Genomic DNA, 144179 nt, shown 5'->3' with positions numbered 1-144179 from the left:
AAGTTTTGGTGATGCAGTCAAAGAAGAAACTCCATTCCCTCCTTATGTGGGGTCTCTTCAACTGTCCAAACTTTGCCAAAGTCTTTTTATAGCCCAGATTGGCCATTAGCTGTTGAAGAGCTGGCTCCTCAACTGTTGAATAAGTGTAGTTTTCTGGCAGATGGAGTGCTTTTCTAACTGTGGTCAAAGTCACCACATGGGCATCCTCCCCTGTTGTAAATATGATGTTTGGGGACCCATTAGCACCACCATCATCATAAACTCCTGACCTCCAGAACTCCAGCACCTGAGTCCCTGAGATTACGTCAGGTTGGGTCAAAGCATATCCAATCTCACTTCCAGATAGAAAATCTTGGATGAAGTGAAGTTCTGATGGAGTTTCATCCTTAAAGAGAATAGCTGAGTAGTTGTTAGGAACAAATTTAGCTCCATTGAAAACTATGTCTTTTGGTGCCAATTCTGTAAGAAATAAGTGAGAAAATAGAGTGTGAACAAGGTGTTTCATAAAAGTCCTGTAAGAAAAAGCTTTAGAGAATATTAGAGAGAGAGAATAAGAGAGGTTAGAGAAAGAAAAGTAGGTAAAAGATTATAAAATCTTTTAACTCCCATATATATACTCTCTTTTTGACAACTGTTATGATTGAAGCAGAACAGACTTTAGACACCTGGTAGCATATCATTAGTCAAATCATTATTAGTGGGCACGGGTAATAAGCAGTAATAAATGTGCATATGCAGTGTTTCAAGGAAAACACGCTTCCCACTTACTAGATGATTATGACTGTTTTTATCTCACCTAATTATATTCTGATAAAATATGACCGTTATAGTATTTACCACAAATAAGTCAAGTAAATAAATAATGCCACGTAAGCATCAGAATTTAATATCAGAACTTGACTATTATTAGATTTTAACGGTCATCAGAATATGGCTTCTGTACTCAAAAAGTGAATGTTTGTATCTGTGATTCTTCATACAAATACTGACTTGTTTCTTTAGAGTTTAATCATCAGAACTTCCATCAGAACTTGTCCTCGGAATTTATGTATATGACACTTAACTGTTTATCTAAAACAACTTAATCACCACAGTAATTTTCATCATTCATATGGAGTGATAGTGTGTGCATTAGCAAAATATCATATAAAGATTAAAGTCTGATAAACTTCAGTACATCTTAGAAATAAGGCATAACTAAGAAAAGTGCTTAAAATCTGTCATTAACAATGATGTCTACTATAGAATAAATTTATGCAAGAATTCACGTCAACTGTTTGTACTCATTTTATGCATCTTTTGAAATTCCTTTTTACAATGGCTTCTCAGTGTAAGTGAGTCACAACTGCTATCAGAATTTATGCTATTATCAGAGTATTTCTCCATTAATCAGAGAATATGAAAAGTCACCAAGAAAATTTTATTTGCTTTTCTAATGCATATAACTTAATACCAGCAATGCACTTGGGTCTTCCCTTCCACATATTTACTCTAGATCTCAAAGGAGTACCTGACTTCAATTTCCTTTTCTTTTCTTTTCTTCAGATAAGTGAGGCTTATCAAGCACGTGGTTCATTCTTAAGATTTACTGACATCAGAATTTGACAGATAAGAAGCAAGAATCTAGTTTGTGACTTAGTAATAAGATACACAAAGTAAATTTGACTAAGTTTAACATCAGAATTTACTTGAGTTAATGAGTTTCCACATAAACAACTAATTCAAACATGGGATTTCTAGTATGTTAAAGACTACTAGATTAGCATCTAGCACAGTTATCCTCATTGGATTGAATAGTTACAGAACATTCAAAACACTATCAGAGTATATAGATCCACATCATATAACAATCAGTATTTAATGTATTATAATTTAAGCACAGAGTACATGGAGATAAGACAATCTATAAACACTGATCATAAAGTCTGATGCATGAGAATAAAAAAAACACTAAGCAGATTTTGAAAAAGAACCCGAAACCATTCCAAGTTCATTTACCAGTCTTGTAAAAGTAGCTTCACATAGTGGTTTTGTGAAAATATCTGCTAGTTGTTGATCTGTTGGAACAAAATGCAATTCCACTGTACCTTCCATCACATGTTCCCTTATGAAATGGTACATAATGCTGATGTGCTTTGTCATTGAGTGTTGAACTGGATTACCTGTCATAGCAATAGCACTTTGATTATCACTAGTAAATAGGTATTTTAGAAAATTCTAACCCATAGTCCAGTAACTGATTCTTCATCCAAAGAATCTGTGCACAACAGCTTCCTGCAATAATATATTCTGCTTCTTCAGTTGATGTGGAAATTGATTTATGTTTCTTGCTAAACCAAGAAACCAATTTGCCTCCAAGAAATTGGCAGCTTCCACTAGTTCTTTTCCTGTCTATTTTGCATTCTGCAAAATCTGCATTTGAGTAACCTATTAGCTTAAAATTTGATTCTCTAGGATACCACAATCCTAGATCAGCTGTACCCTTGAGGTACTTGAAAATCCTTTTCACAGCTAGTGGATGAGGTTCTCTTGGATCAGCCTGAAATCTTCCAAAGAGACAGGTAGCATACATGATATCAGGTCTACTGGCAGTTAAATAGAGTAAAGAGCCAATCATACCTCTGTAGTTAGTAATATCTACTGATGAACCAGTATCTTTATCTAACTTGGTTGCAGTGGCCATGGGAGTGGATGCAGTTAAACAATCTTGCATTCTAAATTTCTTCAGTAAATTTTTGGTGTACTTAGATTGACAGATAAAAGTACCTTCTTCATTTTGCTTGACTTGAAGTCCCATAAAATAGCTAAGTTCTCCCATCACACTCATTTGATATCTTGACTGCATTAGCTTTGTAAACCTTTCACGGAGTTTGGTATTTGTAGAAACAAATATGATATCATCAACATATATCTGTACCAAAAGTAAGTCATTTCCATGGTTGAGGTAGAACAGTGTTTTATCAATTGTGCCTCTATTAAATCCACTTTCCAAAAGGAATTGAGCTAAAGTCTCATACCATGCTCTTGGAGCTTGCTTAAGGCCATAAAGTGTTTTATCAAGTCTGTAGACATGATTAGGAAATTTTGGATCTACAAATCCTAGAGGTTGTTCAACATATACCTCTTCTTCCAATTCTACATTAAAAAAAGCACTTTTCACATCCATTTGAAAGACTTTAAACTTTTTGTGAGCAGCATAAGCCAGAAAAAATTTTATGGCTTCCAATCTAGCAACTGGTGCAAATGCTTCATCATAATCAATACCCTATTGTTGAGAGTAGCCTTTAGCAACCAGCCTTGCTTTGTTTCTTGTAATTATGCCATCATTGTCAGTTTTGTTTATGAACACCCATTTTGTGCCAACAATGGATCTGTTCTTTGGTCTTGGCACTAGGGTCCAGACTTTATTTCTTTCAAATTTATTTAACTCTTCCTGCATTGCTTGAACCCAATCAGCATCTTGAAGAGCTTCTTCCACTTTCTTTGGTTCAGTCTGAGATAGAAAGGAATGATAGAGACATTCATTTGATGTTGCAATTCTAGTTCTGACACCTGCTTCAGGATCTCCAATTATTAAGTCAGGTGTATGTGATTTGGTCCACTTTCTTGCAGATGGAAGTTGATTTCTAGAACTGGATCCTCCCCCATGATCCATGCTGTCTCCATCAGCATTTTCTGATGCTCCCCCTGTAGTTATGCTCTCTGAGACTTCAGAATTTGAGTTGGATCTTTCAGGATTTGAAAAATCAGAGTTTCCAGAATTATCAGAATTTGGCTAATCAGAACTTGATGAATTAGAACTTGAAGAGCCAGTGATAGGTTCTGATGCTTCTTGAGAGTCTTGAGGTGTGGTAGGATCATTAGCTTGCTCCCCCTGGACAGGTGCATTTTCCCTTTCAGTAGTTACCACAGTTTCAATGACATCAGAACTTACAGGATCAAAGTTTAAGTCATCAGAATTTACAGAATTAGGATTTAAATCTTCATTTCCAAATTTCAGATGATCATGATCATTGAAATCTTCAAGTCCAGTAATCTTCTTATCATCAAAAGATAAATTGATAGATGCCGTGACAACCCTTGTTCTTAAATTGTAGACTCTGATAGCTTTTTTGGAAAGTGGATATCCAACAAAAATTCCTTCATCAGCTTTTAGATCAAATTTTGACAGCTGTTCAGGATGAGTCTTAAAAACAAAACACTTGCATCCAAATACATGAAAGTATTTCAGATTTGGCTTCTTTTTCTTCACCATCTCATATGGTGTTTTTCCATGCTTGTTTATGAGTGTAGCATTTTGTGTAAAACAAGCAGTCTGCACAGCTTCAGCCCAAAAGTAGGTTGGTAGCTTTGCTTCATCAAGCATAGTTCATGCAGGTTCAATGAGAGTCATGTTCTTTCTTTCTATAACTCCATTTTGCTGTGGAGTTCCAGGTGCAGAAATTTTTTGCTTAATTCCATGCTCTTTGCAGAACTCTTCCATGATTGAATTCTTGAACTTAGTGCCATTATCACTTCTTATTATTTTAACAGAATCTTTGACCAATTTATCCAGCTGTCTGACATTATCAGTTAGAGTAGATGCAGTTTCATTCTTCTTGTGCAAGAAATACACCCAAGTGTACCTTGTGAACTCATCCACTATAACCATAGCATATTTCGTCTTTGCAATAGACATGGCATTGACTGGACCAAATAGATCAACATGCAGTAGGTGATAAGGCTCAAGAATTGAGAATTCAGTTTTGCTCTTGAATAAATATTTTATTTGTTTTGCCTTTTGACATGAATCACAAAGGCCATCAGGAGCAAATACTAATTTTGCCAGTCCTCTCACAAGATCTTTCTTTACTAGCTCATTTATGTTGTTGAAATTTAAATAAGAGAGTCGCTTGTGCCAATTCCAGCTTTCTTCAATTGATGCTCTACTCAACAGACAGATTGCAGAACCATCAGAACTTGTTAAAAGTTTGGCTTCAGAAATGTTACCATGTTTGTAACCTTTCAGAACCACTTTGCATGTAGAATTGTTTACAACTTCACAGTGTTCTTCAAGGAAATCCACATGATAACCTCTGTCACAAATTTGACTCACACTTTGCAGATTGTGTTTAAGTCCTGAGATAAGAGCTACTGATTCAATGATGACATTCCCAAGAATGATATTGCAATATCCCATAGTTTTTCCCATGTTGCCATCTCCATAAGAAACTCCTGGTCTAGCTTTCTCCACAAAGTCTGATAGCAGGGCCTTATTTCCAGTCATATGTCATGAACATTTACTGTCCAATACTAGGATGTTTTTTCTGTTGCCCTACAATCACAAAGACCACTATTGGTTAGTTTTAAGGACCTAGACTTACTTGGATCCTTTGGCCTTTTTAAGTTTGTTAACATTTGCAGCGGATTTAATTTCAGAGTTTATGCTAACATCCTGTTTATCAGAGTTTATATTAGACTTTGCATCAGACTTTACACTAGAAGGAATAATACTAACTTTCTTCAAAGAAGGTTTTATTTGATAATAATCATAGTACAAACTATGATATTCCTTACAAGTATAAATGGATTGCCATAAACTACCACAACAAAAAAAAAAGAATTTTGTGGCTTAAACCTAACAGACTGACTCTTAACTCCTGATCTAGGAGGTAAAGAGTTTATATCTTTATTCTTCCTACAAAAAGAAGCAAGATAGTTAGAGTTTCCACAGTTATAGCATTTCTTTCTAGGAGCATTAGGAACAGGAATATAGTTATTGCTTTTATTCACACCTTCCTTTCCATTCCTATTTTTCCTAGCTTCCTTTAACTTGTTCACATTTCTAATCTCTTTCAGCTTATGCTTAAGCTGCTTCTTTGTCATTAAGCCTATGTTTACTTCAGCTGGTTTATCCTGTTTTAATTTGTCAGAAGTTGACTTATCTTTGACTTCTGTCACAGACTCTATCATCTTTTCAGAATCAGACTTTACAGTTTTTGTTATAAACTTAACAGGATTTACCTTTGGCTTAGCAGTCTGGTTAACAAAAATTGGCTCAATTTGTTCAGTTCCTTTTTCACTTTTATCATCTCCATAACCTAAGCCCTCTTTCCAGTTTCCACTACTTAATAAATTATGAGTTGTTCTGCCAGAGTTAGTCCAAGTTCTGATAATCTCTTTTTCCTTTTCTAAGTCAGCTTTTAGAGATTCAATCAATTTTAACACTTCATCTCTAACATACAAAGTATCATCTCTTTCTTTCTTAGTTTGATGAAGAAAAACTAACTCATTTTCTAAATAGTCATTTCTCTTTTTAAAAGCAAGATTTTCAGATGTTAATCTTTCACATGTTAAAGTATGATCTCTATAACTAATGAACATGGTTTTAAGATGTAATCTCAACTCAGTAATATCATCAGTATGAAAAGCATAAGTTGTTTGAGGTACCTTCAATTCAGTAGTTTTAGGGCTGCTATCAGTATTTGCCATCAAGGCATAGTTCATCTCATTTTCAGAATCTGAAGTGTCTGTCCAGCTTTTCTTCTTTGTGACAAGTGTCTTGCCTTTTTCATTTTTTTCCTTTCTTGCAGTCAGGAGAGATGTGGCCTCTTTCACCATAATTGTAGCATTTGACATTTGAGTTGTCTCCTCTGTCAGACTTTCCTCCTTTGCCTTCCGACTTTCTGAACCCTTTCTTTTCAGAACTTCCACCTTTCCTAGAGAACTTCTTGCCCTTTTTGAATTTCTTGTAGGCTATCTTTGTTATACCCTTTACCATAAGAGCACACAGTTGCATCATCTCTGCATCAACATCAACTTCAGATAAACTTTCAGTTTCTGAATCATCATCATCAGAATTTGATGACTCTGAATCGGACTTTATGATGAGAGCCTTTCCTTTGCCCCTCTTTGAGGCAACCACTTTAGAAGATTTCTCCTCAGCTTTAAGAGCAACTGTCCTTTACTTTCTTCCATGCCTCTTGCTCCTTTGATCCATCTCAAGTTTATAAGTCTTGAGCATGCCATAAATTTCATCAAGAGTAGTTTCAGTAAGGTCATAATTGTCTCTTATGGTAGTAGACTTCAAATCCCAATTTTCAGGAAGAGCTAAAAGGAATTTTAGATTTGAATCTTCAAGATCATATTCCTTGTCCACCAGTGACAGATCATTCAAGAGTTTGACAATCCTATCATATAAGTCAGTTAATGACTCATCAGCTTTTGAGTCAGAGTGCTCATACTCTTGAGTGAGTATTGTCCTCCTATTCTTCTTGATTGCATCAGTTCCCTCGCATCTTGTCTCCAAAGCATCCCATATCTCCTTTGCAGTTTTGCAATTAATAACCCTGTTTGACATGACATTATCAATGGCACTATGCAGCAAATGCCTTATTGTAATATCCGGGGAAATTATGTGAATATTATGTGTTAAATAAATATGTATTAGGTGTTTTATAAATTTAAAGTGATTATTGCCATGATATTAGATGTACAGTGATTATATGTGTTTCGTGCGGGCCATAAAATTTTTCGATTGATTAATATATGTTTAAACTGCAATTATATGAACTTATCTGCAATCGGGACGCGTATTTATCAGCGTCTTTATTGAGTTACCTGTTTTATTTGATTTTATGTGCGTTTGAATATATTTTACGTGTTTTCGGGATTTTCTGGTAATTTAGGGATCGTTTCCGTTTTTCAAAAATCAACGGACCGGGACCCCACCGGGACGACAAACCCCACAAAATCGATGTTTTTATTTTTATAAAATTATTCATATTTCAAATATCCTTTATTTTTGCATTTTTGAATTATTCGCAATTTTTAGGAAATTTTGACATTAATTTTGTATTTTATCGTTTTTGAAATTATTCCCCGTAATTATTATTTTGGGACTTAATTATTGTAATTTAGGGATAAAAACACCCTTAATTTATTTTGGGGTATTAAATTTCTGTATATATATAAATAGCAGATTTGTTTCATTTTATTTTATTTTATTTCATAAATTACTAAATATAATACAAAAATCAGAAAATAGAAATTGGGGGTGAAATTTGTTCTTGAACACAAATCGAGTGATTCCAGGAGCTGGGATTGTTTGTTTTTGAAGCTTGAATAACCGAATCAAAGCTTTTTTCAAGCTCTATCTTTTGGTACCAAAATCTCAAATAGAGGTTAGCTAATGATGAAAATCGATTTTTATGTGTTTGTTCTTCAAATCGTTTTTTTCTGTGTGATGATTTTTGATTGTTTTTGAGGTTACCAGTAGCTTTAGGATGATATTTAGAATCGATTTGAGTATTTTGTTGAATTATTTTAGTCCCGGAATGCTATACCCGAGTTTTTGGTTTCACCGGATTTTTATTTGAATTTTCCGGTTTATGTGTGTTGTTTCTGCTTGTTTTGTTGACTGAAATGGGTTATAAATGATTCCAGCTTTGATTTGAGACCAGAATCGCTGAGTTTGGTTAAGTATTAGTCGAGTTCGGATTTTTCCGACGACCTCGCCGGAGTTGGGCTCGGTTGTTGCCGTCAAATGGTTCCTGAGATCAGTTGTGTAATGTTATTATGATTTCTGGACTGTTGAATCGATATAGAATCGACTGGCATAAAAAAACGAGTCGTTTTGGTCTGTTTTTACCCAACATCGGAGCTACGCCGGAAAATTTCCTGGCGACCGGAATCTGGAAATTCCAGAAACCGGCGGGAATTTTCCGGCCATATTCATATGAACCCGTTAGGGTTCTTGCCAACCCGTTTTCAAACCCGGAACTAACCCGGTTTTAATCCCCTAGACTCCAGTTGATTTCTAGAATTTTGTTTTTGGAGATTTTCTGTTTTAAAAATAAATCAAAATACATTTCCTCTTTTGAAAAATCATTTATTTTAATTTCAAAAATCATTTAATAATTATTTATAATTCTAAAAATTATATTCTGAATTATTTTAAATTTCTAAAATTATTTCCTTTAATTATTTTCAAAAATACAATTTGATTTAATTATTTATAATTCATTTTAGTTAATTATTTATAAATTTAATTAGTTGATTAAAAATTAATTAATCAATTAATTTTATTTATAAATAGTTAAATAAATGTAAATTATTTGTAATTAATTCAAATAATTCCTAAAAATTATTTTTAGGCTTTTAAAAATTATATTTTGGTATTTAAAAATCAATTAATATTATTATTAATTGATTTAAATCTATTTATTTCTTATTTTATTCATAATAATTAAACCGTTCGTCCGTTTAATACGAAACGAACGCGTATAGACTCAGAAAAATATTGCGCTTCGAATAAAAATACTTTTGAGACCTAATTTCTTTTGTATTGCAATGTCATTTGATTTGTGTATCAGTTTGAGTCGGTATTTGGTCGGTAAATGCTAATATTGACCTAAATTTCATTCTGAACGCACTGAGACGTATCTTTTAATGATCTGACTTATGTATACGTGTTATACGAATGTCATGATTATGTGCTGAGCGAAATACATGCTATCTATTTACAGTTTTAAAATGCCATGCTTAATTATAAACGATCGGGTAGATGTCAAGACGTATAGTTACGTGGATTGAGTTTAGTTCTGTCACTTATGATAGTCCTTTTGTTTATAGAATCGAGTAGCAAGGAGTGCAGTCAAGTGTTAGACGGGGTAGTAGCCAGCAGTTAGAAGCAGAGTTAAAGTAAGAAGTTATTGAGCATACCGGGCAAGTACGCCTAACTTCACTTATTGTTCAAGTGACATTTATTTTGAATCATATTATGCAAGTACCTCTATCTTCATTTATCATTCAATTGATATTGACTCTGGACTTTATTCTTTCAATATCCATATTATTCTAAGTTCAGAATAGTTAAACGTTTTATGTTTCGCTATGAATTACTCTTGTTAGATATATTTGATAATGTCATGGCTAATATTTTTATGTTTAGCGATCTTACTTGAACAGGATAAATCAGTACTTAACTGTTGATCAGTACTTATACTGGAAGTCAGGACTTAAGGATATCAGTACTTATATTATCAGGAGATAATCATCAGAAGATAGATATCAGAACTTAAGTGCTGAAGGACGATTAGATAAGGACAGTAGCTGATTAAAGGAAAGAAGATCAAGATAAACATAAGAAGAGATATGCATGAAGAAGGAATTCTGTAAAGAATGGAATACTTGGAAGAAAAGATATCTGATTGATATATTTTAGGAAGCAGAATTATATTCCATATCAATTAGCGATTATCTTGTAACTGTGTAGTATATAAACACAGACATAGGGTTTACACTATAAGTGTTATCATTATTCGAGAAGATTATTCATTGTAACCCTAGCAGCTCTCGTGATATTGTTCATCATTGAGAGGTAACAGTTCCATACTGTAACAGAGTTTATTGTTTCAATAAAGTTTGTTTTCTGTTACTTAAGTTCTTAAAGTTCGATTTGAGTGTACTATACACTGTATTCACCCCCTCTACAGTGTGTGTGTGACCTAACAAGTGGTATCAGAGCCTATCTGTTAACACACATACTGTTAAAGATCCAAACACAATCATGTCGGACACAGAAACTCCAACTAAGCCTACCAAAACTGAGGAACCACCAAAGACACAAATTCAGAGTCGGTATGAGACCATCAGAGTTCCCATACTGAGACTATCTGAATATCCCATATGGAAGGTAAGGATGACCATGTTCCTGGAAGCAACAGATCCAGAATACCTTGATAGAATCAAGGAAGGCCCTCACAAACCAACCAAGCTCGCTGTTGCAGTTGCAGGTGAAGCAGCAAAGACCGTACCAAAGGAGAAGAGTGATTATACTGCTGAAGATATAGCATCAATTGCTAAGGATGCCAAGGTACGACACTTACTGCATAGTGCCATTGATAATGTAATATCAAACAGGGTAATCAACTACAAGACTGCTAAGGAGATATGGGATGCTCTGGAAACAAGGTGTCAGGGAACGGAGACAATTAAGAAGAATAGGAAGATAATACTCACTCAAGAGTATGAACACTTTGACTCAAAGACTAATGAGTCATTGAATTATTTATATGATAGATTTGTCAAACTTTTGAATGATTTATCATTGATTAATAAAGAGTATGATCTTGAAGATTCAAACCTTAAGTTCCTGTTAGCTCTTCCTGAATGCTGGGATTTGAAGGCAACGGCAATAAGAGACAACTATAATCTTGATGAAACAACTCTTGACGAAATCTATGGTATGCTCAAGACTTATGAGCTTGAGATGGAACAAAGAAGCAAGAGGAAAGGAGGAAAGTCAAGGACAGTTGCTCTTAAGGCTGAAGAAGAATCCCCCAAAGTAGCTTCCTCAAAGAAAGACAAGGGTAAAGCTCTTTTCATAAAGTCTGATACTGAGTCATCAAGTTCTGAGAGTGATGATGACTCAGATTCCGAAAGCTTGCCTGAGACTGATACTGATGAGGAGATGATGAAGCTGTATGCTCTTATGGTGAAAGGAATCACAAAGATTGCATACAGGAAGTTCAGGAAGGGAAAGAAGTTTTCCAGGAAAGGCATAAGTTCTGATAAGAAGAATTTCAGAAGATCTGAAGGCAGAGGAGGAAAGTCTGACAGAGGAGATTACACCAATGTTAAATGCTATAACTGTGGTGAGAAAGGCCACATATCTCCTGATTGCAAGAAGGTAAAGGGTGACAAAGGCAAGGCTCTTATCACAAAGCAGAAAAGCTGGACAGACACCTCAGACTCTGAAAGTGAGGAGAACTATGCATTGATGGCAAATGCTGATAAATCAAGTGTTGAGAGCAGTTCTGAAGCTGCTGAAACAAAGGTACCTCAGACTACTTATGCTTTTCATACTGATGATATTAATGAGTTGAGAAGATATCTTAAAACCATGTTTGTTAGTTATAGAGATCAAACTTTAACATGTGAGAGATTAACTTCTGAAAATCTTGCATTTAAGAAAAGAAATGATTTCTTAGAAAAAGAGTTAGTCATGTTCCATCAAACTCAGAAGGATAGAGATGATGCCTTTTATGTTAGGGATGAAGTGCTAAAAATGAATGAATCTCTAAAAACTGAGTTAGAAAAGGAAAGAGAGATTATCAGGACTTGGACTAACTCTGGCAAAACAACTCAAAATTTGCTAAGTAGTGGAAACTGGAAAGAGGGCTTAGGTTATGGAGAAGATAAGAATGATAAAGGAACTGAAGAAATTAAGCCTGTTGATAAGAAAAAGCCAAAGTTAAAACCTGTTAAGTTTGTAACTGTAAAGTCTGAAAATGAGAAATCAGAAGTTACAAAGGAATTAACTTCTGACAAACTAAAACAGGAAAAGACAGCTGAAGTAAACATAGGCTTAATGACAAAGAAGCAGCTTAAGCATAAGCTGAAAGATGTTAAGAATGCAAACAAGGTAAAATCACCTAGGAAAAATAGGAATGGAAAGGAAGGTGTGAATAAAAGCAATAATTATAAACCTGTTCCTGATGCTTCTAGGAAAACATGTCATAACTGTGGAAGTTCTAACCATCTGGCTTCTTTTTGCAGGAAGAATAATAATATTAACTCCTTACCTTCAAAATCAGGAGTTAAGAGTCAGTCTGTTAGATACAAACCACAAAATCCTTGTTTTCATTGTGGTAGTTTATGGCATTCCATTTATACTTGTAAGGAATATCATAGCTTATAATATGATTATTATCAAATAAAACCTTCTTTGAAGAAAGTTTCCATTGTTCCTTCTAGTGTAAATTCTGATTCAAAGTCTGATAGTGTAAGTTCTGATAAGAAAAATGTTAACATAAACTCTGATGCTAAATTCGCTGCAAATGTTAACAAACTTAAAAAGGCCAAAGGATCCAAGCAAGTCTGGGTCCTTAAAACTAATAATTAGGGGTCTTTGTGATTGCAGGGCAACAGGAAAAATATTCTAGTTCTGGACAGTAGATGTTCAGGACATATGACTGGAAATAAGGCCCTGCTATCAGACTTTGTGGAGAAAGCTGGCCCAAGTGTTTCTTATGGAGATGGCAACATTGAAAAAATATTGGGATATGGCAATATCAATCTTGGAAATGTCATAATTAAAGAAGTAGCTCTGGTCTCAGGACTTAAACACAACCTACTGAGTATAAGTCAAATCTGTGACAGAGGTTATCATGTTGATTTCTTTAAAGAACACTGTGAAATTGTGAGTAAATCTAAAGGCAAAGTTGTTCTGAAAGGATACAGGCGTGGTAACATTTATGAAGCTAAGCTTTCAACAAGTACTGATGGTTCTGCAATATGTCTGATGAGTAGAGCATCAATTGAAGAAAGCTGGAATTGGCACAAGAAACTCTCTCATTTAAATTTCAACAATATAAATGAACTGGTCAAGAAAGATCTTGTGAGAGGATTGCCAAAAACAGTATTTGCTCCTGATGGTCTTTGTGATTCCTGTCAGAAAGCCAAACAAAGAAAATCTTCATTCAAGAGCAAGACTGAATCATCAATTCTTGAGCCTTATCATCTACTACATGTTGATCTATTTGGTCCAGTAAATGTCATGTCTATTGCAAAGAAGAAGTATGCGTTGGTCATAGTGGATGAGTTCACCAGATACACATGGGTGTATTTCTTGCACACAAAAAGTGAAACTGCATCTATCTTGATTGATCATGTCAAACAGCTGGATAAAATGGTCAAAGATTCTGTGAAAATTTTAAGGAGTGATAATGGCACTGAGTTCAAGAATTTGATAATGGAAGAGTTCTGCAAAAACCATGGAGTAAAGCAGGAATTTTCTGCTCCTGGAACTCCACAGCAGAATGGAGTTGTTGAAAGAAAGAATAGGACTCTCATTGAAGCTGCACGTACAATGCTTGAAGAAGCGAAGCTTCCAACCTATTTCTGGGCTGAAGCTGTGCAGACTGCTTGTTTTATTCAAAATGCAACACTCATTAACAAGCATGGAAAAACACCATATGAGATGGTGAAGAAAAAGAAGCCAAATCTGAAATATTTTCATGTATTTGGATGCAAGTGTTTTGTTCTCAAGACTCATCCTGAACAGCTATCAAAGTTTGATCTAAAAGCTGATGAAGGAATCTTTGTTGGATATCCACTTTCCACAAAAGCCTTTAGAGTCTATAATTTGAGAAAAAAAGTGGTCATGGAATCTATCAATGTCTCTTTTGATGACAAGAAGATTACTGGTCTTGAAGATTTCATTGACCATGATCAGCGATTTGAAAATGAAGACTCAAATTCTGATACTGAAAATCCTGACAGTCTAAGTCCTGATACTGTAAACTCTGATGGATTAAACTCTGATGTTATTGAAACTGTGGTAACTACGTCAAAGGAAGATGCACCTATGCAGGGGGAGCATACTCAAGATCCTACCTCATCTCAAGAAACATCAGAACATGCATCTGGCTCTTCAAGTTCTGATTCGTCAAGTTCTGATAAGCCAAGTTCTGATAGTGCTGAAAATCTAAATACTGAATAATCCAACTCAGAGAGCATAGTTTCAGGGGGAGCATCAGAAAATGAAAATGAAGATAGCATGGATCATGGGGGAGCATCCAGTTCTAGAGACAACCTTCCATCTGCAAGGAAGTGGACAAAATCACATACACCTGATTTGATAATTGGAAATCCTGATGCAGGTGTCAGAACTAGAACAGGTACTTCAAATGAATGTCTCTACAATTCTTTTCTCTCTCAGACTGAGCCAAAGAAAATTGAAGAAGCTCTTCAAGATGCTGATTGGGTGCAAGCAATGCAGGAAGAGTTAAATGAATTTGAAAGAAACAAAGTCTGGACCCTAGTGCCAAGACCAAAGAATAGATCTGTTGTTGGTACAAAATGGGTATTCAGAAACAAAACTGACAGTGATGGCATAATTACAAGGAATAAGGCAAGATTGGTTGCAAAAGGATATTCTCAATAGGAAGGAATTGATTATGATGAAACATTTGCACCAGTTGCTAGGTTACAAGCCATAAGGATATTTTTGGCTTATGCTGCTCACAAAAAGTTTATTGTCTTTCAAATGGATGTGAAAAGTACTTTTCTCAATGGAGAATTGGAGGAGGAGGTATATGTTGAACAACCTCCAGGCTTTGTAGATACCAAACATCCAGATTATGTCTACAGGCTTGATAAAGCACTTTATGGACTTAAGCAAGCTCCTAGAGCATGGTATGAGACTTTAGCTCAGTTTCTTCTGGAAAGTGGATTCAACAGAGGAACAATAGATAAAACACTTTTCTATCTCAACCATGGAAAGGACCTACTTCTTGTCCAGATTTATGTTGATGATATCATCTTTGGATCTACAAATGATAGACTTTGCAAGAAGTTTGCCAAACTGATGCAGTCAAGATATCAGATGAGTATGATGGGGGAACTTAGCTACTTTCTGGGCCTTCAAGTCAAGCAGAATGAAGAAGACACTTTCATTTGTCAATCTAAGTACACCAAAAACTTGCTGAAGAAATTTGGAATGCAAGATTGTTCAAGTGCATCCACTCCCATGGCCACTGCAACAAAACTGGATAAGTATACAGGTAAATCAATAGATATTACTGACTACAGAGGTATGATTGGCTCTCTACTCTATCTAACTGCTAGTAGACCTGATATCATGTATGCTACCTGTCTTTGTGCAAGATTTCAAGCAGATCCAAAAGAACCTCACTTAACAGCTGTGAAAAGAATCTTTAAATATCTTAAAGGAACAGCTGATCTGGGATTGTGGTATCCTAGAGAATCAGACTTTAAACTAATAGGTTACTCAGATGCAGATTTTGCAGGCTGCAAAATTGAAAGGAAAAGCACAAGTGGAAGCTGCCAATTTCTTGGAGGCAGATTGGTTTCTTGGTTCAGCAAGAAACAAAAGTCAATTTCCACATCAACTGCAGAAGCAGAGTATATTGCTGCAGGAAGCTGTTGTGCACAGATTCTTTGGATGAAGAATCAGTTACTGGATTATGGGTTAACATATTTCAAAATCCCTATTTACTGTGATAATGAAAGTGCTATTGTTATGACAGGTAATCCAGTTCAACACTCTATGACAAAGCACATCAGCATCAGGTACCACTTCATCAGGGAACATGTGGATGAAGGTACAGTGGAATTGCATTTTGTTCCCACAGATCAACAACTAGCAGATATCTTCACAAAACCACTGTGTGAAGCTACTTTTACAAGATTGGTAAATGAACTTGGAATGGTTTCAGGTTCTTTCTCTAAATCTGCTTAGTCTTGTTCTGTGTTATCAGACTTTATGCTCAGTATTTACAGAATTAATCTCATTGTGTATTCTGTGCTTAATTCATAAATGTTTTTCAGTACTGACTGTTGTCTGATATATATTTCTCAACTCTGATAAGTGATATGTCTGTTTAAGTAATTATTCAATCCTATGAGGATAATTGTGCTAGATACTGACCTAGTAGTCTTCAATAAACACATGATTCCATGTAAGAAGTAATTATTTCTGTGGAAATCTTATGCCACAAGCAAATTCTGATAATTAAGCTTAGTTGAGTTTACTTTGTTTACCTTATTACTAAGTCACAAATTAGAATAATGCTACTCATCTGTTAAGTTCTGATTCTAGTAAAACTGCTGAATGTACTAAGTGCTGATAAACCTCACTTATCAAAAGAAAAAGAAAAAGAATCAAAGAATAACATCAGGTACTCCTTTGAGATCTAGAGTAAAAATGTGGAAGGGACGACCCAAGTGCATTGCTGGTATTAAGTAAATATGCATTAGAAAAGCAAAATATTTTCTTGGTGACTTTTCACACTCTATGATTACTGTAGAAATACACTGATAAAAGCATAAATTCTGATACGCAGTCGTGACTCACTTACACTGAGAAGCCACTATAACATAGAATTTGAAAAGATTCATAAAATTAGCACAAAACAGTTGAGGTGGACTCATGCATGACCTCATTCATCAGTAGGTTTCAGGATAATGACAGCTCTTTAGCAAAATTTTAATTATGCCTTATTTCTAAGATGTACTGAAGTGAATCAGACTTTACTCTTTGTCTGTTATTTAGCTTAATACACACACTAATCACTCCATATGAATGATGAAAATTACTGTGGTGGTCTATGTTATTTTAGATAAACAGTCACTGTGTCACTTTGCACAAATTCTGAGGACAAGTTCTAGTTACACGTTCTGATGATTAAGTTCTGAAGTCTATAACTCAGAACTTGTATGAGGATTTACTAAGATGGGCATTCCTTTTTCGAGTTAAGAAATTATGTTCTGATGACTGTTAAGTTCTGGTATAGGTCTAAGTTCTGATTTCTCAGTCTAATCCTTTACTTGGCTTATCTGTGAATAAAATTTGATAACAGTCTCAGTTCGAACTAGATTATGTTGAAGTGGAAGATTAATAGTCACTATGATTAGGATTAATGGTATTCGTACTTGAACAGTCCACTGTTTCTTGTTTCTTGTGCGTTTTAAACCATGATTCCTCTTTCCAATGAATGTTATTCTTTTTCAAAGTCTAGGGAGACGAGGTAGAATTAATTCTACCTGTCAGCATTCAATTTCTTTGCGTCTCCTGGCATTCTCTTGCTTATATAAGCAACCACTTCACATCAGCCTTCCCATCACACTTTTATCACAAACTCACTCTCGTTTTTCATTTATCATCACAAATGGCTGCATTTGGCTGGTTCTGCAATTATGGTGATGAGACTGTGCATGTCTTTTTGAATGGAATTCCAACTCCATACCCTATCACCAACATTCCTCACAATCTCTGGATTCAATTTCCAGAGGTTATCAAACGTGATTTGGTGGCCGTTCGAAGAGAACTTCATCTTCATCGTCTTCGCCAGCAAGAGCGAATCATCCGACTCGCCATTCTGTTTATCGAGAGTAGGAAGAAGAAGATGACTTAATCTCATCTTCTTCCTGTTTTTCTTCATCATCAGCTTTGTCAGGCTTCTTAGCTAGGACTAAGGCTGTTGATGTTAGGTTTAGAAGCTTAGGGAAAATCTTGTATAAGTATTGATGTAATTTCCATTTCATGAATGTATTGTCTTGATATATTAATGAAAGTTGTTTTTACTTCAAGATTTTGTCTCTGAGTTATTTTATCTTGTGTTGATAAATCCTGATTGATATTCTGATGACCATATAAATTTTGTTTTATATTAAGTTCTGATTCGTTTTCAGCACTTACTTATCTAATTTATCTTGGTCATTTTCATGTGATTTATTTTCAGAATATTAATGATGTAGTGAAAAATAATTCAATCAGTGATAACAGTTTAAATTTTGAATTAAAACTGTTTCTCTTGATAAATGGAACGGTTTTTCCTTGAAACTAGGCAAATGGGTGAGTAATGATTCCTGTTTTCTCGAGCCCAGTAACTGTCCGTTATTACTGCATGTCTGACAGGTGTCCAACGGTAACATTTTTGTTCAGAGTATAAGTACAACAGAGAGAGGATTTCTTTAATCTTTTATTTCCTTCATATTTTTTTTCTCTCTACTTACTCTCCTTCTTCTCACGTTGGTTTTTCATACAGACATTTTATCAAACACCTAACAGGCACTTTTGAATCTCAATTTTTCACATGGCACCTAAGGATTTAATCATTGATGGAGCTAAGTTTGTTCCAAACAACTATGCTGCAATTCTTGATCATGCTGAAGCTCCATCTGAATTACATTTTGTGCAAGATCTTCTTGCACACAGTGAGATTGGGTACGCATTAACACAGCCTGAAGTCTTTTCGAGTCAACAAGTTCTGACGTTTTGGCGGACTGGGCACTTTGATGATGGTGGTAAACATGGCCCTCCCAGTATTGTTTTTGAAGTGGGTGATTCATCTTATGTAGTCACTCCTGGTACAATATGCAAAGCTCTACATCTCCCAGAAAATTGTACTTTTTCAACTCCAGAGGAATCAGCACTTCAGGAGTTAATGGCTGATTTGGGATATGAAAAGAGTTTGGCAAAGCTTGGGCAGTTAAAAAGGGCTAATATCAGAAGAGAATGGAGTTTCTTCTTTGACTGCATCACCAAAGCTTTTGGGAACAAATGTTCGAATTTTGATGCTATCCCAATTCTGAGTCAGCACATAGGGTATGCTATTATTCATCAAACTCATTTTGATTTTGCAACTGGAATAATTTGTTTTATTGGGGATAGGATGACAGAGGATAGAAATATTGTCTATTTTGCTAGATTCTGTCAACTTCTATATACTTTTTGTACTGATGAACCTCAATTAGTCAGTTCCTCAACCCCACCTTTTAGAGTTGCAAAATGATACTTTAATGATCTGGTAAATGCTGATACTAAGAAAATAGTGGTTAGACCATTACAGATTCCTCAGTCTGTAAAACAGATCCTAGTAAATGCTGATCCTGATACTTATAGATCTGTTTACTCTGATGTCCAACCAACCACAAACACCCAACAACCATCATCCTCAGCACCTACCACTCATTCTACTCAACCTACCCTCTAAACATATCTCAAATCCTATCTCTCCACTTCACAGACTGCTCAACCTTCATCTTCAGCACCTACTATGAAGCCTTCATCTTCCAAGCCAAAGAGGACAAAGAATGTTCCTCAAACACCTCAAAAGAGAATGAGGATTGCATTGAGAGATGAATCTGATTCTGAGGAACCGGTTCCTTCTAGAGAACCTGTTGTTTCTGAAGCTGAGAAAGAGATTTCTCAGAAGGATTCTGAAATTGGGGGTTCAAGGCTTCTCAAGAGGCTTAGACGAATGACAGTTCCTGAAACTCCCAAGGAATCCAAATCAACAAAGAAGTACAAGAAACAGAGGGCACAAAGGCCAGTTTCAGATGATGAAGAGGAAGCAGCTAAGGAAGGGGATCAGGAATCTCTGATCTCACAAGACAAGGAATTTGCTCCAGTCACTTCTTCTCCATCAACTCCATCTCAGGAAGCTGTATCTGACAAGGCTAACTCCCATCTGTGTCTCTTGTTGATCCAGGCACAAGTGCTGATATTGATGTTCAACACTTGGTTGTGTCTGAAGTATTTCTCTTAGAAGCTCCAACAGCACCAAATCCTTCACCAACACCTGTTACTGATGCTGTTCAAACTCCAGAATTATCTTAGACACCTTCTCTGCATCTAGATACTGATGATCAGAGCTAAGGAATGGAACTCAGTTTCATGTGTTCCAACTGAAAAACATCTTGCTGAGCACTTGACTAAAGCTGATGAAATGTTAAATTATGATGATTTCAAAACTCAGCTTAGAGTCACTGCATTGAGTAATAAACATTTACAAGGTCTTCATTCAACTACTCATGCAGAGCTACACAAGATTCAGGAGAACTTTATCAAACAGGAACAAGTTTGGAAAATTGATAAGAAAAAGTTCTTCCAACCTACCATTGACAGGATTGCTTATATTGAGAAGACTCAAGATCATCAACAAGCTCAGATTGATGCAATTCTGAAAAATCAAGCTTCTCAGCAATCACAACTAACTGAAATCCAATCCTCAGTGGAATTGCTTCTCTCTCTTCTACTACCTGCTGATGCCAAAAAGGGGGAGAAGGTAATTAAGTCCAAATGCAAAACTAACAAGAAACTGCAAGGAAAGGATGATGGAAATGATGACCAAGGATACTCTGGAATGGGTAGCGGTCATAGTCAAGGTAGAAGGTTTACATCAAGACAAGCTAGTCACAGGAAAAGTTCTGATACTGGGAAAAGAATAAGTTCCGCTGCTGGTAAAAAGTTAAGTTCTGATGAACTTTTAGATCTTGATGAGGAAATGTCAAGACGGTTATTTCTTCAAGAAAATCCAGGAATGGACTTGGACAGTTTAAAGGAAGAAGAAGCCAGACTTAAATTAGAGAAAGTCACATCTAAATCTGAAGCTTCTGGTAAAAAGTCACTTCCAAAACTCAAAGGCATTGTGATTAAAGAAAGGACACATACTGAAGCAACATTGGCTAGATAACAACCACAGATAGATCCAAGATCCAAGGGTAAAGAAAAGGTTGGTGAACCTATCAAGGTTTATGTACCTCCTGAGGAAGAAGAAATTACTGATGTAAAGGATGATCTTGCTCTGACTTCAAGAAAAGTTCTTAAAACAACCTCTGATATGGCTCAAGTTGTTCAGAGTCAAGAAATTGTAAGTTCTGATATTCAGAAGAAGCAAGTAACCTCTGACATAGCTCAAGTTAACTTGATATCAGAAAATAGATCAAAGACACTCCTACCAGGATTCACTAAAGCAAAACAGACTCAATCTTTGTAGACTACTGCAAGTGGTTTTGAAGCAAGAGTCGTCACTGGAAAGGAAGCAAGAGATAAAACTGGATTGGGAAGTGCTGATGAAAGAAGAGTATACAACACTACCAATGATCCAACTTCCTTGAGTGAACCGGGTATTGGAGCAACTCCTGAGAGATTGAATAAACTGGAAACTGTACAGATGGTTTACCATACCTACTTGAAAGAATACATCATGTTGTATTTTATGACAGATGGTAGGGTTTATCATATAAGACAAAATGCCATTCTATTGAAGTATTTTGAAGAATTGGAGCATGTACTTTTCTTACTTCAAGTGGATGACAGAATAACAGAGACTGCAGCAAACTACTTAAAAGAACAGATTCAGAGACAGAAAAGGCTTTATTCTGTTAAGTCTGACAGCACATATGTTCCAAAGTACAGAGATCACAATGGTGATATTGTTGATATGAAGCCTAATACTGCACAGATCAGAACATATCTTGGTATTAAGGGACTTGAATTCAATCTGGAGTCTGACAAAGCTTATATCATAAGACTAGATCAGGAGCTGAGAAAAGCAAAGATCAATGATCTCAGAGCTGCAATCTTTCAAACTGGTGAAGATACTGCAGAGCTTAAAGATGTCAAAAGGAGAATGATTGATGAACTCAGATATGCTGAGAAATGTTTGTTGAAGAACTATCTCAGAACAACTCCTGACATCAGAGAGATCAGAAAATAATGAAGCCAAGTCAAAGATCTATAACTGCTTAAATTCTGATATTTATACAGACTGAAGTTGTTATCAGAAGTTGAATATTGGTAAAGCTTTAAGGACTGTAAGTTGTAGTTATCTAGCCTAATTCTCATGCATTTGTACTTAATGTTTTTGACATCATCAAATATCTGTTAAACTTGTATATTATGCTAATTTACAAGTTGGGGGAGATTGTTAGATATATTTGATAATGTCATGGCTAATATGTTTTATGTTTAGCTTTCAGATCTTACTTGAACAGGATAAATCAGTACTTAACTGTTGATCAGTACTTATACTGGAAGTCAGGACTTAAGGATATCAGTACTTATGTTATCAGGAGATAATCATCAGAAGATAGATATCAGAACTTAAGTGCTGAAGGACGATCAGATAAGGACAATAGCTGATTAAAGGAAAGAAGATCAAGATAAACATAAGAAGAGATATGCATGAAGAAGGAATTCTGTAAAGAATGGAATACTTGGAAGAAAAGATATCTGATTGATATATTTTAGGAAGCAGAATTATATTCCATATCAATTAGCGATTATCTTATAACTGTGTAGTATATAAACACAGACATAGGGTTTACACTATAAGTGTTATCATTATTCGAGAAGATTATTCATTGTAACCCTAGCAGCTCTCGTGATATTGTTCATCACTGAGAGGTAACAGTTCCATACTGTAACAGAGTTTATTGTTTCAATAAAGTTTGTTTTCTGTTACTTAAGTTCTTAAAGTTCGATTTGAGTGTACTATACATTGTATTCACCCCCTCTACAGTGTGTGTGTGACCTAACAACTCTATACAGTGAAGTTTTGAATTGAGATTAGCGAATAACTAATTGTTCTGGTTATTTCGCCATTGGTTGTTGATAAAACTCCGGACCGTGAGAAATGGGGAGTTATGTGGTTAAGGATGTCATTTGATTCGACTCCTTTGATGGAAAATTGTTTTTATGGGTTGGATGGTTGCGTAAGAGGCGGTGGCGGCGGTCCAGTGTGAGCTATGTGTTATACGGGATATAACACCTTGCTAGGCCGATATGTGCCTTGGGTACCTTTGTTTAGTTGGATATGCTTCGGCATACCGGTGTTGCTCCGCGGCTGATCGCCGGCGGCAACACACCGTCGTTCGAGGATTCCAATCCCAAAACATAATATATTGCAAATGTAGTTTATTATCAAATTTATATTAGTTTTGATACTGTTCAGTTATTGTAGTTGGTTTTGTTCATCAGATATACTGTTGTTATTCCAAATCATAAGCTATTTACTACTTGCTGAGCATTTCTTTCAGTTATTGTAGTTGGTTTTGTTCATCAGATATACTGTTGTTATTTCAAATCATAAGCTATTCCAGATATACTTGTTTATTATTCTAATATTTCAGCTAGGCCAGGGCAAGCTTAAGTTCCAGGTCTGACCAGAGGTTATGTGCTTGTAAATAGTTGGTGTATTTCCATGTAGACAGTTTGGAACGCTTGGATAGTCTAGAGGTTTGTAATAAAATTTGAATAATCTGTAAAACTAATTAGACTTATGGTTTGTAATAACATTTGTTTTGTATTAGTGCATGTTTCATACTATAACCTGTGATCGATCCAGTGCAGGTAAAGGGGTCGTATTTATTATATTATTCTGCTGTGATTATTTTATTTTGGTTTATTGACGAGTGACCCCCAAATCTAGACCCCGGGTTTGGAGGGCGTCACTGGTTGGTATCAGAGCTACAGGTTATGGTCACTGAAACAGGCTTAGGATTGTCATAAATGAGTCATAGGAAGATCACATAAGATAGGCGCGTGTATTTTAGCTTTTATAGGAATAAATTTAGGTTATTGGGTTAGGTTATAGTTAAGTTATTTAAGTTCCCTGTTTTGCGTTTAGCTTTAGACCTTGTGTCATTACCCTGCTATTTTGTTGGTTTAGTTAAGATTTAAGGAAGGATTTAAAAAGGGTTGGATAATTCGGAGTAAATTTTCTTTGTGTTATTATTCTTGAGATAATAAGCAGGATTATGTGATAATCATGTCGCTTGTGTTAATATGGTAGCAAGTTTATGATATTCTGGGAAGAGATACTGTTTGCGAATTTTGATATGCTAAGGAATTGCTACATATTTGACACAATGCTTGACAGATTATTATATATGTTGCTTGTTTCTTACCAGAATAATGGCACCAAAGAGAAGGAATAATTCAGGAGAGGGTAGTACCGAGAGCTGTACAGATCCAGCGATTATCCAGATGTTGGGACTGATGCAGCAGCAGATGTTACATCTTACGCAGCAGCAACAATAGCAGCAACAACAGCAGCAACAGCAGCAGCAACAGCAGCAGCAACAGCAACAGCAGCAGCAAGCAGCACCACCTGCAGTGACTTTTAAGCAGTTTCAAGCAGTGAAGCCACCTGAGTTCAAGGGAAGCGCTGATCCTATGGAAGCCAATGCATGGCTTAAGGAAATGGAAAAGGCTTTTGAATTGGTCGGAGCAGGAGCTGAGCAGAAGACCAAATTTGCAAGTTATTTTCTGAAGGGTGAGGCGAACTATTGGTGGGAATCCGCGCGAGCATTGGAAGGAGGTGAGTTTATAACTTGGGAGAGATTCACAGAGCTGTTTCTGGAGAAGTATTTCCCGAGGTATATGAAGAATCAAATAGAGAACCAATTCTTGAACTTGACCCAGGGAGATCTTACTGTAGCTGAGTACGAAGCTAAGTTTACTGAATTAGCGAGGTTCGTGCCAGACCAGGTTGACACGGATGAAAAGAAAGCAAGAAGGTTTGAACAGGGATTGAGATTTTGGATTTAGAATAGGGTGGCCATGTTTGAATTGACTTCATATGTGGCAGTAGTGCAGAAAGCGATGGTGATTGAAAGTAAGAATGATATGTATCAGAAAGGGAAGGATGAGAAGAAAAGGAAAATAGAAACCTCAGGAGGAGGCCAGCAACAAGGTAACTTCCAGGGCCATTTCAATAAAAGGCCAGAGTTTCAGGACAATAAGAGTGTGGGATTCAAGAGACCACAATCAGGAAATGGAGGACCAGGCAACCGTTTTCAGAATTCAAATCAGCAGAGACCCAATCGTCCACCTGCGTCAGAGTGCAAATTTTATGGTAGAAGGCATTTTGGGATTTATAAGGCTAATGTGTTGTGTTATAAGTGCAATCAGAAGGGACACTATGCTAATGAGTGTCAAAGTCATACTACAGCTCAGAAATCAGGGACACTGTGCTTTAAATGTGGAAAGATGGGGCATATTTCCAGGGATTGCCAGACAACTGAACCAACTGCTAATGTGCCAAGGATTGAAGGACCAACAGCAAAGGACCAGCCAAAGGCTAGGACATTCAATATGACTATGAAGGATGTTGTTCAGAGTTCAGACGTGGTTGCAGGTACGCTTCCAGTCAACTCCATGGATGCTAAAGTTTTATTTGATTCTGGAGCTACAAGATCATTTATTTCTCAAAGTTTTGTCGATAAACTGCATTGCGAAGTTAAGTTGTTAGAACAAGCATTAATGATAGAGTTAGATAATAAGGATCAAGTTTCCGTCGACCGAGTGTGTCCGAGGTGCGATATTGAGATAGGAGGACATCATTTCTATGCCAACTTGATACCTTTTAGGTTGGGAGAATTTGATGTTATTCTAGGAATGGATTGGTTATCAGAAAATAACGCTCAGATTGATTGTAAGAATAGGAAAGTAAGACTTCAGACCTTGGATAGTAAGAAGAAGGTAATATTTCGAGGAAATAGGCAAGAGAAGAAGTTCTTAGCGATTGCTCAAGTGAAGAGGTTATTACGTCAGAATTGCGAAGCATATTTGGCTCATGTGGTAGACACCAACAAAGAAGTTCCAGCACTAGAAGCGATTCCAGTTGCCAACGAATTTTCAGATGTTTTTCTAGATGATCTACCAGGATTACCTCCCGACAGAGAAATTGAGTTTGCAATTGATCTAGCACCCGGAACAGAACCAGTTTCTAAAGCTCCGTACCGGATGGCACCAGTGGAGATGAAAGAATTGGCAACTCAGTTGTAAGATCTTTTGGAGAAAGGACTTATAAGACCCAGTGTATCCCCATGGGGCGCACCAGTACTGTTTGTCAAGAAGAAGGATGGGAGTATGCGACTGTGTATTGACTATCGAGAACTGAATAAGCTGACCATTAAGAACAAATACCCATTGCTGAGGATCGATGATCTGTTTGACCAATTGAGAGGCGTTGTATGGTTCTCTAAAATTGATTTAAGATCCGGATATCATCAACTGAAGATCAAGCCTGAAGACATTCCGAAGACCGCGTTCAGAACTAGATATGGGCATTATGAGTTTCTGGTGATGGCATTTGGATTAACCAACGCACCAGCAGCTTTCATGGATCTGATGAATCGAGTATTTAAGAAGTATTTGGATAAATTCGTGATCGTGTTTATAGACGACATCTTGATCTATTCCAAAATAGAAGAGGAGCATGTAGAGCATTTGAGGATAGTTCTAGAGATACTGCGACAGGAGAAGTTATACGCGAAGTTTTCCAAGTGTGAATTTTGGTTAAAAGAAGTACGATTTCTTGGGCACGTGATTAGAAATAAAGGAGTGGAAGTAGATCCAGCGAAGATTGAAGCCATAATCAACTGGGAGAGGCCAAAGATACCAACGGAAGTGAGAAGTTTCATGGGATTAGCAGGTTACTACAGAAGATTTGTGCAGGATTTCGCGAAGATAGCTATGCCATTGACAAAGCTCACCAGGAAGAACCAGAAATTTGAATGGGATAAGAAGTGTGAGGAGAGTTTCCAAGAATTAAAGAATAGATTAGTATCTTCTGCAGTGCTAGTCTTGCCAGATGAACAAGGAAATTTTGTGATTTATAGTGACGCATCGTACAAAGAATTGGGATGTGTTTTGATGCAGCATGACAAGGTGATAGCCTACGCTTCCAGACAGTTGAAATCACATGAAGAGAAGTATCCAACGCATGATCTGGAATTGGAAGCTATAGTGTTTGCATTGAAGATTTGGAGGGCGTCACAGGCTAGATTTTGAAGGGAGTTGGGACGAACATTTGCCATTGGTTGAATTCTCCTATAACAACAGCTATCATGCCAGTATTGGGATGCCGCCTTACGAAGCTTTATACGGGAGAAGATGCAGATCTCCAATATGTTTGGAAGAAGTTGGTGAGAGAAAGATTTTGGGTCCAGAATTGATCCAGCAGACGAAGGAGAAAATAGAACTCATTCGGAAAAGATTAACAGCAGCTCAAGATCGTCAACGCAAATATGCTGATCCTACCAGAAAAGATATGGAATTTCAAGTTGGAGAGGCAGTGTTATTAAAAGTTTCTCCTTGGAAAGGTTTATCAAGATTTGGAAAGAAAGGAAAGCTGAGTCCGCGTTATGTTGGCCCTTTAGAGATTTTGAAGCGTGTGGGAAAGGTTGCTTACGAATTAGCATTACCACCTCACATGCAGCATATTCACAACGTGTTCTATGTGTCAATGTTGAAGCGTTATTTGCCTGATTCGAACCATGTGATAGAATATGAGCCAATCGAGATCCAGCCAGATTTGTCTTTTGTAGAGCAACCAGTGCAGATTTTAGATAAGAAAGAAAGAGTACTTAGGAATAAGTCTGTATCTTTAGTGCGAGTCTTGTGGAGGAATCCCAAGGTTGAAGAGTCGGCCTGTGAGTTGGAAAGCGAAATGCGATCCAAGTATCCTTATTTGTTTTCCTAGGCTGATTCTGAGGACAGAATCCTGTTAAGGGGGGAAGGATGTAATATCCGGGGAAATTATGTGAATATTATGTGTTAAATAAATATGTATTAGGTGTTTTATAAATTTAAAGTGATTATTGCCATGATATTAGATGTACAGTGATTATATGTGTTTCGTGCGGGCCATAAAATTTTTCGATTGATTAATATATGTTTAAACTGCAATTATATGAACTTATCTGCAATCGGGACGCGTATTTATCAGCGTCTTTATTGAGTTACCTGTTTTATTTGATTTTATGTGCGTTTGAATGTATTTTACGTGTTTTCGGGATTTTCTGGTAATTTAGGGATCGTTTCCGTTTTTCAAAAATCAACGGACCGGGACCCCACCGGGACGACAAACCCCACAAAATCGATGTTTTTATTTTTATAAAATTATTCGTATTTCAAATATCCTTTATTTTTGCATTTTTGAATTATTCGCAATTTTTGGGAAATTTTGACATTAATTTTGTATTTTATCGTTTTTGAAATTATTCCCCGTAATTATTATTTTAGGACTTAATTATTGTAATTTAGGGATAAAAACACCCTTAATTTATTTTGGGGTATTAAATTTCTGTATATATATAAATAGCAGATTTGTTTCATTTTATTTTATTTTATTTCATAAATTACTAAATATAATACAAAAATCAGAAAATAGAAATTGGGGGTGAAATTTGTTCTTGAACACAAATCGAGTGATTCCAGGAGCTGTGATTGTTTGTTTTTGAAGCTTGAATAACTGAATCAAAGCTCTTTTCAAGCTCTATCTTTTGGTACCAAAATCTCAAATAGAGGTTAGCTAATGATGAAAATCGATTTTTATGTGTTTGTTCTTCAAATCGTTTTTTTCTGTGTGATGATTTTTGATTGTTTTTGAGGTTACCAGTAGCTTTAAGATGATATTTAGAATTGATTTGAGTATTTTGTTGAATTATTCTAGTCCCGAAATGCTATACCCGAGTTTTTGGTTTCACCGGATTTTTATTTGAATTTTCCAGTTTATGTGTGTTGTTTCTGCTTGTTTTGTTGACTGAAATGGGTTATAAATGATTCCAGCTTTGATTTGAGACCAGAATCGCTGAGTTTGGTTAAGTATTAGTCGAGTTCGGATTTTTCCGACGACCTCGCCGGAGTTGGGCTCGGTTGTTGCCGTCAAATGGTCCCTGAGATCAGTTGTGTAATGTTATTGTGATTTCTGGACTGTTGAATCGATAAAGAATCGACTGGCATAAAAAAAATGAGTCGTTTTGGACTGTTTTTACCCAGCATCGGAGCCACGCCGGAAAATTTCCCGGCGACCGGAATCTGGAAATTCCAGAAACCGGCGGGAATTTTCCGGCCATATTCATATGAACCCGTTAGGGTTCTTGCCAACCCGTTTTCAAACCCGGAAATAACCCGGTTTTAATCCCCTAGACTCCATTTGATTTCTAGAATTTTGTTTTTGAAGATTTTCTGTTTTAAAAATAAATCAAAATACATTTCCTATTTTGAAAAATCATTTATTTTAATTTCAAAAATCATTTAATAATTATTTATAATTCTAAAAATTATATTCTGAATTATTTTAAATTTCTAAAATTATTTCCTTTAATTATTTGCAAAAATACAATTTGATTTAATTATTTATAATTCATTTTAGTTAATTATTTATAAATTTAATTAGTTGATTAAAAATTAATTAATTTATTAATTTTATTTATAAATAGTTAAATAAATGTAAATTATTTGTAATTAATTCAAATAATTCCTAAAAATTATTTTTAGGCTTTTAAAAATTATATTTTGGTATTTAAAAATCAATTAATATTATTATTAATTGATTTAAATCTATTTATTTCTTATTTTATTCATAATAATTAAACCGTTCGTCCGTTTAATACGAAACGAACGCGTATAGACTCAGAAAAATATTGCGCTTCTAATAAAAATACTTTTGAGACCTAATTTCTTTTGTATTGCAATGTCATTTGATTTGTGTATCAGTTTGAGTTGGTATTTGGTCGGTAAATGCTAATATTGACCTAAATTTCATTCTGAACGCACTGAGACGTATCTTTTAATGATCTGACTTATGTATACGTGTTATACGAATGCCATGATTATGTGTTGAGCGAAATACATGCTATCTGTTTACAGTTTTAAAATGCCATGCTTAATTATAAACGATCGGGTAGATGTCAAGACGTATAGTTACATCGATTGAGTTTAGTTCTGTCACTTAAGATAGTCCTTTTGTTTATATAATCGAGTAGCAAGGAGTGCAGTCAAGTGTTATACGGGGTAGTAGCCAGCAGTTAGAAGCAGAGTTAAAGTAAGAGGTTATTGAGCATACCAGGCAAGTACCCCTAACTTCACTTATTGTTCAAGTGACATTTATTTTGAATCATATTATGCAAGTACCTCTATCTTCATTTATCATTCAATTGATATTGACTCTGGACTTTATTCTTTCAATATCCATACTATTCTAAGTTCAGAATAGTTGAACATTTTATGTTTCGTTATGAATTACTCTATACAGTGAAGTTTTGAATTGAGATTAGCGAATAACTAATTGTTCTGGTTATTTCGCCATTGGTTGTTGATAAAACTCCGGACCGTGAGAAATGGGGAGTTATGTGGTTAAGGATGTCATTTGATTCGACTCCTTTGACGGAAAATTGTTTTTATGGGTTGGATGGTTGCGTAAGAGGCGGTGGCGGCGGTCCAGTGTGAGCTATGTGTTATACGGGATATAACACCTTGCTAGGCCGATATGTGCCTTGGGTACCTTTGTTTAGTTGGATATGCTTCGGCATACCGGTGTTGCTCCGCGGCTGATCACCGGCAGCAACACACCGTCGTTCGAGGATTCCAATCCCAAAACATAATATATTGCAAATGTTGTTTATTATCAAATTTATATCAGTTTTGATACTGTTCAGTTATTGTAGTTGGTTTTGTTCATCAGATATACTGTTGTTATTCCACATGATAAGCTATTTACTACTTGCTGAGCATTTCTTTCGCTCATACTTGTTTATTATTCTAATATTTCAGCTAGGCCAGGGCAAGCTTAAGTTCCAGGTCTGACCAGAGGTTATGTGCTTGTAAATAGTTGGTGTATTTCCAGGTAGACAGTTTGGAACGCTTGGATAGTCTAGAGGTTTGTAATAAAATTTGAATAATCTGTAAAACTAATTAGACTTATGGTTTGTAATAACATTTATTTTGTATTAGTGCCTGTTCCATACTATAACCTGTGATCGATCCAGTGCAGGTAAAGGGGTCGTATTTATTATATTATTCCGCTGTGATTATTTTATTTTGGTTTATTGACGAGTGACCCCCAAATCTAGACCCCGGGTTTGGAGGGTGTCACACTTATCCTTGCATCCTTGGCCATAGATGAGATGTCTTCAGCTGTGTACTCACCTTTCTCCTTTGGCATGGTCTTTGTTGGTTGATCAGCAACTACAATAGAGAGCTTGGTAGGCATATGTGGTCCTTCATTAATTCTGTCAAGGTATTCTGGATCTGTAGCTTCCAAAAACATAGCCATCTTCACTTTCCATATGGGATACTTAGAAGGTCTCAGTATGGGAACCCTAATAGTCTCATTCGACTGTGGGTTTGGGTGTTTTGAGTTTCTTGAGTTTTGGTGGGCTTAGTTGGGGTTTGTGCTTCTTCAGACATGACTGTTTGGATCTTTACTGTATGTGTGTTAACAAAAAAGCTCTGATACCACTTGTTAGGTCACACAACACTGTAGAAGGGGGTTGAATACAGTGTTTATATAATCAAATCGATTTAACACAAGTATGTAACAAAGATCAAGTATATTGAATAAACTTTGTTACAATAAAAACTGTTGTTCTCTCTTAGTGATGAAAAAATATCACTAAGAGCTGCTAGGTTACAATGTATAATCTTCTCGATAATGATAACACATATAGTGTAAACCCTAAGTCTGTATTTATATAGTACACAATTACAAGATATATTCTAATTGATATGGAATACAATTCTATCTCCTAAAATATATCAATCAGATATCTTCTACAAGTCTTCCAGTCTTCTAACTCTTTTCATGCATATCTTCTATTGTTTTAGTCTCGATCTTCTCCTGTAAATCAGCTTCATTCTTAACTGAAAGTCTTCCTGCACTTAAGTTCTGATATGACCTTAAGTTCTGATATTAAGTTCTGACTTCCAATAAGTCCTGATTTCAGTAAGTCTTGATTTGTCATGTTGTTAAGTTTCGAAAACTAAACAAAAATCATATTAGACATGACATCTCAAATATATCTAACATACTCCAATACAACCCATACTGGGGGGAACGAAAAACTCAAATTCTTCTAAAAGAAAATCTACCTTAATCTGGCTTGGCCTACTTCAACGCAACCCGGACTGGGGGTAAGGAAAGCTCAAATTTTTCCAAAGCTAATATAACGACCCGTATATTTTATTTATTATTTAAATGTGTAATTATGGAATAAATAATTAAATAAAATGTTTGTGTGGGTTCAGTCAGTGGGTTATTACTCTGTCACTATGTGTATGTGATTACTAGTGTATGGAATTGAATTGTGTGGTTAATTAATTAATTGTATTATTTTATATCATTGTTAAAAATGGTGTTATAGTAGTTTTATTTCCATAAATACTTGGATTGTCTCTAAAATTGTTTTTATGACTTTATAATTTCAATAATTATTTTTAGGACTTTATAAAATTGAGAAATCAATATTTCATTAATTATTTATTTTTAAATGATTTTCTGAGTGTGTTTAATGGTAAAATCCATATTTAATTATGGAAATATTCAAAAATTATGAAACTTATATTTTATTAAGTTCGTATTATTCTGAGAATTTTAAAATTATTTTGGGAATTTTTGGAGTTAGTTTCACCCGCGCGTCGATTCATTTAATTGATAAAAGCGGGTATAAATTACGTTTCAGAAATTATTTTTAAAATTACAAAATTTATGTTTTTATTAACTTCGGGATAATTATAATATTTTAAGAATGTTTTCGTAATTTCTTGAATTTATCTTAAGTGCAACTCTGTTCGTTACTCGTAAATTTCGGGTATGTCGTGGGATTCAAAAACATTCTATAAATTACGGAATTTATGTTCTATTAGTTTCAGAATATTTAGGGAATTTTAATAATATTTCGATATCATTTCGATCAATAGAATTTTGTAACCCTACGCGTTGGAAAGACTATAATAGCTCGTAATCGGGCTTGTAAGCGAGGATAACGAGACACGTGTCCTAATAATTGGACACGCGGCTCGTGTTTGGCAACAGGGATGGTGTTAGTTTCAATTCTGGGATAAACATTGAACTCTCTCATCTATTTGCTCTTCTAACTCAGTCTCTCTCTTCTCTCTAACCTCTTCTCTTCCATTCTTCTTTTCTGTTTCCCTGTATCTCCTATTCTTCCGTCTCCATGGCCTGTGTTCACGGTATGTGTGTCATCGGTTTCTGGTTTTCCAGCCACCATCGCCGTTTTCTTTCTGGTGGCTCTTGGTTCTTGTTGAATCATGTATATATATATATGTGTGTGTATATAGACATGTTGCGATTTGTTGTTGGTTCTGTTCCTTCCATGGTTGTTTGGGCTCCTTGTCCTTGCTTCCTGATTTTTCCTACTTTTCGGTTGCTGCCGGCTCTGTCCGAGGAGGCGACCGTGTGTCCCTATTTATTTGTTTTGTGCGTGTACTGTTGCCCTGTTGTGCGTGTATTATGTTGGATTTTAAAAATTCTCTGCAGAAATTTTATTGAATATTTTAGTGTTATTAATTGAAATGTGTGTGAGGAATTAATAATTATCGGTGAAAATTTGTGATTGAAACCCGACGAATACGGGCACCGGTGAATTTTCGCTGCCGTCGGCGATGAGCCTCGGCGAGCCGACGGTGGACTGTGATGATCGTTATCAGAGTCCTAATATTTTAAAATAAATAATTTAGTTCGTATATTAATATTCGAATTGAAACAGAGTTAATTATCTTAGAAATCGTATTGGCGTTCGGGTTATGAATTTGGTTTAGATTTTGAATTGTAATTGTGGATTGTGAACTGTAATGACTGATTGTTGTGATTGACGTCGAATTGCTTCGACGGGTTAGTCTGATAAATAAAGGAAGTGCTGCCCGATTTTCGAGGAATCGAACTACGAAAATACGGGAGCATATCCAGTAATTATCGGGCTGTCGAATAAGTATATATAAACATATATATATATATATATATGTTTTATACAAAATCTGATTGTATGTAGTGGTAAATTGTTTTTCCAAAAACCAACAACCCTAATTTCGTAAAAATGACGAGTATGTATATTTTCTGAAAATGAACACCAAACCGATTTTGAGAATGTGAACCCTAATTGTTGTGTCTGTTATTATAATATGTGTAGTTACGAGTCGGGAATTGATATCGAATTGGTAGGTTGTTAGTGAGGATATGTCAAGCATACCTAGACGTTTAACGCAGGGTATTTCGGCTCTGTAGGTTCTAGTTGAAGGACCCCAGAAGTAAAGTCGAAGTAAGGATAACCTAGTGATCAGTCGATAAGCGTAGCGAGGTTCCAAGTGAAGGACCTGAACATTGAAGTCGGATCCAGGATAGTCTGAGAGTAAGGCGATAAAACCGGGTGTCCAAGTTAGTCCAAGGTCGATCGGTAATAGCGGTAAAGCTCTGCAAGGCAAGTACCCCTGGCCATTCTTTTATGGTTCAGTATGTATGAATAGCTAAATGTTTTATTTTCATAATAGAACAGAAATGTTTTAAGTTACGTATCCCCTGTATTTGAAAATGTTGTTTAAAATTATGTTTTGGGGAAAAGTAACTTCTGAAAACACCTATATCTAAACGTGATTAAAATAAACAGAAGCTTTTAAATAGTGTGCTGTGACATAATGGTTTTAAAAAGAGGTAGGTGACAGTGATTTTGGAAACTGGATAAAGAGACTGTTTTGATCCACCTAAGTCGTGGAAGGTTTTGATCCACCTATATCATGGAATTTTAGAAAGAGGCAAAAAGGGAATTTGGTTGATCTATTGGAGTTGCGTAAGAGGCCCTTTATTCGGTAATGGCCCAGCATGTGGTTGCGTAAGTGGCTAATTGGGTTGGGCATTATGTTTAATCGATTAGTCCAGTGTGGGGGAAAGACCTAGCTAGTCTTTTCCCAAGTTCCCGAACACATTCTCATTCTGGATGGCCGCTAGTCACTGTCCGGTGAGGGTAGACTGATCAGCTATCTTCACCCGTTAAATGTCCAATAGATTTGATTGATTCAGTTTTGAAATTGATTTAACAAATCAACTTATTGAGACAGATGATGTGAAAATGAAATAGCATGCTAAGCCTTGATCCTGGTAATTATACACAGCACATGACTAATATTGTTGTTTCTCGGAGCATGCTAGTTTTGAATATCCGGTTATGAATGTTTACTTGTTTTCTAACGAGTTATGAATTATGTTCCTATCATTGTTTTATTATACATTGTTTTATTGTTATTCATATAGTGGTACTGCTGAGCAAGCAATTGCTCACCCTTGCAGAATGTTTTATATATATTGCAGATGCTTAGGAGATTCTTCCGTGGTAGTCAGGGCAGAGTTCCAGTTCCTTTTGGTGTCAGGCTCCTCTGAGGTAGTTGTGCTGGACCAAAGATGGTCTGTTGAGTTGCTGTATTAGGTTAATTGCATCAGGATAATTTGTAGTAAGTTGGTTTTGTAATAGTTGTAACCTAAATCATACTTAAACCTGGAAAAGATCTTTGTAAAAGGGGTCGTAGTTATATTTTATCACTGAATTGTTTATCTTCTGGTTGTTGTTGATGACGTCAACTCCTGACCTCGGGGTTGAGGCCGTCACAGTTGGTATCAGAGCTACAGTTTTGAGTCCCTGATTTAGGTTAGGAGTAGAGTTAAAAGAGTACAGGAAGGTTACATATAGATGGGAGTCAGCAACTCAAACAGAGGAGCGAGTCTATGAGTTTAGTCAAGGGTTTCGGAGACGTAACCCTGACATTTATTGAGGATTGACTGGAAATGCCCTAACCTAGAGTACATATCCTTCGTATATGTATTATCAGTAATGTTCAATAGAGATTTCTAGTTTCCCTCTCGAGAATTCGAGTCTGATTGCGAGGATTCAGCGTTGAGCGGGCCCTTGTTGTGGCAGTTGAGAAGACGCTAACGTTATTTCTAAATATCGCCTTTTCTATGTCAAGGAATGTTATTGGCCCGATGGTGTGACCTTGGTAAGTTTGGATAGTAGGATAATAGTCAGTGGCCACTATGACGGCCAAGTTTTATAGTAATAGTGGATCAAAATGGGAGGTGATATCTTTGAACCCTTCTTTTCCTTCCTTGAAATGTATTTTATCTCCAGAGTAATTGTTTCCTATTCTATAAGCTGCTTATTCATACTGTGAGCAAGTTAGGAGCGCGAAGTAAGCAACTTAAAGTTCTCTTGACTTTATTACCAATTAGATTCTTTCTTCTCTATTTGTGAATTTTCTATTTAAACGTTATTTCTTGTTTCGTTGATTCTATCGGTTGATTGGGGAAAACAATGCATATGAATTGACCATTTGTCTATGTGACCAAAGGGTCTGGTGGGATGCCACCAAGTTATGTATTGTGAACTGTGTGGTACTAAGACTGGCCATCTTATGTACTTGTATGGTTGCTTCAAGTCATGCCTACATCTTCCTTACTATTTCTTCTTATTCGATTCCCTCGAGCCGGAAAGTTTATTGGATTTTCTATGGTAATGAATTTCTGCGATTAGATGGTCCTCGTTATTGAAAGCAAGTAAGAGCGATTGTTGAGAAGAACGAGAGTCCTATATCAGGATATTATTTAAGAATAATGGTAACCGTGAGAGTTCCGGACCTAATGATGAATTATAGCCTCAGGAGAAGTAAATCAATGGTTGATGGGTTACTTGGGGTGGCAAGAAATCATCCTTAGAAGAAGGATTGGTTGAAACATGAACGATGGTGCTTAGTAAAGTCATTGTCCCTTAAGCTTGACTCGATTTATCGGCTTGTTCTATATAGTGTGTGACTAATATATTCAGCCGACTTTTGTGGTATGTTGGATAAATTTAGCTGTTGTACCTGAGTAGTGATGGGAAGTTGGTCAGTTGTTGTTATATTGAGGAACCGTGTTATGGTGTTTAGTTTCTTTGTATTTTAGATTTCCTAAACTGTTGTTGATTCTGTTACTGTCATTGTTGCTATGATTACTAGTGTTGTTAATCTAGATTTCTTTTATAAATGGATCCTGATATTAAAGACCTGGGTACTGTGATTGGGCAGTATTTTCCTGATACAGGTGCACCGTTTAAAAGGTGATACCTTTTGTTAAATAATTTTGTTATGTTTTGAATAAACTCATTTATATATTTCAGGAAAATGTCACCCAAGAAAGCTACCCAGTCTGTAATAACCCCAATTTTTGGAATTTTTGAAACCCTTATGAATAGTGTTATGCTGAATAAGAAAACTTTTCATGCCACACTATGTAGGGGTTCTTTTATTGATCTTCTGGGATATTATTATTACTCTATGTGGTATATAAGTGTATGTAAAGATCGTCAGAATCCAAATTTGAACCTTTTGATTTTTCCCGAGAATCCACCAGATACCGAAAGAATTGAGTATAAGGTAACATGATTGAAAGGATTTAAATTCAAGGATTATAAGAGAGGATCATAAAAGGAATATAATGTATTGAGAAAGGTTAAGGGAACCCAAGTAATAAAATCCCGGGTATGATCCCTCAAACGAGAAACGAGAACGAAAGTTAAGCGAACCGTATAACAGATCAGCGGTCATTAGGCAAACAATTAGGAAGTTAATCAAGGAGGTTAGGGATGATGAGGTCATCCAACCAATAAGAAGAGGGCAAGTAAGGGATGATGACATCACAAGGTGACATAAGCATGACATAGGGGGGAAGGAGGTGTGGATGAGTGATAACCACACAAAGTTCAAGGTTAATAAGGTAATTAACCAAAATCTAATCAAAAACAACCAAGATAAGCTAAACAAATCACAAACACAAAATCATTTAATTTCTTCAACCATTGCTCTCGGCTTTTCTCTCCATTTCAAGAAGAAGAATTTCAAAATTCAAGTTCCAAGCTTCCTTAATTGGTAAGATAATTATCTAGTACTCCTTATGCATAGATATAGCTATCCTATAAGTTTAAGCCTCCAAATCATTCACAATATTCTCCAACAAATCAATGAAGAAGATAATGAATAGTGATTTCAAGATTTTTAACTTGATTTTTCTTGTTTTTCCTTTAAGATCCAAGCATCCCTAAGACATCTCAAGGCTTCTTAAGGCTTCCTAGCTACTCCAATCACTTCAAGGAAGGTATAACATCTCCAAACCCTAGCTTTACTTTGTATAATAGGATGATTTTTGGTAGTTATGGTAAAAGAGTAGCTTGATGTTTGTAGGTTTAGAGTTTGGGTTGGAGTTGTAGTGAATTGAATGTTGAATCTTGTTGATTAGTTAAGGACTTAAGTATAATTTTAAATTCATGTTGAGAATAACATAAATTGGAGAACTTGAGGTGTTGGGGCTGTTGTAGTGTGATATGGATGGATTTTGGTTGTATGAATAAATGGGGGTTGATTGGTGGTTGATTTGGAATGGTATAAATTTGGGAAATCGCGTAAACATAGTCGTCGTAATGTCCGATTTACTTTAGACTGCTTTTGTTCATAACAGTAGGACCCGAGAAGTCCCTGCTAGGTTTTTAACATTTCCATGTTTAGATAGTTCATGTTACGAGCTTCGTTTTGATATGTGGTTCATTTGATTCCGATGTACGGTTTAGGAGAAACGGCCGTTTTAAGTAACGACGTTTCGCGAATGAACCATTACCCCTCGCCTTACTTTGAAACATAGGTTAAAGACCTTAAAGGACTAATTGGAGTATGAAACAATTATGTTAAGTGGATTAGGCAGTTGGTAAGGTACTCGCGAAAGAATCGCCTTAAAACTCGTAATGGTTAATTTATTAAAAATGGTGGAGCCGAGGGTACTCGAGCGACTTAAGAGAATCAGTAAGCGCAAAGCGAGCGTTAGAGTCTAATTTGGTTAAAGTATAGATTTACAAGTGACTTTGGTTTAATTCCAACTTACATGTTGTTTATAGGTTACCAGACTCGTCCCGAGCCATTTGTAACCCCCAGTCGCTCAGGCAAGTTTTCTACCCGTATAACTGTTGTTGTGATGTATATGTGTATATGCATGATCTTGTGATAAATGCATATTTGTTATTAGCAAATTCTTGCGATATATTGTAGCATATGATATGGTATATATGCATGCATGTTCCGTATTCTTGATTTATATATCTGTTGGTTCAAATGCTTATTAGTTGCATAATACTTATGCTAGAGATAAGCAGTAGTTGTGTATACCCTTAGTATAGGGGACCCAAAGGTGAACATTTTCTAAAACCGGGAGTCGATGTTCCCGAGTATATTATTTATATATATATATATTTAAATATATATATATATTGATATAGTTTTCAAAACCATTAATCGAATAAGGTTTATTCGATAACTTTTATTTTATTTAATGAATATTATTACGAATATTCATTCGAGGGCTTATGACTCCTTTTATTTTATTTAATGAATATTATTACGAATATTCATTCGAGGGCTTATGACTCCTTTTATTTTATTAAATGAATATTATCTTGAATATTCATTCGAGGACTTATGACTCAGTTTATATTATTTAATGAATATTATTTGAATATTCATTTGAGGACCTATGACTCCGACTATTTGCTGAGATATATACTTTATTTTATTAAAGAATAAGGTGTCGATAATCAAACTTATTTTTTTTATTATTCAAATAAAGATAGTACTTTCGTATAAGTATATCTTTGGTTATTTAATACTCATTTCAAGTATAAGTTTTACAACTTCTACTTCAATTATTTGTATAAAGATTATTCTTTATGGGAATATTATTTAAATAATAATATTCAGATATTTTCTAATATATTAGGACTGATTTGCTTTATTAAATCAGCATTTCTCCAAACACTCTTTAAAGTGTTTTCGAGTCTTTAAAATGATTTTTAAAAGTTAGAGCGGATCCCAAAACTCATTTTTTTATATATTTAAGATCTTCCTTTTAAAGGGGATTTAAATACTCGCTCAAAACCGGAGGGATCCGGCTCTGTGGTGTATTTTATATTCGCAACAAGGTTGCTGTTTTGGTAAAAGAATTGATTACTTACCCAACGTTCGGGAAGTAAGTCCATCTATCGAGTCGGCATAAGCAACATGGGCTCAGTGGGCGTCCATGAAAGTGTAAGTGGCTCAGTGGGAGTCCATCAAATGTGTAAGTGGCTGAGTGGCAGTCCAGCATAAGGTCCTATTGCGACCAGGGTGATGACCAGTGGGGAATTCGTCCATCTACTAGTAGAAAAGGTTACTTATTGGTATCTTTGCCTGATCAGCAAGATATCAGGTTTATGCCAAGGTTTTCTCCTTTCCAAAATTCATTGGATATTGCAACTCTGTTTATAATTTTCATAACAGAGGTTTTCAAGGAGTGTATGAAATGTATATATATATAGGCGTATATATATATCGGGACTTAATGAAGTATCTCGTAACTTCATTATTTATAATGATATTTCAAGGATTGAATCTAGTCAAGTCTTATCTTGTAGTCTCATCTGGGTGATGAACTTTTGAAACTGATTATAACTTGAACGATGGTAGTTCAAGTAGTATTCAGATATAAGTATATTGGAGTATCTTGTAACTTCATCTTTTAAACTTATATCTAGTAAATGATTATCTTGTGCATGTCAAAGATTTTCGAAAAAATGTTGAGACAAGGTTAGATATATGAGATCACCTTGCAACGATATTTTATACAGTTATAAACGAGAACTCTGTGTATATTATACATGTCAGAGGATTTCAAAGATTGTGAAAAGTATATATGTACATATATACTTAATATTTTGCGACTTGGTCGCGGTAAGATATCAAAACTTGGTTCATTTCTTCTTGACCAAGACTTTCATGAGTACTATGAGAATGCTCATATATTGTAAATCATTATACATATTATTTTGGTGGGCTTGTTGCTCACCCTTGCTTTCTTCTTTCATCACACAGCATCAGATAGACAAGATGAACAGGACCAAGCTTCCAATTCGCAAGCGGTTAGAAAATGTTCCGCAGTTTTCTGGAAGCGTTGATGCCGCCGTAGCTGAGGTAGGAGCTACCAATAGGCTAGGTTTTCAACTATTGATGAACCAGATTTATGTATATTTATGAACTGTAATAATGGCAAAGAAATGTAAATTTATTCAGAAATCCTTTTAAGGTGTATTGGCATATACTTGTGGAATAAAACGACTTGTGATTATTTTTGGGATATTCATCTATGAGACTATAACTTGTGGTGTGTGTGTTTATGGTGGGGTCACAGTACAGAATAGTTGATTATTTATTAAGATTGGGTGTTATTAAGGGAAATGGAACTCGTGACAACCCGGATCCCCGACCCCGGATTTGGGGGTGTTACAGGAATGGTATCAGAGCGAAGCGTTATAAACCTCAGAGATGATGTGATGTTAAGATAATAAGTTCACTAAGATAATAAGAACTCTTGCCAAGTTCATAGTCGGACTACCTAACGTAGTACTAACAGTTAAAACCCTTATGGGAACCCTTATAAATATCGTGATAGTAACATAGTTCGTTCTCGTATAGGGCAGCGGGGCACCGAACCCTGAGGTTCAGGAGCATCAGCATGAGGATGTTTTATTACATGTTGGAGATCAAATTGTGAATCTGATAGAGTACCCTAACGAGGGACCGGATGAGATTCATATTGAGAATGTTGCGGTTGAGGATGTTATCCCAGAAGGGATTGTTGCCGAGGAGGATCTTGTGGAGGATCCTGATGAGAATGAAGAGAGGACCGATGAGGAATTGATGATCGTAGTCAGGGCGACTACCAGAGCAAGAATGGCCGCGAGGGTGGCACTAGAGGATGAAGAGTTACCAAGGGCACAAAGGTTAATGAGGGCAGAAGGAGTGGGGCCTTCCATGGCACCAATTATATCAGTATCAAACCCTCTTCCCGAGGTTCCTGAAGGCATCCATGAGGTTCCACCAATTCTTGTTCCCTCCCCTGTACAGAGCCCAGCACCTACTGAGGAAATGCCACAGTTATCTCCTGCACCATTGTCACCTGATACCATGCTTGGTTATCCATTTGGATCCACTGGGCCTGCACCACCTGCACCCCATGGACTGCTAGATGCAACCACTCAGGCTTCTCTTATCGCCAATTATTACATGACTTTGGGTGGCCTGTCCGAGGCCCGTAATGTTAGGAGTGATCTGTTGGATCGACTTACTGCACCAAGGATTCAGGGCGGGGTACTTCCGGCAGGATTAGCTCATAGCATGGAAAGGATTGAGGCTACCACCCGTGTTACAGCTAGAGGTCATCTTGAGGGTCAGTTTGATATAGCTCTACTTGCAACTATCTTAGACCTCATCACCTATGTGATGGAGCAGGTTAGGGATGTCGTGCGTGCCCGCATTTCTTGATCCATGGTAGTGTGCAGAGCCAGAGCGATCAGACAAGGGTTTCATGTAGCACCGCTTTTGGAGGATTAGCCCAAGTTATGAATGATTAGTTTTAATGACTAGATGATTATCTAAGGTAGTACTTTTGGGATAGAAGCGATCAGATCACATGATGTAATTCTCTTTAATGTGTTCAGTTGTTGTACCTTCGAACCAATGGTTATGTATATATTCGTTAATTTTAGTTCAGATCAGCCTGGTTATGATAAGTTCATATTGTTAATTGCACTATTAACACTTAAGAGAGTGTCATGAAGTTTATAGAACTTGAGAATTCATAATTTGCAATCATGCAAGGACAGAACGAGGGAAAGACTTAAGCAAAGTAAATAAGACAAATATCCAGAGATTCTCAAAAAAAAAAAATCTTTTCCAAGCATTATGCCCCCATGAGGAATAAGATTAGGGACAAAACCTTGAATGTGATAATCAGGGAAGTCGTAATTAAGCTATAAGGAACCCAGAATATAATGAAGTGGAAAATGAGGATTTTAAATTAAAAGATAACCCCAATTATGTGGAGTAGGAAGAAATATTTAGACTGAGAAAATAGAAGTCGAGCAAGATAGGAAGAACCAGGATGGTACTCCTATTGGGCAATCCATGGACCTGCCTAAAACAAAACTTATACTTTTACCCCTAACCACCACCTTGAGGAAACAATGTGGTGTGAAATTCTTTCAGGACCTTTAAGTCGCTAAGCCCTTAGAGTTCCAAGGAACAAGCTGACCCAGTCGAGGCAAGAGCCTGGCTAAAGGAAATATAGGAATCATTGAGAGTCTAAATGATTGATGAATCACAAAAGACTGTTTTTGTCACTTACCCTCCTAAGAGAGAGACCACCCACTGGTGAAAGACCAAGAAAGGCACGGAGCCAGAGCTCATAATAAATTGATTAAAGTTCAGACAATTATTTTCGGGAAAGTACTTCCCAAGGTTATGGAGATAGTGTAAAAGCTTTAGAGCCAGAACAAAAGCGGACGAGTATGATGAATTATGAACCTAAGTTGTAAAAGTTGTCAAGATTCGTTCTGAGGACACGAATCCAGAATGACGGGATGTTTGAAATCAATGCTTATGTTGTGTTGGTTCATGAAATAATGATAAGAGAAAGGAAAATAAAAAGAAATTGAAGTGGAAAGGAATATAAAGGCAATAGAGTTTGAGGAATGATAAGGGAGTTGGGTATGAGGAAACCCTAAAGACTCGTAGCAATAGAAATAGAGAAGTATGTAATCGTCAGGATGAGGGTAATTCACCATGAGTTAAAAATTGATGGTTGAAGGCATAAGAGATACATATATTTTATTCCCTGTAAGTTGGGAGGATCCGAGGAAACCTTGAGATAGTTCGAAGGATGAATAATAAAATGCGGATAGACTAAGGAGACAAGAAAGTAAGAAATTAGGAAAATTGGATGAAGGAAGTGACCTTCAAGAATGTGAAGTGTAAGACCGGTGGCTTGATACCCAGAAAGGGAGACGCCGGGTATGAAAGATATCCCAACATTGAGATGACTGTTGAAATAAAGAACAAAAGTAAATACGGAATTATTAAGAGGAAGTTCACGTTGAACACGACCAATATCTTCCAAGACATCCTTGTTATCGTTACCAAATTAGGCAAGAAAAGCGGATAACCGTTGTTATCTTTTGGAGGCCATATTGATTGACCTCATTTTGAATACAAATGTTATTGTGAAATTAGGTATAGACTATCGAGGTGGGAATGATGAATAAGATAATCTATCAAGGATATATGACTTGATTTATCCATGAAAGGATGCAAGTATTTTTTTAAAAGGTGGAATTAAGGATATAACTTCGATAACTTGAGATGAATCCTAGGGGAATGCATAAAGGTTGGCATCCACCCTTAATAGGGACATCATGAGTTTTGACAAGTATGAATTGGAAAGGATCAAGGTAACAACAACCTTTAAAGATTAGTAAAGAAATTTTTCAGAAGTACATAGACAATGGTTCTAGTATTAGTAAATGGTATTTTGATATGCCCTGTATCTAGGGGATACAGGAGGAACGATTTAAAGATAACCTTAGAGGTTTTACAAAGAGAAAGGTAATATTCAAAATTCTCAAGAATAGAAATGTTGATAAAGGAAATATGACGTAATTATAATGATGCCAAGTGGGGCACGTGTTAAACCACGAGAAAGTATAGATTGAACCCAACGAAGGTCAAGAATGGTGAAAACAAGAAGGACCCAAGATAAGAGACGTCCTAAGTATGATCGAGAGTCAGTCGTGACAATGATTAACCTCTAAAAACTGAGGCAATAACTTATGGAAAAAGGTGATTTTTTTTTACTCATCAGATTTTAAGGAAAACATCTTCACACAAGCAGTGATGGGAAATGAGGTAGAAAATTTAGTGAAAGTGGTTAAGATGACATTGATTGTAAGGAAATTTTACTATCAGGAAAGGCCAAAGAGGTGGCCGACACTTTAAAGGTAAGAGGATAATTATAGACGCTTGTGCCAAAGGAATACAGTGATGATGGTAAAAAAAACTATGAAGGTTGTATTATGGTTTGGAAGATTGACATTCCTTTTGATAACTGTGCAATACCCAACCGTAATAGTAGTTTGATAAAGGTTTAATTCGTAAAAATCGCCATGAGCGGGCTATCTATCTTAGAAGAACTATCCTGAGAATAATCCAGGACCATGTTTCAAAAAGGACTAAACGAACCTTCGAGTTAAGTCTTCAATTGAAGGTATATGATTAAGAATGGTATTAACCTGCTATCGGTGCTTTGATTGAAACTCTTCTGCAATTTTATATGCTTCATGTCATGTATGTATGTCAGGATCAGGAGTGTTCTTCATGAATTACGAATGGTGATTATGTTAACCCCTTAGAAGAATTCTATACTACATGTATGGACTCCGTATGGTTAGATATTAAGATTTCATGGAAAGTGAATGACGGCAGTAGGTTAGTGGTGGACCATAGTAATGCAGCAATGATTCTGCGAGTAATGAGCTGATTACAACCGTGAGAGTTGTATTGGAATGGATGTTGAGATTGAGTACCACTAATCGTGTCGTGTTGACGTATAAGTTATCAATTGATAGACTAATTAAGTAGATTATCTACCTATTTAATACTTATTCCTTCTTATCAATAGAGAGTCGTATTACTATACGAGGAAGGTTGCGGTGCAAGCATAGAATTCTAGTAACGATGATGTATAAAATGAGATACCAGATTCGATTTTCGATGTTGAGGGAGTTTCAAAGGTGATTGAGTATAAGCTCGAGGAAGAGCATGGGTCCATAGAATGATGGACAGAATAGCAAAAATGTTTAAGCATGTGAAATGCGATGCGATAATACTTGATATATATACACATATGTTTTGTTCTCCTATGAAAAACCTCTATAGTTCAGAGGTAAATTCCAAGCCAGATATTTTGTGGCAGCATAATTTATATATATACAATTCTCTTCATTTCATTCTTTTCTCTCCTTTTCATTTTGTATAAGCTGAGAAGAACAACCCTTCCAGAAGGGGAGGTATTGCCGAATGACTATCTATCTGTGTGATAGAAGCCTAGTAGGATACCACATGTTGTTTAATTGCTTGTCAAGTGCTAAAGGCTGGCCACCTTCTGTACTAACTATGCAATGTAACAAGTGTTCATGATCATAGTGATCTCTCAACAAATTCCTTTACTTCTATATGATTGATCAAATTTTGGAAAATGGAAACAGCTGAAAAATGAGTAGTAAAGTTATGGTGGTATTCAGAATGGAAACACATTCGTGATACTAAGGTTGACGTGGTTATTAAAAGGTTATAGAACGCTAACAAGCAAAAGTATAACCAGTATAATATTAGGAACAGAAGGTAGTAGCGATTACGAACTGGAAAAGAATGGGTATTAAGAAGCAAAAGCTCTAATGCTAAAAGCTATAATGAGAGTCTGTGCAATAGACTTGAAAGAATTTGGAAAGATCACTTAACACGGATTGAGTTTTCTTACGACAATAGATCATATGTCAGTATTGAGATATCGCCTTATGAGATCCTTGAAGGAAGACAATGTCGATCTCCCTTATGTTAGGATGAAGTTGTAGAGCGCAAGATGCTCGGACCCGCAGTAGTCCAAAGGACCAGGGATATAATAGATCTAATCAGAGGACGGCTGGTAGTAACCCAAGATGAACATAAGAGGTATGTTGATTTGACTCGAAAGGACAAAGAGTATGAAATAGGGGACCTAGTAATGTTATAGGTATCCCTTGGAAAGGATTGATGAGGTTCGGAAAGAAAGGAAAGCTAAGTCCACAAATTGTTGGACCCTTGGATATATTAAGACGTATTGGGAAGTTAGCATATGAGCTAGCCCTACCCCCGAACATGTAGCTAGTCATAACGTGTTCCACGTATCAATGTTAAGGAAGTATAATTCGGATGTCAGACAAATAGGGGCATATGAGCGCATAGGCATGCAACCAGACGTAACCTATATGGAGCAACCAGAAAGGGTTATAGATCGAAAAGGAACAAGTGCTTAGGAGAAGGGTTATCAAACTAGGAAGAGTTTGGTGGTAGGACCACAATGTGGGAAAATTTACTCGAGAGTTAGAAAGTGCAATGCTAAGAGAGTATCCCTATTCATTTTCTATCTGATTCCGGGACGGAATCCTTTTAAGGAGGGGAGACTGTAATAACCCCAATTTTTGGAATTTTTGAAACCCTTATGAATAGTGTTATGTCGAATAAGAAAACTTTTCATGCCACACTATGTAGGGGTTCTTTTATTGATCTTCTGGGATATTATTAGTACTCTATGTGGTATATAAGTGTATGTAAAGATCGTCAGAATCCAAATTTGAACCTTATGATTTTTCCCGAGAATCCACCAGATACCGAAAGAATTGAGTATAAGGTAACATGGTTGAAAGGATTTAAATTTAAGGATTATAAGAGAGGATCATAAAAGGAATATAATGTATTGAGGAAGGTTAAGGGAACCCAAGTAATAAAATCCCGGGTATGATCCCTCAAACGAGAAACGAGAACGAAAGTTAAGCGAACCGTATAACAGATCAGCGGTCATTAGGCAAACAATTAGGAAGTTAATCAAGGAGGTTAGGGATGATGAGGTCATCCAACCAATAAGAAGAGGGCAAGTAAGGGATGATGACATCACAAGGTGACATAAGCATGACATAGGGGGGAACAAGGTGTGGATGAGTGATAACCACACAAAGTTCAAGGTTAATAAGGTAATTAACCAAAATCTAATCAAAAACAACCAAGCTAAGCTAAACAAATCACAAACACAAAATCATTTCATTTCTTCAACCATTGCTCTCGGCTTTTCTCTCCATTTCAAGAAGAAGAATTTCAAAATTCAAGTTCCAAGCTTCCTTAATTGGTAAGATAATTATCTAGTACTCCTTATGCATAGATATAGCTATCCTATAAGTTTAAGCCTCCAAATCATTCACAATATTCTCCAAGAAATCAATGAAGAAGATAATGAATAGTGATTTCAAGATTTTTAACTTGATTTTTCTTGTTTTTCCTTTAAGATCCAAGCATCCCTAAGACATCTCAAGGCTTCTTAAGGCTTCCTAGCTACTCCAATCACTTCAAGGAAGGTATAACATCTCCAAACCCTAGCTTTACTTTGTATATTAGGATGATTTTTGGTTGTTATGGTAAAAGAGTAGCTTGATGCTTGTAGGTTTAGAGTTTGGGTTGGAGTTGTAGTGAATTGAATGTTGAATCTTGTTGATTAGTAAAGGACTTAAGTATAGTTTTAAATTCATGTTGAGAATAACATAAATTGGAGAACTTGAGGTGTTGGGTCTGTTGTAGTGTGATATGGATGGATTTTGGTTGTATGAATAAATGGGGGTTGATTGGTGGTTGATTTGGAATGGTATAAATTTGGGAAATCGCGTAAACATAGTCGTCGTAATGTCCGATTTACTTTAGACTGCTTTTGTTCATAACATTAGGACCCGAGAACTCCCTGCTAGGTTTTGACCATTGCCATGTTTAGATAGTTCATGTTACGAGCTTAGTTTTGATATGTGGTTCATTTGATTCCGATGTACGGTTTAGGAGAAACGGCCGTTTTAAGTAACGATATTTCGCGAACGAACCATTACCCCTCGCCTTACTTTGAAACATATGTTAAAGACCTTAAAGGACTAATTGGAGTATGAAACAATTATGTTAAGTGGATTAGGCAGTTGTTAAGGTACTCGCGAAAGAATCGCCTTAAAACTCGTAATGGTTAATTTATTAAAAATGGTGGAGCCGAGGGTACTCGAGCGACTTAAGAGAATCAGTAAGCACAAAGCGAGCGTTAGAGTCTAATTTGGTTAAAGTATAGATTTACAAGTGACTTTGGTTTAATTCCAACTTACATGTTGTTTATAGGTTACCAGACTCGTCCCGAGCCATTTGTAACCCCCAGTCGCTCAGGCAAGTTTTCTACCCGTATAACTGTTGTTGTGATGTATATGTGTATATGCATGATCTTGTGATAAATGCATATTTGTTATTAGCAAATTCTTACGATATATTGTAGCATGTGATATGGTATATATGCATGCATGTTCCGTATTCTTGATTTATATATCTGTTGGTTCAAATGCTTATTAGTTGCATAATACTTATGCTAGAGATAAGCAGTAGTTGTGTATACCCTTAGTATAGGGGACCCAAAGGTGAACATTTTCTAAAACCGGGAGTCGATGTTCCCGAGTATATTATTTATATATATATTTAAATATATATATATATATTGATATAGTTTTCAAAACCATTAATCGAATAAGGTTTATTCGATAATTTTTATTTTATTTAATGAATATTATTACGAATATTCATTCGAGGGCTTATGACTCCTTTTATTTTATTTAATGAATATTATTACGAATATTCATTCGAGGGCTTATGACTCCTTTTATTTTATTAAATGAATATTATCTTGAATATTCATTCGAGGACTTTTGACTCAGTTTATATTATTTAATGAATATTATTTGAATATTCATTTGAGGACCTATGACTCCGACTATTTGCTGAGATATATACTTTATTTTATTAAAGAATAAGGTGTCGATAATCAAACTTATTTTTTTGATTATTCAAATAAAGATAGTACTTTCTTATAAGTATATCTTTGGTTATTTAATACTCATTTCAAGTATAAGTTTTACAACTTCTACTTCAATTATTTGTATAAAGATTATTCTTTATGGGAATATTATTTAAATAATAATATTCAGATATTTTCTAATATATTGGGACTGATTTGCTTTATTAAATCAGCATTTCTCCAAACACTCTTTAAAGTGTTTTCGAGTCTTTAAAATGATTTTTAAAAGTTAGAGCGGATCCCAAAACTCATTTTTTTATATATTTAAGATCTTCCTTTTAAAGGGAATTTAAATACTCGCTCAAAACCGGAGGGATCCGGCTCTGTGGTGTATTTTATATTCGCAACAAGGTTGTTGTTTTGGTAAATGAATTGATTACTTACCCAACGTTCGGGAAGTAAGTCCATCTATCGAGTCGGCATAAGCAACATGGGCTCAGTGGGCGTCCATAAAAGTGTAAGTGGCTCAGTGGGAGTCCATCAAATGCGTAAGTGGCTGAGTGGCAGTCCAGCATAAGGTCCTATTGCGAGCAGGGTGATGACCAGTGGGGAATTCGTCCATCTACTAGTAGAAAAGGTTACTTATTGGTATCTTTTCCTGATCAGCAAGACATCAGGTTTATACCAAGGTTTTCTCCTTTCCAAAATTCATTGGATATTGCAACTCTGTTTATAATTTTTATAACAGAGGTTTTCAAGGAGTGTATGAAATGTATATATATATAGGCGTATATATATATCGGGACTTAATGAAGTATCTCGTAACTTCATTATTTATAATGATATTTCAAGGATTGAATCTAGTCAAGTCTTATCTTGTGGTCTCATCTGGGTGATGAACTTTTGAAACTGATTATAACTTGAACGGTGGTTGTTCAAGTAGTATTCGGATATAAGTATATTGGAGTATCTTGTAACTTCATCTTTTAAACTTATATCTAGTAAATGATTATCTTGTGCATATCAAAGATTTTCGGAAAGACGTTGAGACAAGGTTAAATATATGAGATCACCTTGCAACGATATTTTATACAGTTATAAACGGTAACTCTGTGTATATTATACATGTCAGAGGATTTCAAAGATTGTGAAAAATATATGTACATATATATTGAATATTTTGCGACTTGGTCGCGGTAAGATATCAAAACTTGGTTTATTTCTTCTTGACCAAGACTTTCATGAGTACTGTGAGAATGCTCATATATTGTAAATCATTATACATATTATTTTGGTGGGCTTGTTGCTCACCCTTGCTTTCTTCTTTCATCACACAATATCAGATAGACAAGATGAACAGGACCAAGCTTCCAATTCGCAAGCGGTTAGAAAATGTTCCGCAGTTTTCTGGAAGCGTTGATGTCGCCGTAGCTGAGGTAGGAGCTACCAATAGGCTAGGTTTTCAACTATTGATGAACCAGATTTATGTATATTTATGAATTGTAATAATGGCAAAGAAATGTAAATTTATTCAGAAACCCTTTTAAGGTGTATTGGCATATACTTGTGGAATAAAATAACTTGTGATTATTTTTGGGATATTCATCTCTGAGACTATAACTTGTGGTGTGTGTGTTTATGGTGGGGTCACAGTACAGAATAGTTGATTATTTATTAAGATTAGGTGTTATTAAGGGAAATGGAACTCGTGACAACCCGGATCCCCGACCCCGGATTTGGGGGTGTTACACAGTCTAAAGAAAGTAGTAGTGTTGCGAAGGATCCAACTATAAATGAAATTCTAGATTTGTTGCGCCAGCAGCAGCAACAATAGTTGCAATTAATCCAACAAGTTCAGCAGTAGCAACTACTGTTGCTACAACAACAAGGAGGGAATCAAAGTGCTAGTTTCAAATCTTTTCAGAATGTTAAACCTCCTGAATTTAAAGGTGAACCTAATCCAGTAGCTACTGGAGCATGGTTAAAAGAGATGGAGAAAGCTTTCAATCTTGTTCAAGTAAATGAGAATCTTAAGACTGATTATGCAAGCTATTTCTTGAAAAATGAAACGAATTATTGGTGGGAGTCAAATAGGGCGTTAGAAGGAGAAGGCCCTGTTCCATGTGCTAGGTTTACTGAGTTATTTTTGGAAAAGTATTTTCCTGACTGTGTGAGGAACCAAATGGAGATTGAGTTTCTAGAACTAAAGCAAGGTGACAGAAGTGTAGCTGAGTATGAGGTCAAGTTCATATAGTTGGCTAGATTTGTACCAGATTATGTATGCTCTGGAGCTCAGAAGGCAAGGAGGTTTTAACAAGGATTGAAGCCTAAAATTCGTAGTGGAGTGGTAGCATTGCAACTCAAGACGTATCCTTCCGTAGTTCAGGCCGCCTTAGTAATTGAATTTGATCAGAAGTTAGCCGCTAGAGAAAAAGAAGATAAGAAGCGAAAGATTGATGATATGGAAGAAGCATTAGGTCAAGAAGAATCCAGTCAGAAGTCTCATAAAAAGGTTGGAAGGAGTAAGAATAAAGAATTTAAAGAGAAAAGTATTTCTTTAAATAGAATTAGTAACACCTCATCCAGCTCTAATCAGGCTAATTCGGTTAAATCGTCTATATCGGAGTGTAAGCAATGCGGTAAGAGGCATGGTGGAAGGTGGAAGGTAAATACTTAATGTTTTAGGTGTAGTCAGAAGGGACATTATGCGTCAGAATGTAAGGTGGAAAATCCAGGAGTCGTCGGTTATAACTGTGGCAACGTAGGGCATGTTGCCAAGAATTGTAGAAGTACTTCCCGAGATAGCATTGGAGGTAGTGCATCAAAAGGTTTGACGTCCAGTACAGCCAAGGCTAGGACTTGTAATGTGATTAAAAGTTCAGCTGCTCAAGACTCTGATAAGGAACCAGGGCAATAATTGATTATTCATGAAAGGAACGTGTTGGTTCTTGGAGGAAGACCTAAGATCAAACTATTGTCAGCTAAAGGTAAGCCTGAGGACATACCAAAAATTGCGATTAGAATGAGTTATGAGCGCTGTAAGTTTTGGTGATAATAGGCGGAGTAACGAGTGTATCAGTTGTCTATAAGGAATTAAGGAATATGGTGTATCAAGAGTACTTGCATGGTATAATCGTATTTATTGATAACATCCTCGCCATCTAAGGGCTAAGGAAGGCCAGGCTGAAAACCTAAAGAAATGTCACGAAGGGTTGAACAGTAGCAATTGTATATTAAATCTTAAAAGTATGAAGTCTGGTCAGGAGCCCGGTTGTTTGAGTAACTACCAACCAAGCAAGGTCCATTTAGGGACTGATGTCTCGAATAAAAGAGAAGAAATGAATATGATTAAGATTGCTGAGGAATTAATAGAAGAAATGGAAAAAGTAAAAGTTGGAGTTCGAATACCTAAAGGTGATAAAAAGTGAATATATGAGATTACTTTCTAACCTTGACGGATGAGAATAAGTAAGAGGTGTTCAAATGTTGGAACTAAGTTGAAAATGAGTACTGCCTATCATCCTTAGATAAAGGGTCAAATTGAGAAGGTGATTCGGATAATATAAGATATGTGGAGAGTATATATGATGGTTCCAAAAAGGGAACTGCGGTAATCACCTACCATAGATTGAGTTTTCTATGATAATAGTTATCATGTTAGTAAGAGAATGCTACTTTGCGAAGTGTTGTATGGACATAAGAGTGGGTCCTCACTCTATTGAGACAAAGTGGGAATAGAGATAGTGTTAAGTCCTGAACTAATTCAGTACATCCAGAGTGTGGTGGGGTTGACTCAGAAAAGAGTTGAAACAGCTCGGGATAGACAAAGAGAGAAAGCGGATTTGCATCGAAAGAATATGAATATATAGAAGGAGGATCGTGGTATAGGCAAAAGTTTTACCTTGGAAGAGATTGGTTAAGTTTAAATAGAAGAGACAAATAGAGTCCTAATTGTATTGAGCCATTCGAGGTATAAAGAAATATAGGTAAAGTTGTCTATAAGTTGGTATCACTGCCGCAGTCGCAGTATATATATAAAATGTTATACGTGTTAATGTTAAGGCGATATGTACCTGATTCAAATCGAGTTGTTGATTGAGAGTCAAGGGGCTGTCATCCAAATTTGTTTTGTGTGGAATGATCGATTCGAATTCTAGTTCGTTAAAAAGCGAATTCTTAGGAATGAGTTTATGTTTATTCTGAGTATGGTTTAAATAGATCCTCGAATTTAAGAGCCTATTTAAAAGTTAGAGTCGGAATTGCTTGACAAATATCCTCACTTATTTAGTTAAGCGAGATTTTGAGGACAGAATCTTTTTAAGGGGGGAAAGATATAACAACCGTATATTTTATTTATTATTTAAATGTGTAATTATGGAATAAATAATTAAATAAAATGTTTGTGTGGGTTTAGTCGGTGGGTTATTACTATGTCACTATGTGTATGTGATTACTAGTGTATGAAATTGAATTGTGTGGTTAATTAATGAATTGTATGATTTTATATCGTTGTTAAAAATGGTGTTATTGCAGTTTTATTTCCATAAATACTTGGATTATCTCTAAAATTGTTTTTATGACTTTATAATTTCAATAATTATTTTTAGGACTTTATAAAATGGAGAAATCAATATTTCATTAATTATTTATTTTTAGATGATTTTCTGAGTATGTTTAATGGTAAAATCCATATTTAATTATGGAAATCTTCAAAAATTATGAAACTTATATTTTATTAAGTTCATATTATTCTGAGAATTTTAAAATTATTTTGGAAATTTTCGGAGTTAGTTTCACCCGCGCGTCGATTCGTTTAATTCATAAAAGCTGGTGTAAATTATGTTTCAGAAATTATTTTTAAAATTACAAAATTTATGTTTTTATTAACTTCGGGATAATTATAATATTTTAAGAATGTTTTCGTAATTTCTTGAATTTATCTTAAGTGCAACTCTGTTCGTTACTCGTAAATTTCGGGTATATCGTGGGATTCAAAAACATTCTATAAATTACGAAATTTATGTTCTATTAGTTTCAGAATATTTAGGGAATTTTAATAATATTTCGATATCATTTCGATCAATAAAATTTTGTAACCCTACGCGTTGGAAAGACTATAATAGCTCGTAATCGGGCTTGTAAGCGAGGATAACGAGACACGTGTCCTAATAATTGGACACGCGGCTCGTGTTTGGCTATAGGGATGGTGTTAGTTTCAATTCCCGGATAAACGTTGAACTCTCTCATCTCTTTGCTCTTCTATCTCGGTCTCTCTCTTCTCCTTAACCTCTTCTCTTCCATTCTTCTTTTCTGTTTCCCTGTATCTCCTATTCTTCCGTCTCCATAGCCTGTTTTCATGGTAAGTGTGCCTCCGGTTTCTGCTTTTCCGGCCACAATCGCCGTTTTCTTTCTGGTGGCTCTTGGTTCTTGTTGAATCGCGTATATATATATATATATATATATATATATATATATATATATATATATATATATACATATATATATACATATATATACATATATGTGTATATAGACATGTTGCGATTTGTTGTTGGTTCTGTTCCTTCCATGGTTGTCTGGGCTCTTTGTCCTTGCTTCCTGATTTTTCGTACTTTCCGGTTGTCGCCGGCTCTGTCCGGCGAGGCGACCGCGTGTCCCTATTTATTTGTTTTGCACGTGTACTGTTGCCCTGTTGTGCGTGTATTATGTTGGATTTTAAAAATTCTCTACATAAATTTTATTGAATATTTTAGTGATATTAATTGAAATGTGTGTGAGGAATTAATAATTATCGGTGAAAATTTGTGATGGAAACCCGACGAACACGGGCACCCGCGAATTTTCGCTGCCGTCGGCGATGAGCCTCGGCGAGCCGACGGTGGACTGTGATGATCGTTATCTGAGTCCTAATATTTTAAAATAAATAATTTAGTTCGTATATAATATTCGAATTAAAATAGAGTTTATTATCTTAGAAATCGTATTGGCGTTCGGGTTATGAATTTGGTTTGGATTATGGGTTGTAATTGTGGATTGTGAAATGTAATGACTGATTGTTGCGATTAACGTCGAATTGCTTCGACGGGTTAGTCCGATAAATAAAGGAAGTGCTGCCCGATTTTCGAGAAATCGAACTACGGAAATACGGGAGCGTGTCCGGTAATTATCGGGCTGTCGAATGAGTATATATAAACATATATATGTTTTATACAAAATCTTATTGTATGTAGTGGTAAATTGTTTTTTCCAAAAACCAACAAACCTAATTTCGTAAAAATGACAAGTATGTATATTTTCAGAAAATGAACACCAAACCGATTTTGAGAATGTGAACCCTAATTGTTGTGTGTGTTATTATAATATGTGTAGTTATGAGTCGGGAATTGATATCGAATGGGTAAGTTGTTAGCAAGGATATGTCAAGCATACCTAGACGTCTAACGTAGGGAATTTCGGCTCTGTAGGTTCTAGTTGAAGGACCCCAGAAGTGAAGTCGAACTAAGGATAACCTAGTGATCAGTCGACAAGCATAGCGAGGTTCCAAGTGAAGGACCTGAACGTTGAAGTCGGATCCAGGATAGTATGATAGTAAGGCCATAAAGCCGAGTGTCCAAGTTAGTCCAAGATCGATCGGTAATAGCGGTAAAGCTCTGCAAGGCAAGTACCCCTGACCATTCTTTTATGGTTCAGTACGTATGAATAGCTAAATGTTTTATTTTCATAATGGAACAGAAATGTTTTAAGTTACGTATCCCTTATATTTGAAAATGTTGTTTAAAATTATGTTTTGGGGAAAAGTAACTTCTGAAAACACCTATCTCTAAACGTGATTAAAATAAAAGGAAGTTTTTAAATAGTGTGCTGTGACATAATGGTTTTAAAAAGAGGTAGGTGACAGTGATTTTGGAAACTGGATAAAGAGACTGTTTTGATCCACCTATGTCGTGGAATTTTAGAAAGAGGCAAAAAGGGAATTCGGTTGATCTATTGGAGTTGCGTAAGAGGCCCGTTATTCGGTAACAGCCCAGCATGTGGTTGCGTAAGTGGCTAATTGGGTTGGGCATTCTGTTTAACTGATTAGTCCAGCGTGTGAAAAGACCTAGCTTGTCTTTTCCTAAGTTCCAGAACATATTCTCATTCTGGATGGCCGCTAGTCGCTGTCCGGTGAGGGTAGACTGATCAGTTATCTTCACCCGTTAAACGTCCAATAGATTTGATTGATTCAGTTTTGAAATTGATTTAACAAATCAACTTATTGAGACGGATGAAGTGAAAATGAAATAGCATGCTAAGCCTTGATTCTGGTAATTATACACAGCACACGACTGATATTATTGTTTCTGGGAGCATGCTAGTTTTGAATATCCCGTTATGAATGTTTACTTGTTTTCTAACGAGTTATGAATTTTGTTCCTATCACTGTTTAATTATACACTATTTGATTGTTATTCATATAGTGGTACTGTTGAGCAAGCAATTGCTCACCCTTGCAGAATGTTTTATATATATTGCAGATGCTTAGGAGATTCTTCCGCGGTAGTCAGGGCAGAGTTCCGGTTCCTTTTGGTGTCAGGCTCCTCTGAGGTAGTTGTGCTGGACCAAAGATGGTCCGTTGAGTTGCTGTATTAGGTTAATTGCATCAGGATAATTTATAGTAAGTTGGTTTTGTAATAGTTGTAACCTAAATCCTACTTAAACCTGGAAAAGATCTTGGTAAAAGGGGTCGTAGTTATATTTTATCACTGAATTGTTTATCTTATGGTTGTTGTTGATGACGTCAACTCCTGACCCCGGGGTTGAGGCCCTCACAGCTAATATACCTTAGTCCGGCTTGGCCTACCCCAACGAAATCCGGAATGGGGGGTAAGCAAAGCTCAAATTCTTCTAAAGACACCAAACGTTAGTCCTGATTGGCCGCACTCAACACAGTCTGGACTAGGGGGAAAACAAAGCTCAAGTTCTTCTAAAGACAACCAACCTTAGTCCTAATTGGCTGCACTCAACACAATCCGGACTGGGGGACAAGAAAAGTCCACGTTCTTATAAAGAAAACCAACCTTAGTCCTAATTGGCTGCACTCAACTTAATTCGGACTGGGGGCAAGCAAAGCTCAAATTCTTCTAAAGACACCAAACGTTAGTCCTGATTAGCCGCACTCAACACAGTCCGGACTAGGGGGAAAGCAAAGCTCAAGTTCTTCTAAAGACAAACAACTTTAGTCCTGATTGGCTGCACTCAACACAATCCAGACTGGGGGCAAGCAAAGCTCAAGTTCTTCTAAAGACATCAAACCTTAATCCTGATCAGACGCACTCAACAGAAATCCGGACTGGGGGCAAGCAAAACTCAAATTCTTCTAAAGACAAACAATCTTAGTCCTAATTGGATGCACTCAACACAATCCGGACTGAGGGCAAGCAAAACTCAAGTTCTTCTAAAGACATCCAACCTTAGTCCTGATTGGCTACACTCAACACATTCTGGACTGGGGGGAAAGGAAAGCTCAGATTCTCCTCACAAGTGACAACTTAAAAACAATATTAACCCTACTCCTCCATCCAGAAAATCTGCATAAGGGAGTGGGGGGCACATGATAGTACATATAGCTCCTAGAAGAACCAGGTTCGGACTTCCAGCTCCATCCAGTCCCGCACGCAACTAGTCCCGACTAATCTAGTCTTGATAGTACATATAGCTTCTAGAAAAACCAGGTCCGGACTCCCAGCTCTATCCAGTCACGCACATAACTAGTCCAGACTAATCTAGTCCTGGAAGCCCAACCTTGGGAAGTCCCAGTACGTGAGGCACATGCCGAAGCGCGTGATAGGGACAAATGTCATTCATCAATCATAAGTACAATCAGGGAAAGTGTTAGGTGACCCTTAGAACATTCCTCAACCACTCCCGTCCTGACACGTGTAAGGCATCCACCCCGTCCAGGTGTCCTCCGCTTCTAGAATTAACGACTACGATTCAAAGGTACCAACCCCAAAACCTTATCCTTACGCTATAAATAGCCCAAAAAAAATAAGGTTTTGGGGTTAATCACTCTCTCACACTCATATACACACACAACCACCTTGCATTCATATATATCTTCATCTTCCCCAAAAGCGAGTTACTATTCTCACACCGGAGGCGCCGCGGGACCCAAACCCCCCTTCCAGTGTTGTTTTGTAGGAGCTCCACCGGTGAAAGTTTCAGGCACGGCATCGAAGTAGTGGCTCTGCCACCAAGAGTTATAATCTATTGGTTTAAATTTTTGTGACCACATAAGATCCATAATAATTATTACAAAAAATCAATTAAAATTTATCACGTAACTCCAATATTACTGTATGCCCACAAGCACATAAAAACCATTATATATCTGGACTCAAAAGATGGCTGTTTTTATTGTCTTGGACAGGGGATTGATAGGTGCATTCTTCTCTTTCGGTTTGGGACTTGGCATTTCTCACATCATCTCTTGTACAGAATAGCCAATGTCAGGATTACATTAGTAATACATTTTATTTTATTGGTCTCAACCCACTGCTCGTTGTCTTTGGGCATGTCTGCTTAATACTTTATTTTAACAAAGCAGTAGTACCTTTTACCGCCCTAGCAATCAGGTTTATGCAACAAAAGGCAATTTAGCAGAGACGACACGTACTTATGAGTTCATCGTAACTCCGGAATTTGGATCTAAAATTTGAGAAAACGAATCACATTCGGCCTTTATCTATATTTTGTGAAATTTCTATTAAGTATTCCCTCCGTTCCAACCATTTTTATACAAATAGTTTGACTACGGAGGATAAGAAATTTATTAAAATAATATTAGTTTTGATAAGATAGTGAGGTGAGAAAAAAAAAGTGTAATTTAGTGAGAACAAGTATAAAGTTGGATAATATGGTGGGACTAATCAATATTTAATAAATAAAATGAGTATAGTGGGAGAAAGTAGTGGATGTGGTTGATTTTTATATTATTAAATCTTTACTATTTTTGGTAAGTCTAAAATGTATAAAATTAAACAGACATAAAAAAAAATTGTATAAAAATGAACGAGACAGAGTGAGTAGGAATAAGCCTGTCAATGGAGCGAAAATCCGATCCAACCCGATCCGATCCAAGGTCATTTTAGCGGATATGGATCAACCTATTAAAAATCCGATCCGATAAGAAATATCCGATTATAAATGGAGCGGATATGGATTTAGGCCGATCCGATCCGTTAATAACCCGATCCGGTTATATATATATATATAATATATTTTAATAATTCTAATTTTAAACGTATTATCCTCGAGTTAAGTTACATTATCTATATTTCGTTCGTTCGGTCTCAAGCGTACAGACCATTTCTATAATCTCATTTTTATAACTCTAGTATTTTTACCTTTTAGAGCCGTATAACCCAAATTATCAATTCATATAACACTTCCATTTCGCAACATCATTTTTTTCATACTTAGCATTAAAATATTGTACAACTTGGTATGTTTTATTTCAAAAAGCGAATTTTAGTTTATAATTTATTTTGAATTTTGTTGTATTTTACTTGTATTTTAATATTTTTCGGAATTGTAAATTTTAAATAAATTTTGTAATAAGTTAAGTTAAAAAATAAATATACATAAATAGAGCGGATATCCGATCCGAAATCTGTAATCCGAACGGGTCCGGATATGGATCGACCTATAAAAATCCGGAGCCGATCCGAATCCGAATCAGAAAAAATAAATGGATATAAATATAGATTTAGGCCGATCCGATCCAAACCCAATACATTGACAGGAATATATGAACAGACAACCTATGAATTTAAAGAGATCATCACAGAGCATAGATGGTATACTACGCCTTTTCAGAATTAATGGTGTAAACTGATTTAGACATCTAGTTAACCAAAAAAATTATCACGCAGAAGAACTAAATGAAGCGTGTAAATTACGTTACATTGTTGCACAATATTTCATAGTACGAGTATGTAACTTGAAACAGCAATCACGTATTAAACAAATCATCATAATTTTGACAGTTCCAAGGTGTTTAAAACTGCAACTTCATTTATATAATACTCCGTCCCTAAAAACATTTACTCTTTGTGTTAGACACGTTTGTCAATATAAACTTTTGATCATTAATATTTTTAAATTCGTATTAGTATTAAATATAAAAATATTACTGTATTAAAGTACTGATAAATACGAATCCAACGAGATCACTCGTGACTATGTTTGATATTATTGATTAGACGTAAATTAGTAGTCAATCGCTTACCGTGAACAGTACCGAAAGTCAATATAGGCACATCATTTTGGGAGGGAGGGAGTATGAAATTTACAACCTAAAACCACGTTCATGAAGTTGAAGATTTCTGGATTTCATGCATTTTTTAAATTTTTCTTTAGAAGAAACAACCGGCCTAACTAAAATTTATGCATCACAAAGTGCATTGCAAGTTATCCTCTCCACCAAGAGATTAAAGTCGGTAGCTATTCATATCGTTGCTGTAGAGATCAAAGCAACCAAAACGTAGTTTGTTAAAAAAAAATATAATTCGACTCGTTTAATAAATAATAAAGAATTCAAATAATTTTAAGATTTAATGATTTTTAAACTCAAGTCGAAACGGATAAATAATTTTGGACAAAAAGTGAATAACTAAAATCTAAAATCTTAGTATTCCAATGTCTCAAATTACAATTCAAATCACGAATAACTCTAATATTAAGTGTGAACTTGCGATTAGTACACTATAATCCATCATAATATTTAGAAAACTAAACATGTTGGCTTAAAAACAAAGGCTATGACTAAACATACTCCAGTCATGATGTAGCTGAGTTGATAATTTAAGTGAAATAGACCTACATCCCCGCATACACACATACACGTAAATTGTGTTTGTTAACAGCCATGTCAAGTGGATGATTTATTGTCTACTTCTTATGTCTCTGCGACTAACATCTTTTTTTTTTTATTTAAAAACAGATTTTTTTTAATCATAATAGTATCTAGTTAATTTCATAATCCAGTTTTTTGAAGATCAGTCGGGGTTGAAGCCTTGACTGCTCCTCCTTAGTTCCTCCATTAATATCTCCCCTATGAACTTAAGTTGAGTTGTTGTGGTCAGATAAATCGAATCGATTCGAGTGCTGATGTGCCTGGGCTCGACTTAGTTAGTACATGGCATAGTGAATCTCAAGAATTTTCTAACAGATATAGTTATATATATGTACTTGAATCTCAAAAGAGTTGTCTAGGCTTTGCTTCTCATCAACTCAATGATAAACTACCAGAACCAATTTTACATTAAGTTCCGTCCATATAGTCAACCGCTTAATTGGTCAGAACTACAAGGCCACATGCACAAGTAAAAACTAGCTGGCTCTCTGCTGGTTTATTACCTTCAGAAGTTACATTACCAAGAATGGAGCCACATTATTAGGCCTATCTACTTGCCATGCAACTATTTATACACCTTTTGTAACATCCATATTCTCTTCATAACATAAATCTAAGTCGAAATAGCAAACAGTTAAGTAGTGCAGATCGATGGGTCCAAGAAAGGCATTCATATTACTGGCTATTCTTTTAGTTTTCATATCTGTGGAAACTGGTTCTGTTCAGGCTCAAGGTAGTGGTAAAGATCCTGCTAACAAATACGACGTCAAGAAACCACTACCAGGAACAACTCAAGTACGAGCTGTATGCAAAACAAAAGGTGAATGTTTCAACACGACCTTGACCTGTCCATCACAATGTCCTGACAGGAAGCCCAAGGACAACAACAGCAAGGGATGTTTCATCAACTGCGGTAGCAAGTGTGAAGCTACTTGCAAAAGTAAGTTTATTTTTCTCGTCTCTTTGTACTTGTGATATGCTCTATAACTTGCATACTGAAAGCTAATGAATTGAACTTCTTTCACAGACAGGAAACCTAAATGTGATGGATTTGGTTCGTTGTGCTATGATCCTAGGTTTGTTGGTGGTGACGGAGTGATGTTTTACTTCCATGGAGCCAAGGGAAGCGACTTCGCTGTTGTGTCAGACAACAATCTGCAGATCAATGCTCATTTCATTGGCAGTAGGCCCGCAGGAAGGACACGTGATTATACCTGGGTTCAAGCTCTCTCAGTCATGTTTGACACCCACACTCTAGTTCTCGCAGCAAAAAGAGTTACAAAATGGGATGACAAGGTTGAGTCTCTTACTGTGAAGTGGGACGGGGAGGATGTCAGCATCCCCACTGATGGCGAGGCTGAATGGAGGATCATGAGCCAACAAAGAGAAGTGGTGATTGAGAGAACCGACGAGACTAACTCAGTAAAAGTCACGGTTGATGGACTGGTGGAGCTGAATTTGAGGGTGACCCCAATAGGTGAGAAAGAAAACAAGGTTCACAACTACCAACTACCATCTGATGATGCTTTTGCTCACTTGGAGACACAATTCAGGTTTTTTAATCTATCGGATCTTGTTGAGGGAATCCTGGGAAAGACTTATAGAACAGGTTATGTCAGCCCTGTAAAAAGAGGGGTGCCTATGCCTATGATGGGCGGGGAGGACAAGTACCAAACTCCATCTCTTTACTCACCTGTCTGCAAAGTATGCAGGTTTCAGCGAGAATCTGCTGTTGCTACTCTGTAGTTCTATTAAGTACTTGAAACATTCAGCATCAAACTAAGCATGTACTTGATATATGTCAGTACGTTATGTAGTTTCCTTCAAATGTGAATAAGGGTCATATAGCTTTGCCCATTTATTATCTTGTATGATGTTTATCAAATGTTAATGAGAAATTTATATATGGTTATCTATGTATTCAGCTATGATTTACTTTTAAACTATATAATTGTAATCATCAAAACCCAAACTCGTTCAATTGTAAGATAGCGTGATAGACCTCTTTCTCAATAATATTTTACTGCTTCTCTTCCCTCCATTTGAAAGGTGTTTAGCTCGATAGATTTTATTATTTTTCCGGTGAAGTCAATTACAAGAAATTTAAATACTCTTGCACACATTGATCTCCAAAGGTGAGGTCTGAGTGATATCAACTAGACTAGTGCCAGGGATAAGCAAGACAGAATTGATTAAATGCAGTTGTTAGAAACTTTTTTAATTTTTTCTGCAGGTTATTTTCTTAGTAAAATTTGAAATATTAAGTGACAAATTTATTTTAAGGCATCAAACGAAGAGGAGTACTCTCAATGTAAAGCATGATTGTCAACTTCAATATATGTTGCTCAATTGGTATGGACCACTGGTAAGAAGATGAATTATCTGCTTTTCTTTGTGATGCGAGGCACATATAAGGTGGTGCAAAATCACACTTTTCTCTAAGGATTTTATCCCGACTTGATGAGAACTGCGTTATCGCAACTCTAAGACATTTTTATTCTATTATTGTACACCTACCTGGGGATGACTTTTTGCTTATCCCCGGATTTAAGAGTAGAATGCAGAAATCTTTCATGAACATGATGCTTCTACTGCTAAACTCTTTGTAACTCCTCTACACGGGTTCCCAAATGTAGTCGCTGATACTTCGATGCTGCAACTCTTTGATCCAATGCAAGCCTGTTACAGTTGTCATTAACTACATAAGAACTGATGTGTTAGGTGAAAAAAAACTAATTTGAAAGAGTTTTAGAAATCAAACCTTCTGTACTATAGAAAGAGCCTTCTTACTGCTGCACTGACCATGGCTGAAACTTCCACAAATTCCATTAGGAGTTCCAAAGCTTGCAAACTTTATCTTAGAAATTACCTGACCAGAGTGAGGACACTCCAGTGAAACTACTGGTTTTGATGCCTTGTCAGTCATTTTATCTGTCGCCCACATGTCTACAGGAAGTGGGTGAGACTCTGACACTTGTGAACACAAACTTTCAACCTGTCTGTTAGCAAAAGAGATCTGTGTGGGATCACCACCTATTTCCTCAAACAATACTAGGATGTTCTCAGTCGGTTTCAACCATGATCGAGGAACATGGTACCTGCATTACCATTAGATCAGAATTAAATTTTGTATTGAAGAAATGCCTCCCTTTCAAATTTTGCAACACTTACATCACTTGCGATGGTTTTCCACAATTCCGAAGACATTTGTTAGAACTATAAGATCCTTTGTAATTGCAAGAGTCAGTACAACCACTGGTTTGGGCAATGTTTGTTGGCCAATAACGCCCAATGCTTTGTCCATTTACCCACGCTTCACCTTTTCCCATCCCCGTCATGTCCAGTGCAATTGGGTTATTTCCAGTAGGCTCATCAAAAGTTGTCTGTACCAACATGTCAATTAGTTTATGTTAGCACTTAGCACCACCAGATTTAAATAAAAGTTTAGAAGAGTAAGATACACAGAGTAGTGTCATCTTTCTGTTTGTTTCTTTAAATCATATGATTAAATAAGCACCGGTTAGTAAAGTGTGATCTTAGTGTCAGATCCAGACTACATATCCTGAATTTAGTGGAGTTAGAATTTCTAATCAACCTGGATATTCTAATAAATTTTAGAAGAATTTGATTATTAATAGAACTAACAAAATTAAGACGGTATAATTGTTAAAGACATCACTGCGTAATAACGACACATTCAGACTTTGTGAATAGAATTGATGAATTAATTCTCATTTGGACGATCTTAGAGAAAAGAAAAATCTTGCATTAATGTATGATACAGTTCAGTGAATATAAAATTGTCAATTGTATGGATCATGCCAAATACCAATAATATGTAAGAGAAGTATTGTCAAAGGGTTGCAGATCTTCTGCATATATATAACTAGATGAAAGTGTATTCATTTATGTTGTCATTTATGTTGTTCAATTACCGAGGCCAATCTTTTGTTTAGCAAAGAAAGGTTACACTCTCCATTTTAATTCAACTAGCTACCTTACACTCAGAATTAGTTGGAAGTCTTAACATTGTGCACGGACACACTGTCTTTACTTATAATAACGGTAGTTCAACTTTGTGCATTCTGCAGTAGCATCCAATTGTTTATGACTGCTTGATTTGCTATAGGTTGCCTTCCAATATGTAGTCAAACTTATTAGAAACAGTATATTCTTCATGTAGGGAGCAAGATATGACTTCGAAAAGTAAGTGATAGTTTAGTCTACTTACAATCAGATATCATGCCTCAATCTACAGTGCAATTGCTACTTAAAAATATGATATTATCAACTTTTTGTGATAATCTTGCATCAGATACTTTGTTTAAGAAGCTGCGGAAGGACTAAATGTAATAGGACATTACCTTGTACCATATTAGGGGCTGTTTTGTAGGCAAGGATTGGGATGCCCATAGAGATTGAGTTCCACTAGACAGGCCTAAATCTTCCCCTTTCAGTCCAACCTGAAATGAACCAAAATGATAGAGAGGGTAAATTATTTATTAAATAGTAGTAAGTTACTAATAGTAACCAGCAAAAAAATTTAGCATTGCTTCAGTTCTTTTCCTTTTGATGGCACACCTATAACCAGAGGTAGTTATTTGACAGGAAAATATATAATTTACTGTTAGTCTATTGGACTCGGTACCTATTTTCGAATATTATCCCACTTACCGAGGAAGTGTGATGTGATCACTTAACAGGTGGTCTCGTTTTTACTCCTTTAATGAAGTCAACATGGTCTAATAATAACAATGATATGGCCACCTTTAAATATTGAAATCAAATATATAACCAACCTGATATGTCCATTTCTGTGACGAAAGATCAGTAGCAGATCCCTTTGTTGAGCCTCTAAGCTGCACGGGACCAGTTACTCCAGCACCACTTAAGTCAAAAAATTCTCCATAATTCTGTCCAAAGAAATTGGTAATTAGAAAAAACATTAATAGGTAAGAGCACATGATATAAAAATTATATATGAATGAAATCATTTTAATAAATACAATGCTCGTAAAAACTTTTAAAGGTCAAACCTGAAGTCCCACTGTCAAACTCAAGAAATCGAATTTATTTGTTCCAGGTATGAGCTTGATGGGAGCATCAAGGGAAACTTTAGGATGACCGTTACCTCCTATAGCACTCCCTACAGAAAGCCATAATGTGGTACAAATGTAAGTACAGGTTTGAGCAGTTTTAAGAGGCTCATTAAAGAACACGAGTTTTTGAATCTGAAACAAGGAACATTTGTAGGCTTCTTCTTTTTTGGGTTAAGATCAATTATAGAAATGTATACACTCACACCCTGCCTCCACTGGGGTTCAAACCCTTAACCTCTTATTACCAAGAGGAGAGGAGTATCTCGGAGGCTGAGTATTGAAGATATATCTAGTTGACTATCTTTCTCAGTTCGACTTTCATAGTCAGAATTGGCAGCAAGCAAAGGCTGAAGATTCTATTGAGATTAAATTGAAGGTTGATTAGCATTATTTAAGGTTTCATCTCTGATAATTATGTAATTTGAGTAAGTTTTCTGAGAAATAATCAAATAAATAAGGTATGCAGTTTGAACTGCCAAGCATCAATATCGAAAAAGATGCCAAAATCCACTACAAGAAAATTTTAGTGTATTACCTTCAAGCTTCCCATTGACAAAAGCATGAAGAACATGCCCAAGTGACTCCACATGCAGAACTGTTTGAGATCCATTGTCAAGGTAAGGTTCATCACCTTTTACTTCGGTGCTGCAGAAATAGAACGGTAGTAAATTACAACTACTAATGAAACCAGAAGATATAACGATTAGCAATGAATATATATATATGTACCTTAGCGAATACCACATATAGTCACTCTTATCAGCTGTCGTGTTTATTTGCTCCAATAATCCAGGTTTTGTGAATGCACTTTCACTTGAAATACCTACAGGTTCCTTGATCGAACTCCAACCAGATGCAAGTGCTTTAGAAGAAGTAATTTCATCTCCTAAAGAGTTTCTGACAAATGTTGGAACTGTGGCCATTGAGTTGATCTATCATATAAAAGGTTTATAAAATTAGCTGATGCCTTAGTTTCAATAAATTGAATAGTGCACTCAAATCATAATTATGATTACACTTTACACAGAATCAATACAGTATGCGAGAAATTGTTGATGAAGTTCTGTTCCTTTTGTGTGTAAATATGATTTAATTATGGTAATGTACTAATTTTTGACCTTCTAAACATTAGAACATGAATAATACTACAACTAAACAAGAAATAACAATACAGTTGCCGAATGATTATAGAAAATATAAGTGATTTAAGTTTCTTTCCTTCATAGGTTCAGATTAATTGGGTTCTGCCAAATTAGTGACGGCCACCATTGTTTGATTGCAGTAATATGTATCAAAGCGTAAAGTTTGAACAAATTTAAAGCTAACCTGACCATGTCTGGGATAAATACATTTTATTATTTTTTTATTACCATTTACCATCCTTACATTACCATACAAAGCAAAAACAAATGGAGAGAAAACATCACCCGATCATACTTGGCAGACAAAGAACAGATAAGCATGACTGCTTAGAGTATAACATAATAATCTGATGCACACCTTGGCAGTATTAAAAGCGACGTTCTTGCAGTCAGGTAAGATGCTCACAGACCATGCAGGCAAGTAGTACGATTTGCCACTAAAGGTCACATTTGCATCAGAACTGGAACCGAAATTTGCCAGGAAAGCAGAACATCCTGAACCTGATTTATAAACACTGGCCTAAAACAAGTCGAAAGCATGTCAGATATAGAAAACAACAGGTTAAGCATGGAGGAACCTTTTCAACTAGAACATTGTGCATCTTTAGCACTCCTATGACCTCGCGACTAAATAGTACCATCATATATAACATCTAACAAAACATACTCCAAGTAGCACTATCTTTACGATAACCAGATATCACACACACATTGAAAGCTCATATATATTTATATATTTAAAAGGTTTAATTTTAAATATTGGTATCGATCGTAAAGTAGACTGGCCAATTCACAAAATCAAAAAGTAGATTAAGAAAGTTTTAGTAATCAAAATTTCTGTAGCTAGTGGTATTTTATACTACTTCACAATAAATTAGTCATTGTTAACCATAAAGACCAATCATATAACTTACGAACATTTGGAATTCACAGCTTCACTTAAGAAAGATATCATATAAGCTTGCTGTGGGGCAGAAATACAGAGATCATTAGGAATTTGAGATTTTGAGTGTTGTTTAGTAGTACGGTGGAAGTACACATCCAGGTCTTGGAATATTACAATTTTTAAGAAAGCAAGTGATTCAAAAGAAACCTTCTGATTTACTAGCGAAGAAGATTAAAAACAAAGCTATATTGTGAGCGAACATTGTTTAAGGAGTCAAGACTTATTATTATACCTCTAGATTTGTACCAAGGGAAGTGGTTGTTGGATCAGTTGCCACCATTGCTTCTTCACAGAGCTTTACAGCCTTGTGAAGTTCTTTAAGATGACCCCATTTAGGTTGTCTGAGAAGTCCTAAACACAAGTGAAATGATAAGTTATGTTCTGTGTCTATATGCATAAAAAACAGAAATATACTATTTGCACATGATAGATTAATAAAAACCGAGAAACTGTAGCCCATTGTGGCTATTGGGGAAACAGGAAACAGCGGAAGATCAATTTTTTTACTTTCCGGGCTCAATGATTTGCAATTACTAGTAGAAGAATTTTCTACTGGCAATTGTGTTGCTGGATCAAATATAGCGGATTTTCGCATTTGTGCACTAGAAATAACACTGGTACATTACAAAAAGCTAACCATATTCGTCAATAGGAGCATCGTAATCATAGCTGGTAGATATAAATGGTCCACCAGAAGATCGGCCAAAGTTGGTACCACCATGATACTGTCAAAAGAAAACAACACACCTCTTCATTGGTCAGTTCATGGCTTTGGGCTACACTGGTCATAAGGAAACAATTGTAATCCTCATAAAGAACTTGCACACAAGAGTTGCATAATATAGTACCATGTAATAATTTTGAAAGGTGCCACCTCGCTGATAAAAGCGTGCCACTGCATATGCAAGATCTTCGACAGGTCTATATGGGACAGCACCACCAAATGCAAGAAACCTAAAGATTCCAAATGACAATGAGTTCACATTTTGAAGTCAGCAATTAACTTGTGTCCAATTGATCAACAAATATGACTTACCATCCACTCCAATTTTCAGTCCACATTTTAGGTTTCTTAGGAGAATTCGGGGTGAACCCATCACAATAAAATCCATTGCAAGTGTTGATCTGTATAACACAATGTACATTTACCCAACCTATTAGTGTTCTATTGCAAGATTAATTTTGAAGAAAAATCCTTGCTATACAAACCGATGATGGTACACTATTGGTTAAGCTAAAAGTAGCACTCACGAGTGGATCAGGAGTGTCTGCCTGCTGGCACATCACCCATGGAACCCCTGTATTGAGAGATGTAGCCATCGCAGCTGCCCAATTCACATATGGCTTGGCATCAGGCCCGTAGTGTGATTGCACATTTCCATACTCATTTTCTATCTGTTATATAGATTAAAGATGTAAAGCTGGGAAGAAAACACAAGATTCTGATAACCAATTCTTTTCTAATCAACCAAGAATGTACGAAGTTACCTGGGATAAAATAATCGGCCCCCCTTGTGATGCATAAAGTTCTTCTTGCTTCATTAGGTCCACAATCTTCGCAGTAAAACGCTTCATCTCCGCCTAAAGAAGACAAACTTGTTAAATAAATTCATGTATCCAATCAAAGAATCCAAACTAACACAACCAAAAGGTAGAAGGGAAAGAACCTTGAACGGCTCGTTATTAGTCCTAAACTTAATCCCAGGTATGAAATGCAACCAAAGTGGAAATCCCCTGTTTTTTAACACACGTCTTAGAACACATAATCTAAGATAGCAGTACAAACATATTGTAAAACTATAAACTTATATAAAAACATTCATTTATATAGTGGCATATAATATATGATTACCCGTAATTCCACTCAGCACAAACATAAGGACCAATTCGAAGATGAGCATATAGACCAGCATCCGCAATCAACTTTAAGAACTTAACTAAATCATTTCTTCCTTCAAAATTGAACTGCATAGTTATGTTCGCAAGGAAATCAGTATAACAAACACAAGTATCATTATCATTCATCTACACATACATAAACAAAACAAATTGGCCACCAGCCACAGCTGTATAGCTAGTCAGCCAACCCATTTAACCCCGAATTTGAAATAACAATTGTCCGAATTTGAAGTGTTTCCACTAAAACTTATGGCACTGGACTAACAATCGAAGCCGTTACCATTAAAGTAAGATAAATTGGTTTAGAATCACTTCATTACATTCCAAACTGTAGCCGTTTACTCGGTCTCAGACAGACATATGTATACAGACACAAGTCCGGCTCAGACGAGAAGTATACTTGAAATGAAGACTCCATTAATATAAATAAATTAAGACAGAACCTGGTTCCGAACAGGTTCATGCAAATCCCAGAAAACATAAGTCTCAATCACATCCAAACCTCCATCTTTAGATTTCTGAATTAAGTCCGGCCACATCTGCATTTACACATTAACAGTAATAAACACAAAAATTATCAAAAAAAAATGCGCAAAAATTACACACACCACAGAATCAAAGCGGGAAAAAAACAAAGAGAAATGAATGTACATCAGGAGTGCTCCGAGGATAATGAATAGAACCCGAAACCAAAACTCTCCGCTTCCCATCAATAACAATAGCCCGATGATCATACGTCACACTGACTCCCAACGTCGTCGTTACAAAATTTCCCACCAATAAAAATACAAACAAAATCATCATACACTCTGTTCCTCTCATCTTCAAAATGCTGCAGCTGCCACAATTTGACATTAACTAACTACTGTACTTGATACATAAACAGTAGAGTGCGCGTGTGTTATATATACGTGCACCTTGTCTCCACTGACTTTCGAAAATTAATAACAAATTTTTAATTTCTAAGTTCTGACATGCCTTCAAAAAACAGTAGATGTTATTTTAAATCCTCGACAAAATCTTTAAAAATCAGTGACAAATATTGACAGACAAAACATAAAAGAAAAGAATGTGTAAGGTGTGAAAATGTGAGGGGAATAAAAAGAGGAAGTTGGAAGCGGAGTGAAGCTAACATACGCCGGAGAAGACACGTAAACTTAAGATTAGCAGCAAAATTATCCTTGTTGTCGTATTTAGTCTTCTTCTCTTTACTCCTCTGTACCTGTCACGGACCGATACATACATACGTTGTATTATATATATGACTCATGTGTGCATGTAGATAAAGTGGGTTACATTAAATTCATAGCTTTTATGATTTACAGTTCGTGAGTTGCACCCACCATTGCGATTGTGACGTGTTTTTGGAAAATGAAAATAAAATTTAACATTATTATTCGGGACCATTTGGCTCAAAGTCTCACTACACTACTTTGTACAAGAAAACAAGGAACAAGAGAGTAGCAGCAGTGAGTTCAATATGCACATCGCCGGGGGACACTATTACAAAGCAAGGCATTTACAACAAATAATGAAAATGCAATTAAAATTTTAATCTTAATGCTAGCCAAATTAAAATTTTACTATAGTTTTAATATGAACGTTATGGGAAATAAATGTTCGAACTCGTAACTTTAGAAATTCGAACTCATAAGTCATTTACTTGTACATGTAAGCCCTGTATATTTACTTGCTTTGACTGGACCCTCAAAGTCATCATATTTTTGTGTCATCTTTCTTTTGAAATGGTAGTTGTGATGCGCCATGTTTATGATCATTTTGTTTTTAAAATCTAACACAATGCTTCATTGTGTTATATAATTATCAAATTTATTCTTAAAATATTTAGAGATTTTTAAAAATTAATGAAATCATAAATAAATTTAGAAAAATGGAATTTTTGATCATTTATCTAAAATAATTTATGCTAGAGTAACATTCTGATATAAAAAATTTAATATATTTCACAATTTGATCTGAAAAAATGTATTACCTATTTTTGTTTGAAACCTATTGTATTAAGAAACACAAATGACAAACGAAGCATGTAAATTAATAGTCTTTAATCAAACAAAGCCGGTTGTGATAGTAATAAAAAAACAATAAAAGGGTATGTTAGTTCTTTGAAACAAAAAAAAAAAGAGAAGAGTAGAAAATGGAAGTAGAAAAGGTTGGTGGAAAGGTCATATCTTGACTTGTTTTTCTCCGGTTGGGATTAATTTATTTGAGACGCGGTGCAATTTTACATAAAATTCTTAAACCCTTTTGTCACGACTTGTATCTTTCACATATTAACTTGACCCCAAGCTTTTGTTATAGATTCTCTTCCACCATTTTCTTTTACATCAACATAGTAAATGGATTGTTTTACACGCGTGGTTAAAAAAAATTAAGCTCATTGATAACTTCGGTGAGCGAGCGGCTCCGTCCGACGCCGTTCCTGGACCTTCTGGGTATAAATGAGGTGTAGTTGCTGGTTGGGCGCATGCAAAACAACACCGGAAGGGCTCCCACGGCGCCTCCGGTGTAAGAATAAGAACAGGGTTCTGGAGAAGATGAAGATGTATATATGTCATGGAAAGGTTGCTGTGTGTGTATGGATATGAGAGAGAGAGTGAGTATGCAAGAGTGTAGATATTTTCTAACCCCTAAACCCTTCAGCCTTGGGGGTATATATAGCCCAAAGGTAGGGTTTAGGGGTTGTTACCTCTAAATCAGGGTCGTTGGATCTTGGGAGTAGAGGACGCCTGACTTAGGTGGATTGCTTACACGTGTCCAGGGGAGGACCACCTCCAGGGTGTCCTAACGGCCTTCTGACACGCGTCGTGCTTGTCTGGTGTGTTGGTTGTTGATAGTTGTCACAGTCACGTGCCCACGTACCCTTCTTTGGCGGGTTGCGGGATGTGCATGTATTTACTGGGACCCCCCTCATGGTGGTCTCAGCCCTGATCCGGATCCGGGTAGGCAGGTGGTCCGGGTCCCGGGTTGGATCCGGATCCGGGTCATGGGATGGACCCGGGCCTGGCCTCTCCATTTGATTGTTCTGGGGGAGGGGGGTCTCGGTCCATCGATCGAGCCCGGTATCCTTTAGGTCCAGGTTGAGTCCTAGCCGGGTCTCTTATACCCTATCATTTGCCCCTCACTCCCTTATGCAGATTTTCTGTACGAGGGAGTAGAGTAGAATTACATAGTTGCCTTAGGAGAAAATTTTTGCTCATGGTTGCCCCCCAATCCGGATCTGGTGTAGTAGATGCCAATCTGGATTAAGGTAGAGTAGATGCTTTAGAAAAATTTATGCTCCTGGTTGCCCCCTAATCCGGATCTGGTGTAGTAGATGCCAATCCGGATTAAGGTTGAATAGTTGCTTTAGAAAAATTTCTGCTCCTGGTTGCCCCCCAATCCATATCTGGTGTAGTAGATGCCAATCCGGATTAAGGTTGAGTAGATGCTTTAGAAAAATTTCTGCTCATGGTTGCCCCCCAATCCGGATCTGGTGTAGTAGATGCCAATCCGGATTAAGGTAGAGTAGATACTTTAGAAAAATTTCTGCTCCTGGTTGCCCCCCAATCCGGATCTGGTGTAGTAGAGAAATACCCAGATTGACCCTGGGTAATTTTTGCTTCCAAATCTGTATCCGGTTGAAAATGATCCGGGTTAGGTCCTTGGTCCGGGTAGTGGGCCGTGGAATCTGAAGAGTCGAATAGTTGCAACATTTTTCTTTTATTCCCTCCCACAAATTTGAATTTTGGGCAGTTATTTCCTAGAAATCCGCCCCATGATCATTGAGGGGTTTAAATGTGCTTTAATATGTGTATATATAAATATATAGATACACCAGGGGGTTTTTTGTTTTTTTTGTTTTTGTAACTGCTTTGCCAGCCAACCACACCCTGCCACGTGGCAGGGGCTGTTCCTTCTCTGGGGCCTATAAAAAGTTGGTTCTTCCTTTCATTTTATTCTTTATCTCACCAAAAAGAAACAAACGAAGCCCAACAGTCTCCCTTCTCTTTCGAAGTTTTGCGTTTCTTGCCCGAGATTTCCGCCGCCGTACCATTGTTCCTTCTCTTTTGGTTGCTATTTAGGAGTTCTTCTTCTTTCTTCCTTTTCAATTTATCGCATTTTCTCTTTAAATTGATGCATGCTTCGAGTTTATCTTTCATCCGCGAATTGACAATACAAATCGGCCTTTTTAGTGTTATTTCGTGGTGGATGTGTTTGTTTTGTGCTTTTTCCTGTTTAGATCTGTAGGTTTTGGACTTTTTTGCGATGTTTCTTGTACGAAAAATTGGGTTTTGGGTTCGATTTTTCTGGGTTTATTGGGGCTGTTCTTCGTTTGAATGCGTGTATGTGTATGCTTGTTTGTGTATTTTGCTTTTTGATTTTCTAGTTGACTGTTTGTGGGTTGAAGGTTTTGATCTGGACCCGGGTAGTGGGTATAGGATCCGGATCTGAGGGAAGTGTTTGGGTAAAATTATATGATGGGTTTTTAAGCTATTTTTGGTTGCTTTGGATCCGGATCAGGGTGCTTGCCACCGGGATCCGGGTCCATGATTTTTGATATTTTTTGGTTTGTAGTTAACATGATCCGGATCGTTGATATTTTTCCAGGTTGGACTTGCATTGGTGGTCCGGATCATTAGGTTATGCTAATACTAACATAACGCACTTGATCCGGACCGCTTAGCAAAACTAATAAAATTTATAGGGCCCAGGCTTACTGACCTTCATTTTAATAGGTATATGGTCCGGACCAAGGAGCGGGCTAGGAGAGTGTTTAACTGCTACCCAAACTTTTCCGGAGACGAGAGTGATCCGGATTCCTTTGATAGAGAATAGATCTGGGTCGAGATGGTAAAGAAAGCCTCCCCTTCCACCGAAATAATCTCAAAGTTCCGGTATAAAAAGATGCCAGGGGGTTCAGTTCCCTTCACGCCCGAGGGGTATTGGATAGATGTGAAGTACCATTTTGTTGAAAAGCCGACCGAGATTCAAAATGAGGTCTATTATAGCCGGGTTAGGTATGATAGACAGCCTAACAGTCATCCCGGGGTATATAACCAGGAAGCTCTCGAGAGGATGTTTGCTGAGTTCCCTATAAGCCGCGATCACTATCAGTTGAAGGACTCGTTCTCTGAGGCAGATCCGGGTGAGATGAATGAGGCGGTCCGGGCTGCTTTCCAGTTGACGCCCGAAATTAAGTGGAGATGGCTGGAACCCCATGAAAGGATCTATCATCGGCCGGGAGACGGCTTTGTTCCGGTCTGGATAATACATCTTAGGTCTGGGTGGAGTCCTCGGTGCCACATGTTCATCAAACACCTCTGCAAGCATGTGTACAGGATATTCCCGATGCAAATCACTCCTAATGGGATAAAGTCGATGACCTGGTTCATCGCTTGCTGTAATAAATCCGGATTCCTGCCTACTTTGAAACTCTTCCACCAGATTTTCTATCTCTCTAAGTCAAGTCAGAAACCTTTCTATGAGACTAGGTTCCGGGCCTCGGAGTGCGGTTATGGTCCGGGTAGGGCTAAGCCAATCATGCACCAGTCTTCTCATAAGTATTGGAATGGGGAGATTATCCTATTGAAGGGATACAACTTGGCTTATCTCCCCTACTTTACGACTGAGGGAGTTCAAACTAAGTTCAACCCGGTTGTGCTGGAAGGCCGGGTTGTTACTCAGATCAGATGTTTCTATGAATCTCTCGAGTTCCAGCCGACTCGGGACACATTTATGAATCATAGGCTGCTCTTTAATCTCGGTTGTAAGTTTTCCTTTAATATATGTTGCTCTTGATCCGGATCTCCCTCCCCGCCTGACGATCCGGATTATGTTTCCTTTTTCTTTTTACTTGTAACTAGTTTTGATAGAATGTTTGCCTGGCCTTTGATCCGGGTCCCATGCTTCGCTTGATGATCCAGATAAAGGTCCAGTTCGCCTTTTTACTTGTAATTTTCCTGGATAAGTTGTTTGCCTTTGATCTGGATCTCTCTTATTCTGCTTGATGATCCGGATCAAGGTCCAGTTTGCTTGTAATCTGTTTGCATAAGTTGTTTGCCTTTGATCCGGTATTTAATCTCCTTTTGTTTCATTTCTGCAGGTTTGCCTCATTTTAACCGCAATTTCCTAAAAATCATGTCTTCTTCTGCTTATGCTGCTACTTTCAACACTCTCGGGTTGGCCTTTAAGATGAGTAAGGGAGCCCCGGGTCCCGGATCTGGTTCTGCAGATATTGAGGGATGAGCCGAATCCTCCGTTCCTCAGAACATCCCGGATCCGGGCCACGAGTCAGAGCCTGAGGTGCAGAAGATTCCGGGCGGTGATGATCCTCCGAGGAAGAAAAGAAAGTTCGTCCCGACCAAGCCCCCCTGTAGCAAAGCTGTGGTTTCCAACCGGGTTGTATGCGATTCGGAAGGCAGAGGGCCAGATGGAGAGGCCGTGAAGATAGGTACCAAATCTCTGGTCGACCTGGCCGGGTTCATGTCCAGTATTCCTTCCGAAGATGACTGGGAGGAGGTTGAGGGATACAGCATGGCGGCTGCTTTGAAGAGGGTGACAGGTCAATGGGGGCAGGTAATTTCTGAATTTCTAAGTTCTTAGTTCCAGATTATGCCCCCCAATTCATTCTGTAAGCTTCTTTTTTTTTGTTTCTTCTCAGCTCAGGAGTGCCATATCTATCTGCTCTGATGTTGCTTTTACTGAGATCCGGGAGGCCACAACCGAACTAACATCGAGAAGATACGTGCTGATACTTTGAAGGGAGAGCTGGAGGAGGCCTGGGAGAGCTTCCGGGTGGTTAAATCAGGATTAAATGAAAAGCTGAAGGAGTCAGAGGACCGGGCTGAGGGGCTTGCCAAAGAAGTAGAGAGGCTTAAGGCTGAACTTGCTGCCAAGGAAAACTTGAACAAGGAGGCTATAATTGCCGAATTTAAGTCCAGTGATGTTTATGACTTCAGGGTTGCCCAGGCCGGGGTGCCCGAGGTCCACAGATCCTGGGTCATTGCCGAACATCACATCAAGACCGACCCCTTGGAATCTTGGGAGAGCTTCATCCAGGAGTTCCTTGCTGCGAAGGCTGTAGTTGAGCAGGGTCAGGGGGAACCGGAACCCTATGACGGTCCCACCCCCAGCTTCCTTTAGATCCGGACCAGCATTGATAGGCTTCTCGGGCCCAGCCCTGTAATTTTTCTTTTACTAGGATTCGTGATTTTCGTACTTTGATTTGAACGATTTGTAATTTTTGGATTTGTTCCGGGTTGGTGGCAATCCGGATTCTGCCTTTAATTTCCAATTCTTTTTCCTTGTACTTTTTTACCACCGTAGAAAATTTTTGCTTTTATGAGCGATCCGGATCCTGGCCCAATTGCACAAACGATCCTGATCCAGGTTGTGGTTATGGCCCCCAATCCGGATTGGGTTTATATCCGGGTTGTTCCGGATATGAAGCCTTATCCGGGTTGACTTTGATATTTTATAGTATATCAATCCGGATTCGAGTGCTTATACCGGTTGATCTTTGCTTTTGAATTTTTGTTTTAATCCGGGTATGATACCAATCCGGATTGATGTTTTCTTATTTACCTTATATGTTTGGAAAATATTCTTACATAATGGTTGCTTTCAATCCGGGTATGATACCCACCCGGGTTGATGTTTGGTTGTTTGCTTTATGTACTTAGAAAATATGAGTACATAATGGTTGTTTTTAACACGGATTCGAATACTTATCCGGGTTAATTTTCAGTTTTGGATTTGCTCTCAATCCGGGCATGATACCCACCCGGGTTGATGTTTGCTTCTTTGCTTTATGTACTTAGAAAATATGAGTACATAATGGTTGTTTTTAACCCAGATTCGAATGCTTATCCGGGTTGATTTTTAATTTTGAATTTGCTCTCAATCCGGGCGTGATACCCACCCGGGTTGATGTTTGCTCTATTACTTAGAAATTTTCTAAGCAAATAGTGGTTGCTTTTGTTTTTTGCTTTGAATCCGGTTGTAACTATATCCGGATTGTTTTTTGCTTTGTTTACTAGTAATTTAAAAGTAATAACTTTCTAAGAAAGGAAAATTCTTTTCATTGAATTGAAAATTTTCTTCATACAAAATATAGGATCATAAATTGGTTGTTTTCCATAGGCTACAAGTTTTGGCTGCTTTTGGTTGCTTCTTCTACTGGTAAAATTTTCTGAGCCTGAGTCCATGCCATGTATTTGGTATCTCAGATTCATCCATGTTCATGAGCTTGTATGTTCCTCGCATTAGAACTTCCTTGACTTTATATGGGTCTTCCCACCTTGACATTAGCTTCCTAGTGTTGGTGGGATCTGAAGCTTCCGTGTCTCGAAGGACCAAGTCTCCAACTTGAAAGTTTTTGACCCAGGACTTCTTGCTGAAGTGCACTTTGGTTTTCTCTTTATACTATTCCATTTTTGCCACCGCCTGGTCTCGGACTTCATCAATTAGCTCAATATTTGTCCTGAGCCCCTCCTCATTTGCTATCTCATCAAAGTTGATTGCTCGATGGGAGGGGATCCTACTTCAATTGGTAGCATAGCTTCAGTTCCATAAGCCAGTTTGAAGGGGGTTTCTCCTGTGCTTGTTCGGGGGCTTATCCTGTATGTCCAGAGTACATTAGGTAATTCTTCTGGCCATTTGGTTTTGCTTTCCCTGGGCCTATTCTCAATCCCCCGGAGAAGTATTCGATTTGTTACTTCAACTTGGCCATTCCCTTGAGGGTAGGCTACAGATGACTTCTTGTGCCGGATGCCCCGTTCTTGAAGGTAGGATTCGAATTCTGAACTAACGAACTGTGGCCCATTGTCTGAGACCAGTACTCTCAGGATCCCGAACCTCATCAGGATGTTGTCCATGAATTTGATGCAATCTTGTTGGTTTATTGTTCTCATGGCCTTTACTTCTACCAATTTTGTCATGTAATCAATTGAGACTAGTAAGTACCTGAGGTCTCCTCTGGCCCTGGGGAAGGGTCCCATGATATCAATGCCCCATACGGCAAATTGGATTGGTGACAAGACTGAGGAGGGTAGGACTGGGCTCATCCGGGTGACATTGCTGAATAACTGACAATTCTAGCACTTTTTCACCAAGTCTGTTGCATCGTGGTGAATAGTTGGTCAGTAGTATCATTGTCTTATAATTTTATGAGCTAGGGCCTTTGCGGACATATGATCTCCGCATATCCCTTCATGAACCTCCATCAGGAAATATTGTGCCTCCCCTGGGCCTATGCACTTTAAGATTGGGGAGGAGAAGGTCCGGCGATATAGTATACCCTCTTCGATGAAGAACTTTGCGGCTTTGGCTTTTAACCTTTGAGCCTTCCCTTTATCTTCCGGGAGCTCTCCTTTCTCCAAGTAGTTGATAAATGGAGTCATCCAATTCGGGCTATTTTCTATTTCCATGACCTCTTCAGACTCTATGCTTGGTCTCTGCAATTCTTTGAAGTAGACGGAGCAATCCAGGTCTGATGAATTTTGAACAAGTATAGATAGTGTATCAGCCTCTGATTTCTCCTCTCTGCAGATTTGGATGACTTGGGTTTTTGGTATCAAGGCGAGGTAGCTTTGGACTAGGGCTTGATACTTTGCTAGAACTAGATCCTTGGCTATGTACTCGCCATTTGTTTTCTTTACCACGATCTGCGAGTCGTTGTAGATTTTGAGATCCTGGATCCTAAGGGTTTTTGCCAGCTTCAAGCATGCAATCAAGGCCTCGTACTCTGCCTGGTTGTTTGTTGCTGAAAAGCCAAAGGAGATTGCTGTTTGGATTGTGAATCCTTCTGGGCTCTTTAGGATGAGCCCGGCTCCTGATCTTTCATTTGTTGAAGAACCATCAACTTTGAGAGCCCAGGCTCCTATGTCTTGATCAGTGTTTCTCTCAGGGTCAATGTTCATGGGCACAGGCTCTTCTTCCGGGAAATTACATTCTATGATGAAATCAGCTAGAGCATGGATTTTGATTGCTGTTCTTGGAATGAAACTCAAGTTGAACTGACTCAGCTCGACTGCCCAATTTACCAATCTTCCTGAGATATCTGGCTTGTGTATTATTTTCCTTAAGGGTTGGTTAGTTACAATCCGTATCTCCCTTCCCTGGAAGTAGTGTCTGAGCTTCCTGGATGCTGTGACCAAGGCAAAACCAAAGTTTTCTTGCCTCGGGTATCAGGTCTCCGCATCTTTTAGCACTTGGCTCACATAATAAACTGGTTGTTGTTTGTCGTTCTCTTCCCTGATCAAGGCTGCTCCAACTGTCAGGGCCCCTGCTGATAGGTAAAGGGATAGGGGCTCCCCGGGTTGTGCTTTGGTTAACACAGGGGGTTGAGAAAAGTACCTTTTGATTTCTTCAAATGCGCTTTGTCATTCTGGGCTCCAATTAACTTCTCTCTTGTTGGTTGCTCCTTTTAACAGGTCAAAGAAGGGTAGGCATCTTTCAGCTAACTTTGAGATGAATCTTCTGAGTGCAGCCAGTGACCCTGCTAACTTCTGCACATCTTTTTGTGTTCTGGGAGGCTTCATCTCTTGGATTGCCTTTATCTTTTCTGGGTTGTCTTCAATTTCCCGGTTGCTTATCATGAATCCAAGAAATTTTCCTGCCCCTACTCCGAATGTGTACTTTTATGGATTGAGCTTGAGTGAGTATTTTCTCAAGTTGTCGAAGCATTCTCTCAGGTCTCCGATGTGCCCGGGGATGCTTGTAGACTTTGCGATCATGTCGTCGACATATGATTCCAGGTTCCTTCCAATCTGGTCTTTGAAGATTTTATTCATTGCTCTTTGATATGTTGTTCCCGCATTAGTCAATCTGAAAGGCAGCATCACATAGGCATAGACCGCCATGTAGGTAATGAAGGCTGTCTTTAGGATATCCTTGGGATTCATCTTGATCTGGTTGTACCCCGAGTAGGCTTCCATGAAACTTAGCATTACGTGCCCGGATGTTGCGTCGATCAACTGATCAATATTCGGCAGGGGATAGGGGTCTTTGGGGCATGCATTGTTCAAGTTTGTGTAGTCGATACACATTCTCCATTTCCCGTTTGCTTTTTTCACCATCACAACATTTGCCAACCATTTCGGGTACTTGACTTCGCATATTATTCCAGCTTTGAGTAGTTTCTCAATTTCTTCATCAATTGCTTTCTGCCTTTCTGGGGAAAAATTTCTTCTCTTTTGCTTGACTGGTTTCGTCTCGGGGTTGACATCCAAGCTGTGCATCGCTATGAATTCATCCAACCCGGGCATGTCTATTGGGGTCCAAGCAAATATATCAGAATACCCTTGGAGTGGTGATACCAGGTCTTTTCTGAAATTAGCCTCGAGGCCGGACCCTATCTTTATCCTCTTGGAAGGATCGCTTGTATTGATCAGAATTGTTTCTGTTTCTACAGCGGCCTCTATCTTGGATTGATCCATATTTGATACCAACTGCTGGATCCGGACCTCTGTATTCTTCTTCATATAAATCTGAGCCTGGGCTGTCATCTCTTTTTGTTGCTTTCCCCTACTTCAATTGTTTCTGAATTGGTTGCTTGCACAATATGATTGGTCTGGCCAAGGCCTAGGCTCAACTCAATCTCTTATGTGGCTTGGTTACTTTTTTGCTCTTCTGAGCTTGGTTTGGTTGCTTTTGGATCTGAGAGGGACTCAATGATCTGAACTGCTTTTCTTGCATCATCCCTTGAGTGAGGGCGATGTTTCTTAATAATGTATTGTTTCCGAAGTACCACGGCCTTTCTCTTGTTGTCTTGATGAGTTTCAGCCATTACTAGAGCCTGGCTATAACATCTTTCAGCTACCTCATAGTCTCCCTTGATTTCTCCTACCCCGGTTGGTGTTGGGAATTTGATTTTGAGGTGTGATATGGAGGTGATTGCTTGGATCCTGGTCAAGGCTGAGCGCCCGATTATGTCATTGTAGGATGAAGGAGTATTGATCACGTAGAACTTTATCACATGGGTAACTTGGTTCGGGGCCGAACCAAATATCATTGGCAAGTATAAGGTTCCCTGGATCGGGACCAAGTTGTTTCCGAACCCATACAGAGGGTCTTCTTGGCATTCATTGGAGCGTACGCTCCCAAGCTTCATCTGGTCCACAGTATGCTTGAAAAGTATGTTAACTGAAGATCCATTATTTATCAACATTCTTCTTACTTCGTTGTCAAAAATATCAAGTGTTACCACCAGGGCTTCGTTGTGATTCGGGTTGACCCCTTCATAATCCTTGCTACTGAATGAGATCATCATCTCCGGGTAGGATTGGACGGAGAACACTTCGTCTCCTGAGCCCGTGCTCCTAGGGGGAGAGTGTGACCCTCCTAGGACCACATTTACCACATTATTTCCTTTCCTTTGCCTTTCCTCTCTTTGGTTTACTTCCCGAGAGATGTACTGATTCAGGTTGGCCTTCTTAACTTGATCTTCAATGAAGTATTTTAGAGAGAGACAATTTTCAGTTTTGTGCCCATGGGTTTCATGATAGTCGCACTGCCTGTTATAAGGCCTGCTCTCCGGAGGAGTTTGCATGGGCTTTGGAGGATAATATAATGGCTTTCCCTTGATCTCCTTCAGTATTTCTTCCCGGACCCTGTTTAGTGGTGTCCATTCCGGCTCTTGCTTAGGCTCTCTTGCTTGTCTAGGTGGACCGGGATCGCTTTTGGATTCTGTCTTAGGACCCAATCTTTGAAATATTGGAGTGTTTTGTACAACATTTGTCTGTTGGGTTTGGTTGCTTTGTTTGAACTTTTTCTCCTGATGGTAACCCCCTTTCGGTCGGTCATAAGAAGATTTGTTCCTGGATCCTCCATTCCGAGTCATTCTCATCACCTGGAGCACGTCTGTTTCTTTTATGAACCGGGTTGCCATAGAGTAGGCAGCGGCCAGGCTTTGTGGCTCTTTGTTTATCAACTCTACAATATACCTCTCATTGTGATCTGGATCCAGGTTCCTACGAAATATGCTTAGAGCCTCCCTCTCATCCAGATTCGAGACTTTGTTGATGGCTTCCTGGAATCTCCGCATATAAGTTGAAAGTGCTTCATTATCATACTGGAGGATTGTCTCCAGGTGACACATCACTACTAGAAAAAGTAGAATAGACATCGCCTTTTAAACATCGGTTGCTGTTGGCACTGATGTAAAAGGTGTTTTTTACATTGGTTTTACTCAACCGATGTCTTTTTATAAGATACACATCGGTTTTTTAGACCAACCGATGTTATAAGTCTGTTTTAAAAAATTTATCAAGCGCCTCCCCCTTTCCCCCCTAACCAAACCTTTCCCTCCTTTACCAAATAATTCATTCCCTCTTAAAACTTTCCCCCTCATTTTTTGCCTTAGAAAAATATCAAGTCACAGATCCCCCTCTTTTCAATATAACATTAAAATAAAATTAAAAATTAAAATTCATACACTCTTAAAACATAAAACCAAACAAATCCAAATCTCATCATCTCTTTCCTCTCTCACTTTTGTCCACTGAACGGCTCTCGATTTCTCTCTCTCTCTTTGCTCGACTATGCTCTCCATCCCCCCCCCCCTCTCTCTCTCTCTCTCTCTCTCTACTCGAATAATCTCTCTCTGTGCTATGTGCTCTCTTTATCTCTCTATGTGCTCTCATCAAAATTTAAAGGGTCGTAGAAGGTTATTCGAGTCGGAGTTTAAAGTTCAAGTCTGAGTTTAAAGCTAAGATCGAGGTTAAATCTAATTCGGTGGTTAAAACTTGAATTCGGTAAGCTTCAAACCCTAATTTTAGAATTGGGGGTTTAAATTTGAAACCCAAAATTTTGTATTTTTTTAATTAGTTTAGTGATTACTTTAGTTGTGCATGTTAAATTGAGCATCTTACTCTAATTTTTTTTTATAATTATTTTATTGTTGTCTCAATCGCTCTTTGAATTTGAACGGAAAGTTAACAACTTATTCTAAATTAGGATTTTAGCCAGGAAGATAACAACTTTATGGTTTTGGTTGGTGATGTCTTCGACGTTCCTATTCGAAAGGATATTATTCACGGGGTTCAAGCTGGAAAAATGGCAACAGGTAACAGGTACAGGTACAGGTAACAGAACAATCTATGAAGATAACAACTTTATGGTTTCCTATGGCGGTAGTTCAAGGTAATTATATAGTGGAAGATCAAAGACAACTTGTGTCTGGGTCGATGAGTTTAGATGATTTTGGTCCTCAAGGGAATTTTGTTGGAGTGTATCATGGTCATGGAGGTCCGGAAGCAGCGCGGTTTATAAATAATCACCTGTTCGATAATATCAAGAGTACGATTTTCATTTTTGTACTCCTATTATTCCCTTTTCCTTGTGATTTCTTATTTTATTCCGTGCTTACTGACATTGTGCTACATTTTAACTATTTTTGCTAGTTAGTATTTCAGATTCTTTGTGGGGGGGGGGGGGGAATTGTCAGATTAGGTTCACTTGTGATTTTAGTTTGGCAAGTATGTGGATATTCATGTTAATGTATTATCTTTATTTTGGAAAACTGATAAATGTGGATGAAAATTATTTTGTTGAACATGGTGTAATAATGATTATTAGACATTGATTATATCATTCTCCATTCAAAACTTTATAAGATAAAGGTGTACTAATATAATTTATCAATTTATTAGATAAATGAAGGCTTGGTGTTGTGATTAATTGTTAAAAAATGATAATGGTTGTAAATACCTTAGATTGTAAATACACTAATGACTTTTTACTGCAAAAAGGTATGCTAATGTCTAAGCCTGTATAATGATACATGGTTCTCGTGTGTTAATGCATCATTCGTATTGATGCCAAAGTAGAAACATTGCCTAACAGATTTAAAGATGAATGTTAAATCTTGCTTCCACCCAAATATATCATTTATTGAACAAAAGGCCAACTCCACTGGAGGAGACATTAAAAGAGTTGGCCTATATGTTTAATTCCCTTGAGCATTTTAATTAAGTCTAGTATTAACATATCGACTTCTGGAATAACGGACACTAAGAGTGATTATCACACCTTATAATAGAGAACATGGATTGGGTTTGATATTAGTCCCCGGCATTTCAAAATTTCCTATATTATACTGGTCATATAGTCTTTGAAGTTTTCTAATGCATGTGTTGACTGACCTTTTATCTATTTATTGTGCAGACTTCACATCAGATAATGAGGGAATGTCAGCTGATGTTATCAACAGAGCTTTTCTGGAAACTACATTGCAGCTGGAGAAACGGAAACAGGTACATGTTTTGGAACTTGTACTATGATAACTTTTTAATCTTTACACCTTAGTTGCCTTTCTGCAACATTACAATTTATAAGTTGCTTGTATTTACTCTAGTTCTTTATTAATATAGGAAAGGTCTAGAGAAATTCGAAAGTCTGTATATTTCCTGAATGATGGAACTGAAACATTTTGTTTGCTGAAGCATCAGTGTTTTATAAACTTGTTTAGTTACAGAGATAGTAGTAAACATGTTTTGATATTTTATACCTCTCTAAAGTTACTTCTAAATGCTAAGTCAAGTAAAAGTCTATTTTTCTAAATTTAATATTTATGTCCATCATTATGCAGGTAATCACAACTTCAATAACCTGAATTTTATGGTCTCTATTAATCATTTACCTGTTATAAATTTTAGAAACTCCAAAGAGATGAAAGGACTGAAATTCTGATATACATGTTACAATTTAAGTCATTTCCTTAATAAAAACTCAATAGGCATCAATATTTTTTTCTTGAACTTCGAAGAGCTGGAGATAAATTTACAAAGAATCCTAGTTGACACACTTTCTACAAAAATTGAAATTAAGATCTTACTATTCTATTATTAATTGTAACTTCTTACCTTTTATGTGCAGTGGGGAATCGAACATGGAGCATGTTTTATGAAGAACCATGCAATGATTGTTGTACGGTTAACCTTCGGGTCTATTTCTTTTTATTCTTCTTCTTCTTCCATTTATCATATTTTTCTAAACATTCGCACAAACTCAATCTTATGTGTTATGTAAAGTTTAAGTTCCTTTCATACTTTTATAAAGCATCAAAAAGATATTCTTCTGGCAAGGTACTCTTTTTCCCTGTGACATAGTAATCTCACTTTAGTTCATCCGGACAGTGTCTATGTGCACACTTGTACTTCAAAAATAATCCATTTAGGATGAATCTTTATCACTCCACCTATTAAATTTAGCATAAATTTCAGTATTTCCTTTCACCTTATTAAAGAAACATAAAAGTTTCAGAGATTGTACAGGTATCACTAATTGTGAACATTCAAGGTACGTGGAGTTGTATGGATCTGGCATGACCACTGAAAAATGAAAACTATGATCTATGAGGATTTTTGGATCAAGGAAGACCAACTTAAATACTTACAGTAGCATTCTAGAAGTAGCAGGTGCAAAGCTGTTTTGGCTAACTACCGTTAATGAAATCCGTGCTTCATAGGAATTAACAAAATGAATCTAGACCGAACACATTGTGACTGTTGAATGCAATCATTATCTAAATTACTAAACAATAGATTTTACATATGATATGTACGGCAGTAAATCGCTACGATTCAAGTGCCCTTGAGTAAACCATGGGTGCTAATGTAATAGGCACATAGCTATCTTAGTATCTTCTCATTTCATTGATTTTATCCTATCTTTGCAGTTAGATTTAGTTTTATAGCTCTTAATAGGTCTTTAAATTTAGTACGACGAGTCTGGTGTGAAGACTTCTAACTAAAGTCCGGGCTATTTTTATATGTTATATCTCTATCTTCACTTTCTGGAAATGAATGCGTCCAGTCAACATGCAGTTCCTTATTTTTGATTTTGATATGAATACATGTATAATATCTTAACCTCTATGATGTTATGTTGATGTTGCACTTTTTTTCTTTTCAGACTTGTGAGCATCCTTACATTGTCGATCCTTCTCTCAAACACCTGATAACTAAAGATCTTCACAACTCCTGGAAAGTTTTGCTTACTTTCCTGTTTGGTTTTCGTTGTTAGTATTGTCGGTACCAAGTCAAATTTTTTGTACAGACACTAGTAGAATAGATGGATGGATATGTATAGTGTGTAGTATTTGATGTTTGGATTAGAAAAATCTGGTGTACCAGATGTTTGAATATTGGTTGTTAGATTTATAGATAACTGATATTATGCAGCAATTGGTTTTGGTAGTTCATTGGTTTAGAAAATTTTTGGTATCTATATTTTTAAAGTGTGCATTAATAAAATAGGTACAAACATCATTATAGTGGAAATGATGTCTGTCAGAGCCTAATACATCAGATTTAGCTGAACATTGACATCAGTAATACCGATTAAAATCGATGTTAAATACTACAACAAAAAAATCTTAAAACAGAAAACCGATGTTATTAAGCTTTATAGACATCGGTTTGTCACTAATAGATATCGGTTTGAAATAAATAAATGATGTCAAAATTTTTGTTTACATCGGTTTATCTTGAAAACCGTTGTTACTGGTATTAGTAACATCAGTTTAATGGGTAAATGGAAATATTTTGCTTATATCATATGTGCTTAAATTGATAAAAATATCATATTATGATAATATACGAAGATTAGATATGCATTAGAAATTTAAAATCTTTAAAAACTGATGTTATATGTCTTCTTTAACATCAGTTTAAAACCGATGTTAAATGGAGGGTCTTTAACATCACCCACGAAGACATCGGATTTTTTTGTTCATAGACATCGGTTTTTAGCCGATGTCTATTCTACTTTTTATAGTAGTGCATGTGCATTTCATGTGTCTTATTGGCTCTGAATCTTCTAAGGAAGGCTCCTCTGAATTTCTTCCAGGAGTGAATGCTTCTTGATGGGACCCTGCTGAACCATCTTTGAGCCCCCCCTTTGAGGGTCGAGGCGAAGAAACTGGATTTGGTTAAGTCGTTGTAGTAATATATCTGAGCTATCTGTTCGAAGTAGTTGAGGTGCTCTTCCGGATCCCCCAATCCATCGAAAGAGTCGAAGTTGTAATGCTTGAGATTTTTCTGTCGAGGGATGGCTTCTAGGGAGTGGCTGAAGGGCATGAGGGTCTCCCCAACTTCCAACCCGGAATCTTTCTCCATTTTTCTTTGGAGCTCATAAATCATGTCTTTAAGATCCTTCTGGCCCTCCTCTTCGTTGTCAGAAATGAGCTCGGGGGTAGGGCCCCTCTGAGTTCTTTCGCCTTTTGTTTTAGCTAGGAGCCTCTCCTCCTCCAACTGCATTCTTTTCTGAATTTTTTGCTCCAGCTTTGCCTCTTCTTCCTTTCTTATATGTTCTCTGATTTCTTCCAACTTTTTCTTTCTGGTTGCTTCTGTCTCTTTCTTACTGGGCTCTTTTTGATTCTTTTTTGCCTTAGTTCCGATTCGGTCGAAGACAGACCTCCTGGATTGCTGAGAATCCCCGGACTCTTCTTGTTCATCATATTGTTCATATTCTATTTGAGCCCGGGCTTGTTCGTCTCTGTAGAGCCTGATTGCTTCAGCAAGTTCATGGCTTGTTAAGTTTGCCATATGCTCCTCTGTAACTGGAACATTGGTGTACTTATACTGATTGAGCTCTATGACATTTCTGGCATCCCGGGGTGTTACTAGCCTTTCCAAGACCGGGGTGTGCTGTGTCGATGGTTGCTCCTGGAGAGTCTCTCGATCTCCCCCAGGTTCATGAGCCTGAGAGTGGTCCTGATCCTGGACCTGGGTACTGGCGGAGAGCCTACCGACTGTACTTTTTTCTGGTCTTGCCATTACCACAATTGTACAAACAACTGACCAAGATTTGAGGCTACAGATGTGGGTCTAAGGTTGCTTTTTTGAAGATTACAAAAAATTTCCAGAATAACAGCAAACAAACTTTCTGGGCTTTGCTAACAATAACACTAAACAAGAACAGCAGGCTCTAGGACACAAAGAAAATGTGCAAGCTAAAGTAGTTCTGGGTTTTAAAATTATCAAGACTATTAAACCCCAGGCTTCAAGACTATCGAGATTATCAAACCCTAAACAATCAAAATTTAATAAACAAGAGCGGGCTGACACAAACATTTCCTATTGCAACGAGCTCACACAAACGTGGCTAAAATGAACATTCATATTCAAGAAAGGGTATGGTTGCTTGTGTTCTTACAGGCTTAAGATGTGGACTCTCTTAAGAGTTTGTTGATGAAGGTGAATCCAGGGGCACCGAGACCCAAAGATGGAGCACCCCTCCTTCAAGCGCCAAATGATAACTCCGGTGAGCGGGCGGCTCCGTCCGACGCTGTTCTTGGACCTTCTGGGTATAAATGAGGTGTAGCTGCTGGTTGGGCGCCTGCAAAACAACACCGGAAGGGGGGTTTGACTCCCACGACGCCTCCGGTGTAAGAATAAGAACAGGGTTCTGGAGAAGATGAAGATGTATATATGTAATGGAAAGGTTGTTGTGTGTGTATGGATATGAGAGAGAGAGTGAGTGTGCAAGAGTGTGGATATTTTCTAACCCCTAAACCCTTCAGCCTTGGGGGTATATATAGCCCAAAGGTAGGGTTTAGGGGTTGTTACCTCTAAATCAGGGCCGTTGGATCTTGGGAGCAGAGAACGCCTGGCTTGGGTGGATTACTTACACCTGTCCAGGGGAGGACCACCTCCAGGGTGTCCTAACGGCCTTCTGAAACGCGTCGTGCTTGTCTGGTGTGTTGGTTGTTGATAGCTGTCACAGTCACGTACCCACGTACCCTTCCTTGGCGGGTTGCGGGATGTGCATGTGTTTGCTGGGACCCCCCTCATGGCGGTCTCAGCCCTGATCCGGATCCGGGTAGGCAGGTGGTCCGGGTCCCGGGTTGGATCCGGATCCTGGTCATGGGATGGACCCGGGCCTGACCTCTCCATTTGATTGTTCTGGGAGAGGGGGGTCTCGATCCATCGATTGAGCCTGATATCCTTTAGGTTCAGGTTGAGTCCTAGCCGGCTCTCTTATACCCTATCACTCATGTTTTACTTTAGGACTAACTTTGAGTTTTTTTAAGATGCTCGGTCAATTGTCTTTTATATATAACGCTCTGTATTAGGGGTGCACATAGGTCAGGTTAGCTGGGTTAGAGTTATTTTAGCAACCCGACCCAATTAAATCGGTTTGAAAATTCACAACCCAACCCATAAAAAATAAAAATGCAACCCAACCTTACTATTTATTCATCGGTTTGGTTCGGTTTGGTTTGGGTTGAACCGTTTGTTAAAAGTTATTTACAATAAATAATTCATAAAAAATATATTTATGATATGAGACTACTTGTGGAGACATTCATTTTATGTGTCATTCAAGAACATTTTTTTAGATATCTTTCGTGATACATATTATTACTCTACGATAAACTCTTAGGTTTATTTGTAGTAAAATATGTTTTATATACAAAAAAGTATAAAGGATCTCTAATGGTGTATGAAAAATAAATGATATAATTAACTATAATTGATATGTAACAAATTTAGTTTGTTGAACAACATATTAATACAAGAAGTATAGAATAGAAATATACATAGTATATATTTATACGAATAAATTAAAATTTTGGGTTGGGTTGAGTTGGTTAAAAATAATTTAAAACCCATACCCAACCCATTAAAGTCGGGTTGACATATTTTTAACCCAACCTAACATCAGGTTATAACGATTCGGTTTAATCAGCCGAAAATAGGGTTGGGTTGGATCGGTTTGATCGGTTTTGTCAACCCGTGTGCAGCCTTACTCTATACTATTAGATAGTCATTACCCGCTATTCAAATCCACTTATACTCCATACTCTTATTACTCAAATTCCCTTACACCGCATCCCAGTAGCGAAAAGAGTTAGCATAACATCGTATCATTATCACCCCTTCTTAAATTTGCACATTAATGTTAATTCACTAAAGTCCCGGATTAACTAATTGAGCTACCAAGAATAGGTCAATTGATTTTAAGATTTAATTAGTTTTAAATATAATTTTCAAATGATATGTTAAATAATTAGTATATTTACTGATTGAATTGTTTTGTGGAGCTACAGATACACAAAAAATCGGGACCCGAAAATCTACCTCGATCCGATCCGGTTAAAACCCAGTCAAGTTCGGTCCGGTCAAAACCCGGCCCGGGCTAAGTGCCACAACGGACCCTATATTTTAAAGCAAAACCCGGCCCAACCCGGTTAAAAGCACGGGCTTCGGCCCGACACGGTCTTTGGCCCGATCCGATTAAAAACTCGAAAAAATCCAGATAAAATTTGATTATTCAAATATATTATATATATATATATGAATTTATATTTACTATAAATATAAATAATACATTAAAAACATATATATTTAAATATTCATAATTAATAATATTATTTATATATACTTTACTGCTGGATTAATGAAAGAAAATATAGTAAGTACACTGTATATATTTTGATAACATTGATAAAACATACTCCCTCCGTCCCTCTCAAATGTTTACATTTGAGTTGTGTACGGAGTTTAAAAAAAATGATAAGTAGGGGAATTTTTTTTAAAAAGTGAGTAAAGTAGTGAGACGGATAAATATTATATGTATAAAGTGAGTATAGTAAAGAGAAGTAGTGGATGTAGTTATATTAAAAATTATAAAATTTTTACTATTTTTGAAATGTAAACAATTGGAAGAGACATCTCAAAAAGAAAAGTGTAAATAAATGGGAGGGACGGAAGAGGAAGTATTATTTTATAAACATGTTTATTTTTCGCTGAATGGGTATAGTAAAGAGAAGTAGTGGATGTAGTTATATTAAAAATTATAAAATTTTTACCATTTTTGAAAAATTTTGAAATGTAAACAATTGGAAGAGACATCTCAAAAAGAAAAGTGTAAATAAATGGGAGGGACGGAAGAGGAAGTATTATTTTATAAACATGTTTATTTTTCGCCGAATTCAAATGTTTATAATAAAGTAATGTTTTCAAAAAATATTTCATGCAAGCTAATATATTTTTACGATGATCTAGTTGCTAACATATATTGTCTGCAGAATCTCTAATAAAACCGATCTGATTTAAATAAATAAAAAATCTGGTCCGGCCCGGAAAAAATATCCAATAAGGTCCATTTCGAGGGTTCAAACAGGCTCTGATATTTTCGGAAAGTCTGGCGATCCGGTCAAAGTCAAATTCAGAAAAACCTGTGCGTCTCTATGTGGAGCACAGCAGATACGCATACAATTCAATGAACAGAATATGGCTGTAAAACTACAGACATTTCACCTCGGATCTTTTATGTGCTTTCTCGGAAAAAGTTTTACACACATCTCCATGGAGTATCTTGTTTAGTCCCAAATTCCAAGGAGTATGTTTTACTTGCACCCACAATTCATCCCGTGTTAACTTTCGGTCTCATTCTATCCGGTGTTAATTTTGTGAGACATACTAGTTATCAAAAATACAAGTTATATTTAGTAAAAATAATTATTTTTTACTTAACTAAAATTTTAAACAAATTTTATAGTATTTTTTCTAAAAAAAACTAACATTTCAATTTGTATGTAAAAAATAAAAAATAATTACAATGAGGCAGTCGACCTTATTTCTCTCTCAAAAAAACTAACACATAATACATGAATATACAATTAAGAAAAATATCAGAATCCCCAAATTCGTTATAAAAACATTCTCAAATCCCGAGCCAAACATTCCAAAATAGCCCAATATTATAGACTCTTACTGAAATAGTTTATGAAATGTAGTATATATTAACTAGTTTATATCTCTATGGAAATAATGATGAAGTGTATAAAAATATAAAATGAAATGACAATGCAAATAATGCGGTCAACAAATATGGTGACCCATGACCTACCGGTACAGTTTGTTAGTGTTATTGTCACTTGTCATGTACCCTACTAATTGTGCAATTTAAATGAACATTGGGTGTTCATGTTAATCTTCTCAAAATAAAAAATAAATAGGTGTTCATGTTAATCTTCATTTGGCCCTATAATGTTAAAATAAGCATGATGGGATATATGATTCGGGATTCTGGGTACACATATCACATGATTCGTGTAAAAATCGAGAATATTTATGTGGCCCCAAAAATTGATCCTCGTTAATTTATTAAGTTATTTTTGTGAAAAAAAGACCAGTGTTCGTTATATAACATCAAAAACATGCAAAATCGGAAATTAAAAAACTGTTCTTAAGGTTGCTCTTATAATGTGTATGAGGTTAGGAATCATATTGAAATATTAAAATATATTTTTAAAAAAATTAAGTTAATTAGGATATATTTATAAATTTATACCTAAATATAAGTATACTCTTATATCTAATGATTATCACAAGAAATCTCACATTCTACAGAATTATATATCGAATATGGGTCATATTTGTACTATTCTATCCATATCACATTTTGACTAAACATCCTATTTAATTAAATTAATATTCTTCAACAAAAAATGATTTATTAGTTTACAAAAAACATAATGCTTGCACTTGCACAAGAGTTCTATCTTCTCACCATCTCTAATTAAATATTTTTAAATGTTAACTTTGTTCAACTAAACCTTTTGATAAGAATGGTCTGATATCAGTGAAAATAAAATTTTGTGTTAGGTGCTGGTTCTCATAAGCTAACAACTGATAAATTATTCGTTCGTAAAATGAATTTATGAGAAAATTAAATTTTAAATTTGAGGAATGAAATGATATCCTGTATTTGTATTCATATCCTCTACTTGTTCAAATTTTATAAGTTATTACCTTTATATATCTCTAGTCTTTCGAATAGGGATTGCTTACCCCGAGAATGATCTCGGCAGACATATTGAGGTTAAAAGAAAACAAGTGTAGCATATGGATATTTTTGTAAATACAGGAATTGTGTTTATATTTACAGATTTGCATTTAAAATATTATATTATAACCTCCTGAGAAAAGTCTCAGACCCAGTTTTCTCTTTTAAATATTAATGTGAAATGTATCTTTTGATAACTTTTCTTCTCATGAAATAGATCGCCTATATTTATATGCTGTAATAAATTAAAATACGATAAATATTATATTATATCATTCGAGATAAATTTTGAAAACGAATTTGAAATAAAACGGGCCAGTCCGGGAGCATATTGGGGTGTAGGTGTATTTAAACGCATGATTAAGGGTTGTTTGAAGTTTGAACAACTTCATTCAGGCTCATCCCAAGTTGTTGTTACGCATAAGACACAACTACTACCAATTTTTCAGGTTTGTTCGAAATTTTCATCATTTCTGAGACGAACCAAAACACTTTCGCATCTCATTCATTTAGGACTTGGAGACGTCTTGCATGGAAAAAAATCTAGAAAATTCAATATTATACTTGTGCACCGACGGGTCTTTTGTTTGGTCAAAAATAAAATATATAAATACAAAACTTAACAAAAGGAAAGTAATTAATGAAACGAATAGTTGGTTAGGCTGAGGCAAGCTAAAAATAAGGTAGCAGTAGTAGTTATTTGTAATGGAATAATATACTTGCATAACTTTGTGACATTAACTGTTAGGAGGTGTACGAAGCTTAACTGCATTTCGTCACCCTGCGATCTCTATGCGTCACATCACAACTGTTAATATCTCAAACTACTCCAAATCATCTCAATTCTGATGTGGCTGCCCCACACCTAAAAATTAGTTTAGTTAATTATTACTCCTTCAGTCCCAACCATTTTTCAGATTTTCCTTTTTCGGGTGTTCCATCTAATTTTTTATATTGGTAAGATAAACTATGAGTAAACTGATCCACCGTGTAATTGGTAAATAGGGGGCAGGTGGGATGGTGAAATGTAGGGTTTTGACAAATGGGGGGGGGGGGCAATCCTCTTAAAAGATTGTGTTAACATGAGATAGGTTCTTTCACATGGTATTGAATTTATTGGAAGACTTGGGCATCAGTTAAGAATAAGATCCCCATTATATTATATATGTGCAATACTACTTACCAAAGTTGGGCTAATTCAACACCTGTACTCTCCCCTCTTCTTTTCACACAACCATGTCAAACAGAGCTGCTGCTAGCTGCATCAACCTTTATTTTTTGGCATATTCTAGCAATCACATTTATCACTTGTTCCCACAGCAATGCACCACGCACACATCTTCTTTTAAATATATCGGTCCGCAATTTCGTCACCTATTAAATCTCAACTGCTAAAATATTTGAATTCGACTCAATTATATTATAAAAATTATACAAAACATTCAGATTTATATCATCAATTACTTTAGATGAAAATAAAAATGTGTAAAGATGGAATTAGGAAATTATTATTCTCAGAGCAAAATATCCCTATTTCAATCATTTGAAGAGCGGTTTACTGTGAATACATGGACGGTGTTACATTTTCACTCTTTGTTTGCTCGGAAACAAAAAAAATGGCGAATGTAATGTCAAAATCGGCACCGGCCAATGTCCCAGTACAGAAGGTGCCGTAGTGTCACAATCAGGAAAATGAATGACTAAATTGATTACATCCATCCAATCCAATCCACCAGTGATATAAAGACGGTCATCATATATATCTCTGTCTAATTCTGGACACAATAATGATTATCCCATATCCAAACGTTTGGCATTAACATTAGTTGCTTCAAACACAATCTTACGATGAACCTATCAACCTACTATACACATTCTGTAAGCATCACTTGGTATGTTTAGTGCATTATCAACTAATTATAGCAAAACTGTTTAATTTATGTTACAATCTTTAGCTGATGCTCAATTCAAACTGTTTTTTGCTAGATGAGATTAAGAGTAATAATTGGCAAAATATATGTATATGATTATATGAATTACTACTACTACTTTGTTGGTGATGAGTACACCACTGAGTCTCCAATTTCTAAAATGGTGTGTGAAATGAATACAAATGTACAGGGTTAGTGCACTGTCTTTGTCAGTTCACTACAAATGAAGATATCTTTCATCTTTTTTCGTAATTATTAGTTTTCTTGGTGCAATGTTGATCAACTATTTTATTTTTGTTTGGAACAAGACCCGAATGACAACCAAAGAAATCATTAAACACACAGAGTCTTGAATCTTGATGTAACTTTAATGTCGAGTGACCCACGTTTCAATAATTGGACAGCAACTTCAAAATTTGTAATGGTGCAAGTTTGGGCCACATGAAAGGACAGGTTGAATGATGGTCTATGATTGTAGTGGTCTAGGCAACAATTCTTCTTCGTGTACCATTATTTTACATTCATTTCAACGCTCGCTTACCTATTTTACTTTATTTTTATTTTAGATTTTACCAATGGCCTGTCACATGAATTGTTGCTACAAATGAGGATGGGGAACAAAAATAAAGAGTTTGAGGATGAAATCAGTATATAAATAATGTTATATTAAGAGGATGGGTTATTATGAATCAAAATTACTATTTTAGATATTAACATTGAAATTTTTATTCTCATTAACAGATTTTATCAAAAATGAATCAGAGGCAGCTGCGGAAAATAATTTCACTTTACCAATTTTTAACCGGGGAGCATTTAAATATAATTAGTTGTATTCTATTTCAAATACTTCCGCTTGGGCTCTTTACTTTTCACTCAAATATTTGTGATTATTACTAATATTAAAATTGTGACCAACAATTAATGTTAAAATTGTGACCGCGGACCATGTTACGTGCACATGTCAAACTAATATAAACTTCTTACTTGATTTATATATAAATATTTTATTACGATGACATGTTATATGTTAAAATTGTTATTCTTCCACGTGTTAAACTAAAATAAACTTCTTATTTAATTTATAAATAAATAATTTATTATGGTGTTTAAAACTGAGAGAAATAAATGGCAAAAAAAATAAAGTTGTGAGGATTTTCATTTTTGTATGTTATAAATCCGGATTATTATTATGGAATGAGATGAAAAGAATAAGATTAGCAAAATTGCAGAATACAAACTAATTATAAATTTAGCTCGTTGCCGGAATTCTAGAAAGAAAAATAACCCCATCTTCAAGGATTTATTGAAAGTTCATATAATTTAACAGACCGGTAGGATGATGTCTAATATTTTATTAGAAGTTTTTTGTTAGAATTTTAATGCTAGAAAATTATTTTGAAGGTACATTCAAAAGTACTTAAAAATTTGTTAATTTTCTTGAAGCTCTGGAAGTCAGCTTGTCAAAATTTCATTACTCTCTGATTAAAACTAATAAACATTTTCTCTCTTTTTAGGCTATACCTAATACCTGTAACAAGTTATGTGAAAGAGAAATAAATTTCAGTGCAACAGTTGTCAAATTTCATTAAGCAAACTATACAGCAGATATTGACACAATTCGGCTGTAAACAACTTATATACAGAAATGGCTTATGATAAAATAATTGTGTAGTTCGGATATATGCTGCGAGAGCAAGCAGACCACACTTTTCTCCTCTTTTTCTTTCTTGATAAAAAGAATGTCTGAGGCGTTTTCTAGGACGAGTGTTATATTATGTTTCGAATGTTTCTCCAGCCATGTAGTTTTTTCGTACCATCCGTCTGTAATCTGCAACAAAAGTTACATCCCTTAATTTAGATGAGTAACATATAAGCCAGCAGCATTCATACAAAAAAAATGTTTAGAAAGTTATATAAGCTTTAGTTAATAGTTATATTATCGTATACAGGTTCATGTGTTGTGTGTGTGTCTCTGTCAACAAATTTGATGGAAAACTTTAACAAGCTGGCCGGATTAGGTTTAGAAAAGACATGTGCCCACAGGGTTCGTGTAGAAATCTTAGTTGGCTGGCCAAAATGGCATCCTATTCTTAACTATGACAGATTCATGTGAGAAGATACAAAATCTACAACTACAAATTTTCAGTACTGGTCCGCGTAACTATGCTTAAAACACTTCAAGAAAAATTTATGTTGCCCATCAAGTAGACAAGGCGACAGGATCCATCAAAATTGACATACAGGGAAATGACTGGTCTATCCTTTGTATGTACTCCTTGGTATGCGATAAATGTGCTATAAAAGCTAGCAGTGACTATTACACAGTATGTAATATAAACATACAGTATGCAGTGCTATAAAAATCACCGATTTCGACGATTATTCGGCCTGTTAATCGTTAATCGGCAGGTCACCAATTGAATTCTTCAAAATCAGCTGGAAAAACTTTTTCTGAAGAATCGGGTCATATTCGAACAGATCCATGAAGAAAGATAAGTTGATATTGATCGGATCACAGCAAGCATGTGGAAGAAAGATGATGGCAGACAGATTTGGAAAAAGTGAGAGATGAGACATGAACAGGGGACAGGAGGCTCGTAGATGAGTAATAATTTAGGGCATGTACGTATTTGAATGATTTGGGCCATTTAAATACAAGCCCACGAACTATTATTTTCCTGCCCAATCTTGTCTAATTGGTATTAAACATTAATACGGGCTTACTAATATATTATGTATATTATTAATATAAAATTAAATATTAAATATAATCCGATTTTTACTCCGACTAATCCTTCCAATTACTCCCCGATTTACCGATTAATCCCTAATCGGTACCTCTACCGATTAGTACCGATTTCCGATTTTACAACCATGACAAGTATGTAATATAATATTTTATTAATCAAATAAGACTGAGAAAAATATTTCACACTTCAAAATAATATATATTTGTAAAAAGAAACACCATGTTCTGTAATTTACAAAAAAAACATTGTATTCTGCATTAGAACAACAGCCATCCTATACTGCAGCAGAGTGAATAAATGAGTCGTCGATTAAATACACATCCAAGGCCAACATTACTTTTAACTTCTTAGTTTTAAATTATAATAAATTTATAATATTCCTAATCCTTTATATGTAGATACACCATAAAGAGTGCATACGACACTGAAGTACATGTCAAATAATAAAACTCGCATTTCTTTAATTGTGACAAATCACTGAATATTTTAAGGCCGGTCTAGATTCTTAAACCTATACACTTGTGTTACAGCTATAATACGCATTGACATACCTTCTTGGTTGTTCCAAAGTGAGGCAGCTGAGCTGTTAAGAGGACTATCAATATTGGGCTCTGCAAGAGAAATTACAAGATTTAAAGAGCTAGCTTAGAAGGTTTTGAAATTTTTTGTATTCATGCCACAAACCTCCTAATAGACTTTGAATGGACAAAAGAATGGTCCTACAATCATAAGCTGATGACCACTTGTCCTGCAAAGAAAAACTTAATGTTAGCTTCCCCTTCACTTGATGGTTTATCATTGTTTTTATGCAGTCTTTCAGCGGGAAAGATACAATAATATTACAAAGATGATTCATTACCTGGGAGTTCCCTTAACTCGTGAGTCATCAATTACAGTACAAGTTCAGTTTTAAAAGTTATTTTTTCTAAAACTAATAAAGGAAACAAACGTAGTAAAATTAACTTATGTTGGCTTATATGGACTGCTATGGCCAAGATACATACTGACTAAAGCACTTAAAAGGTCATAAGACATAACTCATTTATGTCCAACAAAGAGTCGGTGCCGTGGTTGAGGTCTTGACTTCTCTAAGGGAGGTCAAGAGTTCGACTCCTGGCGTGTGCGTGTGTTAAACTATATATATATATATATATATATATATATATATAAAATACAACTCATTTATGGCCTGTTTGAGACTTTAAATAAATGGTACAAGTACATTCATTTGGGGTTTATAGATACACAGGTCATTACTTTAAAGGGCCAAATGGTCATTTAGCCAAATAAAAATCTAGAAATAGTAATTCCATGAAACAAACATGGAGTAAGGTTATGACGTTATGTTTGTTCAGTGGAGTTGTAAGCTCCTAATATGACCTATATGTTTTTTTAATCTAAGTCACTTTTTAATTCATGACTGCAAATTGAAAAATAATATACTCCTCCACGTTTGATTTATGGGGAAAAAACAGAGCCAAGACTTGTCCCATGCTCTACTTGTGCTACTCAATTATGGCTGACAAACAAGATCAATACCTGGAGGATGTCTAGGCAGATATTCCCGTACTGGTCAACATTTGGATGAAAGCACATTGTTTCAAACTTCACTTGGGGAGGCTTGAAAGGATATTCAATGGGAAATCGCAAAGAAAGCTTGTAAGATAAACCCTCATATATAGTTCCTCTACCACCTTCAATAGTACCAATCCAAGTAAAGATGCTCTCCCCTTCAGGGAAAGCAGATACTCCAACATCACTGCTCATCTGTAAGTAATAAAATAGTTTTCAGTTCCCTACCAAAAAACTTTTAGAAAAGCGCCAATAACAAAATAGATATAGTGCTGACAGAACTTAAATATCAAAGGATAAATGTGGATAGAAAATCAGAAAAAAAACGATTGGCGAAAACCAAAAAGCAACTACTAGACATCATGTAAGAATTAAAAATTATTGATTATGATATTGTTCATATAAAGAAATAATTCAAACTTCAGTAAACTATCATGTAAAGTAGGAGCTTCTATATAGGAAGTACAATATTAACTTAAAAGTAGAACAAAACAAGACTATCATGCAGGAACCTACAAATACATAGTCTGCCTTAGTTACAAGCTACTAAGGGAAATAAACCGAGTAAAAAACTGAGCTGTATATGTAAAGCACGAGGCAATCTAAATTTAGAACATTGTTAAATATTTCAAAACAGTCAAGAAGGGATACTAAAGAAAGTTCGATCTACGTTTTTTTAATATAAGCAACGATAATCGTTCAGAATTCCCATCCAGTCACTTGTACCCCCAACTAAGGGATCAACTGCTAAGTGCTCACAACCGTATTTGTTACATCAACATCCGATTCTTATTTATTTCATGTATCAGATGCCTAAGACGGGGTAAAGATATGTTTTGTATCAAAAAAGTTCTTTAGCATACTTCTATTTATTAAGGAGTTAACTCTCGTCGGACACTTGTAGAACTTTAGGTATTAAAACAGATACATCAATGCCAGTTATTTTAAGATCCCTCGACTTTCTTAACATCAAAAGAAATATCTTATTGCAGTAGCATTGTTTTACGACCACTTCCCAGATTCTAACACGCTTGGGAGATCTTTATATTAAGACAAATACTACATCTATCTCTTTTTACCCAAATTTTATAGACATCATTACCAGATCTCCATTTGTAGTCTGCAGAGAGGGCTCATTTTTCTCTTTTCATGCACAACAGGTTTACAGAAAGATAACATAATGAAAGTTGAAAAGTCAAGAGATGGATAAAAGAGGTCCATAAACTTCTCCAAAACAAAGAATACAAGGTTACACGTGGAGACCCTTGTACATTATTTCCGCTAATAGATGGCATTTTGATAAAAAATTAACATCAGCTACAACATTAGCCTTGGCCCGCGAACGTTATATAAGCAGGGAAAGGCTAATGTTGTAGCTAATTCCGGAAATTATTTATAAAATTTACAAATCTGAGAAAAAATCTTTAATTGAGAAACTCAAGTAGGTCATAAAACATACACATGGATGACAACTTTGTCTAAAACAAAACAAAACACATACACTTTTCTAATAAAATTTCACAACACATAATATAAAAACAACTTGAAACGACAATGTTTAGATCACAGAAACACACAATTAGTCATGCGGCCTACGTGTATGATATCTCCAAATAATATAAAACCATACAAAAGTATAAAAAAAATTGTTATTTTATTTCCATCTTAGGTACCAAAAAATTGTGTAACACAATATGACACATTTAAAGAACAGTTTCTTGTGATAATCAATGCTTATTTCACTACCATAAACCAAATCATGAGAAAAGCTGATTATCAATACTATATATAATAATACATGAAACATTAAAGTTTGGTTGGTCGGTACGGTACATGTTGCTTTTACATAATTACTCTTAATTAACTAATTAACTTTTTCAACTAAAATACATTCCCTTTCACTATTTCCCCAACTAAAACACCTCACTTTCAAAAAATATCACATTCCCTCTGTTTTTTAATATATGACGTTTGACTTTTTAGCACATATGTTAGGAGGATTGACCACATAGTTAAAATTATATTTTTCAAAAAATAAATTGTGAATAAAAGTTTCGATCTAGTATTTTTATTCAAAAAAAGATTTTTTTTAATATAACAGTTCTAGCTATGTGGTCAAACTTCCTAAACATGTGTGCCACAAAGTCAAACGTCGCATATTAAGAAATAGAGGGAGTGATTACTACAATTAATCAGTTACCTATTCTATTTTTTCTAACAAAACCCCCTCCTTTTCCATTATAACAATTCCATTAATGAAATAGAGTCAAAATAATATAGTAAAATTATAATTACTAATAATCAACTAATTATTTTTTTAACTAAAACACATTTTCTTTTTGTATTTTATAATTAAAAAACCCCCATTTCTAAAAGCATCACGAACATATACATGTATATATTTTAATTATTATCAAATCATATCATTTAAATTATAAACCAACAAATTTCATATCTTAAAATTTTCAATTATGATTAAATTAAATAAAAAACATACAATATTAAAGAAAATCCGTGCATTGCACGGGTTATAAACCAGTAAATATTAATGATAAATTGATTATAAATATTAATGATTTATTTCTAAAATAATTCTTGATATAAAAACGGAAACAACATGCATAATTGAAAAACATACCAAAGTACACAAAAATAGTTACATGACTAGCTAGTTTGTACAAATTCCTTAGTCATTTGGACATAATACAAATCTTTCTTTTTCAACGAACACACTTCAATTTTTTTGTACAATAATCAGATGCCTTGTACAAATTAAGAAACAAAAATACAGCCCGAACTCCCGAAGTAAAGAAGACATGACTCTAGATTGTTGCGCCTGAAAAGTTAGTTTCCTAATGAGGCAAAGCTTGTTGCAGGACAGAATTGTAGAAAAATCGATTTATTAAGTAAGATCTATAATAAGAGAACAAGCGATGAATTATATGATTCCTAAGAATAATTAATCAATATTATTCCTAAGAAAGTGTACAATCAAAACTAAGTAATAATGTGGGGATTACAATGCGTATATAATAAACTAGTTTACTAAGCCGCGCTTCGCCGCGGCCTTCTAAAATAATGAACCTGACTTTTTTCTTTTTTGTATTTCTTATCTGATCTTTGTCATTATGAAATTATGAATAATAAATAAATATAATAAATCAAAAAGTTTAAAAAACTGTTCTCTCGTTAAACATATTTACTCAAATAAGTCGCTCTCTTTTTATTCACAAATATAATATCATAAAATTATATTATTTATTAGTCAATAATTAATGTGATATTTTTTTCTATTTAATAATATAAAATTTTGAGAAAATTACGAAAATATATATGAGAAGCGCCACCTCACCACCGTCATCTTCTACTTTACTATAATATATATAATATATAATATAACGATATAACGATTTCAAAAAAATATTGAGAAAACATATTTATAAATACTTATCTTTGTAATATTTCATAGGCTAAAAATTAAAATTAAAATTTCAAGAAAATATAATATAGTAAGTTGATCTTAAGAAAAAGAGGAGAAATGGTAATAAAAAGGAAAATTAGAAAAATATGAATATGGTTAGTTGATTTAAAGAGAAAGTAAAAGTTTAAGGAGAATATTATGATGACAAAGTTGATTTTAAAAATTTTAATTAATGGAAGATGTTGTATAAATTTTAGGAGAATATTATGGATGAAAATATTTATAAATATCCGTTTTTGTAATATTTCATAGGCTAAAAAATAGAATATAGTATGTTGATTTTAGGAAAAAGAGGAGAAATTGTAGTAAAAATCTTAATGAAAGATTTTATAGAAATTTTAGGAGAATATTATGAACGATTATAATATATTTAGGAGAATATATGGTAATTGTAGTTTTTAATATTTATTGACTCAAAAAATTGAGAAAATTAGAATGAGAAGATTTGAGGGGCGCCACCTATACGCATTCGTCTTCTCCTTTATATAAGTATATAGATTGATTGATGATTAAAACTCTAACAAATAACCTAATGGACTAAGACCTGTTACAATTGCGCTTTATTATAAATATAATCTTCTTATTTAATATACTACTAGCCCCACATATAAAATATAGAGATAAATACTTTACTTATCTCTACACTAAATAAATATAAACTAATTAATAACATATATATTAATTCTTTATTCTCGTTTCTCATCATTCTCCCCTAAAGAAAACTCAACCACCAGTTTTGTAAAAATCATGAATCGCGCAAGGATTAGATGGAACCAAGATGAACTTCATGCTCTTCTGGAAAAATGGTTGAGGTGCAAAGAACTGTCAAGCAAGCGAAGGTAGCTTCAGCAAGTACTCCGGAATGATGAAATCGATATGCTCAACAATAATAGCAACTACTTGCTTTTCTTGAACAAGCGAAACTTGCTCCACACATCCTCCATCACGAACATCTTCAATATATGTTCCATGCAACTCGAAGAATCTAACACGATCACATTATTCCCGTTCAACTGATTTTCCATATTTGTATCTTCAACTTACTCAACTTCCCTTGTCCCTTTGACCTTTTTCTCATTCTCTAAATGCATAAGACGTTCTACTTGAGATTTGAGAGTCTCGATAGTCCTCTTTACATTATCTACTGCTTGGTTTACTTCCTCTTGTGCATGTTTACCCTTTTCTTTACTCAACTCAATTTTGTACCTCTTTTCCAATCTCTTAAGTTCATCACATTGATTATGTAACTCCTTTAACGTAAGATTATACTGAAGTAGCCAACGTTCACGATGACAAACATAGACTTTGTAGTAAAACTCACCACGTTCACACTCAAGAAAATAGATATTCTTTTTTACACTCTCAATTTCAGATTTGATGTGCCTAGACATGGTTCAGGGCATTACACAAATGCAAAATTTCCGAAAATGAGGGGCTGAACTATCAAAAATCAGAAGTTATAGGGGCTGGAATGTCAAAAATCAGAAACTCCGGGGGTTAGACGGTAAAATTATGGAAGAACAAGGACTGCTATGAAAGTTTTCGCAAAAATCAGGGACTGTTTTGTAATTTCTGAAAGCTTCAGGGGCAGAATTTGTAATTTCAGAAAACTTTAGGGACTGCTTCGCAATTTTCAGAAATTTTAGGGTACCCAACTGTATTTTGATCGAAAATATAGAGAAAAGAATTAGGGTTACCACTTTTTTTAACAGAAGCAACCTCCAGGCCCTTCACTAGCCTCTACTGCCTTATTTAACTCTTTTCCTTCTCCCCTTTTGATGAGCTATTCTCGGATAAACAGTAACTTCGGATGAACAGTAACTCACCTCCAGAAATGAACAATTACTCCGGCAGACGGCAATGAACAGTTTAAAGTTTGTGTCCTGTTACTAGATTTTGTCTTCCTAAATTGATTTAAATAGTCAATGAAAGAAGTACCATAAGAAAAACAAAATTGTCCCAAAAACCAAACCGAACGTAACTGACTTCCTTTTATATTCTATTTACCCCGACTACATGAACAATTGAGCATAAATCATTTCTGTTATAATTTTTTAAAAAAAAGACAAGTTACATATCTATCCTATACCTTTCAAGGAACTAAACTAGAGGGGCTCACCTGACTCCATTCAAATACCAAACACATTATAATTGTAATTCATTTATATTTTTTCGAAACATGTCAGAACCAATCAGAAACTTACATTACTACAACGTTTAATAACCAATTGCAATCACTGTATAATTACGCCATTCTAATTAAGTAAAATATTTACGAAATCTCAAAACCGAAACATTTTACACGAAAACAAATAAACACAGAAAAATTAAACAAACACTCGTGTATATATAAATTAAAATACATACATACATACATACATACCATAAGAGACATGAGCTCCTTTTGTAACCTACACAAATTCAAAACCACAATAAATAAATAAATAAATAAATAAATCAACAAAAAATATAAAAAAAAAGAAGCAAAATTAGGGTGAAATATATATGTAAGTATACCTTTGAGTAACGGAATTGGTATCGATCGAATTGATCGGAGCTTTGCCTTGTTTGGATGGAGATTGTTGATGACGACGGTGTTGATCGTCTCTGTCGTTACGAACCTCCATAATTTCTCCGATTTTATCGTGGCGATTATGTTTGTTTGTGTTTTAATTTTTATTGTGTTTGGTGAAGGACAAATGACAGCAGAGAATGAGAGTACTGTTAAATGTATATAATAATTGTGGGATGTTTGATTGTAATTATTGATATTGATGATTGTGATTTGAGTTGAGATAGATAATGTATGCGTGTGTGTATAGGAGTGACAGATACGGAGAATAATAAGTGAGAGCATCTCCAAGGATTGCGCTTATGCGCCCTGTATGACAAAACTTGACAACCTCTTAACAACTTTCTAAATTAGCAAAAAATCATAAAAAATATCTAAATTGTATATTACTCACCCCATTTTTATATTGAACTAAATATAAAGTTAATATAGAGGAACCACATGGACAACCTTTAAAGTTACTTAACTATTGGAGCAAAATTTTAATAAATGTTGTCAAGAGTGACATGGATGTGAGAGACAATTAAAAAATAATATCTTTAATGATTTGTTATGATTTGAAAACTCTGTTAGCAACCTCTATTGGAGATGTTCCCTCTCTAAAACTGAATTATACTTGTGTTTGATGAGATTAGGTTTCACTAGGGTACCTGACTTTAGGGGTGAGCATCGGTCGGTTTGGACGATTTGGAGGGTCCAAACCGAAATTCCGCACACCTTCAATATGCCTTCCTGGGACCATAAAAGACTTTTGCGGTAATAGTATCGTCAGCCCTTCTCTCTTTGATGCCATCTTATTCTATGTCATTTGGTCTCGGGGATGTAGAAAGAGAAAAGGCGCAGCCATCGGCGAGCAAAAGAAATCTACCATCAACTGGCCTCGTCTTGACCTGAAAACCTCTTTTTTAAAATGGAACTTTCAGCGAGAAGATATATGTCCACTCTTTTTCCTATTCAAAGATCAGCCCTGAAGCAGTGAGTGGAGATTCCCCTGCAGAGAGCCGGATGAGGGGAGACCTTCACGTCCGGTTCGGAGGGCGGGGATTGGGAGGTGAAACAGCGGTTGAGGCGGACATTTCGAAATGACGTTTCTTCCAACAAAGTTAGAATCTCACTCCGCCTTCGCCGTAAAGAACTTCGTGTCGCGGCTGCTCCACTCCGCTGCAACATGGGGGCCGTAGGTACGATAAACTCGGCCAAAATATGACACCCGAAGGGCCTGGCACGCACAATCTCTCGATGCGTCCTTTCGCTACCATAGGTACCAACCTCGTTAACTGTACCAAAGTATGGTTTCACAGTCACGCCTCCATGACTCCTATATTCGTTCAGTTTCTCGTTTTTATCTATCGGGCATTTCTTGAATCTGTTCCATCACACGGCTCACCAACTTGATCTTCCGCGGTCGCCCTCACTGAACCGACTTGAATCTGAACTACGATTTTTCAGTGAGAGCCATTTTAGTGCGGTTTTCCTAAAATCTAATCCGAAACCAAAGCGTTATAAGAAAAAACCAAACAAACCAATCCGTTTAAAACAGTTCAGTTCGGTTTGGTTTTGGTTTAAACCGTTTTTCCCATAAAACAAAGTTAAAAATTAAATTAAACTTGAATTTGTAAATAAGAATCAAAATTTTGTATCATATTATAGAATTATATTTCTATTATAATAATATTCAAAAATAATATATAAAAATAATGATTTTGAAAAATAAAAAAAGGCAAGAAGACGAAAAAGATGCGACCAATTCTTATGTTTTTATTGAATAAAAATAAAAATAGTGAAAACATAACACATTACATAAATATTTATATCTTAGAATAAACTTGTTGGATTTTAATCGCAGCGGAGGCATGGTAAAATACTTTTTACACATAAAATCCAAATAAAAGCATATAAATCGTGGTAAAAACATATGGATCGATTACTAACCTTTAATATGCGATCCAAAAGCAACGATCGGAGATCCTTAGCAGCTGCTCCTCAAACGTGAAGCACTCCACCGATATCCACCAAGAAAACGACGTTAAGGAGGAGGAGGAGGTGGAGAGAATTAGGTTTTTCTAAAAATTGGGGTTTTGGTTAAAAATAGGGTTTATAATAGTATATTTATAGGCAAAATTTTCAGCTGAAATTTTCCCATAAATATTATTATTATTATCCCATTTATTATTCTCATTAATAATTAAAACACCTTTTAATTATTAATCCTTTTTCTAAACACTTTAGAAATAATTCTCTCTCTTGATTTAATTTGCAAAAATTAAATCCTTAATTAATAATATTAAGAACTTTTCTTAATTAATTTATAATCAATTAAATCTCATTTAATCAATTATTAAATTTGCCAATTAATTATTTATTTCATAAATAAATAATTATTAGCCATTATTAATTAATTCCTCCACCATTAAATCATTCTCCTTTTATGGTGTGACCCTGTAGGTTCAATATTAAGCCGGTAGTAGAAATAAATAATGATAAAATTAATAATAAAACTATTTTATCATTATTTATATAAATTCTCTAATTTATTAAATATGATTAATTAATTAATCACATTTATTCTACATCGTGAGGGATACTTCTCAGCATATCGCGACTATCCGGATAATACGAATTCACTGCTTAGAATACCAAGAACCTATTCAGTGAATAGTTACCGTACAATAAACTCCTTCTACCCTACAATGTCCCGATTAAATATAAGGCATGGATCTCGTGTCAAGCCTATCTAATTTAATCACTTGCTTACCATTTACTATGCTTAGTTCTATGCAAATTAGAAACTCCTTTCTAATTTCATTTACTCTGGCCAGAGATTCCTGAACTAACATAAGTGGATCAGCCTTGAACATTCGTTTCCTTCACTGGAAGGGGTAGATCCTTTATTGATCATACACTATCTTCGTGTACAAATTCTTATACCCAGTAGAGCCCTAATAATTGTCCCTGGAGACTAAGAACTAAACCAAAGCATAGTTCAGTGTACACAAGATGACTATGATGACCTCAAGTCTAAGGATACTTGTACAACTATCACTATGTGAACAATTGCTGACACGTGAGTGAACTCCATCAGTTGTTCAGCTGGGCGAGTCATGTTCAGTGAACTTATTCTATAATAAGCACCTACATACTAGCTATAGTGTCACCACACAAATGTCTATGAGAACAGACATCCTTCATAATGAAGCAAGCATAGTATGTACCGATCTGTTAGATATATTTGATAATGTCATGGCTAATATGTTTTATATTTAGATTTCAGATCTTATTTGAACAGGACAAATCAGTACTTAACTGATCAGTACTTATACTGGACGTCAGGACTTAAGGGATATCAGTACTTATATTATCAGGAGATAAGCATCAGGAGATAGATATCAGAACTTAAGTGCTGAAGGACGATCAGATAAGGACAGCAGCTGATTAAAGTTAAGAAGATCAAGATAAACATAAGAAGAGATATGCATGAAGAAGGAATTCCGTAAAGAATGGAATACTTGGAATAAAAGATATCTGATTGATATATATTAGGAAGCAGAATTATATTCCATATCAATTAGCGATTATCTTATAACTGTGTAATATATAAACACAGACATAGGGTTTACACTATAAGTGTTATCATTATCGAGAATATTATTTACTGTAACCCTAGCAGCTCTCGTGATATTTTGTTCATCACTGAGAGATAACAGTTCCAGATTGTAACAGAGTTTATTGTTTCAATAAAGTTTGTTTTCTGTTACATAAGTTCTTGAAGTTTGATTTGATTGTAATAAACACTGTATTCACCCCCTCTACAGTGAAAGTGTGACCTAACAAGTGGTATCAGAGCCTTCTGTTAACACACATACAGTTAAAGATCCAAACACAATCATGTCTGACACAGAAACTCCAACTAAGCCTACCAAAACTGAGGAATCATCAAAGAAATCAATTCAGAGTCGATATGAGACTATCAGAGTTCCCATATTGAGACCATCTGAATATCCCATATGGAAGGTAAAGATGACCATGTTTCTGGAAGCAACAGATCCAGAATACCTTGATAGAATCAAGGAAGGGCCTCACAAACCTACCAAGCTCGCTGTTGTAGTTGCAGGTGAAGCAGCACAGACTGTACCAAAGGAAAAGAGTGATTACACTGCTGAAGATATAGCATCTATTGCTAAGGATGCCAAGGTACGACACTTACTGCATAGTGCCATTGATAATGTAATGTCAAACAGGGTAATCAACTGCAAGACTGCCAAGGAGATATGGGATGCACTGGAGACAAGGTGTCAAGGAACTGAAACAGTTAAGAAGAACAGGAAGACAATACTCACTCAAGAGTATGAACATTTTGACTCAAAATCTAATGAGTCATTGAATGATTTATATGATAGATTCGTCAAACTTTTGAATGATTTGTCATTGGTTGATAAAGAGTATGATCTTGAAGATACCAACCTAAAATTCCTGTTAGCTCTTCCTGAATGCTGGGATTTGAAGGCAACAACAATAAGAGACAACTACAATCTTGATGAAACTACTCTTGATGAAATCTATGGAATGCTCAAGACTCATGAACTTGAGATGGAACAAAGAAGCAAGAGGAAAGGAGGAAAGTCAAAGACAGTTGCTCTCAAGGCTGAAGAGGAATCCCCCAAAGCACCTTCCTCAAAGAAAGACAAGGGTAAAGCTCTTTTCATAAAGTCTGATACTGAGTCATCAAGTTCTGAGAGTGATGATGACTCAGATTCTGAAAGCTTGCCTGAAACTGATGCTGATGAGGAGATGATGAAGCTGTGTGCTCTTATGGTGAAAGGAATCACAAAGATTACATACATGAAGTTCAGGAAGGGAAAGAAGTTTTCCAGGAAAGGCATAAGTTCTGATAAGAAGAATTTCAGAAGATCTGAAGGAAGAGGAGGAAAGTCTGACAGAGGAGATTACGCCAATGTTAAATGTTATAATTGTGGTGAGAAAGGCCACATATCTCCTGATTGCAAGAAGACCAAGAGTGACAAAGGCAAAGCTCTTGTCACAAAGCAGAAAAGCTGGACAGACACCTCAGACTCTAAAAGTGAGGAGAACTATGCATTGATGGCAAATGCTGATAAATCAAGTTCTGAGAGCAATTCTGAAGCTGCTGAAACAAAGGGCAACAGGAAAAATATTTTAGTTCTGGATAGTGGATGTTCAGGACATATGACTGGAAATAAGGCCCTGCTATCAGACTTTGTGGAGAAAGCTGGCCCAAGTGTTTCTTATGGAGATGGAAACATTGGAAAAACTTTGGGATATGGCAATATCAATCTTGGGAATGTCATCATTAAAGATGTAGCTCTGGTCTCAGGACTTAAACACAACTTACTGAGTATAAGTCAAATCTGTGACAGAGGTTATCATTTTGATTTATTTGCAGAACATTGTGAAATAGTTAGTAAATCTAAAGGAAAAGTTGTTCTGAAGGGATTCAGGCGTGGTAACATTTATGAAGCTAAGCTTTCAACAAGTTCTGATGGTTCTGCAATCTGTTTAGTGAGTAGAGCCTCAATTGAAGAAAGCTGGAATTGGCACAAAAAACTCTCTCATTTAAATTTCAACAAGATAAATGAGCTAATCAAGAAGGATCTTGTGAGAGGACTGCCAAAATCAGTGTTTGCTCCTGATGGTCTTTGTGATTCATGTCAGAAGGCCAAACAAAGAAAATCTTCATTCAAGAGCAAGACTGAATCATCGACTCTTGAGCCTTATTATCTACTTCATGTTGATCTATTTGGTCCAGTGAATGTCATGTCTATTGCAAAGAAGAAATATGCGTTGGTCATAGTAGATGAGTTCACCAGATACACATGGGTGAATTTCTTGCACACAAAAAGTGAAACTGCATCTATCTTGATTGATCATGTCAAACGTTTGGATAAATTGATCAAAGATTCTGTGAAAATTTTGAGGAGTGATAATGGCAGTGAATTCAAGAATCTGATAATGGAAGAGTTCTGCAAAAATCATGGAATAAAGCATGAATTTTCTACTCCTGGAACTCCACAGCAAAATGGAGTTGTTGAAAGGAAGAATAGAACTCTCATTGAAGCTGCACGAACAATGCTTGAAGAAGCAAAGCTTCCAACCTATTTCTGGGCTGAAGCTGTGCAGACTGCTTGTTTTACTCAAAATGCAACACTCATTAACAAGCATGGAAAAACACCATATGAGATGGTGAAGAACAAGAAGCCAAATCTGAAATACTTTCATGTATTTGGATGTAAGTGTTTTGTTCTCAAGACTCATCCTGAACAGCTATCCAAGTTTGATCTAAAAGCTGATGAGGGAATCTTTGTTGGATATCCACTTTCCACAAAAGCCTTCAGAGTCTATAATTTGAGAACAAAAGTGGTCATGGAATCTATCAATGTCTCTTTTGATGACAAGAAGATCACTGGACTTGAAGATTGCATTGATCATGATCAGCTGAGATTTGAAAATGAAGATTCATATTCTGATACCTTAAGTCCTGATACTGTAAACTCTGATGGATTAAACTCTGATGTTATTGAAACTGTGGTGACTACGTCAAAGGAAGATGCACCAATGCAGGGGGAGCATACTCAAGATATTATCACATCTCAAGAAGCATCAGAACATACATCTAGCTCTTCAAGTTCTGATTCGTCAAGTTCTGATAAGCCAAGTACTGACAGTGCTGAAAATCTAAATGCTGAAGGATCCAACTCAGAGAGCATAGTTTCAGGGGGAGCATCAGAAAATGAAAACGAAGACAGCATGAATCATGGGGGAGCATCCAGTTCTAGATAAAACCTTCCATTTTCAAGGAAGTGGACAAAATCACATACACCTGATTTGATAATTGGAAATCCTGATGCAGGTGTCAGAACTAGAACAGGTACTTCGAATGAATGTCTTTACAATTCTTTTCTCTCTCAGTCTGAGCCAAAGAAAGTGGAAGAAGCTCTTCAAGATGCTGATTGGGTGCAAGCAATGCAGGAAGAGTTGAATGAATTTGAAAGAAACAAAGTCTGGACCTTAGTGCCAAGACCTAAGAATAGATCTGTTGTTGGTACAAAATGGGTATTCAGAAACAAAACTGACAGTGATGGCATAATTGTAAGGAACAAGGCAAGGCTGGTTGCAAAAGGATATTCTCAACAGGAGGGAATTGACTATGATGAAACATTTACGCCAGTTGCTAGGTTAGAAGCCATAAGGATATTCATGGCTTATGCTGCTCACAAAAAGTTTACTGTCTTTCAAATGGATGTGAAAAGTGCTTTTCTCAATGGAGAATTGGAGGAGGAAGTATATGTTGAACAACCTCCAGGCTTTGTAGATTCCAAACATTCAGATTATGTCTACAGGCTTGATAAAGCACTTTATGGACTTAAGCAAGCTCCTAGAGCATGGTATGAGACTTTAGCTCAGTTTCTTCTGGAAAGTGGATTCAACAGAGGAACTATTGACAAAACACTGTTCTATCTCAACCATGGCAAGGACTTACTTTTGGTCCAGATTTATGTTGATGATATCATCTTTGGGTCTCCAAATGACAAACTTTGTAAAAAGTTTGCCAAACTAATGCAGTCAAGATATCAGATGAGTATGATGGGAGAACTTAGTTATTTTCTGGGCCTTCAAGTCAAGCAGAGTGAAGAAGGCACTTTTATTTGTCAATCTAAGTACACCAGAAACTTGCTGAAGAAATTTGGAATGCAAGACTGTTCAAGTGCATCCACTCCCATGGCCACTGCAACAAAACTGGATAAGGATACTGGTAATTCAGTAGATATTACTGATTACAGAGGTATGATTGGCTCACTTCTCTATCTAACTGCTAGTAGACCAGATATCATGTTTGCTACCTGTCTTTGTGCAAGATTTCAAGCAGATCCAAGAGAACCTCACTTAACAGCTGTAAAAAGATTCTTTAAGTATCTTACAGGAACAGCTGATCTAGGATTATGGTATCCTAGAGAATCAGATTTTAAATTAATAGGTTACTCAGATGCAGATTTTGCAGGTTGCAAAATTGACAGGAAAAGCACAAGTGGAAGCTGCCAATTTCTTGGAGGCAGATTGGTTTCTTGGTATAGCAAGAAACAAAAGTCAATTTCCACATCAACTGCAGAAGCAGAGTATATTGCTGCAGGAAGCTGCTGTGCACAGATTCTTTGGATGAAGAATCAGTTACTGAATTATGGGTTAACATATTTCAAAATCCCTATTTACTGTGATAATCAAAGTGCTATTGCTATGACAGGTAATCCAGTTCAACACTCTATGACAAAGCACATCAGCATCAGGTACCATTTCATCAGGGAACATGTGGATGAAGGTACAGTGGAATTGCATTTTGTTCCCACAGATCAACAAGTAGCAGATATCTTCACAAAACCACTGTGTGAAGCTACCTTTACAAGATTGGTAAATGAACTTGGAATGATTTCAGGTTCTTTCTCTAAATCTGCTTAAACTTGTTCTATGTTATCAGACTTTATGATCAGTATTTACAGAATTAATCTCTTTGTGTATTCTGTCCTTAATTGATAAATGTTTTTAAGTACTGACTGTTGTCTGATATATATCTCTTAACTCTAATAAGTGATATATCTGTTTAAGTAATCATTCAATCCTATGAGGATAATTGTGCTAGATACTGACCTACTAGTCTTCAATAAACAAATGATCCCATGAAAGAAGTAATTATTTCTGTGGAAATCTTATGACACAAGCAAATTCTGATACTTGAGCTTAGTTTAGTTTACTTTATTCATCTTATTACTAAGTCCCAAATTAGAATAATGCTACTCATCTGTTTAAGTTCTGATTCTAGTAAAACTGCTGAATGTACTAAGTGCTGATAAACCTCACTTATCAAAAGAAGAAGAAAAAGAATCAAAGAATAATATCAGGTACTCCTTTGAGATCTAGAGTAAAAATGTGAATGGGACGACCCAAGTGCATAGCTGGTATTAAGTAAATATGCATTAGAAAAGCAAAATATTTTCTTGGTGACTTTTCACACTCTATGATTACTGGAGAAATACTCTGATAATAGCATAAATTCTGATAAGCAGTCGTAACTCACTTACACTGAGAAGCCACTGTAAAATAGAATTTAAAAAGATGTATAAAATTAGCACAAAAACAGTTGAGGTGGACTCATGCATGAACTCATTTATCAGTAGGTTTCAGGATAATGACAGCTCTTTAGCAAAATTTTAATTATGACTTATTTCTAAGATGTACTGAAGTAAATCAGACTTTACTCTTTATTAGTTATTTAGCTTAATGCACACACAAATCACTCCATATGAATGATGAAATTTTTGTGGTGGTCTATGTTCTTTTAGACAAACAGTCACTGTGTCACCTTGCACAAATTCTGAGGACACGTTCTAGTTATATGTTCTGATGATTAAGTTCTGAAGACTATAACTCATAACTTGTATGAAAACTTACTAAGATAGATATTCCTTGTTCGAGTTAAGACATTATGTTCTGATGACTGTTAAGTTCTGGTATAGGTCTAAGTTCTGATTTTTCAGTCTAACTCTTTACTTGACTTATCTGTGAGTAAAATTTGGTAACAGTCTCAGATTAATTTAGAATATGTTGAAGTGGAAGATTAATAGTCTATGGTTAGGACTAATGGCACTCGTCCTTGAACAGTTCACTCTTGTTACATGTGCACATTCTTTTTCAAATGACTGTTATTCTTTTTCAAGTCTTGGGAGACGAGGTAGACTTAACTCTATCTGTCAGCATTAAATATCTTCGCGTCTCTTGGCATTCTCTTGCCTATATAAACAGCCACTTCACATTAGCCTTTCCATCAATTTTTCTCACAATCTTAACTTCATATTCTTTTTCAAAAACATCATGGTCCGATTCAACATGTTTTTGAATTACCAAAATTTTCATATGGAGCTAAGCTGCGCCGACTGGCAGCAGGAGTGGCATGTAACTGCCATTCCTGAAGAAATATGGGGCTCTGTCCCACAGGCGGTGCTGAACCGACTTCTGTTCTTCGAGATGGACTACCAGCTTCATCTTGATCGATTGGAGGAGGAAAGGCGGGAAGCTATCCGTCAGCAAGAGCGAATCATTCGACTCGCTATCTTGTTTGTCGAAGATAGGAAGAGGAAGATGACTTAATCTCGTCTTCTTCCTGTTCTTCTTCATCCTCAGCTTTGTCAAGCTTCTTAGCTAGGACTAAGGCTGTTGATGTTAGATTTAGAAGCTTAGGACAAGATTGTAAAAGTTCTGATGTAATTTCAATTTCATCAATGTATTATTTTGATATATTAATGGAATTTGTTTTTGTCTTATGATCTTGTCTCTAAGAAATTTTGATACGCATTGATAAATCCTGATAAATATTCTGATGATCGTATAAATTGTGTCTGACTTTAAGTTCTGATAATGTTTTATCAGTACTTACTTAACTGATTGATTTTACTCATTCTCACACACAGTTTTTTTTCAGAATATTGATATTGCAGAGTAAAATATTTGAATTAGTGGGAACAGTTTCAATTTTCAATTAAAACTGATTCACCTTGATTAATGGAATCTAGGTAAGTGGAACGGTTTTTCCTTGAAAAACTGCAAGTGGGTGGTAATTATTCCTTATTTACCGTGCCCATTACTTTTTGCCTTATCTATGTATAACAGTTGTCAAGGTATTTACCACTACTTTTAAATGCATGTCTGCCATGTGTCCTCAACGGTTACTTTTTGTGTATAAGTAAAAGAGAGCAAAGATTGTCAAATCTTTTATTTACCTTTATATTTTATCTCTCTCTTTACTTTTCAACTCTCTCATCTACTGACGATTTTCTTTTAAGAGGCATTTTCTCAAACACATTACAGGTTACCGATTTCTTTCCAAACATAATGGCACCCAAGGACATTCTCTTTGATGGAGCAAAGTTTGTTCCTAATAACTTCTCTGCGATACTAAATCCTACAGAGGCACCCTCTGAACTTCATTTCATTCAGGACTTTCTCACTAGTTCTGATATTGGGTTTGCTCTAACTGAGCCTACATCCATTTCTGGAGTTCAAGTACTGGAGTTTTGGAGGAGTGGAGTATATGACAATGGTGGTGCTCAAGGGTCCCCAAGTTTAATATTTTCATCAGGGGCAAATGAGTATGTTGTGACTCTGTCTACGGTTAGACAGGCATTACAGCTACCTGAGGACTGTGTTTATTCTACTGTTGATGACTCAGTTCTTCAACACATGATGGTTAGTCTGGGATATGAAGGAACATTGACCAAGCTTGGATAGTTGAAGAGATCTTTCATAAGGAGGGAATTGAGTTTCTTCTTTGATTGCATTACCAAAGCTTTCACCAACAAATGTTCAAATTTTGATGCAATTCCCATATTCAGCCAACAAATCGGGTATGCACTTCTAAATCACACTGATTTTGATTATGCACGAGCAGTCTTAGGTTTTATTGGGGATAGGATGACAGAAGATCGTAATACTGTATATTTTGCAAGATTTTGTCAGCTTATTTATAGTTTTTGTTATAATCAGCCCCAAAATTTTGGTGATCTAATTCCATCTTTCAGAATAGCTAAGAGAGCTTTTACTGATTTATTATCTTCTGATAATAAAAAGGCTGTGTTAAGACCCCTCTTAATACCTTTATCTGTCAAACAAGCCTTAATCACCTATGATCCTGTTAAGTACACTGCACTTTATCTTGATGTTCAAACATCAGAACCTGGTTCATCAGCACCTACCACCTCTACTCAGCCACCTCAAACCTCTCAACCATCTCTCAGAACATATCTCAAGTCCTATGTGAAGCCTACATCTTCTAAGTCAAAGAGAACAAAGACTGTTTCTCAAACACCTCAGAAGAAGAGGAGGATTACTTTGAGAGATGAATCAGATTCTGAGGAACAGATTCTTTCTTCAGAACCTGTGGTAACTGCAGCTGAGAAAAAGATTTCTCAGAAGGATTCTGAACTTGGAGGATCTAAGCTTCTCAAGAGGCTTAGAAAAATGACAATTCCTGAAACTTCCAAGGACTCTAAATTACAAAGGAAATACAAGAAACAGAGGGCACAAAGGCCAGTTTCAGATGATGAGGAGGAAGCAGCTAAGGAAGGGGATCAGGAATCTCTGATCTCACAAGAAAAAGAATTTGATCCAGTTACTTCTTCTCCATCCACTCCATCTCAAGAAACTGTATCTGACAAGGCTAATTTCCCATCTGTGTCTCTTGGTAATCAAGGCACAAGTGCTGATAATGCTGATCAACACTTAGTTGTGCCTGGAGTAATTTTCTTAGAAGCTCCAACAGCAACAAATCTTTTACCAACACCTGTTCCTGATGCTATTCAAACTCCGGAATTATCTAAGTCACCTTCTCTGCATCTAGACACTGATGATCAGACTTTAGGTGAGCATCAGGACATGGCTGTTGATCAGAACTTAGCATCAGCTCAGCAACTAGAGGATGCTGAAGCCTCCATTGCTACTCACACTGCTATTATATCAGATGATACTGATTCTATAAGTTCTGATGCTGCACATGCTGGAGATACTGGTGATGCTGCTCCAACTGCAGATACTGATGCAGCAGGTCCTTCAGGACATATTCCTCTTTCTAAGTCTGAACTAGTAAAGAAGTTTGTTACAGAGGAACCACCAGTGCCTTGGAGTGAAACTCCTGCAGGTCAGGAGTGGACTAAGGAATGGAACTCAGTTTCATGTATTCCATCTGCGTTACATCTTACTGAGCACTTGACTAAAGCGGATGAAATGTTAAATTCTGATGATTTCAAAACCCAGCTTCGTGTCACTGCATTGAGTACTAAACATCTACAAGGTCTTCATTCAACCACTCTTGCAGAAATACACAAGATTCAGGAGAACTTAATCAAGCAGGAACAAGTTTGGAAACTTGATAAGAAAAAGTTCTTTCAACCTTCTATTGACAGGATTGCTTATATTGAGCAGACTCAAGATCGTCAGCAAGCACAGATTGATCAAATTCTGCAAAATCAAGCTTCTCAGCAATCACAATTGACTGAAATCCAATCTTCAGTGGAATTGCTTATCTCTCTTCTACTTCCTGCTGATGCCAAAAAGGGGGAGAAAGTAATTAAGTCCAAATGCAAGGATGACAAGACACTGCAAGGAAAGGATGATGAAAAAGATGACCAAGGAAACTCTGGAATGGGTGGAGGTCATAGTCAAGGTAAAAGATTCTCATCAAGAAATGCTGAAATTGCAAGTCACAGGATAAGTTCTGATACTGGGAAGAGATTAAGTTCTGATACTGGTAAAAGAATAAATTCTGATGAACTTCTAGATCTTGATGAAGAAATGTCAAGATAGTTATTTCTTCAAGAAAATCCAGGAATGGACTTGGAAAGTTTAAAGGAAGAAGAAGCTAGACTTAAATCAAAGAAAGTCACATCTAAATCTGAAGCTTCTGGTAAAAAGTCACTTCCAAAACTGAAAGGTATTGTGATTAAAGAAAAGGCACAAACTGAAGCAACATTTGCTAAATCACAACCAAAGATAGATCCAAGATCCAAGGGTAAAGAAAAGGTTGGTGAACCTGTTAAAGTTTATGTACCTCCTGAAGATGAAGAAATTACTGATGACAAAGATAATCTTGCTCTGACTTCAAGAAAAGTTCTTAAAACAACCTCTGACATGGCTCAAGTTGTTCAGAGTCAAGAAATTAAAAGTTCTGATATTCAAAAGAAGCAAGTAACCTCTGACACAGCTCAAGTTAACTTGATATCAGAAGGAAGATCAAAAACACTCCTACCAGGATTCACTAAAGTAAAACAAACTCAACCTTTGAAGACTACTGCAAGTCGTTTTGAAGCTAGAGTAGTTACTGGAAAGGAAGCAAGAGATAAAACTGGATTGGGAAGTGCTGATGAAAGAAGAGTACACAACACTACCAATGATCCAACTTCCTTGAGTGAACCAGGTATTGGAGCAACTCCTGAAAGATTGAATCAACTGGAATCTGTACAAATGGTTTACCATACCTACTTGAAGGAACACATCTTGTTGTATTTCATGACAGATGGTAGGGTATATCATATAAGACAAAATGCCATTCCATTGAAGTATTTTGAAGAATTGGAGCATGTATTATTCTTACTTCAAGTGGATGACAGATTGACAGGGACTGCTGCAAACTATTTGAAAGAACAGATTCAGAGACAGAAAAGACTTTATTCTGTTAAGTCTGACAGCATATATGTTCCAAAGTACAGAAATCACAATGGTGATATTGTTGATATGAAGCCTAATACTGCACAGATCAGAACATATCTTGGTATTAAGGGGCTTGAGTTTAATCTAGAGTCTGACAAAGCTTATGTCATAAGACTAGATCAGGAGTTGAGAAAAGCAAAGATTAATGATCTCAGAGCCGCAATATTTCAAACTGGTGAAGATACTGCAGAGCTTAAAGATGTCAAACGGAGAATGATTGATGAACTCAGATATGCTGAGAAATGTTTGTTGAAGAATTATCTCAGAACAACTCCTGACATCAGAGAGATCAGAAAATGATGAAGCCAAGTCGAAGATCTATAACTGCTTAAATTTTGATGTGTATACAGACTAAAGTTGTTATCAGAAGTTGAATTGGTAAAAGCTTTAAGGACTGTAAGTTGTAGTTATCTTGTCTAATTCTCATGCATTTGTACTTAATGTTTTTGACATCATCAAATATCTGTTAAACTTGTATATTTTGCTAATTTACAAGTTGGGGGAGATTGTTAGATATATTTGATAATGTCATGGCTAATATGTTTTATGTTTAGATTTCAGATCTTATTTGAACAGGACAAATCAGTACTTAACTGATCAGTACTTATACTGGACGTCAGGACTTAAGGGATATCAGTACTTATGTTATCAGGAGATAAGCATCAAGAGATAGATATCAGAACTTAAGTGCTGAAGGACGATCAGATAAGGACAGCAGCTGATTAAAGTTAAGAAGATCAAGATAAACATAAGAAGAGATATACATGAAGAAGGAATTCCGTAAAGAATGGAATACTTGGAATAAAAGATATCTGATTGATATATATTAGGAAGCAGAATTATATTCCATATCAATTAGCGATTATCTTGTAACTGTGTAATATATAAACACAGACATAGGGTTTACACTATAAGTGTTATCATTATCGAGAATATTATTTACTGTAACCCTAGCAGCTCTCGTGATATTTTGTTCAACACTGAGAGATAACAGTTCCAGATTGTAACAGAGTTTATTGTTTCAATAAAGTTTGTTTTCTGTTACATAAGTTCTTGAAGTTTGATTTGATTGTAATAAACACTGTATTCACCCCCTCTACAGTGAAAGTGTGACCTAACACGATCATTGCGGATTATTAATTACCAGTTAGTAATCCTACGACCAGGAACTATTTAAGTTTAGAGTTATCATCTTTTAGGTCTCACTATTATGATCTCATCATAATCCATAAAAAGCTTTACTCTAAACTATGGTATATCTTATTTAAACACTTAAATAGATAAAGCCCGTAATAAAAACAAAACAAGTCTTTTATTAATATCAATGAAATCAAAACAGATTACACAGGAAGTTATTCCTAAATCCTAATACATGATTGGACTTAGGACATATTCCTTTCAAAACTATATTATGATTAGTTCTTTTATATATTTTAGTATACACATATGTTGTACATTATAATTTTATTATTAATTTCACTTTACGAATATATGTATATTAATGTTTTAATTTAAATATTTGGTTCAGTTCGGTTATATCGGTCGGTTTGGAGGTAAAAACCGAAACCAAACCGAAAAAATTCGGTTTATAAAATGTCAATCCGTAACCGAACCAAACTGTTAATAAACCGTAAAATTCGGTTTGGATTGGGCAGTTTCGGTCGGTTTGGCTAATTTATGCTCAGCCTTACCTGACTTACCTCATGTGGGATAAAGGATAAAAATACCAAAAATAGACAAAACAACGATTTTTTAATAAAATGGTTGTAAATATCAATTCAAATACGTATTTGATATTCAGGTATTGTATATTATGCATTTGTTATTGGGGTAACGACTAATACGCATGTGTGCTCGGAAAATTGTGTACTAATTTTATAATTGATACGTATATATAATCGGGGTATCTTACAGGAAACCCGAATTAGAAATGGGTATCTTTTAAACACCCATTATTATATTTAAACTATCTTTTTCTGGTTCAGCCACACTGACGCGTTGTCCACACAGATAAACTATACATACAACCCACACATATATATACATATATACTTACATATCTTCAAATTATTTCTCATAAAATCAGGTTTGCCTTTTACTCATAAAATTTACTAGGTTGTAATGCCTATGCTATCATATATACATCTTGATTCATAGATGTGAAGGGCAGAGATTTGGTGGTGGGTGACTATATAAAAGAGTAGAAGAAAAAAAGGAGCTGTAGTGAGTGATATGTAATACATATCTTATATCAGGGTATTCGAATGGGTAAAATTCGACAAGGTGCTTGATTATGTATATTTATAAAAAATGTCATCGCTAATCTATACTAAAAAACACATGCACCTCAGTATAATTCAAGAACTTTATTCTCTATGTTTAATTCTACATTAGTTTATTTATATTTTACATTAATTTCCGAGTAACAAGGAGAAAAAAGCAAACAGTATAAATGACTTGTGTAGTGTAGTGGTATGTCGTGCGTAGGGTGAACATAAATAGGAGAACTAAATATTAAATTTGGATACATGGCCAAAAATATTAAACTGGTTATTTGAACTTTAAATCGTGTATCCAACCTAGTTTTTATTTTTAAAGCTGACTTATCTCAACCGGATGTTGGGTATATTAGATACACTAAATTGAATATTATTGCTACTTATTCTAAAAAAAGGTCTAATCAACAACATGCGAGCTGAATCCACTTTGCTTAAAAATACTTTCAATTGTTAAGTACATGTTACTACCATTATGCTACATATCTAATTGAGTCTTATTTAAAAATCTTAATAGATAAAATACATCAACTCTTTTTATTATAATATTTTTTATTATTTTACTTTTGAGTAAATAAAATATTATATTATATTATTTTTATAACTCCCGTTTTTTAGTTTCCATAGTTTAATTTATAATTATATCTCCTTCGATATATTAAAATAGAACCCGGGGCAAATTGAATCATTTTAATGGCGGTAAAATTAAAATTTTGCCCTTTTATGTTGGAAAATTATAAAAATTCCATTTCTCGCATAATTTTAGTTAAATTTAGGTATATTTTTGTATCCATTAAGAATCAAATCCCAAATCTCCTAATCAAAGATTTCATATCACTACGATTATGCTACATAACATCCTTACTTACTTTAAAATTCTTATTAGATAAATCACATCCTCTCTTTTCATCAATTCTTCTTTAATTACTTTAATTTTTGAGTAAATAAAATGTTGGTTTATATATGATTTATGTGTCTCATTTTTATTTAGTTTTTGTAGTTTCATTATAAAATTTTCATAATACCACCACCTCATATTTGTTTCACTCAGCTCATATTCATTTTCAATTTATTTCATTCACTTCATATTTATAAATTCTCTTAGTATATATATATAGTTTGTATATATATTAATACATTTTATTAAATAATTTTTTATAAAAACAATAGTTAAAAAATTATAATAATTTTAAAATAATCTATAATTTTATTGATCAATTTTTTACATTATAATATAATACACAACTTTAATTTGTCATTCATTTATATTATAAATCAATTTTAATATGATTTGATATTAAAAATATGAGATATTATCAATGTTTTTATATATTATGAATTGTTAGATAATTTTTTATTTAAAATATATTAAATATACAAAATTATTATTTTTAATTATTCCTCGCATTCTCGTGGGAATCCCCGTTCCGGCGGGGATCGGTAATAAAAAGAATTATCGTTTAAGATTCAAGGTGTGTTCGGGAATCGGGGGCGGGAATTGTACTCCCCGACCCCGAAATGACACAATGCATATCCCTACAAATAAACTTCAAATATTTTGTTATAACGATATATATTTTAATTTTTTTTATTAACATATAGCTTACAATAAATATCTAATCTCAAAATTTTCGGGGTAAGTTAAAATCGATACCTAAACTACTTTTTAAAAAAACTGAAAAAGAAGCGGACAATTTCCCCCTTACAATAAATATAATAGATAAAGAAATGAAAAGGGTCAAAAAGTATATACGTGAGGAGTATGCTACAACATCAAGGTACTTTACAATCTCCACTCTTGAGCTTTTCTTAATGGCCAACATTCAGACCCATATAATAACGATAGTTTGACTGTCAATCTATAATATTTATCCTCCAACTTCATATGTACATTCTTATCACACAAAATGCCAGTAGCCACCCTCAAATTAACCTAACCTGCCTTAATTCGATGTGTAATGTCAAGAGTAATATCACCATTGCTCTATTTAATAGACCATAAATACTTGAAACTTTTAGTTTGTGGCACACGTTCTTCAGCAATATAAATCACAACATCATCCACATGATTCTCTTCACTGAAATCCGCCCAAAGTTATTCAGTCTTAGAACGGCTCAAACACAAGCCCTTAGCCGCCACTACTGCTGTGCAAGACATGCATGTACTATAACAAGACTAAATCAAATTGACAACCCTAAGTACGTTGTATGATAATGTTAGATATATTTGAGATGTCATGTCTAATATGATTCATGTTTAGTTTTCAGATCTTAACAAACATGACATATCAGGACTTACTGAAATCAGGACTTATTGGAAGTCAGAATTTAGTGCTTGTTTGGTATACATTGGGAATTAACTTCCCATGATAAGTCATATTTCCTATTCTTTTAAAGTTCCTGAGAAGTGAAATTTTCTGTTTGGTTAACATGCAGGAACTTGTAATTACAAAATATATATACACATGTATATATATAGTTATAAGCAAATGTGTCTATGACTATTTTTTAGGATGAGAAGTGTGGATAACCAAGGGGGAGTGGGTAAGTAACTTCCTGTATTATATAGGTATTTTAACTTCCTAGGTATTTCTATTTCCTCTATTTTTGACAACCAAACAAGTGTATCATAAATAAATTCCTAGGAAGTTCAAATTCCTGGATAAAAGTCTATATACCAAACAACCTCTTAATATCAGAACTTAAGGTCATATCAGAACTTAAGTGCGGGAAGACTTTCATATAAGGAAGGAAGCTGATTTACAGTAGAAGATCGAGACTAAAATTAAAAAAAGATATGCATGGAAAGAGTTAGAGGACTAGAAGACTTGTAGAAGATATCTGATTGATATATTTTAGGAGACAGAATTATATTCCATATCAATTAGAAGTTATCTTGTAACTGTGTACTATATAAACACAGACTTAGGGTTTACACTATATGTGTTATCATTATCGAGAAGATTATACATTGTAACCTAGCAGCTCTTAGTGATATTTGTTCATCACTGAGAGAGAACAACAGTTCTTATTGTAACAGAGTTTATTCAATATACTTGATCTTTGTTACATACTTGTGTTAAATCGATTTGATTGTATAAACACTGTATTCAACCCCCTTCTACAGTGTTGTGTGACCTAAAAATTGGTATCAGAGCTTATATGTTAACACACATACAATAAAGATCCAAACAATCATGTCTGAGGAAGCACAAACTCCAACCAAGCCCACCAAATCTGAAGAAACTCAAAAGACTCAAACCCACAGTCGATATGAGACTATTAGGGTTCCCATACCGAGATCTTCTGAGTATCCCATATGGAAAGTGAAGATGGCTATGTTTCTGGAAGCTACAGATCCAGAATACCTTGACTGAATTAATGAAGGACCACATAAGCCTACCAAGCTCTCTGTTGTAGTTGCTGATCAACCAACAAAGACCATGCCAAAGGAGAAAGGTGAGTACACAGCTGAAGACATCTCATTTATTTCTAAGGATGCAAGGGTAAGGCATTTGCTGCATAGTGCCATTGATAATGTCATGTCAAACAGGGTAATTAATTGCAAAACTGCAAAGGAGATATGGGATGCTTTGGAGACAAGATGTCAGGGAACTTATGCAATCAAGAAGAATAGAAGGACAATACTCAATCAAGAGTATGAGCACTTTGACTCAAAAGCTGATGAGTCATTAACTGACTTATATGACAAGTTTGTCAAACTCTTGAATGATCTGTCACTTGTGGATAAAGAATATGATCTTGAAGATTCAAATCTAAAATTCCTTTTAGCTCTTCCTGAAAATTGGGATTTGAAGTCTACTACCATAAGAGACAACTATGACCTTACTGAAACTACTCTTGATAAAATTTATGGTATGCTCAAGACTTATGAACTTGAGATGGATCAAAGGAGCAAGAGGTATGGAAGAAAGTCAAGGACAGTTGCTCTTAAGGCTGAGGAGGAATCTCCTATAATGGCTGCCTCAAAAAGGGGCAAAGGAAAGGCTCTCATCATAAAGTCTGATTCAGAGTCATCATATTCTGATGATAATGTTAGTCCCTTAACAATGTAACAAGAATTACAGAAGTGGGGTTGAATGGAATTCTTGAAACTTTTTCTTGAATAAAAATGTTCTAACTCAAATATATATATAAGTGTGAATTGATTAGCAGAATGCGGAATAGTTACTTGAAATGAATCAAAATACAAGTAATTAAAAACAAGAGTCTTTAAAAACTTTCTGGTGGATTTGAATGATTCCACCAGAGATATATAATATATATCGAGAGAACTCTGTGTGCAAAAAGCTCACAGCTGCTTACAAAATGATAACAACTAAGAATGAGAGAAATGCTCAGAATACAGCTTACAAATGTTTCTCTCTTGGTTGCTTAGTTCCTTAGTTACAATTCTATTGCTGCTTCTTGGTTTATATATATCACCAAGATTACAAAGTAATAAGACAGGATAATAAAACAAAAACTATCAAGTCTAATACAATGCTACTTCATTACTCTATTCCAGCATCTTTGAATATCTTCATAATAGCATGGAAATGGCAATGCTTCTTTGTTCTCGAAAACCCAGTTGAATAGGCTACCACATTCCATTTGCATACACTCGACGCATGTGACTGTGTTGTAACTGTCAACAGATATTTGAATTCTTTATCCGTTGGGTTTATGATCATCCGTCGAGTTAATGATCATCCGTCGGGTTATTGATCATCCGTCGGGTTATTGATCATCCGTCAAATTCATTGTTGTTTATCCGTCGAGTAGCAATCAGGCACTTGACTTCATTTCATCTATGCAGAATTACAAGACATCATCTATGTACAATTAATCAACCTATTCTGCATATCTAGTTAAAGTCAACATGACTTAAGTACTACTACAGATTCTAAACAGTGTGTATGCAGAAATGTGCTACAGACTTATTGTTACATAAGCTACTCACTCAATGGATAATAAGTCATCATCTGTCGGGACTAAAATAAGTTATCCGTCGGGACTATAATCCTTATCCGTCGAGTACTACATTTTCACTAAGTAAAATCTACCAAGGTGTTTTATTCATGAAATCATCAAGTACACAACATATACACACCAATCTCCCCCAATTTATGTCTACTGAAATTATAGCCATAAATTAAGAGATACTTGATGATAACAAAACACCCTAAGAATACAACTTTAAAAGAAAGTAGATAATACTGAAAAGTGCTTCAATTAACAAAATGTACAGAGTTTTGCTCACAGTCATTTTCAAGATGCTCCTCTAGCCTGATCATATTTATCTAGTTCCTTGAAGGTCTGGATCTCTTTCCAAGCTTTCTGTTGTTTTCTTCAATCTGATTTTGGAGCTACCTGTGGAATTCTAGTTCACCAGATTCTGAGAGATTTAGCTTTTCTTTCATTTCCAAGAGAGTCTCATTGCTATAGATGCTCAATTGGTCTTCTAATCTGAAAAATCTACTCACTCCTTTATCATCCATGAACTTCATCAGCCAGTAGGGCCTTAGATGCACTCTTCTCCCTGTGTAAGGGATGATTAAAGTCTTTGGGAGTGCATCTTTAGCTCTAACACTCCTTAGTTCTTCAATCTTCTTCAGTACCAATCTTCTTGCAGTAACATTGAACCCAAAGTTCTTCTTGAAAGATGAATAAACCTTAATCTGTACAGCTTGGCTTTCTTGAAGGATCATGTGAAGTGGCCACTGAATCTCCTTTCCTCCTTTGTACTTGAACACTAACCTTTCAGGTAGGTTTCTGTATGCATCAATTCCTCTCACTTCATCTAGTTCATCTAGATAGAGGTTTAGATCAGAAAACTCCTTGATGTCACACAAGTAGATATAATCTCCTTTGTTGACTTTAGATTGAGCTTTGACTAGAGATTTGGATTTGAGAGGTGACAACTTCACTTTCTTGACTGCTCTTGACTTTGTTCTTTTTGGCTTGCTGAAGATTGGTAAATTGAAGTCAGGAATTGGTATGTTCTCCCATTCTATTGGCTCATCCTTAGGCATAATTGGTTCACCATGAATGTTCCCGTAAGGATCCACCACCTTGATATCTTCAAATACCACAGAGGGTTTTGATGCTTGAGTTGTAGTTGGAGTGGATTCCTTGGGAAACCGATTCTCCAATTCCTTATCAACAATGTCCAGTTTTCTTTTGGTTCTTCTAGCCAATTCCTTGATTTTTGGAGACTTCTTCTATTGTTCAACTTGCTTCTTTTGATCTTGAGATTCAATGATTTCAGATGGCTGAGTAGTAATTTGCTGTGATGAATTTACAGCATGTAGCTTGGCCAAGATAACAATTTGCTCTTTTTTTTGTTTAGCCTTTTTAGCATCTAGAGCATTCTGCTTCTTTTCCTGCTTCAATCTAGTCTTTTCTTCTCTCTTTGCTTGGGCAAATTGAGGATGTCCAGCCACCACACAAATTTCTTTCCCATTCCTGAAAATTTTAGCAATTCTCTTTTTGGAAGCTGAATCAGCTGGATCTTTATAGAAAGCAATTGACCTTGACAGAAGCTTCTTTTCATCAGGCTTAGGTGTCTCATACACATTGTCCAAAGGGTTCTTCAATGATAATTTTGAATAATTCACCCTTGGTTTCAGAATTATTTCAGCCTTTGGAGATTTGATGCAGGATGACTGTCCCCTTTCCAGATAGTCCATGCTCATCTCATTCACAGAAATTTGCTTGACTTGAGAGTGATGGATGACTGACTTTACAAGCTCCTTGACTAGTCCAAACTTCTTTTGTATATCCTCATCAATCTTTTCCCAGTTAATTGGCTTCAACTGCTTTATCTCAGCTACTATAATATTGGCTGCTACTGCATTTATTAGATCTATACTGTCTGTAACTGGTGGCTTTGAGATAATAATTGAAGGCACAATTACTTTGCTGATTTGAATTTGAAGTTTCTCCCCCTCACTTGGTCCTTTCTCCCCCTTTTTGTTATTATCAAGTTGAGTAGAGGAGGGGGTTTGAGCAACCACCAGTTTTTGAAGTAAATCTGTCTGTTGGGCTTGATGAAGATGAATGGCTGTTAAAGATGCTTCCATGGCTGACATTCTTATATCCAAGGCATCTATCTTGGTTGCAAGATCAGAATTTTTCCTTAATTGCCTCTTGATGTCAAGCAATGTAGCTTCTGGAAGCTTAGAGTCCATTTTGTCTAAAATGGCCTTCTTCAGCTCCTCAATATTACCCTTGATGGTGTTTACATCCCTAGCATGTTGGAAGCCTTGAATTTTTTGAAGTTACAGAGAGGCTAGATGTGCCTGAAGGAGCTTCTTGGTGCTGGCATTTGAAGTGGTTTGAAGAGTAGTATTTGTCTGATTGATTAGTTGGATCAGGGTTATCTTGAAGTAGTGCTCATCACAGTGATTTGAAAATGCCCATGATGGCATACCTAATCTTGAACTGGAACCTACTTCTCCCCATATGTCTATTGCTTCATCTTCACTATCCCCACTTTCATCATCAAAGAAATCAGCTGAGTCAGCAGTCTCATAATCCACATCACCAGTTGTAGAAGGCAAAGCTATGATGACATTCTTAGCTCTTATCATAGAGTGTGTTAGATTGAGCATCCTTTCTGCATTATCATTGCCCTGTTCAACTAGAAGTTGATAAGCTGGAACAGGGTGAGTTAATTCCTCAGCATCAAGGGAGGTGGAATCTATAATAGCTTTAGGTTGCTGAGATAGTCCCTCCCTATCTGCATCCTGGACATTCATTGACTCACTAGCAATGACATCCGTCCTTATAGCTCCAGTACCTGTATTTCTCTCGTTTTCTCTCTTTTGTTGCATCAGGATTTCACCCTGGCTCCCCACCCTCACACCCTCACCTTCACCTTCTAAGGTGGTGTAATAACCCCAATTTTTGGAATTTTTGAAACCCTTATGAATAGTATTTTTGCTGATTATGCTGAATAAGAAAACTTTTCATGCCACACTTTGTAGAGGTTCTTTTATTGTCATTCTGAGATCTTATTAGTACTCTATATGGTATATAAGTGTATGTAAAGATCATCAGAATCCGAATTCGAACACTTTGATTTTTCCCGAAAATCCACCAGATACCGAAAGAATTGAGTATAAGGTAACATGATAAAAATGATTTAAATTCAAGGAGTATAAGAGAGGATCATAAAAGGAATATAATGTATTGAGAAAGGTTAAGGGAACCCAAGTAATAAGATCCCGGGTATGATCCCTCAAACGATAAAAGAGAACGAAAGTTAAGCGAACCGTATAACAGATCAGCGATCATTAGCCAAGTGATTAGGAGTTAATCAAAGAGTTAGTGGAGGATGATGTCATCTCACCAACAAGAAGAGGACAAGTGTGGGAGGATGACATAGGAGGATGACATAAGCATGACCAAAAGGGAAGAATTGTTGGATGATTGTGAGCCACACAATTTTTACCATGGTAACAACCTAATTAACAAGCAAATCATCACACAAATACCTAGACAACCAAAAAAGAATCATTTCTTCTCCCCCCTCATTCTTGCTCTCGGCTTTTCCATGAAAAGCAAAGGAAAATTTTCAAAACTCAAGCTACACACCTTCAAAAATCAAGAGGTTTGTTTCTTTAGCTTCCATAATTCATAACTTAGATGAGCCATAAGTTTAAGCTCAAGATTCCATGTTTAACATAGCTAATCAATTCATCAAAGTTCTTGGTAAATAGTGTTTTCAAGAAATTAACTTTGTGTTTTCTTATGTATTCTTCAAGATCCAAGCTTAGTAGAGATAGTTAGTGGTTATTTAAGGCTTCCTAAGTGATTCTCCACTCTCCAAGGAAGGTATAACCCCTCAAAACCCTAACTTTACTTTGAGTATTAGGTTTGGTGTTGTTTGTTATAGTTCATAGGAGCATGATTCTTTTATGTTTAGAGTTTGGTTGGAATTATAATGATTTTGGGTTATAAATCTTGGTTGTTGGTTGATGAACCTTAAGTATAGTTAGTAGCTCTTGTTTGAGATTGAATAAGTTGGAAAAATCATGAGGTTATGGACTGAGTTAGTAAGGTTTGGATGAAGTTTGGTGGTATTGGTGGTTATGGGTTGATTTGTGGTTGATTGGAGTAGTTTAAACATTGGTAATCGCGTAAACATAACAATCATAATGCCCGATTTACTTTAGACTGTTTTTGTTCTTAACATCAGGACCCGTGAACTCACTGTTAGGTTTTGATCATTTCCATTATTAGATAGTTCATGTTACGAGCTTCGTTTTGATATGTGGTTCGCTTGAATCCGATGTACGGTTTAGGAGAAACGACCGTTTTAAGTAACGGCGTTTCACGAACGAACTATTACCCCTCGCCTTACTTTGAAACATTGGTTAAGGCCCTTAAATGACTAATTGGATTATTAAACAATTATGTAAAGTGGGTTAGACAGTTGGTAGGGTACTCGTGAAAGAATCGCCTTAAAACTCTTAATGGTTAATTTATTAAAAATGGTGGAGCCGAGGGTACCCGAATGACTTATGTGATTCGTTAAGCGTAGAAGTGACCATAAGCAAACGTTAGGGTTCAATTGGTTAAAGTCTAGTTTCTTAAGCGAACGGGGTTTAATTATGACTTATGTTATTGTTCATAGGTTATCGGACCCACTCTAAGCTTAAGTCTATCCGGGAGCACTCAGGCAAGTTTTCTACCCGTTATACTGTTGTTGTGATGTAAATATATGTATATGCATTATCTTGTGATAAATGCATGATTGTTATTAGAAAATCTTGCGATATATTGGAGCATGTAATATGGTATGCATGTCTGTTTCGTAATCTTGATATCTAATTGTTGATTCAATTGCTGATAAGTTGCATAATACCTATGCTAGAGATAAGCAGTAGTTGCGTATACCCTTATTATAGGGGACCCAAAGGTGAACATTTTTCTAAACCGGGAGTCGATGTTCCTGAGTATAATATATATATATATATATATGAATAGTTTTCAAAACCATTAATCGAATAAGGTTTATTCGATAACTTTATTTTAATTAATGAATATTAGTTTGAATATTCATTCGAGGATTTATGACTCCGTTTATTTTATTTAATGAATATTATTTTGAATATTCATTCGAGGACTTATGACTCCGCTTATTTTATTAAATAATATTCTTTATTTTATTAAAGAATAATGTTTCGATAATCAAACTTATTTTTGATTATTTATATAAAGATCGTATATCTTTGGTTATTTATTATTCATTTCAAGTATAAGTTTTAAAGCTTCTACTTCAATTATTTTTATAAGGATTATCCTTTTGGGAATATTATTTAAATAATAATATTCAGACATTTTCTAATATATCGGGATTGATTTATTTCATTAAATCAGCATTACTCCAAACATTCTTAAAAATGTTTTCGAGTCTTCAAAATGATTTTTAAAAGTTAGAGCGGATCCCAAAACTCATTTTTATATTTAAGATCTTCCTTTCGAAGGGGATTTAAATACTCGCTCAAAACCTGAGGGATCCGGCTCAGTGGTGTATTTTACATTCGCAACGAGGTTGCTGTTTTGAGAAAACATCTTGATTACTTGCCCATCGTTCAGGAAGTAAGTTCATCTATTTGAGTTGACATAAGCAACATGGGCTCAACGGGCGTCCATGAAAGTGTAAGTGGCTCAGTGAGAGTCCATCAAATGCGTAAGTGGCTGAGTGGCAGTCCAGCATAAGGTCCAATTACGGCCAGGGTGATGATCAGTGGAGAATTCATCCATCTACTAGTAGAAAAGGTTACTTATTGGTATCTTTGCCTGATCAATAAGATATCAGGTTTATGCCAAGGTTTTCTCCTTTCCAAATACATTGGATATTACAACTCTGTTTATAATTTTCATAACGGAGGTATTCAAGGAGTGTATGAAATGTATATATATATAGGTGTATATATATATCGGGACTTAATGAAGTATCTCGTAACTTCATCATTTATAATGATATTTCAAGGATTGAATATATTCAAATCTTATCTTGTGGTCTCATCTATGTGATGAACTTTTGAAACTAATTATAACTTGAACGGTGGTAGTTCAAGTAGTATTCGGAAAAGATATAAGTATATTGGAGTATCTTGTAACTTCATCTTTTAAACTTATATCTAGTAAATGATCATCTTATGCATGTCAAAGATTTTCAGAAAAACGTTGAGACAAGGTTAGATATATGAGATCACCTTGCAACGATATTTTTATACTGTTATAAACTGGAACTCTGTGTATATTATGCATGGCAGATGATTTCAAAGATTTTGAAAAGTATATAAATATATATACTAAATATTTTGCGACTTGGTCGCATTAAAAGGTCAAACTTGGTTCATTTCTTCTTGACCAAGACTTTCATGAGTGCTATGAGAATGCTCATATATTGTTAATTATTATACATATTATTTCGGTGGGCTTGTTGCTCACCCTTGCTTTCTTCTTCCATCACACAACAACAGATATACAAAATGAACAAGATCAAGCTCCCAATTCACGAGCGGATAGGAAATGTTCCGCAGTTTCCTGTAGGCGTTGATGCCGTTGTAGCTGAGGTAGGATCTACCAATAGGCTAGGCTTTCAACTTTTGATGTACCAAACTTATGTATATTTATGAATTGTAATAATGGCAAGGGATATGTAAATTATTCAGAAACCCTTTTTAAGGTGAAATGGTTTATAATTGTGGAATAAAATGACTTGTATTATTTTTGGTATTCATCTCTGAGACTATAACTTATGGTGTGTGTGTGTGTATATTGTGGGGTCACAGTACGCAGTAGTTGGTTGACTGTTAAGATTAAGTATTGATAAGGCAAATGGAACTCGTGACAACCCGAATCCCCGACCCCGGATTTGGGGGTGTTACAGAAATGGTATCAGAGCTAAGCGTTATAAACCTCAGAGATGATGTGATGTTAAAATAATAAGTTCACTAAGATATTAAGAACTCTTGCCAAGTTCATAGTCGGACTACCTAACGTAGTACTGACAGTTAAAACCCTTATGGGAACCTTTATAAATAACGTGATAGAAGCGTAGTTTGTTATCGTATATGGTAGCGGGACTCCGAACCCTGAGGTTGAGGAGCAACAACGCGATGATGTTTTATTATTTATTGGAGATCAGATTGTGGATCCGATAGAGCGTCCTAACGCGGGACCGGATGATGTTAATATTGAGGATGTAGCGGTTGAGGATGTTGTCCAAGAAGGGATTGTTGCTGAGAAGGATCTCGTGGAGGATCCTAACAAGACTGAAGAGATGGTCGCTGAGGAATTGATAACCATGGTTAGAGCGACTACCAGAGGTAGGATTGGCCGGTCACTACCGGAGGTTCGTTCAAGTTTGTAAAGATAGTAGCCCCTTTAACGCGACTTACTCGTAAGACTGAGAAGTTCGAATGGACAGAGAAATGTGAGAACAACTTTTAAGAACAGAAGCAAAGTTTGGTGACGGCCCCTATGATGGCGTTGCCGGATGGAAAATGAGATTTTATGATGTGTAGTGACGCTTCGCATAAGGAATTAGGGTGATTCTTATACAGCACAACAAGGTAATCGCGTACGCGTCAAGACAATTAAGGGAATATAAAATTCGATATCCCCACCCATGAGCTTGGGCTCATGGCAATAGTTTTGCCCTAAAGATTTGAGGCACTACTTGTATGGAGAGAAGTGCGAGATTTATATAAGCCATAAGTGCTCTAGTATATCACGCAGGAAGAGCTCAACATGCACCAGAGGAGGTGGTTAGAGCTAATCAAGGATTACGATTATGAGATTCTTTATCATCCAGGGAAAGCCAAATGGTGGCTAATGCCCTTAGTATAAAAGAGAGACTCAAGATGAAAATGTCTTTGGGAGAGTTGATAAGAGCTTTTGAGAAAATAGAAATAGAAGTGAAGGTAACCGGAGCCGGTACTGAAAAGCTGTTTGAGATTGCAATGCAGCCCGAATTATCGAAAAAGATCATATTGTGCCAAGAAAAAGTGATGAATGAAGGTAGAGAGTCAATGATTGGAGAAGAGATTAATACCAAGAAAGATGATAAGGGAATAATGAGGTATTCCTACAGAATTTGGGTTCCAAACGTTTAAGAGCTTAAGGACTGGATCTTAGATGAAATCCATAGTTCGAGGAATAAGATTTAGGACAAACCCCGAATGTGATACTCAGGGAGGTTTCCATTAAGAAAGAAGGAGCCCATAATATAATGAAGTGGAAAACAAGGATTTTAACGTATAAGATAACCCTGATTGTGGGAGAAGGATGAAACATCTCATATTGAGAAAACAGAAGTCGAGCAAGATAAGGAGACCCGAGACAGTACTCCTATACGGAAATTTATGGACCTGTCTAAACAGAACTTATACTTTTATTCCCAACCACCACCTTGAGGAAACAATGCGGTAGGAAATCCATTCATGACCTTTAAGTCTCTAAGCTCTCAGAGTTCCAAGGAACAGGTTGACCCAGTCGAGGCAAGTGCCTGGCTAAAGGAAATATAGGAATTATTTGAGATTCTAAATGATTGACGAAGCACAAAAGACTGTTTTTGTCACTTACCCCCCTCTAAGAGAGAGGCCACCCGCTGGTGAAAGTCCAAGGATGGCACGGAGCCAGAGGTTATAATAAACTGATTAAAGTTCAGTCAATTGTTTTCGGGAAAGTACTTCCCAAGGTTATGGAGATAGTGTAAAAACTTTAGAGCCGAAACAAAGGCGGACGAGTATGATGAATTATGAATCTAAGTTGTAAAAGTTGTCAAGATTCGTTCCGAGGACACGAATTCAGAATGACGGGATGTTTGAAATCAATGCTTATGTTATGTTGGTTCATGTAATGGTTGTGATAGAAACGAAAATAAAAGACTAAAAAGGGAAGGAGTATAAAGGGATATAAAGGAAATAGAGTTGAGAAGTGATAAGGGAGTTAGGTATGGGAAACCCTAAGAAACCCTTGCAATAAATATAGAGAAGGGTGTCGTCATCAGCGTGATGGTGATTGATCATGAGATAAATTCAAGGTTTGAAGACATAAGCGATACGTATAGTTAATTCCCTTGAAGTTGAGAGTATTCGATGAAACTTTGAGATAGATCGATGGATTAATAAAGAAACACGGATGGTTTGAGGAGACAAGATAACCAAAATTTAGGAAAATGGGATGAATGAAGTGACCTTCAAAAATGTGAAGTGTATGTAACACCTGTGGCTTGATGCCCAAAAAGGGAGACACCAAGTATAGAAGTTATCTCAACATTGAGGTGACTGTTGAGATAAATAACAAAAGTAACTGAGGATTTAGTAAAAAGAAGTTCACGTTGAACACGACCAATATCTTCCAGAACATCCCTGTTATCATTACCAAATCAGGCAAGAAAAAAGGATAACCGTTGTTATCTTTTGGAGGCCATATGGATTGACCTCATTTTAGATAAGGAGATTATTATGAAATAGGCATAGACTATCGAGGTGAGAATGATTGAATAACATAATCTATCAAGGATATATGACTTGATTTATCCATGGAAGAGTGTAAGTATTTTTTTAAAGGTGGAATTAAGGATATAACTTCGATAACTTGAGATGAGCCCTAGGGGAATGCATAAAGGTTGGCATTTCACCCTTAATAGGGACATTATGAGTTTGGGTAGTATGGAATGAAGGACTAAAGTAACAACAACCTTTAAAGATCAGTAGAGAAATTTTTCAGAAGTAAATAGACAATGGTTCTAGTATTAGTAAATGGTATTTTGATATGCCCTGTATCTAGGGAATACAGGAGGAACGATTCAAGGATAACCTTAGAGGTTTTACAAGGAAAAAGGTAATATTCAAAGTTCTCAAGAATATAAATTTTGATAAAGGAAATGTGACGTAATTATAATAATGCAAGGTGGGCACGTGTTGAACCATAAGAAAGTATAGATCGACCCAATGAAGGTCGAGATTGGTGAAAACGAGAAGGACCCAAGGTAAGAGATGTCCAAAGTATGATCTAGAGTCAATCGTGACAAGGTTCACATCTAAAGACTAAGGCAGTGACTTATGGAAAAATGGTGATTTTTTTTATCACAAGGACTTAAGAAAAACATTTTTACATAAGCAGTGATTGAAATGAGGTAGAAAATTTATTTGGAGGTGGTTAAAATGACATTGATTGTAAGGAAATTTTACTATCAGGAAAGGCCAAAGAGGTGGACGACACCTTAAATGTAAGAGGATAATTATAGGCGCTCGTGCCAGACGAATACAGTGATGATGGTTGAAGCCGTGAAGGTTGTATTATGGTTTGGAAGATTGATATTCCTTCTGATGATTGTGCAATACCCAACCGTAATAGTAGTTTGGTAAAGGTTTAATTCGTGTAATCGCCATGAGCGGGCTATCTATCTTAGAAGGTACTATCTTGAGATAAGCCAGGACCATGTTACGAAATGACTAAATGAACCTTTGAGATGCATGTCTCCCAATAAAGACATATGGTTAATAATGGTATTAACCTGCTATCGTTGCTTTGATTGAAACTCTTCTGCAATTTTATCTGCTTCATGCCATAAAGTACATCAGGATCTGGAGTGTTCTTCATGAATTATGAATGGTGATTATGTTAACTCCTTAGAAGAATTTGATACGACAGGTATGGACTCCATATGGTTAGCTATTAAGATTCCAAGGAAAATGAATGATGATAGTAGGTCAGTGGTGGACCCTAGTAATGCAACAACGATTCTTTGAATAATGAGCCGATTACAACCGTGAGAGTTGTAGTGTAATGGATGTTGAGATTGGGTACCACTAATCGGGTTGTGGTGATGTATAAGTTATCATTAATTGACTAATTAAGTAGATTATTTACCTATTGAATACTTATTCCTTCTTATGAATAGAGAGTCGTATTACTATACGAGGAAGGTTGCAGTACAAGCATAGAATTCTAGTAACGATGATGTCTAGAATGAAATCCCAGATTCGATGTTTGCTGTCGAGGGAATTTCAACGGTGATTGTTTATAAGCTCGAACAAGAGCATGGGTCCATAGAATGATGGATGGAATAGTGAAAGATTCAGGAACATGAATTGCGATGCTATAATACTTGATGTTGATATATATACACATATGTTTTGTTCTCCTATGACAAACCTCTATAGTTCAAAGGTAGATTTCAAGCCAGATATTTTGTGGCAGTATTCTTTTCATATACAATTCTCTTCAATTCGTTCTTTTCTCTCCTGTTCATTTTGTATAAGCTGAGAAGAACAACCCTTCCAGAAGGGGAGGTATTGCCGAATGACTATCTATCTGTGTGATCGAAGCCTAGTAGGATACCACATGTTGTTTAATTGCTTGTCCAGTACTAAAGGCTGGCCACCTTCTGTACTAACTATGCAATAGAACAAGTGTTCATGATCATAGTGATCTCTCAATAAATTCTTTTACTTCTATACAATGGATCAAGCTTTCGAAGATGGAAGCTGCTAGAAAGGAAGTAGTATCAGTGCGGTGGTATTCTGAATCTAATGCGTTCGTGATACTAAGGTTGACACAATTATTAAAAGGTTATAGAATGCTAACGAGCAGAAGTATAACCAATATAGTATTATGTACGGAAGATAGTAATGACTACGAACTGGAAAAGAATGGGTATTGAGAAGCAAAACCTATAATGCTAGAAGCTATGATGAGAGTCTGTGTAATAGACTTGAAAGAATTTGGAATGGTCACTTAGCACGGATTGAGTTTTCTTACAACGATAGATGATATGTCATTATTGAGATGTCGCCTTATGAGATCCTTGAGGAAGACAATGTCGATCACCCTTATGTTAGGATGAAGATTGTAGAGCGCAAGATGCTCGGACCCGCAGTAGTCCAAAGGACCAAGGATATAATAGATCTAATCAGAGGAGGGCTGGTAGTAGCCCAAGATGGACATAAGAAGTATGTTGATTTGACACGAAAGGACAAAGAATAAGAAGTAGGGGACCTAGTGCTGTTATAGGTATTCCCTTGGAAAAGATGGATGTGGTTCGGAAAGAAAGGAAAGCTAAGCCCACGAATTGTTGGACCCTTGGATATATTAAGACGTATTGGGAAGTTAGCATATGAGCTAGCCCTACCCCCGAACATGTAGCAAATTCATAACGTGTTCCACGTATCAATGTTAAGGAAGTGTAATTCGGATGCCAGACAAATAGGGGCATATGCGCGCATAGACATGCAACCAGACGTAACCTATATGGAGCAACCAGGAAGGGTTATAGATCAAAAAGGGACAAGTGCTTATGAGAAGGGATTATCAAGCTAGTCAGAGTTGGTGGTAGAACCACAATGTGGGAAAATTTACTTGAGAGTTATAAAGCGCAATGCTAAGAAAGTATCCTTATTCATTTTTATCTGATTCCGGGACGGAATCCTTTTAAGGAGGGGAGACTGTAATAACCCCAATTTTTGGAATTTTTAAAACCCTTATGAATAGTGTTTTTGCTGATTATGCTGAATAAGAAAACTTTTCATGCCACACTTTGTAGAGGTTCTTTTATTGTCATTCGGAGATCTTATTAGTACTCTATATGGTATATAAGTGTATGTAAAGATCATCATAATCCGAATTCGAACACTTTGATTTTTCCCGAAAATCCACCAGATACCGAAAGAATTGAGTATAAGGTAACATGATAAAAAGGATTTAAATTTAAGGAGTATAAGAGAGGATCATAAAAGGAATATAATGTATTGAGAAAGGTTAAGGGAACCCAAGTAATAAGATCCCTGGTATGATCCCTCAAACGATAAAAGAGAACGAAAGTTAAGCGAACCGTATAACAGATCAGCGATCATTAGCCAAGTGATTAGGAGTTAATCAAAGAGTTAGTGGAGGATGATGTCATCTCACCAACAAGAAGAGGACAAGTGTGGGAGGATGACATAGGAGGATGACATAAGCATGACCAAAAGGGAAGGAATTGTTGGATGATTGTGAGCCACACAATTTTTACCATGGTAACAACCTAATTAACAAGCAAATCATCACACAAATACCTAGGCAACCAAAAAAGAAGCATTTCTTCTCCCCCCTCATTCTTGCTCTCGGCTTTTCCATGAAAAGCAAAGGAAAATTTTCAAAACTCAAGCTACACACCTTCAAAAATCAAGAGGTTTGTTTCTTTAGCTTCCATAATTCATAACTTAGATGAGCCATAAGTTTAAGCTCAAGATTCCATGTTTAACATAACTAATCAATTCATCAAAGTTCTTGGTGAATAGTGTTTTCAAGAAACTAACTTTGTGTTTTCTTATGTATTCTTCAAGATCCAAGCTTAGTAGAGATAGTTAGTGGTTATTTAAGGCTTCCTAAGTGATTCTCCACTCTCCAAGGAAGGTATAACCCCTCCAAACCCCAATTTTACTTTGAGTATTAGGTTTGGTTTTATTTGTTATAGTTCATAAGAGCATGATTCTTGTATGTTTAGAGTTTGGTTGGAATTATAATGATTTTGGGTTATAAATCTTGGTTGTTGGTTGATGAACCTTAAGTATAGTTAGTAGCTCTTGTTTGCGATTGAATAAGTTGGAAAAATCACGAGGTTATGGACTGAGTTAGTAAGGTTTGGATGAAATTTGATGGTATTGGTGGTTATGGGTTGATTTGTGGTTGATTTGTGGTTGATTGGAGTAGTTTAAACATTGGTAATCGCGTAAACATAACCGTCGTAATGCCCGATTTACTTTAGACTGTTTTTGTTCTTAACATCAGGACCCGTGAACTCACTATTAGGTTTTGACCATTTCCATGATTAGATAGTTCATGTTATGAGCTTCGTTTTGATATGTGGTTCGCTTGAATCCGATGTACGGTTGAGGAGAAACGACCGTTTTAAGTAACGACGTTTTGCGAACGAACCATTACCCCTCGCCTTACTTTGAAACATTGGTTAAGGCCCTTAAATGACTAATTGGATTATGAAACAATTATGTAAAATGGGTTAGATAATTGGTAGGGTACTTGTGAAAGAATCACCTTTAAATTCTTAATGGTTAATTTATTAAAAATGGTGTAGCCGAGGGTACTCGAATGACTTATGTGATTCGTTAAGCGTAGAAGTGACCATAAGCGAACGTTAGGGTTCAATTGGTTAAAGTCTAGTTTCTTAAGCGACCGGGGTTTAATTCCGACTTATGTTATTGTTCATAGGTTATCGGACCCACTCTAAGCTTAAGTCTATCCGGGAGCACTCAGGCAAGTTTTCTACCCGTTATACTGTTGTTGTGATGTAAATATATGTATATGCATTATCTTGTGATAAGTGCATGATTGTTATTAGCAAATCTTGCGATATATTGGAGCATGTAATATGGTATATATGCATGTCTGTTTCGTAATCTTGATATCTAATTGTTGATTCAATTGCTGATAAGTTGCATAATACCTATGCTAGAGATAAGCAGTAGTTGCGTATACCCGTAGTATAGGGGACCCAAATGTGAACATTTTTGTAAACCGGGAGTCGATGTTCCTGAGTATAATATATATATATTTATATATATATATGATTAGTTTTCAAAACCATTAATCGAATAAGGTTTATTCGATAACTTTATTTTAATTAATGAATATTAGTTTGAATATTCATTCGAGGACTTATGACTCTGTTTATTTTATTTAATGAATATTATTTTGAATATTCATTCGAGAACTTATGACTCCGCTTATTTTATTAAATAATATTCTTTATTTTATTAAAAAATAATGTTTCGATAATCAAACTTATTTTGGATTATTTAAATAAAGATCGTATATCTTTGGTTATTTATTATTCATTTCAAGTATAAGTTTTAAAACTTCTACTTCAATTATTTTTATAAGGATTATCCTTTTGGGAATATTATTTAAATAATAATATTCAGACATTTTCTAATATATCGGGACTGATTTATTTCATTAAATCAGCATTACTCCAAACATTCTTAAAAATGTTTTCGAGTCTTCAAAATAATTTTTAAAAGTTAGAGCGGATCCCAAAACTCATTTTTATATTTAAGATCTTCCTTTCGAAGGGGATTTAAATACTCGCTCAAAACCTGAGGGATCCGGCTCAGTGGTGTATTTTACATTCGCAACGAGGTTGCTGTTATGAGAAAATATCTTGATTACTTGCCCATCGTTCAAGAAGTAAGTTCATCTATTTGAGTCGGCATAAGCAACATGGGCTCAACGGGCGTCCATGAAAGTGTAAGTGGCTCAGTGAGAGTCCATCAAATGCGTAAGTGGCTGAGTGGCAGTCCAGCATAAGGTCCTATTGCGGCCAGGGTGATGACCAGTGGGGAATTCGTCCATCTACCAGTAGAAAAGGTTACTTATTGGTATCTTTGCCTGATCAGCAAGATATCAGGTTTATGCCAAGGTTTTCTCCTTTTCAAATACATTGGATATTACAACTCTGTTTATAATTTTCATAACGGAGGTATTCAAGGAGTGTATGAAATGTATATATATATATAGATGTATATATATATATCGGGACTTAATGAAGTATCTCGTAACTTCATCATTTATAATGATATTTCAAGGATTAAATCTATTCAAATCTTATCTTGTGGTCTCATCTATGTGATGAACTTTTGAAACTAATTATAACTTGAACGGTGGTAGTTCAAGTAGTATTCGGAAAATATATAAGTATATTGGAGTATCTTGTAACTTCATCTTTTAAACTTATATCTAGTAAATGATTATCTTATGTATGTCGAAGATTTTCAGAAAAACGTTGAGACAAGGTTAGATATATGAGATCACCTTGCAACGATATTTTTATACTGTTATAAACTGGAACTCTGTGTATATTATGCATGGCAGATGATTTCAAAGATTTTGAAAAGTATATAAATATATATACTAAATA

General features: G+C 35.9%; 4 protein-coding genes across 6 annotated transcripts; 1 reads left to right on the top strand and 3 right to left on the bottom strand.

The window, feature by feature from the left end:
* The first annotated feature begins 61759 nt into the window (after positions 1–61759).
* On the top strand, positions 61760–63391 carry LOC141692623 (uncharacterized). Its single transcript, XM_074497514.1, has 2 exons — positions 61760–62425; positions 62513–63391. Exons 1-2 carry the CDS (start codon positions 62137–62139, stop codon positions 63229–63231), a joined length of 1008 nt encoding a protein of 335 aa, XP_074353615.1. The 5' UTR covers positions 61760–62136; the 3' UTR covers positions 63232–63391.
* A 406-nt stretch (positions 63392–63797) lies between these two features.
* Positions 63798–71863, bottom strand: LOC141693784 (beta-galactosidase 8). Of its 3 annotated transcripts, none has more exons than XM_074498946.1 (20): positions 71709–71863; positions 71223–71409; positions 71015–71110; positions 70525–70637; positions 70340–70406; positions 70161–70253; positions 69924–70067; positions 69709–69797; positions 69521–69626; positions 69310–69397; positions 68905–69023; positions 68085–68246; positions 67314–67516; positions 67120–67229; positions 66522–66631; positions 66285–66398; positions 65850–65948; positions 64657–64868; positions 64247–64583; positions 63798–64164 (listed from the first exon to the last, which is right to left on the bottom strand). In XM_074498946.1, the coding sequence occupies exons 2-20, from the start codon at positions 71391–71393 to the stop codon at positions 64057–64059; spliced, it is 2541 nt and encodes an 846-aa protein (XP_074355047.1). In that variant the 5' UTR covers positions 71394–71409; positions 71709–71863; the 3' UTR covers positions 63798–64056. The 3 variants fall into 3 exon arrangements, with proteins under 3 accessions (XP_074355047.1, XP_074355048.1, XP_074355046.1); XM_074498947.1 differs by having other exon boundaries at positions 71223–71403; positions 71709–71851; XM_074498945.1 differs by lacking the exon at positions 71709–71863 and having other exon boundaries at positions 71223–71679.
* Positions 71864–79720: 7857 nt separating this feature from the next.
* Positions 79721–82359, bottom strand: LOC141690884 (uncharacterized). Its single transcript, XM_074495640.1, has 2 exons — positions 82191–82359; positions 79721–80334 (listed from the first exon to the last, which is right to left on the bottom strand). The coding sequence occupies exons 1-2, from the start codon at positions 82357–82359 to the stop codon at positions 79721–79723; spliced, it is 783 nt and encodes a 260-aa protein (XP_074351741.1).
* A 15500-nt stretch (positions 82360–97859) lies between these two features.
* Positions 97860–106921, bottom strand: LOC141693752 (uncharacterized). Its single transcript, XM_074498914.1, has 6 exons — positions 106622–106921; positions 106488–106515; positions 100591–100818; positions 99736–99799; positions 99603–99662; positions 97860–98129 (listed from the first exon to the last, which is right to left on the bottom strand). Exons 1-6 carry the CDS (start codon positions 106729–106731, stop codon positions 98074–98076), a joined length of 546 nt encoding a protein of 181 aa, XP_074355015.1. The 5' UTR covers positions 106732–106921; the 3' UTR covers positions 97860–98073.
* Positions 106922–144179: the final 37258 nt, after the last annotated feature.

The sequence above is a fragment of the Apium graveolens genome, chromosome 10, assembly GCF_009905375.1.
Source record: "Apium graveolens cultivar Ventura chromosome 10, ASM990537v1, whole genome shotgun sequence".
NCBI lineage: Eukaryota > Viridiplantae > Streptophyta > Magnoliopsida > Apiales > Apiaceae > Apium > Apium graveolens.
This window is presented reverse-complemented; position numbering and strand designations above follow the sequence as displayed.

Coding starts and splice junctions, on each gene's coding strand:
- LOC141693752 (XM_074498914.1), bottom strand. CDS start 106,731: ATGGAGGTTCGTAACGACAGAGACGATCAACACCGTCGTCATCAACAA. Junction 100,819..106,487: donor AGGAGCTCATGTCTCTTATG/GTATGTATGTAT, acceptor TATTACTTACAG/ATGAGCAGTGATGTTGGAGT. Junction 99,663..99,735: donor CATTCAAAGTCTATTAGGAG/GTTTGTGGCATG, acceptor TTTCTCTTGCAG/AGCCCAATATTGATAGTCCT.
- LOC141693784 (XM_074498945.1), bottom strand. CDS start 71,426: ATGTCAAATTGTGGCAGCTGCAGCATTTTGAAGATGAGAGGAACAGAG. Junction 70,638..71,014: donor ATGAACCTGTTCGGAACCAG/GTTCTGTCTTAA, acceptor ATAACTATGCAG/TTCAATTTTGAAGGAAGAAA. Junction 66,399..66,521: donor GTTTGACAGTGGGACTTCAG/GTTTGACCTTTA, acceptor TTCTTTGGACAG/AATTATGGAGAATTTTTTGA.
- LOC141692623 (XM_074497514.1), top strand. CDS start 62,137: ATGGGTCCAAGAAAGGCATTCATATTACTGGCTATTCTTTTAGTTTTC. Junction 62,426..62,512: donor GTGTGAAGCTACTTGCAAAA/GTAAGTTTATTT, acceptor CTTCTTTCACAG/ACAGGAAACCTAAATGTGAT.
- LOC141690884 (XM_074495640.1), bottom strand. CDS start 82,359: ATGGCTGAAACTCATCAAGACAACAAGAGAAAGGCCGTGGTACTTCGG. Junction 80,335..82,190: donor AAGCTCAGAAGAGCAAAAAA/GTAACCAAGCCA, acceptor TTGGCTTTTCAG/CAACAAACAACCAGGCAGAG.